We start from the raw sequence: 112034 nt of genomic DNA, 5'->3' as shown, positions 1-112034 counted from the left end.
GCCTTGGTGTCAGTAGCCTTTAGTATTCCCGCCAAAAATACCACACAGGTAAAAGACAACTGGCATTAGGATAGAGCAAATAATGTACCGAGGCTGCTGAAACGGTAAAAAATTTGGTTTCGGTGCCCGTGTTGCTCAGCTCTGTGGCGCATTAGTTCCATTAGTGAGAACACCGCCTTTCAAAACCCATCTTGGGAAACGGTATGTCATTGATTTCTTCCCGAGATAAAATACCGAGGCAGCTTTCGTTGGGTAATATCTACACAGGTCTATGTTTCGTTGTCGACCACTTCAGCTGTGCATTTTGCAGCTTTCTACGTGCCACATCTTACAAACCGTCTGCCGTGCACCTATCTCGTCGTGGGGGAAGAGCCAAGGAGCCGTGGCGTTTGGCGGTGGGGTGGATTTTCCCCCAGGAGCAGGCAGGAATTCCATGCCTTCTGCATGCCAGGCACAGCACCGCCTCGGGACAAAACCAAACCCCAAATACTGGGCTGAAGGAAGTGCTCCCCGGGTTCTGGAGAAAACAACTGCAGCTCGCGAACATCGCACGTGTTCACAGATTTCCTCTCATCAAAATTTTGAGGGGGATTTAATTATTCAAGCATTTGAAACTAAGTATTTTGAAGAACAAAGTTTGAGTAAATTTTTGAATTTTATATGTGAAAGCCCAACAGTAGTAGCTCAGTAATACCTGTGAATATACAATGTAAAAAAAAAAAAAAAATTACAAAGAAGTTATGGTTTCTCTGGATCTAAAATAAAGCTCCTGATAGTTACCATATGTCACGTTGCAACAACTTGAAATGCCATTTTGCCATCCTGCCTTTTGCAACCATTTGCGTTCCTTTAAATACACATATTGGGAAATATCTGTGGACGAGTTTCAGAGCAAGACGTATAACCATTCCAGAATGCTTTGTGTTGGGAAAAGAGACGGACAAGGCAGCAGTGGCTGGGACCAGCGGATGCTCACTGCTGCACAGGTGAGGAGCTGGGAGCCCTCTGTCCCTGCGGGCTCAGATCCTGTCCCCTCTGACAGCCACGTTGCAGCGCCTGGGGGACGGGTTAGGAACAGCATCTCAGGCAAAGTGGCACGCAAGAAATGCATAAAAACAAAGCTATCGGTACTTCTCTGGCAGCGCACTCGCTGCGCACAATTAATGCAACTGCCTCCAGCAGATCAATTCACAATGACATCAGCTGTGTCACCTATGGGTGACACATTTCCAAGCAAAGGAAAAGCCCAGTGCCACCTCCTCTAAACCGATCTTACCTCTTTGAGTGGTTAAGCTTCCATCCCCAGCAAAAACCTTGATTTTTCCGTCTGGAATCAGTGTGTAAAGCTGAGCTTTTTATTACATCTTCCAGAACTGTGCTCCCAAGCTGCAAGGACACAGTCAAAGAAGAAAGGTATAAACATATTTGATGGCATTTTTTTGTTCATCTCATAGTCGGGTGTTGAAACAGGCTGCCCAGAGAAGCTGTGGAAACTCCATTTGGAGAAACTTGGCTGTCCCTGGCCCTGGGCGAGCTGACATATGTGGCTCCTGCTCTGCACTGGGGCTGAGCAGAGGAGCTCCAGAGGTCCCGTCCCACCTCAGCTACCCTCCTGACTCTAACCCTTTCCTCGTATCGGAGCTTCCGTCCTCACTAGCTGCGACATGGCTTGGATAGAAGGAAAGAACTCCAGCCCAGCGGAACAGCAGAGATAAAGTTTACCGGCAGTAAAATTCTGCATGGGCACCACAGCTCGGCTGCACTGATGCCATCAGGAGGTCACCTGTGCCACCAGCAAACGCGTGCCTAAAGCAAAGGGCATGAGTTTGAAATCTGGGAGAGGGGCTCTGCCCCATTAAAAAGCACTGAAAAGATTAGAAATAGCTAGGAGATGAACTCTAGGCTTTTTCTGCAAGAAAAAGTGGTGGCAACCATTTCAAACTGAGCAAACAAAAGAAGTCTATGCCTACCTTGACTGTAATCACTATACCCTGCACGTTTCTCGCCTGTTCTAAAGGGAAATCAGATTCTTCCTGTCTACCCATGCCTTAGGTTGTCTGCATTAGCTCCCTAATGAATAACAGCGTACCGCACTTAAAGTAACTGTATGTAATTTTTACCAAGTTCCTCTTATTTAGGTGGGATTTTTGGAAATTTTTGTGACTTGGACATTTCCTTTCAGCAACTGAAACAATGTTAGTAGACAGCACGTACTAGCCAGAGTAAGGACCAAATCCTGCAAAGAACCGGGGTACTGACACTCAGCGTGCAGCACTGCCTTCTCCCGTGAGTATTAGCCATGGAAACAAAAGAAAATTCAACAACATTGCGTTTTCTGTGCTGCTTCACACACTATTTTCTTCATGTTCTGTATGGTTTTAAATATTAGTTTAAGCATTTAGATTATTCCTCTATGCAATAGGCACACAGGAAATAGCTCGGTGAAAAGCTGCCAATAGTCGAGTCTATAAACACAGTTTGATCTGTATCTTAGAAAATTGTTTCCATTCCAAACTGTGGTTACAAAGCACTTTTTCTTGTTGGCAGCTGGATTTTTTTTAATCCCTATGCATCCTGTATTTGCCCAACAGAGTTGGCATTGATCATATAAAAAAAAAAAAAAAAAAAAAAAAGAAACCAAAAAACCAACCTGCAGATAAAATAACATTAAGGATCTGGTTGGAACTTACTTGAGCCAGTGGAGTAAGAGTCAAAGCTGAGCTTTTGTTTTCAGCTCAGCTGGTTTTGTTCAGGAGCTGCACAGCACACACTGCTGAACGCCGGGCCTTTTACTCGGCCTTCAACAAAAGGCAAAAGCTACTTCAAGAGGATGGGACTAGAGCTTGCACCAACTTGAAAAGGCTTCTTCTTAGGAGACTGGCAAATATTTAGGACCAGTTAAACAGCGGGACTTTAAGCAAATAGCAGTATTCTTCGGAAGGCACGGAGAGAAATGATTTTTAAAGGTTTTTTTCATTAACAGACTGAGATTATGCAATTAACTTGATCTTTTCTGAGTGGATGACATGAGAACTGTAAATGGCTACACAAGTAAAAAAGTCACATTTTAGTTGGGAAAAAATGTATTGCTGAGAAGGACATCCCTGGTGAAGAAGCTGATGACTAGATGGCAACGTTTGGGCACCGATACAGCTGAATGGTGAAATTTCGCAGATAAATAGTTCCTAATAAAAGTCTGACAAATAACCCTTACAGCCTTGCTGACAGTGTCAGAGACCAGCTCTGCCTTGGCAGATACCGTGAAGAAGCTGAATGCTTTCCTTTCGGTACAGACGCAGGGACTGGTTTTGAACTGCTCTGGTCTGGCTTTGGAAAAATCCCACCCCCTCATATAAGACCCCCACAGATGTATCTGAAATAAAAGGTACTTATTAATTTAGGATGTAACCGTGCAAAGATATGCTTTATTTTATTTCAGTAGGATTCACTCCTGTGAGTAAAACTAAAAGCGTCTGGAAACATGAGTGAGTCCCCTTTTCAACAAAGCTCAGCAAATCGGTATCTTTCTTTTCTCAAGACCTGTCGCAGACAGGGGGATAAAGTGACAACTATATGACTAAAGTAGAGCTGATGACAGCTGGGAACTGGAAGCATTTGAATGCCCCAATAAAATCTGTGAGCACTCTTTTTATTGAAAGCGTCTGCCTTCCTGACATCCAAATGGACTGAAATAAGAGTCCCATGAAACTCTATCAGGCAGCTAATAGCCGCGTGCATTATCTCCAGCCTGCCAAACGACTGATCTCGCTCAGATGCAGACACCGCTACAGTCATCCATACCCTTGTTACCCCCGGACCCTATTTTGAATTGGCCAGCCGAGGCACCCCAGAGGCCCAGAGGGTCCCGAGTACAGCTGGTTATCTCCTTCGGAAGACAAACCAATGGGAGAATAAAACGCTTCTATTCTAAACCTGAGGAGGTTGCTAGACAACAGGCTGGACAAAGCTGGAGGTGTTCATTACTAAAATGGTTCCACCATCTGGTCCCTGGTCTCTGTCCCCATTTGGAGTTGGGGTTGCACTTTCTAAAAGCAAATTTGAGAGACTTCGAGCTCAGTCAAGTGTTTGGCTCAGACCACTGACTCCCTTCCAGAGCACATCCTCGCCAGAAACCTCCTTCATCCAAAACTGCTTTGCGAGGCACCGCTGTTGAGATCTCATGGCCAGTGCAGCACACCTGCGTTGCTGTTGCTTGGCCACATCCAACCAAACTTGGTGCCTTCTCACAAGGAGGTAACGGACCTCTGAGAAGCCACTGCCACCATCAGTTCCTCTCTGACTCCCGTGGCACGGGCCTCCTGGGCTCTGGCGATGTGACTGGTAGCATGAGGATGGTGGCTACCCTGTCTGTATGGGAAGTGCTGAGCCCCTTACTCCCAGTGGCATGGTCTGCTTCTCCTGTTAAGCTGTAAGTAAAATTGAACAGGAGAGGATTTTAAGAACCATGTAAGGTTAACCTAGATTCAAATGAGCAGTGCGATGGAAATGCTTCTGATCACAGCTATCAGCCAAGTTAAACAGCAGGACCATTCACGGCTCTGCTTTCTCTGCTTTGTTTAAACAGAAATAAGACAGGAATTCATGCTCTTTTTAGTAGTGCAAGCTTATTTTTTTAAGTCGGTATTTGTCTTTTTAGAGAATGCAAGCTAACATCCCTATGAGCTTTCCAAAACGTGTCATTGAACTTCAGGGCTGTCATTACCACCTCTGACTGCCGTCTTGCAGCATGCCAGTGCTGTGGTAGGATGCCAGTCTCACTGAAGATATGCTAAAAATACCAAAGTATTTTGGATACAAAGAAGCCAAAAAATTACCCGTACAGTAAAAATAGCTGGTATCATGACTGTCATCACCATTACCTTCTCCTAACATGGAGACAAAACCGGCAGATCCGTGACACTCCACCTTGGTTGAAGTGAAAGCAGAACCATAGAATGTGTTGCGTTCGAAGGGACATTTAAAGGTCATCTAGTCCAACCCCCCTGCAGTAAGCAGGGACATCTTCAACTAGATCAGGTTGCTCAGAGCCTCGTCAAGCCTGGCCTTGTAAACACCAACAAAGACTGTAATCAGTTCAAGAAAAAGAAAACAGTTTCAAATTTATGCTCAAAACATTAGGAGATCCTCTGTGAAGGAGCTGAAATCATTAAATAAGCATTTCTCTGTCTATTTTGTCCTATCTCTTCAGGCCAGGACCACATGGGTGGTCCTGCCATTTCTGCCCCAGGAGGGCAGGGGAAAAGCAGAGCTCTCACCCACGTCCACCTGCAGTCTGTCTTTCTCCTCCGCCGCATGCCTTCCCAAAGTCACCACCGTCATTCAGTCTCTCACAGTATTTGGCTATTAATCCAAACTCAGATTAAATGTAACATTTGTGAGTCTCACCCCCTAACTAGCTGGAGCCATAAGGTTTTTGAGCGGTGTCCTGTAGCAGTCCCTGGTAACGTCGTAGGGGAGTGCTGTACCCGACGACGGAGCCAAGGTCTGCCAGTCCACACAACAGGGCCCAGAAGATGTTGCAAGGTCCATCAACCGTAAATCCCACTACAAACAGGGTCTGAAAACCTGCTGCATACGCAAAATTTATTTATTAGAAATCCTGCAAAACTTAAACACCGTAAGAAGAATATCTGGAACGGTTTCTGATTGCCTATTAACAGGCAACAAAATGCCAGAATGGGGGAACACATTTAATAAACATGTTCTTAGGGGAATCCACTTTTTTAAAGTTCCTTTCTTCCAATTCTATCGTTAGAAATTGCAATTTATTTTTTTTAATCATCAGTCCCAGAACTCGTGAGATTCAAGTCAGAGCAAAGTATAGAGGACTTCCAAATGCTGTAAAAGGAAAGGCAATATTTAAAAGGTAAGTGGAAATGTCCTTAAATTAGAAGACTGATCCTTTTTAAGAACTGTATTCAGTGTGCTGTGCTCAAAGTACTTGACTTAAGATAATCACAAGGATGCCTTAAAGATGTGTTCTTATAATCTTAAATGTTAAGCAGCAGATGTTGTTTCTGTTGGCAAAATCTGCCAATGGCTTTCACATGTTGAAAGGATCTAGTCTACTTTTCTCTGTTATGTAAGCAACATAATTTTATTATTCAAACAACTTTATATGTGTGCATATATGATGATTCCATGATAGTCACCCGGTATGTTACAAAGCCAAAAAATGGGGAAAAAAAGCCAGTCCTGGGTGGCATATCGCCTCAGGCTGATGAGAGATCTGTGGAATTTCGTATATGAAATATTGTCTTCTATCTCTCCATTGTGTGTGTGTCAAAGGGAGCGACCAGAGAAGTTAATAGTAAGAAACTATGACAATGAAGCCTGTACATGCATTCGCATGCACATAAGTGCGTACATTAGTGCAAGCGCATACTTAGCTCGTTTGCAGAGACTGAACACCACCGCTTCAGTACAGCGACTGAAAACTAGAAATCATTCTTCTATAGCTACATAGATGAACCCTGGAGTTTCTTTTGCCTCCCCTGGAGGGCACCTATCAAGCAGAGCAGAATAAAACTGTGTTTCACAGGAGGAAAAAAGTTTTCCTGTTTAGGCCAGGCACTATGGAGCACGTGTTTTGACCTGATGAGCTTTCTTGACTCATAAGGAGCGATGCAGCAAGGAGAAGACTTGTGCTTGATCCTGCTGGTTCCAGCAGGGTATGTCCCTCATTTGCAAACTTGCCAGGGTTGCTGCCTGCCAACCGCTGGCAGTTTGCTCCCAACACTCACTCACTCCTGTGATAACAAGGAATGACAAAAGCGCAGCAGCTGATGGAAAGGTGGCATGGTCAAACTTATTTTAATTATTAACGTCCATCATAACTTTCAGTCCCCTCTGGGAGACAAAACAGAATCCAAGAAAATGTAGGTGAAAAAAATAGATTTATAATCTCATTTGTGCTGCCTTAATCACACATCTCCTCGTTTGCTCATATTGAGGCCAGTCTCGCTTTAAATATCTCAAGTTATAGACTCCCACTATTACCCCAACAGTCTAACTGTTCATGTGGTTAGGAAGCATTTCCAAATACTTCATCCAAGTGTCACTCGGCTATTCTATCTAGTCATGTCTCATGTGATGTATTAGTGCAATGTCCTGCCAGTCTTCTGCGGCTGCTGAGACTACGGCACACGGTCCTGGGTGGCACCTCCTCCTCCCAGCCCCACAGGCCGCACAGCTGGAGCAGCCCCCAGGCAGAGGTGACACCAGACGCCGGCACAGGGGCTGCCAGCCAGTCCTGCACGGGTTCCCCCGAGTATCCAGGAATGTTACCCGGACAATAAAATAGATATTTAAATGCAATTTAATCTTTCAAATAATCAAAAAGCAATTTACTTTTCTCTTTGAAGTGTTTTCCGAGTGGGAGCAGAAAGTCCATGTATCCCAGCTGATTTCAAGCAGACAGGAAAGGCGACGAAGGCTTCTGTGCTTTCTCTAGTGGGCCCTCACAGTAAGAGCACTCTTCAGGTGAGATCTGTTATTGAGAAGTGTGAGCTATTGAAAATATTCAAAATATTTACATTCTTTAGTGGATAGAAGCACTACTTTATCCTAATCTCTTCTCTAATTGCTTGAGCTTCCAGCCGTGCCGCAGCATAATCTGTGTAACGCCCACAGCAAAGACCCACAGCACTTCAATACAACACATTTCAGACAGATATCACAGCGGTGGGGATTCTGAAAGCCCATGTATATTTAGTAGATTACATCCATTTTTCAAAGTAGATTTTTCCTTGTTTAAATCCCCCCTCCCAGCCTTCCTTCTCATTGCTAAAATTTGTTTCCTAAATGCCATATTCTTCTGCAGAAAAAAAAAGACTCAACTGTACATAAAAACCAAGTATTTAAAGTCAAACTTCCGGGTTTTTTACACTGAGCTGTAAGAACTAAAATGACTGATTTTTTTTTTTTTTAATCTATTTTTGGATGGGCTTAACTTTGTGTGTTTCCAAACACCAGTTTCTGCTCTGAAACATCATGCGCGAGGTCATTTTCAGTGTTCTTCCACTTTTGTCTGGCAAATTCCCCTGTTGTCTAAATAGAAAAGAAACACAGCTAAACAGGATATACTGAGTGTAAAAACAGAATTTGCATGGGAGGGACAAGGGCAGAGGGAAGTCTGAAACTAAAATTACTCCAACTGGCTTTTTCAAACTGTGTTTCCAAGGTGACAGAAACCCCGCTATTGCAAGGTTGCTCATTTGTTTTGAACAGTTGCCAGAATTTTGATCTAATTTTTAGTTCTGAAAAACTAAAATTATCTCCCTGCTTCTCAAAATAAAACTCAACCAACCCAACACAACAAAACAGATTTTAACTGCGTAGAGGCTTCTATCGTTGCAACCAGCAACAAAGGAAAATCAGGTCAAATTGTAAAGCTGCCAATTTTAGCATCCCTTTGGAAGAGGTATCCCCAGATAGCACATTCTAATCACACACATAGTTCATCAAGTATCATAGGCTAAATTATATGCTTAGACCTCGTTACAAGCTTGCAGCCTTTCTGAGCTGACGCTTCTGGGACAGACAGGGGCAACAGGCACAAACTGGAACATGGGAAGTTCCGCCTTGACATGAGGAAAAACTTCTTTACTGTGAGGGTGGCAGAGCACTGGCACAGGCTGCCCAGAGGTGTGGTGGAGTCTTCTTCTCTGGAGACATTCAAAACCCACCTGGACGTATTCCTGTCCAGCCTGCTTGAGGTGACCGTCCTCTGGCAGGGGGGTTGGACTAGATGATCTCCAGAGGTCCCTTCCAACCCCGACCATTCTGTGATTCTGTCTGAGCATCTGTCGGCAGGTCAAAGCCTGCGGCTGTGAAGGGAAAAGTTTGGGGGCCACGCACACAGAGAATGTATTTCTTCACACCTCCATGTTCACTACCCAATATTTAGGAAAAAAAACAACCCCCCCTCAGCAAACACCAAAGACCGCCCCCTGCATCGCTCTGCAAACCACCCCAAAACGGGCAGCTGGTATCAGCAGCTACTGATGCAGTAACGCTGATGCGCTGTTAACTACAGTATAAAGTCTCGGAGCTTTCACACCTAGAAATCATTAGCACCTTGTCTTAGGATTCAATGCCCTCTTGCAGAGCACGTTTTCCTTCTTTAAGGACAAAACCTGTAATGTTCATTTTCTTCCCCAGTCCTGCCCCTTCCTCCTACCAACACTCTGCTCTCATAGAAAACCCTCCAAAAATTTGACTCGGAGTCATTTTACCCCTCTACTTGGTCTGCTTCTGAAGCACAAGGAATTAATTAATGCTCTAAACCAGCATTTTTTTCCTTTTTAAGCAGCGAATGCCCTTAATGAAGGTATTTACCTGCTTTACCTGAACGACCCCAGAGAACGATGCCCCTAATGTTATCATCTCCTCTCTCTCCCTCATCACGCCCTTACCCCAACTCTGTCGCAGCTGAGCAGGCTTTTGGGTCAAGTACCGTGACACAGCTCCACAGAGGATTCACTCCCTGAAGTGGGACTTTACCGGCTCTGTCCCTCGTGTCCCCTGCAGCCCTCACACCTCTTTCTTTGACCGTGGAAGGGGTTGGCCCATAACGCTCCCAGGGCCCTGAGCTTTGCCCCGCACAGGAGCGGAGCCTTCAAGTAATTTTGACTTTTAGTTATTTAAAACAGTTTGAACCGCCAGCAGCCTCTAAATGGAGACAGGTTTACGGATCGTTTCAGCAGAAACCTGTGTCTCCAGGATCCAACGCACAGAAGCAGGCCCCAGGCAGGGTTGGTTCCACTGAGCTGCCTCCACCTCCTCTGCCCACGCCATGAAAACCAGCTGGTGACTCACAAAAGCATCCTGGTGGCTTTTCTGGTTCCACACATCATTTGAGAAGGACAACAGTTGTTGTGGATGGAAGTTAAGGGCTGTTTCCCAAGGCATTTCCTTTGCCCCGTTACTTTCCTTTCCCCGGTGCTCAGCACCGCTGCCGTTACCTTGGAGACCAGCACCCACTGAAGCAGAATCTGCTCTTTCAGGGTCTCCTACGGAACTGGTTGAGTCTCAGCTTTCACCATTCAGACGTCCTCATGTTGTAGTCCTTAGAGACTACTGCCAGGCAAGAGAGCCAAGATCAAAGAGAGCATCGATTTCTTGTCCGGAGGCAAAAGCGGCAGTGACCACAGCTGGGTACCGGAGTGCTGCTCCTGCCCCACGGGGACTCCCTCGCCTCTCTCCAACTGGCTCCCTTCTCAGATGACATGTGAGGCATCAGCTCTCCCTGCTTCTCTAACTCAGGGTACTTCCCAGAAACCCGAAGTCAAACTACTTCTTGTTCGCTGTGCCAAGTCTTGCCAGCACTTAGTGTGCAATGTTTAGGAATCCCATCAGCAAACGTACCCAAAGCATCGAATAAAAAGGGAATGATGCATTTTTAATCTTCAAAGCACTCCAAAACAAGTACTGCTGAATCAATTGTCTACTGCGAAGGACGCTGAACATGGCCTCTGTGTTTCTGTCTGAAAAATAGATCCATCCCTTCTGCTTGTCCGTAGGAGATAGAGAGGGAAGCTCCAAAGGCTTTTAGCCCAGTCAGCCGGGGCGAGCCCCATCTCGTTAATGCAGCTATGACAATGCAAATCTATGCATCTCAGGCACTTTTAAGATGCCTGTCATACTGGCTTGTGCTCTCCCTGACAGATTTGCCTACAAAATATATATTTTTTTAAATACATTGACAAATGTTAACCCGAAGCAGAATTTTTCTTTGCCTGTCAGCAAAGAGCATCTGGAAATGATCAATCTCTCTCTCCACCTTGCTCAAATGCCCTCAGGGAGAAATTCATCTTTTAAGACAACTACATTGAAATGAAAAAAAAAAAAAAAGTTTTTGTAAGCTTGCAAAATTCAGATGCTAGTAAGTTTTCCTGAGAAGAAAGCATGGGGAGAAGGGAAAGGGATCCATTCTTTCTAGGAGTTAAAAACCACAAATCGCTTTCCTTATTCTACTGCTAGGTGCAAAAAGGCTTCAGCCTCTGTCAAGAATCAGAGGCTCAATGCTATGGCCCCCGGCAATGTGAATTCACGTGTACGATTAGCTTCAGATGCAATAGACTTTTCAATGTCTGTCGTGAGGTTCATACACAGCTGAGCTTCATACACACGTATGGATTCTCACAGGAATGAATGCAGCATCTCTAAGAAGAAATATTACCGGTCTGGGAACTGCGGACAAGCAATGATAAGCACTGCAATTTACTCTCGCTCTCATTCTCCACCACCCCCTGTAGTTAATACAAGAACCAGTGAACCAGTTAATTAAAAAAAAAAGAAAAATAAGGCCAGGAAAAAGCTAATTTTAGCAGGCAATGTTGGTGTGCTACCAAGAGCACAGACCTTGCTTTGCATACAGTTGTGTTTTTCCCAGCAAGGCGTATTTTTGGCGCGGGGGCATGTCCCGGAGACAGCGTGGCTGTGCGTGTGCAGCGCTCCTCGCACAGCCGGGGTGTGACCGCAGAGGTATTTCGGTTTGGATCCGGAGCCGCTTTTGAAGTGACTCTCCCTATCGGGCGGGCAGACTCCGCTTTGGTTTTCAGAGTGCACCAACTGGATTCCTTTCAGATGAAACTCAAACCAGGAGATGCCCTCCAGGAGAGCATTTAGTGCGCTCGGACTGCTGCTGGGCATTGAGTCTACGAAGCAAAGCCCCCAGCACTGACCAGTTCACGTTACAGGCGCTCTCCTGTTGTGCCAAACGACTTACTAATGTAAATGTAGCTGCAGATTAAAGAGCACCCCGTGGTATAATATCAGAAATAGAATTAAAGCAGTTATATCACATATAGCTTCCCAACAACCCTATAGCATTAATGACGAGCATCAGTAAACCTGCTTATTCTGCAGTAAAACCACAACAACTAGTTATTTAACAAATAAAACCCATATATAATATAACTGAAGAAAACAAACAAATTTTCAAGATGGACCTGACCTTCTGAAATGGATTTTTTCCCAAGTACCAGGAAAGCCAACTGCTTTTATTTCTGATTCTTAATGCTCAAGTGCGTATGCGCTATCTGGGCCAAAAACACAGGACTGATGGAAAACCATATAGAGTTTCCTGGCAATTAGTGCTGTTGTTACTTAATGTGATAGCTTTCCAGATTAATTTCTGCAGAATGCAATTAAAATCTGTGGGGCTTTTGCAGAATGAGAAGGAAAAAGCGAAAATCAGGGCCTGCAAAATATTCCCAACGTAAAATGACTGCTTCATTTAAGCCCTTTCACATTACTTACTACACTCTGACTTCGAGAGCAGGCAGTGAAGACGACTGCGTAGCTCCCAGCGCTGCTGTTCAGCGGCAGACAAAGCAGGCGCGTGGAGCAGCCGCAGTTCAAGCGGAGCTGCCGCCCACCATGGGGCACATTCGGCCCCTGGCAACCTTCACCCTTTAAGCAAATCACATTGTGTATTTCCACAGAGAAAAACACCATTAACTTTCAGCTTCGTGTGTTGCCAAAATCCTGTGAAAAATTAAATACGAGGTCTTTTAATTAAAAGCCTAAACACATACAGTGGGTCAGTTCTGTCTCTAGGGCCCCCATTTCTTCTCTCACGTATAATGGTAGTTTCTCTTCGTTGCTTCTGAAGAGTCTTGACGAAAAAAGTTGGTTTTAAGTGTTAATTTACTTCTGAGTGAACTGCAGGGCCTGACTGTTAAATCCTGTCCAGAGTTACCCCAGTACAGCAGCAACCCAATCCTCAGCAGAAGTCTGCTCCAAGGGAACTTGGAGGCAGCGCAACGGAGCAGGTCGTTTTGACCAGGCAAACTGCCCACACAAGTGATGTCTTTTGCTACGATTCTGTCATTTAGCTTAGAGTTAGTTAATTTTGTTTTTTAAATGACATAAAATGTTATTTCCCTCTGCCATGCCGCAACCAGAGAACCAAGGCAAAACCTGAGATAAACCACATTTTATAACTCAGAATGCATCATCCTGAGCCATTCACACCTATGCTGACACGGGAGTCCTTGCTCTGTACAAACACAGAACTACAAACCATAGAGTTGCTCGAGAGGATTGTAAGTTTCCCCAAAATGGAGAACATAATAAACTCCCTTGTTCAACCACATATTTTTACCGATTTGTACTGATTCATTAATGCACGGAGCTGCCAGCGCTGGCAGGGCTGGCGGTGCTCGCTGCTCGGCTCTCTTCCCTCCGCGCGCTGCTTTAAAGCTGAGAGATCCGCCAGGAACGGTGCGGTCTGGCTGGCCGGCCTGGGGCAGCTGATGGACTGGCTGACCTCGGGGAAGGTGCATTCCAGCATTATTTTTGTAACTTTCTGCGAAATAAGTTTATGAGTCCGAGTTAGATAAATGCAACTTTTCAAAGCCAGTTCTTCCTTACTTTCTTATTTTGCAGGAATTGAGGAGTTTGAGTGTTCTTAAATTTAAACCAACCATTACTCTTTCAATCACAAGATGATAAAACCCTTGTTCTTGGGCTTTTCCCCACTAAGTTAAAAACTTTGAAACTCCAGAATTAGTTTGTCCTAAATAGAAATTTAGCATGGCTTTTAACCATTCATTATTTTTATACTGGTTTTCTCTCCTTTGTTGCAGAAAAATACACCCGACTTAAACTGTGCTTACCAAATTATTTTTTCATTGTGAACCACCAACGTAAGAATTATTTTTGAAAGAGAAAAGATTACAGTAACTCTCCCCAGACTGCATTCAAAAAGTATTTGAAATTTACAGGGCAAAAGCAGTTTAGAAAGCCTTTGTGGTACTACGAAAATCTAGAGCAAGATACCAAGAAAGCAACAAAAAATAGATGTGTACTGTTTCAACAGACACTTAATGAAGTATTAGAAAGAAAATAAGAAGAAAATAGTCTGTAGTTTAAAGCAGCACCGCAAATTCAAGCAGGCATTATGGCAGCAGTTAACAAAAGCACCCTCTACTGGAGCAGCACAGCTGAAAAGCCAGCAAATGTAGGAAGTAAGAGCTAAAATATTGCAGGACTTCATTTGCCCGGTGGTCTCGTGGATGATTTTGCCAATGGAGCAGTGCACGTTTCTACTGCCCACGTGATACTTTACTGACCCATCAGCTGGCCCAAAAAAGGCTGAGAAAAAACAGGGAAATAGGGAATCCCCAGCAGGAGGATGGGGATGATATACACCTGGGATCCTGACAAGGTCAGACCAAATTTTATTTGCTGCTGGCTGTCGACCATTCGAGAAGCCCTGAATTTAGATGTACACAGTCTGTATCAGGTAAGTCTCCCTGGTTCATCGGCATTGGAATCCCTTAATGACACGGATTCTACTTATTTTCATATTGCCAGCTTGAGGTGTCAGTTATGCTTCTGTGGGGAAATAATACAAATAATCTAAAGCCTGTAACTGTGCATTGCCATATATAAGTCTATGCACTGCTTTATATAGATACTTTGAAAAATGTCAGTTTGTAAGATGTAAGCAGTATTTCATTACTACGTCAAAGATCATGGTGACATGGCTTATTTAAGCTGTCAGAGAGATATAGCTTATTTACAACCATCCAAGAGGCATGCACAAAGGTTCCTGTGGAAACAAGTCACTTGACAAGTCACTAATGGTAAGCAAAACCTTGGATCTTATACAAAAATCAGTATTAGTAACTATTAAACCAGCACGTTTTTAAACAAGTCTTTGCCATTGCCAACCTTACAATTACATTAAATAATACAACTCTCTGAAACATTTCAGACAATATATAAGCTCTTAGTCTCACAAAATACTATTTTATCAGTCCTAAGGAAGGACTTTTCTTTTCTTTTAGGCATCTTATAATTACAACAGAAAGCGATACTTTTTCTGGACCAGAAGCCTAACAGAGAGAAGTGGTTGTGGCTTTTTTTTGTAAACCCCTTCTTTAGGTCTTTATTAAGTAGTTGCGCTCCTTCCTACAAAAGAAAGGTAATTAGTAGTCCCTCACATCACCTGGTCTGGTTCTTCAAGGCACCCCTTACTACCATGTGCCACAGAAGTTACTTGTTTAACAAAACTGGATCATGTTCTGCTTCCAACAGACAGGCTCCCCGATCACTTTTGCTGGCAGCCTGCTGCTGGGGTGGGTGGTGGGTGGTTGGTTGGGTTGGTTTGAGGCGAGTATGTTAATCCTCTCCTGGTAAATCCCGTGGTTTAGCTTTAACTCCCCATTACACTTTCCTGGGGTTACCCTGTATTAATCCTGTGTTGGTTTGCATATCAGTCCATCTAGAGGAAGAAACAGATGGTGGGAGAAGTTAAGCAAAGGGTTGCAAAATCAATGTTTGCTCCAAAGAATAGGTTCACCTTGTTAGAAGGCAGCAAAACAGAGAGTACTTGCATTGTTGCTCACAGCTACAGCAAAGCAAAGGTGTGATTTATCTTTTGAAGCTACCACAACGAAAGCATTCTAAAGATGAAGAGCACTTCATCTTCTAAATGAAGAGCACTGATAAAATTATTTGATAAGGACCAAAACCGCTTATCTCCATTCATTGAATTCATTGCATTCTTCTGCCAATCCAGCTCCGCAGGTCCTGGCTTCCCTGAAAATTCCTGCTTTTTTCAGAAGTGCCCTGAAGAAAATAGTTCAAAGGGACCAGCAGCATAAACCCATTCCAATCTCTGGGGCGACTCTGCCTTCCAGGTCCAACTGATCTTTGCACATTTCTACCAGCAACACAAATTCTATGGACTCCTCTGAAGACGCCGTTGCTCCCTTCGGTCTGTGACTCTATGCATGAAGAGGTAGCTCGCTGGAATCTCTGTCTTTCATTACCACCATTTCTTGGTTCCTAATGATATGACTTACAAACTTTTCGAATGCAGTCCACTGCTACCAGCACATTTGCATCAGGAACAGAACCATTTCCTGAGATTCCCATGTCCCACGGGAAGCAATGAAACCTGGGCAATGAAAACGCAGCATTTCTTTCAGCAATTTTCTGTATTTTGCCAACATTTGACTCCACAGAAATCCTGCTTTTGTTTCACTCTTGGCATTTTGAGGCAGCTGCAGACTGCCCTGCTAATCGCCACCTCTTCTTGCGTCGTTCTTTAAATTTCAACACAGCCAAAAAGTGCCTTCAGCAGTAATGGAATCTGATTTCTTAGCAAGGTGCCTCTATTTGCTCAAGGGTTTTCTAAGCACATCCCATGCTAGTCTTCTTCTTGAGAAGTATTTCGCTTTGTAATGTTTGCCCTCCTGTGAATTAGAAAGAGAGAAGTTGGCGTCTCCTCCTGAGCACGCCTGAGCAGCCATTTCCACTCTGTTGCTGCTAGAGTGACTGCTTTCTCAACAAGCTCACCTCCATAGCCCACCGGCATGGCCACGCTTCTGCCCAGGCTTGATGGTGCTGGGATTTTCCCAGCTGTTTGGAAACCAACCTTTCAGTATTTTCCAGTCTACCAAGCAATTGTGGGTGTCCTTACACATTTTCTCTCAAAATGGAAATGTTGCAGAGCCGGAGACGTTGCCAGAGGTCCCTCTCAACGGGTACCGCCATTTATCCTTGAAGAACGGACACTGCAGTGGTAATCAGCTTCCACACTTTTAAGACAGTCCTGCATTGTTCTCATGTCAAACCCACACCCAAAGCAAAAGTACAAACTTTTGTACAGTAGTCAAAGGGGTTTGGGAAAAAAAATAAAAAAAAATGAGCAAGCTAAGTCTGAAACAGGCGCAAGAGCCATTCAAGCCCGAAAAGAAAACCCAAATTGTATCCTGCTGGTGGCTGAAAGCATGACATCTTTTCACCCAAATTCTGCCATGATTTTGCAAGATTAGCAAGCTGGCAAATGAGCTTCCTGACACCAGAGAAGGTCAGAGACAGCCAGTGCGGCACAGCTTCTGTTTCTTTCTGTTGATAAAAAAATCATCCTCCTGCGCTGATTACAGGTTCAAGATAAATTACCCTTTGTGGAACACACTGCACTTCCCTGGATTCACTTCCAGGTTGGCAGCCTTAAGCTTATCACAAACCATTTGTAAATGAATCAGTTCTTCAATAGAGTTAGCATGCGTCAATCCCTCGCACAGGAATAGCAGACTAAGGGAGGGATACCCTGCAACAGCCTCTCCATTAGCATTTCCGGGAGGAAGCACTGCCTGTTCTGAAAGCCATTATCCTCAACAGCGGTACTTTTATCCCAATGTGAATTCTGCTTTTCCTTCCTGCAAGATCATCCTGCCTTTCTTGGAAGTTCAAGTAACGTAGCTGCTGTTGTGCCAGCATCTGGAGGCAACACGATGGATGTGTTTGTTGTGAATTAATTGCCTTGCAGACACCGTTTTTCTAATCTTTACAAATCTTCAAGAGAATTTTCTCAGATCAAACCTGAACGCATTTTTTTACTGCCTTTTTTTCCCCCCCTGTTACACATAATGATCACCATCACATTTGATTCATCTTAAAAACAGTGCAATGATGAGTTACTAGAAGGCTCATTTTCAAAGCCAATCTTCCCCATTTGTCAGCGGGGGTGTATGTTCGCTGTCACCATCTCCTCTGGAAAGACAATCCAGGATAAACTGTTCTCTAGTCAGAGATTTTTTGAACATCTGAGCTATCACTTTTTTAAGTGTTCACTCATGCATGTCACTGATGCACAGAGTAGCCAATTTTTCATTATCTGCCCAAAACCGAGGAAAACCCACAACTCTGTTTCTTGTTCCATCAAGCTTTGTCCTTCAGCTTCTTCAGAGTCTTTCCCTCTTCTACTTTCAAAACAAATGAGAATATCTTATTGCTCATTTCTTCACGCTTACCTGATCTGCTTCCATTAAGCACTGCACCATTATCAATTTTTCTTGTTTTGTAAATCTGTGTCACTTCTAATCATGCCAAAAGAGGACGGAGAAGACTTGAATCCCCTTTTGGGTACTGTTGGATGTACCCCTATAATTGCACGGCTTACGGTGACCGCGTCTTTCCTCATAGTGCTCTCTCTGGTGACTTACTGAGGAACTTGAATGATGGCTGGTAATTTTACAGCTTCGTAGCTATGAATGCCATGGATGCGTTATCAGTAATCTTGACCTAGAAGCCCAATTCCAGATGAGCATTTATAATTTAGCCTATCGCCCATTTTTCTTAGAACCTGAATAAGACCTTACAGATCCTTGGCAAAATCAGCAGGCTTTCTCTCCTTTTCTTCCTCTCCTTGCTAGTAGCTATATTCTGTCTCGCTCAATCCAGCTGTTTCCAAACAGCCTCTTTGTACAGGCTATGGATACCTTTATACAGGCTTATATAGATATATAAGTACTGCTTAGTAAGTACCATATTATCAAAGCCAATCACTGGAAACGTTTTGTAACTTTCCAGCCATTTTCTCACCACAAATAGGATTTTAGCATTTTTTCCACTATGGAGAGTTCTGTAGTTGTTTGCATTACAAGTCCCTAATGATACAAGCACAACGTTTCTTTTATGCAATCTCATTTACTTACAGTAAAACGCACATGCTGTCTGTTATCTCTGAACTCAGAAAGGTCAGTCCCCTCCCTGCTCTGGGCTTTTTTGTATGCTCTGTACGGCAAGAAATCTGACTTGCTTCAGAAGCTGCAGCACTAAGCACTTCTCTCATCATCTTCCCCTGAAGATGACGCACTGAAGCTTCTCTACCAAAAAACTTGCAGCAGCAGAACCAGCCCACCCAGATAACTCAGCTTCACACAGCCTTGTTTCAGATGTCTCACTTAAGAAAAAGCATAGTTGCTTTTGCCATTTCTCCTGAAGAGGGAAGCTGCCACGGTCACTGTTTACAATGAAGATTTCCTCAACCTGTAAATAATACAATTAAACATTTTTCTTCCAGACTAGCCATGCTGGTTTCCTTGGAAATTGAGTATCGGTGTTAACGTCAAGACAACTGGATACCCCGTGTATCAAATGATCCGAAAACAAAAGGAGTGATTAACGCCGTAACTTCCCGAGCTGCCCCACAGAACAGCAGAACGAACAATACAAGGACAAAAGCCTCCTGGGTCATGGCAGTCTGGGGATGCATCCTATTTCCACAGCTGGTGACATTAACCTTCACCTGTAACGCTCTTCAAGGAGTGCCTCAATAGCAAACAGAACCGTTACAAGACTTGAGAATTAGGCAGTCCATTGAACCGCGTACCTCATGTCAAAGCCCTCCCGTTTCGAGAAATAGCGCCATTCATCCCACATAACCCTGGAATAAATCCTGTACATATAGGACAGCAGATTTCACAAGAAGTATCTTGCTAGACATACTGTAACGTGCAACTTGCTGCCAGGACACAACCGAACCTCTGGGAAACTGACCGAACATCTGATCTTCATATCTGAACAGGGGCTCGCTGCTGTTCCCTACCCTCAGCTCTCTATGCCAGCTATAGTATAAACACAGTCCTGTTAAAAAAGGAGCACAAGCAGTCTTTTTTTTTTTTTTCCTACCACATTCTCTGAAGATTAGCATCTTCAACCTAGCTACGTTAGGACAGCAGATACAGAAAAAAAAAAATAGATTCATTCAGAGAATCTTTTCATTCAGAGACCTCATGCCTTCCGCTCTGCAAGAAAAACATCCCTCCTTTCCCCATAAGCTCACAGAAACAGTCTGATCCCAGACGACCAGGACCCAGAGACCAGCAGCCACCCGAGGAGCTTGTGGCAGTCCACATCCCCAGGCGGATGATGTAAGGCTGCGCTACCTGCATGGAGACAGCTACGGGGAAATCAGCAAGGAGTGGCTGCGGCGTCTGCAGGTAGAGAAGGATCCAGAAAAATCATTATCACACCGCCTGGCTGGAATCGCGTAACTTTTTGCTAACCTCATATACTCCCTAAAAATGAATGCATTTTTCAATATATTGAGGTTCAAAAGATTTTTTTTAAAAACAACTTTTAAAAAAATTAACATCATATTAGCACATAGACATACAGCATCTGTTCTGCCAAATTAAAGCTAATCCAAGACAGAAGGAAAATAAAAATTATAAATGGCTAAATTAAAAGTTTAATTACATAAACTTCTATTAGTAGGCCTAATCTCACTGCAGATTTCCTAAGGCACAGAAGCTTTATTTGAAAATAAACCTAAAACGGCCTTCCCCTCAACCCAGCTTTGCTGGTACTTTTTCCATATCCAAACCCAAAAATCCCAGCAGCAGCGCATCACAAATGCAACAAATCCTGACTAGCACTTTGAGAAGATTAACAACCGTTCGTACTGAAATAAATACAATTTGGCAGTAAAGACTCTATCGCAGCTTTGTCATAATTTTTTTTTTTACATAAATATCTAGATTCTATTTTCAATTTTAGGAAGAATGCGTTAAATGCTTCAATTCTTCCTGCATCAGTTAGTCTAGTATTTCACTGATGCAGATCACATAACACCAAAACTAATTATCAAATATTAAACTCCATTATTAGGTCCATGGGTTTTTTTCAGTTTGCAGCTGTATATTTATTACAAACAAAACCCTGAGGAATCTGTTGTGTCATAAGAAATACATCACTGAAATGCATACAGTACAGAATTCACCCCTCCTGTTCACCAAGCATGCAATGCAATGTCTATACTGCACACGTTTTCAAATGTAGTTTTATTCCAGTGACATATTTGCAGTCTGTACATACATACATCAAAACAACATTATGCAAACATATCACAGGGCAGTACTTAAAGAATCTTTAGTATATACTCCTTTATAAAAGGTTTTGACACAATGGAAAAGTCAACGTTACCAGGTTTCTTGATAAACAAAATACCACGAAGCCCTGTAACCTGCACCTGCATCAGCACGAGTATCCATCACAGTGGATCCCTCTTCTAAATCCCCCTTTTAAATAAACAGGTTTAGATTTTGTTCAGTAGACGAGTTCCTATCACAACACTGTCCATTTAATTTTGTGCTTTCCAAAAGGCAAGCATACTACAGAAATAAAATTCCCTACCCGACAGGAGAGAGAAATTCAGTAAACATGTATTTGTTTCCCATTCCAGCAGAGAAATGCAAGTTCATTGAAATTCTCATTATGGCTAAATCCAGCACGCCGTGCTTATAACTTCTTCTTCTTTGTCTGCTCCCCAGCATCCAGTTTACGTTTCTTAGCAGAGGCTGGTTCATCATCTTTTTCACCATCTTTAAATAAAAGATAGAGTTAATCAAAGTCAGCAAAGCCAGTATTTTCCTCTTATACACCATCCTTACCCCAGAACAACTGACTTAACGATATCTGAGAAGCCTAGAAAAAAACCCCGCAGTAGTATTAACTGACAACATCCTCATTTGTGGAATGTGGACAATACATGGGCAGAATAGCAATGATTACTTGTTATAAGTACCACAGACCAGTGAGGATAACTAAGAAGAGGCCTTATTATGCTGCTGTACAGTACCTGTTCTAAAAAAGTATTATTTGACTAGATAAGACAAAAAGCTAGAAAATGACATTTTAGCAGCAGAAAGTAACATCAAGGTCAATTAATAGTTTATCTTCTTAATCTCTGGATGAAGGCTAACTAAGAGAAATGCATACAGGGAAAAAAAAAAGCACACAGAACACACGGAGCAAGACAGCAAAAAAAACCTTCCTTTGGAAAAGGTGTGATGACAACTGGCGAACCAAAGCGTTATTGTGTATTCTGAAAGCCCAGAATCTCTTCTTCTGGTTTTGTTCTCTTGCTTGTTACTGGCTATTCTCTTTCTCCAGCACCTTTTTAAAAAAAATAAGTCCTCCCTCCTGCCAATTATGTTTTTATTTCCTAGACTACCATTACAGCTTGTACCATGCTTAGAAGTGAAGAGGATAGTAAATATTTTCTTCAGTAATCTGTCACATGGACGGGTTTTTTTAATTCCCCTCTCGGCCCCCAAGTTTTACAAACATTATAAAAATAATCTGCCCTACATCGACACCTCAAGTCAAGACAGCAGCGCTTAAAGATGCTCTCATGCCGCTTTCTGTTTTAGTGGTACCATGCCTGAACCTGCTGGTTTCTTATAACTGCAGTTCTACGCTCTTTAATCGTTCCCCGTTTCCACTAACGCCACTGGAAGGGGAGCAGAGGAGCTGCTGGAGAGACTACGCTGATCCTAGGAAAACCAGAGATCCTAGGGAAACCCGAACGCTTTCAGCCACCCCCGCGGCTCTCCCCTCAGCGGCAGGGGGGATGCAGGGGCGGCCAGCAATAACCTCCTCCCAGCTGCGGGCAGGGAGGGCGCCGCCCGCAGAACCCCCCCACTCCCCGTTTGACCCCCCAGCGCCCGTGAAAAGCCCCAGGGCAGGCCCTCACCCGACGCCAGGGCTTCCTGCTCCTCGTCCGGCAGGAACCGGGCCTTGCCGGCCTGCCGGGGCGCGTCCTCCCCGTTGTCCTCGTAGATGTTGGACCACTTTATGGCCATGTCGAGGGCAGGGGTCGGCGGGGGCTTCTTCTCGGGCGGGCTGTAGCTCTCGGGCGGGGGCACGGCGTTGCTCTTCCACACCTTGAACTCCTTGGGGGGCTGCAGGAGAGAGCCGGGCACCCGCCACACCGGACCCGGGCACCCGTCACACCGGGCCTCGGCTCCCCCACCCCCGGCCTCCCTCCCCTTCCCTCCCCGGCCGCCCCCCGCACCTCCTCGGGCGCCCGCAGGACGCGGCTCTCCCAGTCGATCTGCTTGTTGAGCGGGTTGTAGAGGAAGGCGGGCGGCTGCGACACCCTTCGGAAGAGCTCGTCGGGCGGCGGCAGCCTCGGCCGCCGCCCCGGGCTGCCCCCCGCCGCCGCGCCGCCCCCGGCCCCCCGCTCGTCGGGCTGGGGCTCGTCGGGCTCCGAGTCGGAGCTGGAGCTGCCATAGGCCGCGAAATAGGCCAGCGGGTCCTCTCCCTCCGCCGCCATGGCGGGGCCCTGCCGCCGCGACACCGCCCGCACGGAAACCGGCCCCGCGCCGAGGGTTCCGGCCTCCCGGCGGCACCGCGGCCCGGGGAGCCCCGCCGCCGCCAGCCCTGCTGCCCCCCGGGGCCGGGCGGGCCCTCGGAGGAGAACCCCCGGGTTTGTGTGTGGGTGCCAGGCTGTGCGTGGCGAAGGGGACGCAGCAGCAGGAGGTGGAAAAAGCGGCGCTTTCTGCGGCCGCCCTGGGTGGGGGGTGCGGGCTTCACCCCCACTAACGCGGGGATTTTCTTCTCCCGGCGACCAGAGACAGACACAGAAAATCAGACGTGAAACCGAGACGTCCTCCATTTCTCCTTTTTTACACCTGCGGGCCGAAGTAGAGAGAAAACCCGTTTTCCTTGATGTTCCAGCATCAGCTAACCCAGGGCAGGTGGAGCTTTGGCCGTTGCCTGTCCTGTAACAACTTACGCGGGCACGGAGGCTGTCCTGACCTTACCAAAACACATTTTTCCACTCTGTTGGAAAAAGTTGGTACTAGACTTCCCGTGTCAACAAGGCCCATATCTCTGTTTTTGCATCAGCTAAAATACTTACCAGTGCTGTTCAGGCTACTGAAGGTCCTGTACTACCACGGAAGCGGGACAAGGTCTAAGGAAGGGGCTTTGCTTATAATATGATAAATGCCTTTACTGTAAAGATACTAAAACATGTCCAGCTGATCTCTCAAAATCGATACTATAATCATTATTTTGAAAGAAACCCTACACACAAATTATGATGAAAACAAGCACTGAAGTGAGCCTCCACCGTCCCCGCAACATTTGCAAATCCTTTTTTGAGTCATGCTCCTCCGCACTCAAAGGTTTTGTTTCTCCCCCGCTATTAATAATAATCTTAATTTTAGAATGAAGTCAACATATGCATGGCTGAAAGCAACACTTCTCACATCTTTAAGAAGTTGGGAAATCGAGCCATTTGGAAAACAAAAGCAAGAATCAGGTTAGCAATACTAGTCATGAACCACAGAGAGCGTAGTTAAGCAGCCGAGGTCTTAATTTTGCATGTGTGTTTTCCCTACGCGCTGCTCCTGAATGCAGTCCTACAGGCACCGGTGTTTCACATTAAGTCAGTCTTTCCACCACAGACAAACCTCTCCTAACAAGAGAGTGAGAACAAACGCCTCCCGCACACACAAAACCAAACCCACACATCCAGATACCGACACAAACTACTCCTACAACCCATACATTTTAATAATGAGAGAGGCAGACAGGAAAACAGGCAATTGTACAAAAGAATTTATTCCAAAAGTTGTGATAGAAATATTTCAGTCTTTTTTTTAAAAAAAAAATGCACATTATAAACATTTGGTAAGATAATACATTCATTTAATGTCTCAGGTTAATAGGCTCCATGGCAGGAGCGATCCCTGCACAGGTAGGCTCCCTGGAGTCTGCAGGGCAGGCAGCTCAGCTCTCCTGGTCGGATTTACATCTGCAAGGCTGGCCTCACCCCGAGCTGATGCTCCTTCAGTTAAGGCCAAGCTTGCTCACTCCCCTCCCTTTACAAGAACCCAAGAATGGACCCAAACCTCAGCACAGCTCTTTAGGTGGTTACAGTGGGCATTTAGACAAATTTTCAGACATCCCAAGTATGTGCAACTACAGTTCAGTTAATGGAAGAGAGGGATTTAAGCCTACCCTTAATTTAATGTTAGAAAGCAAAATTTGCTTGCATATTAAGGCACTTAACTCCCAGAGTGCTTCCTAAACCAAGCAGTTTTGTTGAAGAGCATTTTCACTGTCCCAACAGTCTATGACCTTAGATGCATACAAGAAAAACAAGGACTTCTATAAACACTAAACAGAAGCCCCCATCTTTATTGAATGTAAGCTGTTTATATACTAAGTATGGAGTGTAGTTGAACATTGCAGTTTATTTTAACCTACTTCCAAAACCAGAGTAAACATGAAAAAAAAATAAAAATTAGACACTATACAGAGGTCCTGCTGATGGCCTGTCTCCACAAAAGGAGCAGTTTAGGAGTATTACCTGGCTTTGAATTTGAATGGAATTACACAGCTATAGCACTGGGTGAGTGCCAAAATAATTTAAAGCCTTAAATACAAAGCTACCCTTTGATATACTGAAAACGTCCCATCGCTTTAAAGTGTAGTACTGCAGAACACAACTATACATGTTTCCAAGTAAGAGTTCGTCTTCGCCTAGTAATTTTAAAGTTAATAAGCCAACTTCACAAAAAGTAGATTACAACTCAAGAGTAGTCTGAGAGGAATACAGCATGTTACATTGTGTCAAGAAATGAGAACCTTACCATGTTGAAATAGTTTAAAATGCATTTGACTCTAAACAATTTGAAATGTAAACCTGCCTATCTGCTTTGAAGAGTAGATATCTGAAGTGCAACGCTTCCAAGCGTCCTTCAGGTACAGATACTTTTTTGCTACAGGACTCCTCCTCTACTTACCTACTGGGACAAAACATACAAGCTTTGCTCCTTAACAGCATCGTACAGTAACATTTTCTTACAGCCCACATGATGCTGTTACAGCAGTTTACATTCCTTTTCCAGTACTACTGAGAATTTACATTTAAAGTGCATCTCAAATCAGAAATCTCTAACTAATATACAAGAATAATATGTTAAGACTTGTGGAAGTATATTTGCTAACTCAAATCACCGCGACAACGAGTGCTTTTTGATTTACTGGTAGGACAGAGAATTAAGTTCAGACAATTAATAGATTTCTTGCAAATAAGTATAGCTACAGATTTGGCCAGATCCGTGTGGTTTCTTGCAAATGGAGCTGCACACACATACATAGAGGGCAGAATTTATCCTACAGAGAAACGTTTAAAATTTGGTAAACGAGTTTAAGCTTTTTTTGGTAAATGAGCTTAAGCTTTTAGTTCAGAAAGTTATTTTTCAACACTTAATACTTTTCCTAACCATCTTCCCCAATTCACTTGTCAGAAACTTTAAGAAAAACCCCCCAGATTTCTTAGTTCCTGTAGGGGAAAAAAAAAAAAAAATCCATTTGCTCTATAACTGCATCTTCAATATCTGCAACTAAATATGAAATCTTAAATACGTTGGTTTAAAAAAAAACAAACCTTGGCTGGTGTAATACCATGATCTTTTGGAAGAAGGTCCCTAAAGAACATAAAAAAATCAAGCAGCTCCAGAGTCACCCAATAACAGAAATAACTACTCCTTAAAAACAGTAAATAGCATAGATTGTTTCCTCTGATTTTGCTAGTTAGCAGTTGAAAACATTTTTTTAACCTTTATAAGACAGCACACAAAGTTTCAGTACCATTTGGATGAACAGACAAAAGTCACTCCGTTCTTCACTGTGGTTGAAGAGAACGTGACCTTAAAGGCAAAAAGCAATTGTCACTTGAACTAGTACATGGTTCTTGCTGCTCTGCCTGGAGCTCTGGGGGGAGAGGGGGTCCGCCGGGGTCTCCAGGCCCTGGAAGGGTGGCTGAGAAAACAGCACTCTCCGCATTTCCCATCTCTGCAATTGGCAAATTCATTGAATGAAGAGAGACAGCAGACACAAATGCGGCGGTGCTATAATCTTCTTCTGGATGATGTATCTGAGTAGATTCTTTGTCTTTTGTTTTATCAAAAAAATTAGATTCATCAGAATATGATCTCGAAAGATTATTCGTTCCTCCATACAATGAGGTCATACAGGTGCTGCAGCTTAGACCTAAGACAGAAAAACAGAGACTAGATTCAATTACAGTATGGTGCACTCTTAAAACTGTGCTCTGGTTCAGTATCAGTAAGATTGTCAAAGAACAATTGTCTCTACTTTTAACAGACTAACCTCTTTGTCTCACCTGTGACATCCCAATATTCACGACAAATTAAAAAGAAAACCATACAGGTTATCTAGGCTGATGTGAATGATTTCTCTGTATCTTTGTATCAGCTACTATTTGACAAAGATGCATCATAATTTAAGCTTCCTTTTAGGAAGTCACTTTAGTCCTTCGACCCATCTTTTGACAGATTTTTCTCACTGTGTTCTTCAGACTTTTAAAAGCTTCAGCTACACGGTTCTATTCCAGAGTGGACTGCATTTGAAGGCTGTTTTACCTTAAGGTCTTTAATCTCTAGGGTTAAAAACGTCCTTTCTTCCTTCTTTCTTTCTCTTTTGATGGGCGTGGAAGGGGAAGTAAGGTTTTAGGTTTAGAAGGCTTATGCTTTTTTTATCTGCCTTAAAATATGAGTACATACAGTCACTTCAAGCTTTGGGGGTCAAAACGAAAACTCTCTACCTGTAAACGTATGCATGCGTTGTATCATACAGTGTCTAATTTTGAGTTTTTGGCATTGAAGGCATGCAGGAGAATTCCCCTCAGGTTGCATTTGCTGACTTATCTTCTGCAGAGGTGCAAAGTTTAACACAACCAGAGCATCCTGCCACTGCAGTAAATAGCTTCAAGAGAAATGCAAGATGAAAGATAACCACCTATTTTGAGTTCTGAATTAGAACCTCATAGGAAGCAAAACTGAGATGTGAAGACAGACTTATCCGTCATAACAACACATGATAGGGTGGGTTTTTTTGCAATTTGTTATTTATGACGTGTTCAGGTCGTAAAAAGGCAAAGCCGGGATAAATGCACTAGTGTCTTAAACCCAAACTGGCAATACTTCCAAGAATGTTGTCCCAGACACTGGAGGACGCAATAAAATAACAAAAAATAAACCTGTACTAAGAAACATGACTTAAAGAGTCTGATTTTGCAGACCCTCAAAATAAAACTTACATCTTAAAAGATATTATTATAAACTTCTCACCTTTGAGAGCTTCAAGTTTTTCATTTTTGACTTTCAACACTACATCAGTTATCTTTTGTAACAGGAAGTTTTGTGTTCTTTCTCGTCTGATAGAGTCAATCAAAGCATCTAGTCCCTTTGGGTTTTCTGCTAAGTAGTCCAGTAACTTTCCAGTTTTTTTCCTACTGGAAGATCGAGAAGAAATTTCTTCTGTGTCCTCTCTGGTGAGTATTTTCTTTGAACGTAGGTAATCAAAGTGTCTCTCAGCTATGATTTTATCACACAGGTAAGGACGCATCCTTTCTAAAGCCTGCAAAACAAAAACTAGTATTAGCAAATCTTTCCATTTATTTAGAAGCCTCTATTTGAAACATATACGATTTTGATACAAGTTAATGAAACAATTTTTAAAGCTGCCACTGCGTTACCTAGCAGAGATTTTTCTCAGTATTAAAAAACCCCACGTATTAAAAAAAAAAATATTACCTAATTTACTTTTCCCTTTCATTAGTTTTCTTTGAGTGAACTCAGGAGTTTTAATGCACATTAAGTAATAAGGTGAATACTTATGAAAACGTTAACTACATCAACTCTGTGATTATCACATTTCAGAACAGTCACCAAGTAGAAATGAAAAGAAATACCAACAAAAATCAATAGCACCTACTCACTGTGTCTGCAGACACACTCATTCTCACTGACTGACTGCCACATTTCCATACTATTTGCATCCAAGAGGCAAAACTACAAAATATTTCACTTATTTATGTTTTATGTACATTGAGTAAAAGCAGTCTCAGAGCAACAGCACAAATATACTCACTGTTTAAAAGGTTTGATAAATAAACAACCCTACTTACAAGTTCAACAGATGACAGGCATCCGAAATACGTGCACTCTCACCCACAGATGTACCTACTCTCAACAACTTTACTAGCTGCTTTTTGTCTTCAAATTGCCTTCTTTTGGCTTAAGATTTTATATTAAACACGTGAAGCAAGTTGCACACCTCTAACATCCTGCACAGACGACAGAGTTAGTGCAACTCTAGCAAAAGGAAATGGACTCTGCCCTCTGCAGCACAGCTTCAGTTTGCAAGCATAAACTGGTTGCTGAAATCCTCTCTATAAACAGCAAAAAGAAAGAGGTGGAACAATCTGTGCATGGGAGGGGACTCCATCATCTAAAGACCCTAACATATAGTCAACATCAGGCATGATGAAGCAGAGACATCTGTCTTGAGCATTTCAGCAGCAGTGTCACTTTGCATCTTCAGGAACTGTAACACCTAGTATCAGATCACATTTCCTCAGAGATCTTCTTCCTGGGGAAACATGCTATCTTTTGTAACCATACTCAACTCTAACCTGACTATCAGTTTATTTCTGAGGCAATTTTATAGGTGCGATGTCAGAACTAAAGACTGCCACATCACCACTTTGATTTCCTCCTTGGAAGATATAGCATCCTCTCCTACACTGACCAATTTATTTTCACAGTTATCAAAAAAAACCCCAATCTTCCTCCACCTTGTTCAGAGGCTACATACAAGCACAAACATCGTCAAAATGTAAACAATATTCATCTTATTTCAATCTCTACATTAGCAAGCCTACTTGATATCAACGTGGAAACAGAATTAATGCATGTGTTCACAACTCTCTGGTTTCAGTATCTACTACTCTACGAAGATGAGTCACAAATAACATCTCTGCACTTGAAAAACAAGCTCTCATTTTATATAATACTACAAAATTGGCAGTTTCTCCCGCCAAGATTTTTCACTGTGCAGAATTACACAAGAAGTCAGATACCCATTAGCTGAATATTACTGATGTCAAAAAACCACCCTCACAAGTGTCATTTGATTCAAAAAGAGAAAAAAAAATATTTGAGAGCCAGAAGGAAAAACACCTTTACTTACAAGACATGTGAAGAGATGGAAAGAAATAAAACTTCTTTCCTGAAGAAAGTTCTCAAATATCCTCCTGCTTTTTGAGACTAAATTCCATAACATCAGCATTTAAAAAATAAAATTTGAAAAATGACTGCCTTATAGCCATTTACTAGCTCAGTCAATAGAAGCAGAGGAAAAGCTAGATATAAAGGCATACTCTAAGACAGACTATTTGAAACAGCAAACTACAGTCTGGGATACTGGTGCTAGGGAAAGCACCGATAACTCAAAGAAAAAACTTCCTGGATTGCTCCACTAAGTATAGCAGAGGATAAATGTGTTCTTCTAGTTGCTCTTCAGAATCCAACAAACACTAAGCTATCAATAAACAGCCTGTGGTTACACGGTTGTTAAAGAAAGCATCAGATGAGCATGCACGGAAGGAAAAAGGTGGCTTTTGGCAGTAGACTATCACCACTAGAATGAATACAACATAAAACCAAAAATGGAAGGGTGCAGCTCCTTGGTGGCTGATTTAAGATCAAGAAACACTCCCCGCTCCTCCTCCCCCCGCCAGCCAGATTAATTACATGATCCAGTTTAATGTGCAATCACGTTGGCACTAGTGGTGGCATAACTATGATAAGAGCAGAAAAGTGCAACAGCACAGCTTATATCAACTTAGGTTGCTCTGGAATGCACCTCAAGCATCCAACTGCAACAAGCCCATGCCTGGAAGGTTATGAATGTAGTGGGCAATGCAGATTTCTTCAGTTCCCATGGAAATCTCATCCTACCACCATGAGGATCAACCAACAAACTCTGAAATACAAGAGTCAGTCAACATTTCAACATTAGAAGAATAGGGCGAGTTGTTATTGAATAGAAAGGCTATTGTGTTTTGACTAACATCTTCCTGTAACGAGTCTTTCACTGTATGAAGCGTTATCAGTTCTGAATTTCCCTCTGCATTGTCCTTGTAGGTTAATCGTTCATGAGGGACAGAAAAGAAATGCATTAGAACAGAAGCTTAAATATACTTTGCTCTGTATAAATGATTTTGCATGGCTCACTGCCTCCTTCCCAGCTCTTGAATGCAAAACTCCAACCTTTATAACTCCTCCTCAAGACAAGTTTACCCAGACCAAGTCATCCTTGCAAGTTAGCTTTCTGAGATGTGCTGTCACATAATATACACAGAACTTCTGGTAATGCAGCACTTCTGTTTGAAGTGAACCTGTCAAGATTAACAACTTTGAAACAGCTAAGTGAGTTTACAGTGAACCAGCACTTTGTATCATGAAGCCGCAACATTTAAAATCTGAGAGAAGAAGCTCTGAAGTCAGATTTTTTTGGACTGTATTGTAATGATAACACTAATATTATTTCTTTCTACATAATAGGTTTCTATCAAGTCCTCCAATTATTATGGGAAAACCTATAAGGTTAAAGGCTGAAGCGAGACAGATGCAGTTCTGTGAGATGCAGATGTGAATTAGTCACTGACACAGATTAATGTACATATCATGTTACATATATAGACTGATTTAAGTAGTTCTTATATTTTTTTGGTGTAACTACTGGATGATAACTATTGCAGTATTACCCTGTGGTTCCACAGAAGCAAGTAATAACTTGAAAAACATGCCTCACAAAACTATGACAAAGCATTTAAAGAAAACTATGTATGCGTAAAGCTAGTAAGAAACCAAAACTGAACTCCACACATTCTTTATCGTACTTTAAAGGAACATTAAAAAAACAAATAAGCCACAGAATCGTAGGGTTGGAAGGGACCTCTGGAGATCATCTAGTCCAAACCCCCTGCCAGAGCAGGGGCACCTAGAGCAGGTTACACAGGAACACGTCCATGCGGGTTTTGAATGTCTTCAGAGATGGAGGCTCCACCACCTCTCTGGGCAGCCTGTTCCAGTGCTCTGCCACCTTCAAAGTAAAGGAGTTCCTCCTCATGTTTAGGTGGAACTTCCTATGCTCAAGTTTGTGCCCATTACCTCTTGTCCTGTCCCCAGGCACCACTGAAAAGAGCCTGGCCCCATCCTCCTGACACCCACCCTTTTAAGTATTTATAAGCGTTGATAAGGTCCTCCCTCAGTCATCTTTTTTCCAGACTGAAGAGACCCAAATCCTTCAGCCTTTCTTCATAACAGAGGTGTTCAAACATAAGACATTGTAAATGCCAAAAAAAATGTCAAACATAAGACATTGTAAATTAAAAAGAGAAGCTATGGATGGTCAATAAATAATGGATAAACAGTGATTTATTTTTTTTTAAGTTATGCTTTTCAAATTAATGAATCACTTGTTGAGGTTGGTTAGCACGTTGCTTGTTTCTCAGTCTAACAGAGAGATAAGTAAATCCAAACTGAATCAGGATGAAGTCTTCCCGCAGATTCCAGGTATCAGTGAATAAATATGGGTGGGGGGGAAACCCCAAAACCAGGATAGCGTAGAACAAAAAGCTTAAATATATATACATTTAATTTAACTATTCATGCTTCGCAAGAGAGAATGTTATTAACACCAGGAGAAGCATATACACTTGCAACTAACTTTTGGATACCGTATTAATTACTCATCACTTCCAGTCCGCCTCCAAGCACTTAAGTGTGGGCACAGATGGAGACGGTGAAACCCAAACCCTCGCCCTTAAAACGCCACCAAGGAGCGGAACGCTTCGAAAAAAACAAAAGAAACCGGAACTTTCAGGTGAACACCTGGCCCCAGGGTGAAGTTTCTGACCGTCGTTATCGATCTTACACCGGGCAGCCCACAACGGAGCCCAAGGCGGCGGGCTCGGCCCCGAAGTCGGGGCGTCCTGCCCGGAGCGCCGGTAGCGGCGCTCCGGGCAGGACGCCCCGACTTCGGGGCCGAGCCCGCCGCCCCACACAAAACCCGCCCATCCCCGCGGGAAAGGCGGAGGGGAATTCCGTGCGGCGCGGCGGGGGCCCGGCCCCTATCGGCTCTCCCGCCTCCGCAGCGGCCTGCCCCCCGGGCTCTGACAGGGCTTCCGCTTCCCCCCGCCCGGGCCTCAGCCCCACCCCGGGGCACCGCGGCATGCTCGACGGGGACCACCAGCACTTACGTCCTTCTTCACCTCGGCCATCTCGTCCTCCGTTAACAGCCGCCCCGCGGCGCCCGAACCCGAACACGGGCCGGAGCCTTCCATAGCGGAAACCCCTCCACTGCCGCCACCGCCGCCGCCGGGGAAAACCGCTCAGGGCAGCGCTTCCGCCCCGGGCCCCGCCCGCGCACGCCAGGCCCCGCCCCTCCCACGCACGGCCACCAATGGACGTTCAGGGAAGGCACTCCGCCCCCACCGCGGCACCGCCCAGTGGCGCGTGAGCGGAAGGGCGTCACTTCCCCTCTCCACGCGAAGGCGCTGGTTGAGTGGCGCCGCCTCGAGCCTGAGGGGGACGGGGCCGCGCCGCGGCGGAGAGCCCCTCCCAGGCGAGGGCTGGCTGCCTTTCTACCTTCCTGCCGGCTCGGCCCGCGGCGGCGCAGGCAGCGACGAACCGCCGGGCTCGGCGGCGGGGCTCCCGCCTCCCTTGCGGAGGCGCAGGGAGCGGCCCACTTGACGGGTTAAACCCTGCGCTTTTCCGGTACCGTCACCAGACTGTGGCAGTCGCCCGCGTCTGGAGCTCGCAGCTGCCTGCCGAAGGCGTTTTAACCACCCCCTCCGTTAAAACAGGTGTTTGGAAACCATGAGTGGGTGTGAGTGCCTCGGGTCTGCAGCTCCGGGGGTTACTAGTGCTCAGCGATGTGGTATGGAAAGGCTGCGGTTTATCTGCATGATGACGTACTCCTTACAGCATTTTAAAGATAAATGATTATCATCATCATCATCTGGGGACGGGGGCATTTACAACAGATTTTAGGGGCTGACAGTGGTCAAAACCCACAGCTGTAAAGGGCTGTCTCCCAAGGCTGCTGCAGGTCTCAGAACAAGCCAAGCTGTACGCCATGGAGCAGCCAGTAGCTCCCACTTCACCCCTCCAAAGGCCAGACAGCCCTGCGCTATCAGGCTCGGCTGCAGAGCCTGCCGCCGGTCCCAGCCCTGCCCTGCCCGGGAGCAAACTCTTGAAGAAAGGACAGAAGACAAAACTTAATTCATGGGTATTTTTTTCTCAGCTGTCAAACGTAAAACTCAGGCTACTGCTGCAGTCTTGAAAACTGCATTTCCAGCAGTTAAACATGAAAGTGTATAGAAGTAGAAGCAATCAATACTGGGTTTTGCTGTCAGTAAGGCAAAACTACCAATTTTATGACATTTTGCAAAGTCCTTTTGCTTGATATGCCTTGTTAATGCAATCGCGCTTCAAATATTAACTGCAATGATAGCTGTTTTACAGTGATAAGCATTCCCAGCTTTTCAATAAACCCATTGGATAGCAAAGGTCCTGCCCAGAACATTTGAAAAACAAAGGACTAGTCACTGTTCTTACCTGATGACAGGGCTGATTTCTGTAGAGCTGGGTGTTAAAATAACAGCCAGTCTCCGAACTGGTTGCAAGAAAACGCCCAACCAGCTCTGTTCCCTGCCGCTGCTGTGAAGGACACTTCTGCCCGGTGAAAACTCCTTCAGACGCCATCCAGCCCCGCAGACCAGATTGCTGGTAATCTGGCAGCACACATCTGCTCACAACCCAAATCTTGTGGTATTATTCCCACCCCAAGAAGCCTTTGTTTGCTGCAGTGCATTTGAATTTCTCAAAGCTGTCTGTGTATCTCTGGATTAAACATCTGAAATATAAGGTAAATGAGTATTTATTTCCTGTTTTCCTGCTCAGAGGGCTGCAGGGCAGGCCTTTTTTTTCAAGTCTAAGTGCCTACGTTGATCCTCCCTAATCTGCACAAGGCACCCAAATACATGGAAAGGTTTCAGATTCTCTGATGCTTCCAGCGAGCTGATCGTGGCACTTCTGAGATGGAGCCAGGCACCTCCCCAGCCCCCAACTCCCATCCTTGTTCATTAAACGAAATGCCTTCCAGCTCCTCCTCTTCAAGGTGAATTACGTTGTAGATTTTGCTGGCTCTGTACAATACTGCTGATAAAAATTGCTATTGTGCATTCTGGATTTAGAGAACTTGTTAATAACCTTGCTCAGTGAGAGGCACAGTTCAAAGCCACGCGATGTCCGGAGGGTTAGGCTTCTGGATTCCTGAGCCATGTATGAGACAAACTGAAATGAATTAACTTTAGCAATCAGGAAAAGAGCGTGTGGTTAGAGAATGCAAGAATAGCATATATTTTAGCAGACTTAATGCCAGTAAACCCTAACAGGATTTAACAGTCCAGGCAGCTGGAAGACGACTATTCTCAGCAAGAAACTCATTCCAGGAGGTTAACATCAATTCAATATTAAGAAGTGAGCCTCAATGAAGAGTGAGTTAAAGATTATTTCTTTCAAGAGAGCTGGGAAGATTTTGGACACTGCATTGGTTTTATGAGTATGTCCATATGTAATGCCCATCTATAATACATCTCTAGAGTAAATTTCCAAATAAGTTTTGGAAACTGCTTACAACCCAGAGCTGTTCAAATCTTTCACAATATTGGTCCTCGAAGACGTTGTAATGCTGTCACAGTTTGTCAGAAGATGTCTGTGACTGGCTCCAGGTTTTCTTCCCCCTCTGCTCCCATTGATCAACCCCTCTCCAGGCAGCCTGTCCTTACTGCAGAGCAGAGGCCTCCACCTGGGAGCTTCGTGTGCTCCCATCCCATTCTGCCTCCTAGTCCTTGAATAAGGATCTGGGTCCTGCCTCAGGACAACCCCCTTTTAGAGCTGACAGGACCCTGCTGGCCCTGATGAGAGCGGTGGGGCTCTACACCCGCAATTCCCTAGGGAGGGCGAGGAAAGCTGCCAGGCAGAGAGAAGGCAAAGAGAGTTTGGTTCAGTTACAGATGGAGATCGAGGGCCTTGCCCACACTGAATGGATATCTGCAGCTACTGAATGGCTATCTGCAAGTTTTCATCTACAAACCCCCAGCAATCAACCTAATTTTTGGGGGTGAGGTTGCTGAGAGCATCAGGATGTCTGGAGTTTATGATACAGGAGACTGACTGAGGCTTTTTCACGAGGATGTATTTACAGTGGAGACTGAATTCATACACCCAAGTGCAGAAGTCTCTACTTGCCAAACTAACATTCTACATTCTACACTCCTTTTAAAATAACTATTATGCTTTTGCTTTTGAAGGTTTTGATATTCTATGAGGAACTTCTTAATGTGGCAAGTGGGAGTGGCTTGTATAGCTTTTGTTATTTTTAATTATTGCCATTTAGAAACAAATTCAATTAAATTGGTACCAGCTCTCTCCTCTAGATATGGTTACACAAAGATGCATGTAAATGCAGTACTTTACTATATTAATTGCACCAACCTAAACGTATCCACAGTAGGCATATCACTGATTTAGATATATTAATATAAAAATCATACTTTTAAACAGTGTAGTTAAATTAGTACAAAGGCTGCATTTAAATCAGCCCTAATGAAATTTTTCCTTGTCCCTGCTTCTCCAACAAGAAGAGTATTAGATTATGGTTTATTTAAAGTCCTATTGCTAGCAAAGTTGTTCAGTTTGGAAGTGATGTAACTCTTTTGCTACAGTACTGTTAATTTATGTTGGGTTTCTTAAGAATTTGAAGCAGAAATATTGTGGCCTTGAACAATTGGATCTTGGATTGCCACAAGGTGGCACTGAAGGCCCATGAGCACTTACATTCCATGAAGCCTGGAGTAACTGCATTGTCTCCCGAGATCGTTAATCCTAGTATCAAAACCTAACGATATTAGAGCACAAGGGTACAAGCAGAGATTAGCCCCACATGCAGTATTTGTAGCAAATAACAAGTAGTATTTAGATATAAAACATGCGACCATCTGTCATGTTACCACAAAGCAATGTCTGAAATGTAGTCACCTCTCTTGACATCCTGGGGGAGAAAAGACACAAGAGCTACATGAATAATTTAACCATAACGGTCATGCCACTAAACCTTTGTAGTTTCACCTTTTGTAACTTACAATAAATACAGGAACTACAGATAAAATACTATACCACAGTAACATCTGTTTAGTTATCTTGGGTCTATAATTAAATTCTGTCACAATAATTGTATCTAGAACACAGAGGCAATATCCCCTCTATACATTATTCTTAAATGCAGAGTCTAAAATCATGATTTTTCTTGAAGAGTCAAGATTTCTTCTAACAGGCTTAAAGGTTTTAGCACTAGTGTCTATAATTGGCTTTATTTCTAGGCATGTAACAAGCTTCCAAATCAAAAGATGGCATGAAACAGTATTAAATTAAATGCATGTGCTTTCAGTTTCAAAACAAGAGGCAAAAACTACACAGTGCACAGTACAACTGACACTTTATTCCTTCGTGATGGGGATATATAGTATTGAAATTGCAAGAGTCACCAAAAAAAAATAAATCAAAGTGCAAACCTCTATTAGAACAGATTATGGAATGTATTGGTATTTTTGGCACAAAAAGTGGGGAACTATATACTGCAACAAGATTTTAAGTTTAATGAAATGTAACACTTCTGTGTTCAGTAGTCATATTTGTGCACTGCAGAACAATACAACGTAAAACAGTGACTAACACGATTCACATGCAACCCTATACAAGTTACATCATACGTCCAGTTAAAACTTTTCTGAAAATACATGTGAGGTCCAATGATACTTTGTTCACAATCACTTAACAAATACCATTCTTTAAGCAGTCTTATCTTTTCAGCTTCCTTATCGATAAAAGCAAAAATAGAGAATCTTAAATAGTAAATTGTTTTCCCCAAATGGTTCCATGTGAATGTTGATGTTGAAGTAATTTGGCTCTGACTTCATCGATATAACGTATAAGAAGCTGAATGAAATCAAAAGATTTTTTCCATATTTCACCCCCAATTTGCTGTGAACAAACAGCATTCTGCACACTGACTTTTTGTTTTTAAAACTGGACATAGTGTTGCCTATGAGCTCTGCACCTATCACATGGAAATCAAAAAAATCAGAGCATAACTTCATACAGTGGCATGTATTTAAGACCCAAAAGGAGTATATTAGCATAGGAAAAAAAAATGCAGAAATGGAAGAATTCAAGTTTATCTTATAAGGTACAGTATGCATTCACATTCTCATTGCAGAGAGAGACACTGTATTCACATTCTGGTGAAGAAAGCAACCCACACATCACAGCTCTCCCTCAACTCTTAGCAAAGATAACACCCGTGAAAGATCTATAATGCACGTTGTAGCTCCTTCATTTGAACTGAGTTAAACTGATTTTTTTCAAAGGAAAAAAAAAAACAAACCTTTGATGAGTAATTCAAGCCCCACTGCTGAGTTATTAACCTCAAGAACTTCTGCACTGGCCTCCTATGTCATATAGCCTGACCGTTGTTATCAACTGTTTTATGTGGGAGCTATTAGTGTTCAGTGTCTCATCTCCTTTTTTGGTTTGGGATTTTATTATTTATATTAATCGAGGATGATGATTTATATCAGGCATCTGAGAAACGTTCTGGTGACAAGACGTACAGGATGCCCATTAGATGCATATGTATCACAGCAGAAATGTCCCCACAACTGAATTCTTCGTTTGGGCAACAGAAAAAAATAACAAACAGCAAGAACAAGAAGCATTTGGCATGATTTTAGTTCTTAGTACCATACTACTAACTGAAGTGCTCTTAATGTTTTTGCTTTATAATGCCAGAACAAAGAATAATGCTAAAAGCGGAGAGATAAGGACAATCCCACTAACCAGCGAAAGTAACTTTTGGCTTTGGGCTATGATGTAATTTAGAGCGTCTGTGTTAGGAGGTTATGATACCTACTGAGACCGACGGAGAGAAAGCAGGTGTGATTTAGAGCACCTAAATTCTGTGCCTGAAGTTACAGTTTGAATACAACTTGAAATCATCGCCTGAGGGAATTCAGGTCCCTCAGCCACTCCCTTGCTCCTTCTGTATATCAAAATGCAGCCTTGAAGGCAAGGAAAGCTAAATGGCAGTCGGTGAAAGACCAACCTCTCTGTCAATGCAGATGTCCTCAGCTCCGAGATCCTGACTCCCCCTCTCCCTCCCTTTGGGAGCCAGGGGGATTCATTGTCACCTATTCTATTGCTTTCAGGGACACAAGGTATCAACAAGGTCCACCACAAATGTTTCTCTTTTCTGCAGCAAGAAGAGGAGTCACCCTTGTCACCCTCTGGATCTACAGCTCCTGTTGATGGTCATCCTTCCAGCTCAAAATAAGTTGCTCAGAGCCAAAGCAGACCCCTCAGCTTCTCCTCCCTCCTGGCACCTACTCAAGGAGAGAGTGAGTTTAGGATAGTCCAACGTGGTTGGGATACTTTGGAGTGAACAATGAAGAGGGAGAAGTACAGAAAAAGAAGACTCAAGTAGGAGAACTGAGGCAACAGAAGGCAAAATCACTTGGGGCTAAAAGAGGAAAGTGCTCATCGTGCCATAAACTAGAAATGAGAGTCTGAGGAAGGGAGATACAGGTCAAAGGTAAGAGAGCGTGGAAGGAAAAGAAAAAAAAAAAAAAACCACAACAGAAAGTCTGAAAGACCAGTTGAATAGAAATCCCACAGCCTAATGCCGTCCCAGTGTAGCTGGATGCTGTGGCTCCCTAGCGAGAGCAGGGAAGAGGGACTGAAGGACATGGATTGGGACCAGGCCCCAGGAGGTGCAGGGACAAGTTGGGGGGATTCTGTTCCCGCTTTTCCAGCTTTGTACGACAGCTCCCACAGCTGCATACATTTTTAACAGAGTGCAGCTCGCCTCTAGAAGGTCACAGTTAAATACTACAGGGCCACTTTTTTGGCACAAAATCTTTGTTTATTGTCAAGTCATTTTAAAATGCAAGATGCTTTATCAGATATTTAAAAAGCACCAAAGGAAGGTAGAAAAAGTTTACATCCTTAGAGTCTAATCACCTGGGTCAGGCTTAAATGGTGGCGCATAGGAATGGAGGAGACAAAGGGGACACATTAGGAGACCCCTTTGGGACAGCACACAGCCACAAAACCAGCGCTTGCTGTTTGGCTGGCTCAAGACTTCCTGTGGGACACGCTGTCTTTTCACATACATTGTATTTGCTCGCCATTGCTTTCTCCCTCGTGATACCTCACGTCATCACAACATACAGTGTGCCCACAAAGCATTAGATGTGTAGTGGCAGCTGCCAGGAGGTTTCCTCCTCATTAGCCACTGAGATGAAGCCAGAGATATGCTGAGGAGTACCTACGGATATGAGTACTTGTATTTCCTCCCTTACGACTGCACAGAAAAGCACGCAGGTTTCCAAAGGACATCCAAGTGTGCGCTCGGTTAATACTGTTTGCTTTCCTGCAGACCAGATTGCCTGAGGCCCACCCCCCCCCTCCGGCTCGCTTCCTACTGTACCTTAGCAACACACCACCAGCGGTTCAGGAAAGGTGGAGGAGATGTCTAGGAAGTTGATAACATGTTCAGACTATTCGTCAGTCTCTGGAGATTTCCCACTACTGCCTCTGTTTGGGAATTTCTCCATCCTTAGTTTACAAATGATTTAAAAAGAAGCATGTGAACACAATGGGGCATGCTTCACTATACTGTGGTGAAAAAAAAGCATGACTCAGTGGGTAAACATGTTGTGGAATTTGCTGCAAAAATTATATTTGTTTTAACTGAATACCACAGTAAATATTCATGCAATTAAAAAAGATTGTTATTGTTCCAAGGAAAACTGCCCCAAGGACAGATAAAGTACAAATGCCAATCTTTCAGGAAAAAATAACTTCCCTTATTCACAAGCATAATCCAGGAATAGCTGTCCTTCAACTCCTCCTATCACCTTTTTCTTTTGGATTTTGCTAGTAAGTGGCCTCCAAAAGAGGAGTAAACAGAAAAGAGAGACACAAATATATAAAAAAGTAAACAAAGAGAATTACCCCCCCCACATTTTAGATTACTTTTGTAGGTTTAACTTTTCCAAAACCATCTGTCTTTCATTTTTGTGGTCAGGGTGCTCCCTGGGATCTGGCCTTTTTAAAAACTCCTCTTCCATTCTCACCAAATTGAAAGTCATGGCATTATCAGCAAACTGGGTCCTGAACTTGCAAGATATACCTTGTGTGGCTGCGCTACTCTCTCTTTTTCTGTCATTCAAGTTTCCCAGGCAGACATTGCACTTGAACACTCCCGCTGGAGGAAGCTTTTTCTGCAGTTGCTACCTGGTGTCTGAGACTGATTCCAGCCACGACTCTGCCCAGCAGCAGCAACGTGATATGGCCGAGACAGGGAGCACAGACCATTGTCCACTGTTCCGGCTGCTGTACGGAAAGCTTCCCTGCCACAGAAGATACCAAATTCAGGAGCCCACTGAGTTTTCTTCAGTCCCCCCTGATACCTTGCATCACTGAAAGCAAAGAGGACCGAGGAAGGAAAAAAAAGATGCAGAGCAAGGAAGCAAGAGAAAAAAGACAGGAGAAGGGAACAGTGTAAAGACAACAGAGGTGCTTGAAATGTTAAGAATTAGTTGGTTTTCATAAAATTTTCACACAGATATGTTAAAACACTAAAGCTAGGGGTTAGCCATTATAATTGTCTCCTGCTAGCCCATGGGACTAACATACTTCAGAGTTATGTGCCCCCCAAACCATACATCCACCTTAAATACCATCTGCAAGGACATAATAAAAATACACAAAGCAAAAAATTTGTAAACAAGGGTTAGTAGCACAGTGGTACAGTAGATTGTCAATAAAAACAATAAAAGTGTGGATACAGATTCGTCTACCTTGTGTGTAACATTATTGCCAGGTACAAGGGAGGGACTCTGTAAACTCATAATTCTGAAGTCTTGTTAATAAGCACAGAGCAACAGGTGAGTGCCCCATCTACTTTCTCCAGTTCTGTGTTGGCTATTGGGATCAGCATGTGGTCCTTCAGTTTTTCAAATACCTGTTTAGAAAAGAAAATGGAACAGAAATCGTTACATTTTATGTCTCTATTTTCCCTTTGCTCTAAGTGAATGAACAGAAACGGATTTATCAGTGGGTGCTAAGCTGACTCATCACTTGTAATCAACACTAACATTTACAGTGTACGTGGCACTCTGGCTATGGGATTCACACATATCAACACTGCAGCGGGGGGAACTGTTGCTACGTCCAGTTATGCCGAAGAAGCACCGGGGCACAAGAGAGAAAGTAATTAAATCAGTAGGTGCAGATGAGAAGAGAGCCCAGGCCTCCCACCTTTCGCCATCTGGTATTTCCACGACGAGATACAAGAGCCCATTCTGGAAAGCACTCGGTTTCAATCCCCACTGGGATGCCGGTGGCCTCCCAGGCTCCCTGAGCGTGGCTCTCACCTTGGCGCTCTCCGGGTACTCCTCCGGGGCTCGGTGCAGCAGGACGTGGCCTTTGTTGGGAATGTTTAAGTAGACGCAGTTTGCTGCAGCATCATCAGGCACCGTCAGCTTGTCATAGCGGTGGTCGCTCATCTGTTGCATGGTCTGCCAAGGAGACACAAAGCGCAGCTATTTAGACCAAACACATTAGCAGCTCCAAACAAATGGGAGAACAGAGCCTTCAAAAAATAGCTAATTGTGATTGCCAAAGCCAACCAAGGGCCGTTTTGATATGCAGCAAGTAAGGAGATCTCTTTTCAGCTCTGCTCTTCAAGGAAGAATCGACTAACCCTAACTGAAATGAGCAGTAGAAAACCTTTGTGAAACGGTTCCTGCAAGCAGCAGGATTAAGCAGGGCACTCAGTAAGCATCCTCCGTAGGGTCTTTTCCTTAAGGAATGCGCATTCAGTATGCAAAACTCCTGCTCACATCGATGGAAACTATAGGTGCTCAGCACCTCCAAAAAAAGCAGCCATCACTCAATATTTATAAAATGAGCGTGAATTAACACAAACAGGACAGGAACAGTTCCCAGCCTGGACATCAGCCCAATCTTAATTCTTTTCAAGGACCTCCTTTCCGCTTTCCAGGCAGTTACTCTTTCACTAAGCACCTGTGCTGGGGAGCGAGAAGGCATGTCCGCGCTAATCCTCGTTCCCAAGGGGACAACACAATAACCTCCTCAGAACAGTAGAGCTGGTGGCTTTCCGAGGTTTGGGTTATAAATATAGAGCTCATACACAAATTTGGATCCTGGCTGGAGTTTTGGAGACAGAGACTGTCAGCACACTAGAAGCCTGAGATCCTGTGTTTTGGATCAGGGTCAACTTTTTAATAAAGATGGGAAAAGCCTAGAGACAAGACGCCTGACTCCCCATTGTACCGTTCCAGCTTTACGTCAGCTTCATCCTGACAGAGACCTAGAATAATGCAGAACTGAACAAAGCTCAAAGTCAAAAACTTTGGTCCTACTGAAAGCCTAAGCAAATGCAAGCGTTTCAGTTTCTCGCTTAGCCCCGCTATGTTCCCACATACATTGCAAAGACGCAAACAGAAAGAAAAGGGGTTTTTTTTCAGCTTAAAAATACTCACACTAATATTATCTTAAAAATAAACCGATATTCTCATAACTACATTTTTCAACTAAATTCCCTTCTCAGGGAAACCCCACAGATTTACATCACATAGCAGAGAGCAGGCTTTGACTTCAGGCACAGTTAAATTAATCTTTAAATTATTTGCAAGTTAATTTGTACCGCTTCTCATCCATTAAAAAATATTATACGGAACTGAATTATAACGAGGATCTACAACACACTGGGAAGCAACAAAGCAACTCCCACTTGCACACACCTACAGTAATTCCTTTATAGGTCCTGGATACGTTTTTCATGTCGTAGCCTGAGTCATCCACATCCCGCGGAGAACATGAAACTCACAACGAAGAATGCCGTGCATTCTTGAGGAAGTGTTATCAGATTGTCATTTCTTGTTCCTTCTGAAATTACGAAACTTTCCCAAGTTCACATCTACCTCCATAAAAGGTTAATGTGTTTTTCTGGGGAAAAATCCTTGCACCTTTACTTCACCGGATATGTTTTTATTACGGTGCTTACCATGGTTGACTTTCCTAATTATAATTTTGTTTCTGTTATGTTGCCAAGATGTATTTTATTCAATTTCCTTGATGCCGCAGACGTCTAGCAGCAGGTGACATGCTTGCACCCAGCGCAACTCTTCTCCCTGATAACCAGAGCCAGCAGACTCATCCTCTACCTGCAGCTTCTCTTTTCTTCCCTACCTAATCTTTTTAAGCCTGGATTAAGGAAACATGTTTATTAAATCTGCACTGAAATACACATAACAGTAGAGGAGAAGCCACCGCGCCTGGATTTCGCTCAGCTCCCAAACAATTCTGCTTTCTCCAGTCCTTGTTGGAAACAGAATTCTGATATTGTAGGTTTTCTGTAGGAACAGCTCATTCATCAGAGATACGTTGTGAATCACCATGAAACATTTCCATATGAAATTACGAATTAATTCTTAAGCAGAAGGGTAGGGACACATCTCCCATTCATTCACTTCTGCAAAATGCTGAAGTGAGAACAGCAGCAGCAAGCAGAAATGAAGAACAAGTGGCAGGGCTCTAGCTGTGCCTCAGGAACCAGCGTCAGGCAGCCTGGGAGACGATGGCGAGGGCACGTCAGAAGGATTGTTTTCAAGATTAAAAAGCACAGAAATGGTGGCTGAATTAATTAAGGAACAAATGAGAAAAAATGAGCGGGAAAGTGAGATGCAGCAGCACAGGCGTTCGAGTACACAGCTGCGACAGTGGGAATGGGATCTCAGCTGTCTCGAACAACGTCGCAAGAAAGCATTTATTAGTAACTGGAGGTTTGACAATACAAGATTGCCCTCTTCCTCGGCTCTTAAGGTAAGAAGGAAATCATATTTGCAAGCTTCCATCGCTGTTACAACTATGCCTGCGTGTTGAAGTAAAATTTCAAAAAACACTTTCTTGAGAGAGCACCCAGGCAATAACACCCCAAATCTGCCCCCCGGGAGGCTCCGGATGCAGCTGAAATGCACCGATAGGACACAATCAAGTTATTTTAAAGGCCCGTGGGGTTCTCCGTATTTGTATTATGTGAAGTCATTGAGCACATGTGCCTGGCCAGACAGGACTCCAGGGCAGAGAGATAAAAGCAAGGTCCTTTGATTGTATTTTCCATCAGATACACCCCAAAAATATATATTTTGGGGGAAACGACAAGTTTACAAAGACTATAGTGCTCGCACAATGCTTTTGCAGAGGGCTGGCTTTCTGCCCACAAATGTTGTACGACCAGCTACGTTAAGAGCCAGGCATTTCCCGCATGCCTAGTTTTTTCTGGGAATTTTCTTCAGCCTGAAAAGGGTAATTTTCATTGCGCATTCTCTCAGCCCTTAGTCATGCTTTCCTTACGTTGAAGTCATTCGCATAGCCTAAAATGCCTTTTCTATAGTTTTTTTACAGTATGTCCTCAGACAACTGAGGTAATGGATAAGCTAAATAATCCTAAATATGAAGCAGCATTATGCATGAAGGAAAAATGCGTATGCGTTTAGGGCCCATTATCACTGACAGAGTTAGGATGACTGCATGCTCTTTTAAAACAGGCCAAGCCTAGTTACAAATTTTCCCCCTCCATGAGAGCTCAGCCCCCGTCTGAGCTCTGCTGCCATCCGGGACAGTGACCAAACCCACCACACCTGCAAATGCACCTCTGTATCTCCAACACCCCACGAGCAAAACCAAACACACAGTCAATGTTCCTCTTGCTAATGTGGCGATGAACGTCGTGCTTATAAATGCCCGTGTCGGGTTGACAGAGAAGCAGAAGTGCAAATTTTCAGGGTCTGATTTTTGGTTTTATTAGCCCCTGCTCCCCTGGCCCCCAACATTTATTGCCCTGTCTCTGCCTGTTAGGTTCTTCCTCACTTCTTCATATTTGGAGAAACAATGAGCACTGGAGAGAGAAAGCAACGGCCTTAGGGTTCGACACAAGAAAGCACAGGACAGAGCGGGGCTGGAGAGCTATGCCATGGTGCTACACGCCTGCATGCAGGGACTCAGCCTGCCATACACACATCGCCACCCAACAGCTTCTCAGAGTCTTCTTGAAAAGCAGCAGTGCCAACAGTCACCATGAAGAGTTGGCCAGGCTGACCAGAGGGGACAGAAGAGCAGAGCTGGAAGAGCCAGTGATCTAGCTTGAATGTCAAGATCTATCAGGAGCGTCATCCCATAAACGCAGACAGGCGGGAGAAATAACAGCGGGGTAGACTCAGTAGAAAGGGGACAAGACAGCCACTTTGAGCAGCATAAATTACGGGAGAATGATCTAAGGCTTTTTGTCAGGTACTGAAATGTCTACTAGAGATACAGGATAGGATAGACCCTATGGATGCAAATGCAGGATCCCACAAACACAACAGAACAACTGCAATCTAGATCTATTCAAAATGAGCAACGCCCCAGTCTGCCATGGTCAATACATCAAATTTCTTATCCCATACACAGCCAGAGCATGACTTTAGTTTCCACCTACCCACCCACGTTCTCAGCAGCTGGGCTGTGGGCTCTTCCTCCCTGCTGCACCCTCTCACAGTCATGTTTTCCAGAAGGCAAAGTTCTTTAAGCAACCTCTCCCACCCTGCTCCTTGGCCTTTCCTGGCGCAGGACACCTTTTGCATCACCACAGATGTGATGGGTACTGCTCTGCCCCTCTGAACCACCTGGCGTCACTGCCACCTTGTCACCTGCCAGCCAGCTCTGCCCAAGGACCGCTGCAAAGGGAAACCACAACCTCAGCAGGGGAAAAGGAAGCAGCCTACGTTTCTCCTTGTCAAGAAGGCGAGAGGACGAACATCCTGCCTTTTGGAACAGGAACCCAGCGAGAGAATAGTCAAAGGAAAAAAAAAGCAGCAAAGGAATGGAAACACGGTCCCCATTTACGCAAGTCAAATGACATCTTCTCAGTCAGCCTCTGACCCAGCTGCTGTGGTGACTGCCTTACTGGTGACGACAAATATGTATTGAAAGGGACACTTTTGTCACCCTTTACAAAAAAAAAAAAAAAAATATATAAATTGACTAATATATCAGTCTCTATTCTATAAATATATACTTTTAAGTCTATATCTTCCAAAAGACTCTAGTTTCCTGCATATATGCAAACAGAACAGCACTGACACTTAGTTAAGCATAGTACATTTATTACAACATCTAACTTTAATTAGAAGAAAAACACAACTAGTTCCCTTTTTAAAGTAGCAGGTCATCTGGTACTCAGTTAAGACTTCTGTCCTCTGAGATGCTGTACAACCATAGTTCATAAAGTAATGGAAAATCAGGAGCTGGAAGTATGCAATATCTCATAGGAGCTGACCCAGAGCAAGCAAATATGAGCTAAAGGAAAGTGCACAGAATTTTATACATTGACTAATCTTCCTATCTATAAAGTTGAGAGCAGCAAAGTCTCATCTTTTTTTACTTTTTTATTTTTAGGGGCAAGTTGTCAATTGTTCTCTGGACTTCACTAACCTTTCTTTGTTGGTGCATTACAGAAAAGTCAGCATTCATCTGTACTTTCTGCTAATTCCCTACCTGATGTCATCCTCCTTGAGTTATTAATATTAGTAATCATTTCCACAGCAACCCATTGTGATAGCGTAAATAGAGGATTATGACTTCATGCGGGGAATAAGCAGAGGCACAAGTGATGAATTCTTAGGGAAGAAGAGATAATGTTTTCAGGCAAATTTGTGCATTACTAGAAGAGACAGACGCTATCCAAGCAATAGGAAGAGCAGCTTCAGATGAGCTGTTTCACGCTGCCTGGGGGGAAGGGATGCTTTCTAAGAAGATTGGATAGATGAAGTTTTCCCTGAGGTGCCCATTCTGGAGGCACTTCTGTAGCAGAGCTGGGAACCCCTCAGCTTTGATGCAGGCAAGGGGTTCTCTCAGGCAGGGGAACAGTACTCGGCTTTTTAAAGCTGGCACACTGCAGAGACTTCGGTCATACAAGACAGAGTAAGAACAAAAGGCATTTAATCACCAGAACGGGGGCAAGCGCCAATGCTAGAACAACTCCTTGTGCCCAAGTCTTTGAAAGCACTGCTCTGATCACAGCTTTGGATATGGACCAAGGGCCTAGTTGCCCAAAAGAGACTCCTTCTATTTTGTCCTTAAGATGTGGTTTCAATAAGCCTCCCTTGATCTCTGTCAAAACAGTGTACAGAGCTGCATTTGCACTAGTGTCCTTCAGGGAATAATTCAGGGGATGAATGAGGAGCTCCACTCCCAATAGCAGATACTGAATGGGAGAATCAAGAACAAGGCAGAGCAATTATGTCCAACCTTTTATCAAAAGCCGGAAAAAAAAGAATGGTATTTGCTGAAGTCATCATATTGTGCTACTGTACATATTCCGATACACTCCTGATCATAACGAAATCCCATCGACTAATGAGGTTGGAGCGCAAGGACAAGCTCAGAAGCACAGATGTCACCAGCGCTGCGGGTCCCACTGGGCCAGGTTTGTCCAGGGGACACGAGGGCTTACAAGCTCAGCTGTGTTACCTGCTCTGCCTTGCACCCCTCCTGACAATGCCACTTAGCCCCGACATCTGCCGTGGCCACACTGCCTTTGTAATTAGCATCTGTTTCTCTGTATCAACCAGGTGAAATCCCACATTTCACCGGGATGTGAAACTGGCAAGTACTCTATTATCCCAGATCTCAGAGGGAATATCCCAGATACACTGGACGCAGAGATTAAGCTCAGGCTGTAAGAAAGGCTGAGAGGGTTTGGGTTGTTCAGCCTGGAGAAGAGAAGGCTCTGGGGAGACCTTATTGCAGCCCTTCAACACTTAAAGGGAGCTTACAAGAAAGATGGGGACAATCCTTTTAGTAGGGCCTGCAGCAAAAGGACAAGGGGCAATGGCTTTGAAGTAAAGAGGGAATTTATTTTTCTTTTATGATGAGGGTAGTGAAATACTGGCACAGGTTGCCCAGAGAGGTGGTAGATGCCCCATCTCTGGAAACGTTCAAAGTCAGGTTGGACAGGGCTCTGAGCAACCTGGTCTAGTTGAAGATGTCCCTGCTCATTGCAGGGGGGTTGGACTAGATGACGTTTAAAGGCACCTTCCAACCCATACTAGTCTATGATTCTATATGGTGGGATGAGTGCTCTCTGCGTTGCAGCCCTAGGCACTATGATGGGTTTCCCACCTTCCTTCTAAGTCCTCTGTTCCCTTTTGAGATCCATCAGCAACCACCAGGCACCTGGCATTACCCAGGGGCAGCAGGGGCAGCTGGAGGCTTTCTCTGCCAGTCCCGTGGGGAGACCCTGGGCGTAGTCCTTTGTAGAGTGCCCGACATCAGCCTACCCAAAGGACAACTCTCATTTCCCAATGGGTGAGAGAACAACTTCATTAGCAGGCACTTGCTACAAATACAACACTGCTTGCAAGGGAATAGTTGAGATTGCCAAAGCTGGGCACAACACGTGTAACTCTCAGATCCTTTGGGATTGCTACCAAGTTATCCAAAGGGTTACAGAATGGTTTGACTGTAGACATGGCTGCTTAAACCAAGGACTGTGTCCACCATCATCTGCTGCTGTCCAAGTCTTCACTCATCACAAAAAGAGGAGGGGATTTGTGCTCTATGAACCAACATGAACAGCCAAGGACAGAAACGTGGCTTTTCAGCATTTAGTATAGAGTGAAAGACTACAGAAAGGAGTGTGTAACAGACGCTGTGTCATGGTTCCCACTGTCATCTTGCCTAGTGTCTGTCTTTGCTGCTGGAACCTGAACTGCATTACGTCCCGGGCCAGTTCCTGCCCATCTGCTGTCCCAGCAAGACCCCAGGGCTGTATTCCTTGTTGTGGAAAAAGCAGAGCAGAGCTTTCGCCCGCAGCACTGCCCCGTCACCTCCTTATACCAGGGCTGTCATCGTCACAGCCCAAATTCGTCCTCATTCACGGTCACGGTAAAGGTCAGCGACTCCCACAGTGCAGGATCAGAGCCCAAAGGTGACATGTTTGGAGGAAATCCTGGCTTTACTGAGGGAACATAAATAATAATCCCAGGCTTTACTGGCTCAACAGCCATAGCCAATGTTCAACTACAGAGTTACGTGTAGGGAATTATGAACGGCTTTAACTACAGGAAATCAAATGCATGCTGAAAACAGCAGAGCAAAATTTCGGACGTGACAGCCACTACAGGCCCCGGTAGTTTCTGCAGTTAATTTGTCTCTCTCTTTCACCCAGTTTCCTCGAGTGCCACTTTTCAGCTGCAGTCCAAATATTCTATACTTGCCAGAGCCCAAAGAGGATTTCACAGTTAAGATGTTGCTTCTGATTTATTATCTGCTTCTAGCATGTGCTCTATAATCCTAAACTCTGTGCACTCATTTCCCAGCCCACTTGCAGCGCTTTACGTTACACACACAGCACTAACTCATGATCAATTGCACTCTGACATATGTGAGCACCAGATGCAACTTCTTTTTCTACTTGTAAGGCTACATGAGTTGCTCCAGTAAGAACAATCAAGAAAAATTTCTCTTTCAAACAAGACTGTTAGTAGGAAGATAAATCATTTTAAATATAATTGTTAGCATAGCATGACATAGCAATGCACGTGTTGCCTAACCAGACATGCTACAGAACAGGAACAACTCAACTACTAGAGATAGTTAAAGACAGCTTAATCATCTTGCTTGTACAATTGCATTTCCAGAGCAGACATGGAAAACAGCAACAACAAAGGCGAGGTTTAAAATAACAAGCTATCGCAATAAAGGAGTGGCATGCTGGGCTGTGCCAGGCAAATGACAGAGTGGAAGCCCAGGGGACCAAGCTGACACACAGACTGTGATGGGTAACGAGAGGAGCAGCTGACAGCACTGCCACAGCTCAGTCAATCCGGTGGAATCAGAAAGCAGCTTTTAATTCTGGGAATCAGTGCCTCAGAGATCCTATTGCAATTGCATTTCCACAAGACTGCGAGAAGCTGATTACCAACTGATTTTTTTTTTTCCCTTTGGAGGCAAATGAACAAATACAAAGAAACCACAAAGGTCAAAAAGCAAGAATCCAAACATTAGAGGAAGCTAGTGATAAGCAGTGCTGCCAACCCTGTCATTTCCCAGGCAGGTGCTTTACCTATTTGTTTTCCAATAGTTTCTCTGAAGAGATTTAGACTCCTGGAGAAACAGCCAGAGGTTCCCCAGGATGAGAGCGGAATTGGATCCAATACACTGAGGAAGAAACACACTCTGGGTAACTTCATATGCTGCTCTGACTGTGACGTGGTGCCCGATGTAACCTGCCAGCTCGCTGGGAGCGCGAGAAGGGCACGTGCTATGGCACGAAACTGCTGCTCCGGGCCAGAGCCCCCAGCCCCAGCTGGCAGGGCGCGAGCAAACACGGCTGTCACGCACAGGTAAACGTGCTGCTAAATCTCCAGTGCAGAGAAACACGCAGAAAACTGACGCAGTTGATGTGTTTCTTAAAAGATATTCACCAACAATCAAAGACTGCTAGATTATCTTGATAATCACCATTTTCTTTTTAAAATGTATCTGCTTTTTACTGTACCTTGATTAATGCTGGTATTTACTTGACATCTAGTTACCAGCAACATTTAATCAGCTTATCCAAAAAATATTTTTGGCTACAATAGCTAAATAGATGCACTGCAACTTGATTAGCCGAGCTGTGCAAAAGGCTTTAATCAAACTGATGAGTTCTCAGATTAGTCCTGGCTCAAGTTCAAATTGCGGCTCTGAGCAACCAGTATTGTACTTGACTTTTGTTCATGTTTATAAACACTCCATACAAGTGTAGGGCTGTCTGCATATCTGCAAACTTCATCAGGCGGCTCCTCATGATGCATTTCGAGTTTGAGCCTGAATATTTGGGATGGTGCATACTTCACAGGGAAAGATGCAGGGCATTTTCCATCCCCGACTAAATCAATCTCACAGCATCAGAACATCAGACCTTTACAACCAAAATCCAGTCTTCTCAGGGGAGAAGACACGGGTGACAAGCTGGGAATGTGCTCCCAGAGCTTCATGTAGTGATATCTAATAAAAGAGTAACTTTGACAGCTTGTTCAAATGAATGAGCAAACTTAAAGCCACTCCAAACTATGTGGGAAGCCAAGGGACTGTCCTCTTGTTTAGGAGCTCCTCTAAGCTCACGCGGAGCAATCAGGCTGCTATCCTATTCCCTTAATTGCTGCCAGGCTGCAAGTCTAGGCCAGCCAAGACTGCGCTTTCCTCCATAATTCAACCCAGGTCCAGCAGGGGAGATTCTCAGATTTGAAATGTCGGTTTTATCTTAGCTGGGGACTGAGACATTTTAAATCTTGAACTGTCACAAGATAAAAAAGAAAAAAAAAACAAACCACCGTAACTCTGCCGAGCTCTGATAGTAAAAATGATGCTGCTGGGAAATGAAGAGTCCTAGGATTATGCCTATAAGGAAAATGTGTAAGATCTGAAAAGCAAATGTGCAATGGAATATTGCAGCATGGCAGTAGGGACCAGAAGTCTCCTGGGCCTTCATCTTGCAAATACTCAAGGATCTTTTAAAGTAATAAATGTCACTAGCTTACTAAAGCTGAGGAGGTGTACAAGATGTGCAGGATGGGTTCCTAAGCTCTTTGGGGGCCAGGGATGTTGATTTCAGAGTTACATACTATTTTTGTCGTAAATGTTCTGCCTGGCACAGATTCAGATCAGTAGCCTTGGGCACCGAGAGTAGTACTGTTCTTTAAAATAATTCATGCTTTAGAATCAGGGCAGGAGATACCAGTCGGGTTGCGTAAGTTGCATTTAAACTGAGCAGATTTCAGAGAGCTTTCTCAGTAGTTAAGCAGAGCTATCTCCACCCCTCCTCATTTACTGTAAGGGACACACAGGTGGCTTCCTCCATGCGTTAGTGATCATATTGCATCCAGGAGGCTTCTGCAAAGCCAAAGAACAAAGCCTGCACTTAGGTTCTTATTTATTGGCAAAAAAATCAGTGTAATCATAAGCTGAAAATTTGGGACCTGCTGCCATCACTGAAAAGTAGATTTTGGTTTAACCTTTGAAGGCAATTCCTGATAAAAACGTGTAAGACGCTTAGCTGTAATGCTTTCAGACATGCTCTGGATTACCTGCGTCTTAAGCCAAACCCTGCAGGATGGTAGGTCCTAAGTGATCAAGAGGCACAAACTGTCTCAAGCTTCACTTCAAGTGAAGTCTCAGTTGCACTTCACTGTTTTGGTGCCCCAGCCAAAGTTCCTGCCGCAGAGCATCAGTGCCTGCAGCTGTGCTACCGTGCAGGAGCAGAGATGCTGATCTGTCGCGTGAGCTGTCTCATTGCCTGTGTGCATAACCACATTCACGGCCTCAGGTGTCTCTGTGCCTACATCTCCAAGAAAGCTTAATTTGGTAGATCTGAACACACCCAGCAGGAAAGCTGGTAGGAAAGTGGCAGGAAAGCCACTGAGCCCAACGTAAACCACAGGAGCAATAAACATTTCCCATTGGGGATGATGGTGCTAGTACAGTGCTGACCTGCTACACAAGAGGTTACTGCTTCACAAAGTCTGCCAGCGAACAGAGACTCAGATTCACAAGGCCTCTTAGCCTGAGGGTTCAAACCCACACCTTGCACTTTAAAGTAAAATGTTCAGAGACTCAAATTATTGGCAAGGCTGGGGTGAGACTGCTCTCCCTCCTTTCTGCTGTTCTGAGATCCTGGGACCAGAGATGAAAAAGCGTGACTAGGAAGGAACTGGACTTTGCAGCCAGGTGATGGAGGAAGGAGAGATGGGGCTCCTGCACTCTGGACCCTGCGGCTGGAGTTACTTACCAATCTTATCCAGAAAGTCTACACTGCAAAATGTCTACACAGGTCATTTTCGCAACAGGGATCAGACCCCTCTCCCTCCTCCTTCATGCCAAAACTTTTACTTACCTGCTGGCAATTTTAAAAGCCATGTTTCCTCATGGCAACATCTGAAATAAGCATCTCTTACTGCTCTGATGATAGCTTGTTCCTCCTTCCTGTCACACAAATTATCACCTTTTTAGTCAACAAAGCTGTAAGTAATAACCTGCATAATCCATTTTAACCTGTATAATCCATTTATTTCTGGAAGATAGCTAAAGCTAAATTAACATCACTGTTCTCTTGCCTGATATAAACATTCTTTAAGGTTTGTACACACAGGAGACCCTGACATGTACTGATTTCCTCTTTCATTGATCTGTATCTATTTTAAAATTCCAGCATACTTGAGCAGAGATTAAAAACAAAAATCCCAAGTTTGTTACTCAGAAAATTTTCTTATGTGCTTTACCTTGAGGGCTTTCTGTGCAGCTTCACTTGATCCAATAGCAATCAAGTTTGGTCCAGCCATGCTGCAAAAGCTCTTCAGATGCAAAGCATCATGAACAGGGACTGTGGAGACAGCATAATCCTGTATGGGAGCAAAGAATGGTTGCTATAAATATTTTTAAATTGTCCTAGTTCCATAATTATATTGAGACAGTCCATAATTAATTTTACTCTCTGCAAATTAACAATAGCAACGTATCCCGGGGCACAGTGTCAACTGTTTAAGTATGACATACCCCTCTGGACCAGCTCGTCTTGTCTGGTGCACTGGAGTAAAACTCAGAACATGTTTCAAATATTACTACTCTTCAAATATTACTACTGTGCTGCAACTGTAAAGAAATACATTAAAATGTAAAATTAAACAGTATGTACATAAAACCTCTCCAGGGACCAGCAATTAGCATATGTTGCCGATACAGGAGAACATTAAGAACATGAGCGCTGATATGCTCTCAATTAGTAACAGCCTCCCACTATCCAAGTTACTTTTATACAGTGATCTCACATTTCAGATCCAACTTCAGCATCTGTCACTTTACAGGATGCTCAAACCTTTTCAGTAACTTGTACTCTTTTTTTTTTAAAAAATAAGTCCTAAGTAAAGCACTAAAGTATGACAAAGGTCTTGGCCAGTAAAATTTTTAAATTGGTTCAGTGAATGAAAACTTAAATTTCCTGTGACATGAATGAATCTACAAACCTTAAATGTGTCAGCCAGAATTTCTGCACCACGTTGATTTGTCCGCCTGGAAAGACCCACAAAAAATTCTCTGCCTGGAATGAAAAAATTAAGGGCAAAACAATTACAGCTTTTTTTTTTCCAGCCATCCAAAAAGATCACCACATCAGCTCCTTCATCAGAACATACACATTTTAAAAACAGGCCAGCTTTAGAGATATTCTGAAGCAATCTTCCATGGGTATCATTTTCTATCTTTCTTTTCTCCAGCTGAATAGTAAAACTGAAAATTCAGCTTAGAAGAACGCAACCTGCAATTGCGAGCTGATAATTTAAAGCAATTATCTTCTTCCAGGAGACACATTTCACCAGAAGCATAAATAGCTTCCTCTTCTACAGCTCTGCAATGGTCATTGAGTCAGGAAAGAGAACAGCTGGGCTGGATTAGTACTGCACTGATTGACCATCTCCCCCTCCCTCTAAGGTTTTCTCTGGTCTGGAAGGCAGCTCTGCAGCCACTGGCATCCTCCAGCTCCAGAGGAAATCAGTGCTGGATCTGCACTGCATTAGAAAGGCCTCCCTTCCTGGTCCACCTCTTTTGAGACCCTTCTTTCCCCTTGGTGAATGAAGGCAAGCAGCCAGGCTACTGTGATGCTGATCGAAATAAACAGGCTCATTCCGCACAGGCGGGGAGCAAGTGTGCGCGCCGCCGATGTGAGAAAATGCCTAATGGGTTTAATGACACAAAAACCACAGTCAGTATCTTCATTTTTGAAGTCAACCATGCATGTAAGTTGTCTAGCACATGACATCTGGCAGGCAACTCTGCCACTTTCCCCATAAACTAAAAATGCATTTTTTGCATTTGATTCCTTGAACTAGTGACAATTGTCTGCATCAAGCTTTTACAAGTCCTGAAAATGAGTCTGGTGAACGTAGCTGCTTGTAATAAGAAATATAAAACAACTGCAGGCAGCTGACTACCAAAAGCATTTTTCCTATTGGCACTTTACAAGCTAAAATAAAATTTGTATGCACAGTGCTGCTCTTTGTACTACGTGTACTGCTACTTCATTTATTCAGGCATTAGGCAGGACATCAAGGGTTGCATTGAAAATTCATCTCTCGGCTACCTTCATGACATTTAGTAAACAACTGATTTAACAAACCGCACAAACGGCATTTTATTACGCAGACGACAGGTAACATGCGGTCTTCGAGGCAGTCAGAATATGTAAACAGAAAATTCACTATCACTATACCTGTAAATAAGACATCTCCACCATCCAAGGTTGCATTTTCGTCTACCATCTCTACTATATTGAGGTTGAGACTTTCTAGTACTTTCTTCATGGCTTCAACCTGTTTAAAAGAAAGTTGTTTAGAATATATTGTGTCATTGAAAAACTTAAAAAACCTGCAGAAATACATATCGTTAATAGGAATTAAAGCCCTTTAACACGCCTTTAGCAAGGTGGATAGCAGGGTCCTTTTGTGTCCCTGCCCATCATAGTTCCCCAACTCTCTCTGGAGGTGTTTGTGGTCTGGAGGGGCTGGGGTATCAACTGGCAGTGATCAGGGTCTTGCCTTTCCATGGGAACCAGGCAACATCCAGGGGAGACAGTTGAGAGTTACAAAACACACATTAAGTCTGGTCCCTCTGCACAGTAACAGCCTCTCCTGCAAATCCTGTCCCTTGGATTTGAGCAGGAAAAAGCACCAGCAGAGGAGTGAGGTCCTCTCCTTCCACACTGCTCAGACACAAGACGTGGCTCTACCAGCCATGGAGGTGGCAGCTCTACCTCAAGCCCCTTTTCAGGCAGGGGAAAAAAAAAAAAATATCCCCAGATCAGTAAATGATCGTTTTCTTTATAGTCCTGCAATTTTACTGAGCACTAGTTCTCCTTGCATTTTTGAGCTACCTTGACACAGAACTGCAAGACCTTCCATGTCTACATGTTGTGGGGCTGGCTGCTCGTTGTGGGGAGCTGCATGCAGGGCAGGGAGCCTGGGGCTGCTGAGCCCATTCCCCGCTGGAAGGCGCTCGTAACAGGAATGGGCAGCAGCTTTAGCAGGATTCTCGTTCCCACTGTGGGCTGGTGAGGACGCCTAGAGCAGAACCTGTTTCTACAGAGGCTCATGTCATCGGCACCTGTAAGAGAGGCTAGTGCTCGCTATGTTCAAGCACCATCGTCTTGGTGCCTTGTAAGTCAAAAGCAGCACATACACGCAACCAACTGCTCGCCAAAAGCTGATGAACGTCAATATAAATAGCTTGCAGAATGCCAATATAAATATGGGTTCATCCACAGAAACCTGTGAACCTGATCCCATGCAGCATCATCTTCGTCTTCAGTGAAACCTTCTCACTGTGATTAAACAGAGGTGCCCAGCAAGCATTGCCACGGAAGACACAGTGAAGACCCGCTACACAGCTCTGATTTTTGTATGTCCCACAGGTCATTTATTTATTTGACATGACAAATTAAGCATTTCTAGAAGAAACACAGGAAGATAAAGCAGGTGACACAGTACTTGTCTTCCAGCACCATATACCAACAGAAGCAACTCTAGCAGTGCTGCTCTTGGGCTCTGACAAACTGTATCTAGGGGCATCATCTTATCCAAGACCGATCTGCTCTCTGGAGGTTCCTCTTTCTCTCTAGCACATCCTCCAGTCACTTTACAGAAAAAAACTTGGACAAGCCACTGTTAAAGTTGGTTTGAAGTTGAGCGGGATGAAGGCAGGTTTTTGTGACGCATGGAGAATGCTGATACATTATGCTGCAACGCAGAACTGTACCCGGGAGCTTCCCAAGACCAAGGGACTCATCCTTCCGACACAAAATCCCATCTAAGGCTCTGGCACGCAGACTGGAGCGAGCCTGCAGCATGCCCTTTACAATTATTAACACTTCTTTTTGCTCCTCTGCCTTTCGCTTGATGCTAAAATGACTTCAGGCTGAAACTTGGCAGTCAAGAGTCTCCAGGCTTAGAAGTAAAGCATCATCTTTCTTAGTCTTGTTGCTCCATCTCCGGTGATCTTTAAAATTAGGTTTACAAGGAGGACTGGACCCATGTGGTATTTTAAAAATAAATTGGAAACAGATGAGTTAATATTGGACAACTGACTGTTGTACAAACACAGCAATACTTCCTAACACCCATGTACTGATAGAATGATTTTTTTTGCTTGTGAAGCGCAGTGATTTTTGCTGTGCAGATGCTATGTGCCCGAGAGCTGTAAGACCCCAAAGAATGAAACAATCAGTGAATATGGAGTAACAGAGTTGCAGCATTATATAAGAAGGTTCCCAATCCAAGAACACCCTGACTCACTGTTTTGTGGTGACGCAAAGCAGACACGCAAACTCACCACTGGGACACCTTGACACACGAGTACACCAGCCACAGGCAGTTGGAATAAACAAATATATCCATCAGATAGGGTTATTTAAGGCAGAAGGCCAAACCACAGGAAAAAAACAGAATCACCCAGCCTGTTGTGTGGTCACCTATCTCCGGTTAGTCCACCACCTCCAGCAGCTTCCAAAACACCAAGAAGAGAAAGCCCTTTCAGGAGACCTGCTGCTGATGGGGTGCTCCCCGTTGGAGTTGTCTGGGCTTGCAGAAGAAGCCAAGCCAGCAGATGCCCCCACTGAGCACCTTCTCTGCTCCTGTCTTCCTCCCTGATACTGTCCCCCCACCAGTCTGGAGCATCAGCAGAGCTGCGGATGTTATGGTGGCAGAGTACCACCCTACCTGCTTTCTGCGGGGAGAGTCAAAAGAAAAAACTTCTCTGGGCCACAGAAGACCATCTGAGAGGGGTAACGTGAAACCTGGGCAGCCTAGAGAGAAGACATGAAGGTGCCTCCCTGTCTTGCCAGGCTTCCAGGAATTGTGCAAGTGACGTTGCAACCAAGCTAGGCCTGCTGGCTAGAAAATTTGCATCTGTTAATGGTTTAACAAACTTAAAGGTCAGAAGGAGGCGTATTACTGAAGAAAAGCAGCATGCATCTCGGCTATGAAGATGGGGTACGAAAGCCTGAAGGTGGCTCTGCCTGCGAGAAGACGTGCCTGTGACCAGCGCAAACAAACACTAGCCACGGGGTGTGCGTGGGCTCCCTCCGGTAGGGGGGAAACCTATGTTTTACCTGAGCAGTGCAACCATGCAAAATGCTGCACCATCCTGAGAAGCGACTCCAATGGAGTCGACAAAGGGCTGCCGAGCTCCCTGGGGCGGGCAGGCAGGCAGGGAGGGAGGTAGGCAGCACTACTTTGCAGCCCTGGGCCAGAAGGGCCAATTAATAACACTTGCGCTAGAGTACCAATTAAGTAAAGTGCCTAGCTAATGAGAACAGTGGAAGGTAAACGCTGACTTTGGATTTGTGATTTGAGTCATATGTATGTTTTAATCACCAGCTGCTGATTACCATTTAACCACCAGGCTACGTCAGAGATGCCTTGAATTGTTTCTTTATTTAATTTACAGGGGTTGATGCAGCTGTAGCACAGACGTTAAGGAAAGTTATCAGAACTAAAAGTTGTCCAAAATCACAGAAAACTAGTTTAATTTGCTTCGTGATTGTTCCAGGCCTTGAAGATATTTATAAGATGCTCAAGATGTTTTTCCCCAACAGTTGAGCTCATTTTAGCCTATGAAACCAAATTTAAATAAATATAATGACTGCCATATAAATAACTGGATCTTTTTTCCATGATGGGTGTTAATAGATTCAAGTCTAAGGTTCAATGTTTTGCAGGGGTTTTAAGCAACCAGTAGAAATTCCTAGAGTTTTAATTGGAAAGTGCTGTTCACACGTCTGGTGACATATGCTAGGAATATCTTTCAATATCCGTTGGTTGTGTAAAATAGAAGTCTCAAGTTACTGTTTGTTTTCTATGGGCAACACCAGGAACTTTATTCAGCAGAAGGAGAAATTAAAAAAAGGAGCACAAACAGAGATGGAGAAGAGCAGAAGGAAGACTTGACATTACTAAAAAGGCAACTGGAAAAAAAAAGAAATTGTAAATACAGGATTCCAGAAAAAACAAAAGTGACTAACCGTTCTGCTTTTGCATATAGCTGCATTTCCTGCACAGGGGATAGCACAGACTCACATTACCCCCACCACATCATCTTTAAAGACATCCTGCAGCAGTTTTGAATAGAATCTCCAACGCAGCACGTCCATGGTATGTGTTTGACACACGACCACCCTGGAAACAACGTACTGCATCATTCAGAGTTTGGATTAGTATGTGGTAAAGTCCACAGACGCAGTTTGAGTCTGTATCTCTTCCTTGCAAAAGGGAATCGAGAGCTTGGCTCCATCCTTAAGCCTTCCCACATCAGGACGGATTGTGCCACTTTCCAACAAAGCTCCTACCCCAGAGAGAAAACAAGATACAATCTCTGGCTAAGGAGGGACAAGTGATTGTTGTCCTCAAGTAAGAAGTTAAGGGTGCAGCAAAGGGGTCTGATTTTACAAAGCCCTCTATCCTCCTCACATTTTACCCCCCCCCCCCAAACAACTGATATTGGTTTTTCTGAAGCGTGGAGTCTTAACACATACTGGTGAGATTTTATAATGAATGAAAGACTAATTCACAGACCTGACTTTGATGTATGAACAAATAACTACCTCTTAGGGTTTTTTTCCAGGACAGAACTGAAAAAAGGTGGATGGAGAAAGTCCTCTGTGAAGCCACAGTTACCCAGGGGACACCAGCAGAACACACAAAGTATTTGCACATGACCTGATTACAAGCATATTCACTATGAAGACGACTTACTGCTTGCTTTTATCGTAAGTAGCCAAGAGGAAAAGTCACCTTCCCTCACTTTATCTCCTTTATTTAAAAAACTAAAATCCCAGGTAGTCAGAATTGTAGCACACAAAGAAAACACTCATCTGTATCCTTTAAGATTTCTGTATCGTATAATCTCAGGTCAGTTTAAGGTTTGTAACACGATATTGGCTTTTATTGTACATGCACCCATTAGTACATCGGTTGAGCATTAAAGCTCGTACGCTTCATGTAGTGGTGTTTTTTCTAATAAGCACATTCCTGGTGTGAGACGGGATGTGTCTAATCCATAGCAAAGCTGATTGAGAGACAATGGGCTCCAGCCAGCTCAGCTCTGTTTCAAGGAAAGAGGACAATAACTGCGTTTGACATTTGTAAGAATCTAATTTCCTTGTGCTTTAAAAATGGAGCTCATTACCCTCCGGACTGGTGCCTTCCACCAATTACTGTAACTGATGTGCAGGGATTTTTCCTTCTCTATATTAGTATTTGATGCACTCTAAACGGAGGCTGCTTCCTAAATTATTTACTGGTCTTCCGTGCACTAAACGCATTATGGGATCTACGTTATTGACAGTAAGAAGGAAATTACCTTTTCAAAAGGCAGTGGAAACAGGGAAGTGATTTTGCGAGCTGTGGGCTCACCCCTGCCAAAAGAAGGGCAGCTTTTCCCCCGGGGTGCCAGGGCTGGGTGGTGGGACCGCAGGCAAGGCGCCACCGAGGCTCCCAAATGTCCCATGGGCAGGGGCACAGCTGGGGCTCGGCATAAATTGTGGATGGTACCAAATCAGGTGTCCCCTAATGAGTGCAATTACCCATCCACCTTCGCCTCCAAGCTCTCGGTGAAAGGGGGAAGATGGCCACAGACCTGTTTCGAATGAAAGGACACGAGATTCGGAGAGCAGAAGACCATCCAATTAACCAGAGATTAAATGAGGCTTCTAAACCAGCAAAGCTCAGCTCGGTTCTCCAGAGACCCACTGCAGCCCTAAGAAAAAGGACTCTCAGCCTAAGACACACTACTGCACTGTCTCCTGGAATTTTACATCCACCACCAATTTCTCCATCACGGTAAGTCACAATTATTGCGTTTCAGTCTCCACTTCATTGTGTTTTGAACTGTCATTTATAGCTCTGCAAAGGAAATGTCAGACTTAATATATGCAGAAGTTAGACTATGATATCTCCGAGGTGACTATTTCTGGAGCCATTAGCTCTGAGTTCACCAAGTGCCACTGTCAATATATAATGCATTTTTCAGCAAGGCTCCGAGTGAAGGCTATAAATAGAGATGGACAAATCCGGGGCCAGGAAAGGGTAGGCTTCAGTTTTGCAAAACCAGATATCAGTTCCGGTCATGATCCAGGTTCTTGCCTGTCTCAATCTGCTCTGTTTGGAGATGAGTAAAGTTTGTCTCCTCTTGACGATAAGCACAGCCCTTCTGGGCTTGCAGAGGCTTCAAAGAGATTAAAGCAGCACTGTAATAGTTTTGAGTTTTTTTGAGAAGAAAAACCCACTACCAGCTTTTTTTCTTGCTTTAGGTAGGTCAGATGCACACCTTTGTGTATCTTGATTTAGGAAATTCGTGGGATGTGGGTTGTGGCAGAGTCTCCCACTCCTGCTCCCAGTGTTGATACCAGAAAGGACTCTGGCTCTTGAGAGGTCAGCAGGAAAGCGGTGAAGAACGAGATGCTCCAGCAGTGCTATTTGATGCAGATCATGCTGTAAGAGTGTGTTAAGTGCAAGACAAGTAAGGTCAGCTGTATCCCACCAACAGCTGCTGGCACAGCCTGCTGAGTACACCCTGTACCTGCCATTCCCACCTCCACCACATGACAGACCACAGTTTGCTTTGGCAGTCGATCCCTCTTTCCACCCACACAGGGCCTTTGTGTCCATCCCACTGCCTTTTTTGGGAAGGGGAGAGGTGGTGAAGATCGGGAACCAGCCTGGCCCCAAAGTGAATGGCCTGCTGCTCCACAGCATGCTCCTGGATAGTGCGGGTGGACGTGCCGCTCCCAAGGCACCCGGAGAAGTCACATCCAGACTGCTCAGTTCAGACTGGTCTGAGCATGACTTCAAACTAGGCTGCACATCACAAACTGTGGAAAACACAGTGTTACGTCAGAACATCCTGAAAACCCTTTTTTGGGAGTTTCAGTTAATCCTACCCTGCCACACTCTGCCAACATGGAGCTCCAGGGCCAGGTCCTTACCCAAATAGTGGGGCAGCTGCACCATAGCATCAACCAGACTCGTAGTGCCTCGATGGCCGTGCCAGAGTACCCACCAGCACACAGCCACCACTCTCAGCTGGCAGACACTGTGCCCCTTCCACCCTGCTCAGCCAGATGCACCGTCCAGCACTCACGCAGCACGGCTTGCCCTCAACCATGTTTTCATTGAACCAGACCACAGGAAGGCCAGGAAGGAACACCGAGGTACTCCCAAGCCATATCCTCAAGCAGAACGCAACTTGTTCGTTGCTCCCCATACACAGACCCCACACCAATGCTTTTAGGCTGCAGCTCTGAGGCAGCTTCACCCTTACCCAAGGCTTGCACCAACCAGTCACAGCTTTTGGCAGAGCTTGGGTAGTTTACGAACCACGGAGTTGAGAGAGCGCTGCATGGATAATTACCCCATTCGTTATTGCCCACATACTGCTAATTATGGATCCAAACCTGCTTACTGTCCTACTACTGAGAGAGTCACAAACTGTGTGTCTAGAGCTGATGGACCCGGTGCTGAATGTCCATTGCCCCTAGAGAGCACAGAATCATAGAATGGTTTGAGTTAGAAGAGACCTTAAAGATCACCTAGTTCCACCCTCCCTGCCATGGGCAGAGACATCTTCCACTAGACCAGGTTGCTCTGGGGTTTCTTGTCCCACAAAAGCCTCTTGGCCATGCCGGATGGGAGCTCCAGCCTGGAGGGTCTTGGGAGGTCAAGCGGCAACCTCCTCTTCCAGGTACACACGGTTAAAAAACACAATTAATCTGGATGTCCTCGGAGCATGTTGTGTTTTAATAGATAAGCAGAACCGAAGCGTGTGAGAACAACTCTATGCAGCTCAGCAGCAGTAAACCACGCCTGGGCGTCCCCTTCCCCTCTGCCACCACTGAGCCTTTAAAATGCAGGGACATTATTTCCCACAAAACAGGAGCCAGCAACCTGCTCGCTTGCTACATAAAGTTGGGCTGAAATTTCAACCCACAGCAAGTGCAAATAATTTCAATCAGGTATAAAAATTTCACAGAGAAAAATAAAAAGGATGCTTAAAAAGATGGAGATTTAAAGTCGCGAGAAGAAAAGGCTCACTAAGACCCGCTAAGCATAAAATCAGGTTAGTGGAAAAGTTTAGATGGCATGAATGCATTGTTACAGAAAAACAGTGAAGATTTTGCCGGATAAAGACGATGACATGAAATTTAAGTCGTACACAGGCATGCTGAGAAAGTGACATTCTAAATACTTTCTGCTTACAATTACAAAATGATCAATTGTTAAGTGTTGGACAGAGAAATATATTCCCTTCTGCCTGGACATGCACAGCGGGCCAAGAATGCACCTGGATAAGCCAAGCATTCATTATCTCCCAGACACTCAATATCCCATAATACCTCCAGCGACTGCCAGCTTCTTGTCCACCCTTGACCACACGCCATGTGCCCCATTTCACAGTTGAAAAGTATTTAAAATTCATGAAGCCTGTTGAAAGCTCGACTGTCACATTCTGCTCATTCCACAGGGTATGGGAAAACCGCGCAGAAGGGACATTTCAACCGGAGCTATTATGGCTCTTGAATAACCAATATTCCATTAAATTGCTAATAAACCCACTTGAAGATAAGTTGATCACAATCAAACCATACAGTAGCATTCCTTCCCTTTAACACCGAGTTGTCAGGTTTCACTCTGTACTGTACTACTGTTTCTGTGCCGTTTGTTCCTGCCTTGACACAGAGCTTTCAAGATACTCACTTTGTCCCCAGTAATCTAAATGCCCTATTCTAAAGAGGCTGAAAGATCTTTGGCAAGGATAATACTCTGCTTATTTTAAGGTAGGGAACTGTTTTCAAAGGAAAATCTATGCTAAAGAAGTGAAAAATAATTATACCTCAACCGGGATATTTGGGGTTTTGTAATTTCTTGAACGGGGTTCTCACAATGTGAACGTAGTGGTAAATGGTACGAGCACCTCCTGGCTTCCCCAGCGCCCAGTCAAGCTTGGCCTGGTCTGAATTTTCAGTTGAGTTTGCCGTTCAGCAACTCGTTTCTTCCTCCCTCCCCCAAATCTTGGTTTTAGCAATCAAAATAAATATAAAAAACTTCTGAACAAAATTCAAGAGGGTTTGCTTTGCATTAAAACAGATTTTGCTTAGATTCCTCGCAGTTAATTGCCAAGCTGCTGGCATGCCTGCTGTTGCCTTCTGATTTTGCTGTGTGCAAAACTCCTTGTGCCAAGAGGACTCCCAATTTTCTAATTTCTAGCACTAAAAAGCATGTCAGTCTCCTTCTCAGAATGGGGTTATAAACTTTAATTTTATATTAACTAACCCGATACTGCTGAAAAGCAGCTCCCACCCAGCTCCATCCCAGCAGGGAACCATCGTCACCACCCAGCTCTGAACTCTTCCCATCACCTCTCTGAGGCGTGGGAGAACCAACCTGCAGATTTCGACTGCACAGATAAATGGCCGAGGATCTTCATCAGAACAATTTGGCCTCATCTAGTCTGCCTGGTGGGGAGCCACGGACAAGATCCAGTGGTTGCCACCAGGTCCCCATTGCCATGTACCGATGACGGGCAGGGAAGAGAAGCAATTGCTCCAGTGGGTGTCTGCCCAGAACTCCCTGGAGCCAGCCCAGCTCGAGGAGCAATGACCATCGTCACAGACAGCAAAGAATATTTTTCTTCACCTTGAATTCACTCAATAACTGCCCTTTCACAGAGGAGTATCCGGTTGCTCACGTGTTATTTTATAACAAGGGCCCCACAGGCAGAGGTTATACTAACCCAGCATTTTTTCCCCCTCTAATAATAGGTTTCATTCATCCTTGCAGAGAAGTTGACTTGTCCATCTTATTTTAGCTACGCTAACACATCCTGCAAGAGTGCCCTGAAGCGTCTAGACATATATAACAACAATAATGGCAGAAAATGTAAATTCTGACCATTTTCCATCTCCCAACGAGTTCCAGTAAGGTTTCCACTGCTGGCTAAGAAAAGTGTCGTCCCAGTAGGATTATGGAATTTTGCTGGTATACATGAAATGGAATTAAATCCTTGAAGACACACCAACAGTTTTAAGTAGTAAAAAATACATCTGAATACAAAGAAGCAAACTGGGAATCATCTGTTGAACAAATTGCCCATCACAGTGCTAGGTGGGACATTTCAACCTAAAAATAACCTTTAGCAGCCTAATACTATACTGACAAGTTTTAATAAATTCTTAAGCTTTAAAGAAAAATATGCAGTAAGCATAAGCGATTATCCATCTCCGGCTACTGTTTCTTGAACTCAAGCTGACAAAGGTGAAGAAAGAGCCAGCTTTACCAAGTCCTGCTTCTGCACCGACTTCCCATTTGAGGCTTACAGTCGCAAGGAGGAAAGGAGAATAAAGCAACAAGCCCTAGAACATGAAGAGCACATGCAAGATACAGCAGTTGGTGCAGTCTCTCCATAACCACACATTTTTAAGAGGTAGAAGCTTTTGTAAATGCAGTGCCCTGCCTTTCCTTGCAAGCTCACCAAGTGTTGAGGCTGCTGCCTGTGGCGCTGGGCAGAGAAGAGCCTCTATTGCCCACCCCGATGCTTGCTGTGCGCCCTGCAAAGGCAGAGAGGGACGATGGCACCTCTCGAGCTGCTCTGCCAGGACATCCCTCGCCCTCCTGAGCCTCCGGAGACAGATGTATTGCACTACAAGCTCTCTTCTCACCTAAAAGGCCATAAAAGCCATAAAACTCACAGGCATTATTTCATTTAAAGGCATAAACAACTGTAGGTAGATGACCTTCATTGTCACGTACGTTACATTAATGTGATACCAGCACAACAGAGCTCCTACTTTTACAGCAGCCTGCTCACACCCCACCTCCCTGCCAGTAGCGAATATCTTGGGGGATTTGGGTCACAATTGCTCAGTAAAATTACAAGACCAGAGAGTTATAGAATGGGAAGTTTATGGCGATTAAACCTCCTACGTGACAGCATTGCATCCTACCGCCCAAGAGGGGACGACAACCCACCAGACGCAGAACCATGCCCTCGTCCCCGAGGAGGGAGCACAGGAGCCTTCCCAAAACCGCTCCAAAATCTCGCCGTCAGAACTGCTGTGGAAGGCACACGTCCACCCCATGATCAAGCGCCAACTTGAGATATCAGTGATATATCACCAAAAGTCCTGAAAAATTGTGAATTTCTTGTTTATGACAAACATGCTTGGAAAAAAGGGAACAGCCACCTGCCCTTCATGCAGTGATGTTTCACCCAGACAAAAAGGGCAAACGCACAACCCCTGATCTACGAAGCCCTGATCTACGCAACAAATATTAATGAAGTACAAGCCAAAAGAACCCCTTTAAGGCCTCCCTGCATTTAATTACCTTGAAGTCTACATGAATTTCAGTGCACTGACATTTACACAACCCCCCCAAACAATTTCTGCAATATACGCACAAGGATAGAGAATTCAAGACATTTTGTAAAGATGCAGCACAGTAACATGCATCCCTTTAGTACTCAATGATGGATGAGTACTGAGCAAGTTCAAAACCAAAACCTAGATTAGAATACTACTCTTTTTTTAAAAAAAACCAACCTGAAATTGCTTAGGTGCTTATTCGAAGCTCAAGTCGTAGTCATTTCAAATCTTGGAGGACGCCGTTGCTTTGATCACCTGCAAGCATCATCAACATAACTCCACACTGAGTTGCCAGGAGAGTATTTAGTCGTGGGTGGGAATCAGAAAGGTCAAGCCTGAGCACAGGACCTGAGCTTTAGGCAGGCTGAGGATGAAATCCCGGCCCCACCGAAACCAGAATCCCCCCACCCAAGATGTCCCTTTATATTTTACACAACAAACGCAGAAATGCAAATGGCAGCATGCCTGTAAGGAAAGCACTTTACCAGCACTAACAGGTGCAACGCAGTTCATTGTTTTGCTCCTTTTGCTGGCAAACAAGCTGCTACGCACTTATACATATCCCGAGACCACATTCTTCCAATAGAGCTAAATATTGTGCTCAGCTAAGGAGTGCAGGGAAATCGGGGGTGGGGGGGTATTACATTTTCAAAAGAAATTTCCTTCACATGTCTGCCACTCGCTTACTCTGTGCTTTGCTACTGTATGAACATCTTCCACTTGTACATGCATAAAATAGAAGCGGATTTAAACAAAGGGAAACCTGTAATGCACAGAAACAGGGGGGGAAGTGAAGAAAAGCAAAATAAAAGCTAGGTGAAAAGTAATTGTTTTGTAGAATCTTTTCAAATTGCACAATTGAAAAGATTCTACTTAATTAAAGCTCTTCTAGTAGAAACACACTTTAGAGGTGAGACTCCTAACTCAGCTGTGCTTCTTTGGCGAGATGTGCTTTTGCCGACTGAAGCGTCTCCACTCACCCGTTCATCGGGGACTGTGCTGGAGACACAGCTGCTCCAGTATCTTAGTCCTTTGTTTTCCAAACAGTTACTTTGGGAAGGGAAGTATCTCTCTGCAGGCTTTTAAATGCATCTTAGAAATTAGGGTTTCACTTAGGGTATTATTTAATAAGAGCTACTCCGAAGGGGAAGTGAATCCAGTAAGAACTCTTCCCAGCTGCGCTGCACTAATTAAATTTGATGACCTACATTTCCTAATTATGCCTTCTGTATCTGAGGCAGCACATGACTGTACTTCACCGCATCCAAGCCAGCGTCCTCCGCAGAGTGGCAGCGATGCTCCCAAGGGGTTACACACTGGAGCATCTGAGCTCTGCCCACCTGCCCGCTCCGCATGGACCAGGGGAGGCAGTGATGCCATCCACCATCCTCCCAACGGGTCCCACGTTTGGAGCGCAGCCCAAACCCACCGCTGCCCGGAGCACACAGTAGTGGCACGACTGACGGACACAAGGCAACAGCTGCCTGCTTCCAGACTCGCGTGGGAATAGGGAGCACGTCTGCTGGGCTAACAGCCAAGAGTCCATGATACAGCAGCCTCGAGTATTACTTTATAGTCAGCCTAATGGCTTTTCCTTTCTCTGCACAGTACTACGTAACTTCACTGCCATACAGAAATAAAGGGAAATACTGAAATTTATAAAATTATAACTAAATGGAAACTGTTACCTCACCAGATGCTATCAACACCAGCAGAGGTGTGGAAGTAACCTGACAGCTTGTAATTGCAGCCTTCCCAGACAGAGGTGATGCCAGAGCCCACTGGTACCTGCAGGACCTGCTGCAAACAAAAGGTGAAGTTGGGGCTGGAGCAGCAATCAGTCCTGAAAAAGTTAAATGGAAACCACTTAATGCACTCCTACCACTGAGGAGCTGAACCGTGTATGTCCTTGGCAGCTGTTTTTGGTTTTGTCTGCTGGGGAGGACATCACTGCTGCTGAACTTCCCCAAGGACCGCAATCCCAGCCAGGCAAGCCCCAGCCCTACCAAGAGGGCTCAGCTGTGGACACGCCATGCCATCCAGCCTGAGAGGAGGGAAGCCACGCCTGCACCATGTGCCAACTGTGAGGGAAATTGCCATGGGCACCTGGTCTATGGACAACCGCCTTTGACTGCGGCATTGAGCCCTTAGTGCATCTCCTGCAAGCATCCTGGAGAAAATAAAGATGCCCTAAAACTTGTTAGTTGCATAACCCCATGTAAGGAAGAAAGCTCAAGAGTCCCTCATTCACTCCTCACGATCGCTGGGTTACACTTTGGAAGACCAGAGACAAGCATATATTGTACAGCAAACTTTTTAGCTTCTTCAGTAGGAAGGGTCTTCTGCTGGGCGGTGTAACTCCACACTGCACACGTTTACAGATCTGTGGGTCAAGCAATAAAGCGGAAACCTGGGAAAACAGAGACTGCTACATTCTTTGTAGATGTTAGCGTTGTTTTTAAAACTTGTCTCTATCTACTGCTGAATGCTTCTGATGTCCTACAAGTGGTAAGTGCTCAAGGGGAAAGGTAGAAAGCCTGTTTTCCTACCTGTTCTGGCTGGGAAAGGAAGTTATAACTGTAGTTACACAACAGTGAGGAGAAGCTGCAGAAACAAATACAGTCTGCAAGGTCAGAGCAGACGGAATACAGTATTTTGTTTGGCCTGTTCCACATCCATCTCCCAATTCAGCAGAGTAAGAGGCTGAAAAGAGGGCGAAGGTAAGAAGCAAGTCTCCAGCGCACTGGAACATGCCAAGTCTTTTCAATACTCACTTGGCTCTAAAGGAAGAAATACAGCTTCTCCTTCAGAGACCACTGCTTACAACGACCAGAAAGATGATGCTCCTGAAAAACCTAACACACGCTTAGCAGATATTAATTTATAAAGGCATGATAATTTGTTCAGAATATGGTAACACTCCATGCTCTTTCAGTTAAAGTGGTGAAGCGAAAACACACCAAACAAGTGACAGATTTCATAGACAAAATGCATGTTCTTAATAAGTAAAAGTAGTTGCATAACAAACACACAGAATTAATAATTTTTAAAAGCCTTATTTTCACAAAGCTGACATTGTTGAGCCAAATCATTAAGCAGCTAATTCGCATGCTAAAAATAAGTGATGCCCAGGAGCAGTTTTAAGAAAATATCATTCAATGTCCAGAAAGCCCGCCCTCGTATGTGAGAAAGAATGCTGTACTAAGGATCAAAGACAATGGCTAAGTTAATTGGTGTAGAGGGGAAATTAAATCAGATATAGAAGCCAAAACAATTATAAGTAAGTACGTTTTAGTGCAATATATCAGAAATTAAGAGAACTTATAAGAGCAAAAGGACCTAGTGATAACCTCTGGATAGTAGAATCAAGATTCACACGGGCCATTTTTTTTCTCCTTTGCTTCCCTACCTTAGGAACAACAGGAATAGCAACAGTGGTACTGATTCATTACTATGTGGAAAGGGTGAAATTTTCAATATTCACACCAAAAAGGTAAAAGTACCGCATAAATATTTCTGTTCTGCATGGGGAATAAGCTAGTTAAATATTCAGAGTAATTTTCATCCCAACCATAACACAGGAGGACATTAAGCAGCAGTTATTAAAAAGTACTTTTAAAACAGCAGGTCAGGATGATTTTCACCTAAGGAGGAGTTCTGCAGTATTCATAATCCTTCACAGCCTAATGGGGACACCAGAAAAATTTGCAAAATGACTGACAGGGGAGTAATAAGAAATTGAAGGATAAAATAACAAATACAACTCAGCATGTGTTTATAGAAAATGAATCTCACACAGTTTGATACAGCTTTGGGTGAAAGGGTAATGCCAGTCAATAGCAGTGATAGCGCTGATGCACCAGGTTAACGTGTGCAAGTGGATACTGCTGCTGGTATGCAAATAGACTGTTTTTACACATGTCTCAAGACCTGCTGAGAATGGAAATCACTGCTGAATAGGTGTGTTTCAAACAGAAACCCTCTGTGCAAGGTCACTCAAGTTTCACACAAATAGCCCACAGGCACACCATCATCACTGCTCAGTGACCAAAGGACCATTAAATTGTGAGCAAACCAGGTCACAGGCAGGAAGGACGGCACAAGAGGTACAAGCGATCAACTCACGCTGCCATATGGCCACTACGAAGGCTGCGTGGCTGGCAGGAGGACCTCAGGCCACAGCCAGCAGATGGGCCATCTGTTTAGTTTTGTAAACCAACCACCGCAGAGGATCATCGTCTGCACGTGGGCTCTAACAGTGACCCTGAAATCAAAGCGAGACCTTTGGACGGACAAGCAGGGGAACACTGAGATCCACCATCCCTGCATGTGCCGTTGCCACAGGTGCTCCAAGTACCGCTTCCACCACACGGAGAACATCCAACAGTCACGAAGGGCTTGGAGAGGAGCCACCAGGAGGAAGGCATCGTTTCCAAAACCTCAATCAAAGCAGCATTCACAGAGCTCAATCCGTTTCGCTGATCAAAGAGAGGATTATACAGGCCTTCAATCACGTCTGCAAAGACCTACACAAGGAACAGAAATTCAGTAATAAGCTCTGACAAAATACAGCACCTAGAGGTTGAATCCAAACCAGGAGCCATTGGTGATGCAAGGAGAGCGTTTTTATTTTAAAAGGAAGATTATTATTTAGATAACTTAGCAAGGACTGTGTTAAACTCTTTCCCTGCTTTGCAGCCCGAGCAGAGGGCACTCATGGCCGGGCAGCGAGCAGCCCACCCCAATGCAGACAGCATGGGTCTGCGAGAAGATGATGGGAGAAAGGCTGAACCCGGGAGCCTGCTGCTAGTCCGGGTACCAGAAAACACTGACGGACTTCACAACTTTTCCTCTGTGTTCAGTGAAGGAGAAGAAGGTACAGGGCCTGGTGAGAAACTATGGCACTACTCAGACAGTGGCTAATGCCAGTGCAAATGATGTAATTTTAGGAACAGATGAGTCTGAAAATCTTGACTGAGGAACTTTTTTTTTTTTTTACTTTTTTTTTTTAATTGCTGCCACACATCCCTGCGCAGGCAGGAGTGCGCTCACAAAAACAGATGACGTACTCGATTTACTACTGACAAACGGATCAATTTTCTTTTTGCGGGTAGTAAAAGGCCTCCCTGGAAAAGCTTGTGGCTATTTAGAAGAGGCAAGGTGGTTAAAGATATCTTACAGCATCACTTACTCACCACTTCTGCCAGTGTACTTAGCAAACAGGAACATTAAATGGTACAATCTTGAATGAAAGCTCACAGCATCTGCAATACGTGTGCAGCACGTCCGAGGGATGGGATAACTGGGGAGGAGCAGCGGAGTTCACTTGGGAGGGGGCGGGGGGCAAGGCGGCTTGGGGAACACTGACGTATTGTCTTTCCATTACTAAAAATTACACTTTGTGAAATAGCATTAGATCATTTTAAGAGGTTTATATAAGGACACTGAAAAACAAGTCCTTTTGCAAACTCTATTTTTTTAACGACTCCCTCCCCTTTCTATTTCCACTATGCATCAGGTTGTGAAAATCAAACATGCAGTAAGTCTACTGTTCCCTGACAGAGGAGACCAACCTCGACCTAAGTTAAATCTTCCAGCTGTTCCCGGCTCCTTCTCTTCTCTCCATCAGACAGGCTCATAGCAGTGCCTTAATTACTTGTTTAGGAAGGATGTGACATGTTCCAATTTAATACATTTAGCCCTTCTTAGAGCAAATGTAGAATTAAGCCTCAGTATGCACTTGACAGATCTCTTAGCAACTAGAGTGCAATCAGCCAACAATGGATGATTCACAGTTTTAGCAAGAGTGTGCAGAACTGCCTGCCAAAAGTCTGAATAAACTCACATTGCTAGACACTATGGTAAAATGTACCCTGATCTCTTTTAAACTATTATATCATAGAGGAAAGTTAAACTGCATGCATTCCAGCAGCTCGCCCGAGTCTGGAAATACAATTTAAACGCAACATCTCCATTTTATGATAACTGAGACTTCTCGGTGGTTATTTTCACTTAATTAGGATAATGGTACCTTTCAAGGGAAACTGCTAAAATCCATCAGTTTGTGTAAATAAGGGACAGCTTCTTCCGTTTCCTTTGCTCTGAAGTGGGAAAAGGAAGAGTCTGGAGGACACTAACGGAGGCAGTCTATCCAGAGTCACGCTGATTAGAAGATGGGCTTAATCTCACGCCTACTGCTGCGGGGCCCACTGGCATTTAAAATATTTAGAGATCTCTGCAATCCGTGAGTCAGAGGGGAATAGCAGGAAGCAGCACAAGAGAGTGCAAATATCCATCCTGACACATTGCTATACTCTCTTTATTGCCCTCCAAAGCCCAGCTGAGGACCAGGCTGCCACAACAGAGACAAGACCGTTTGTATTTCTACAGCCAAATTTTTGCCTTCATTGACCAGTTTCACTCCAGGCTTTGGAAGAGTTTCCTCTATGCTCTCCATGTGGGTATCTTCCTACACAAAAACATACTCGAGCAAATCCTTTACGAAATACTATTGAAAACTGAAGAAAAAACAAAAACAGGAAAAGCTCTGCTGGGATTAGTCCCACACAGTGAGGACACCGAGTGACAGAGGATAAGTCACAGACCCTTCCCTTTTGGCTACAATGATGAATCATGACCAGAGCTTTTCCTGTGACACACGGGACAGCAGAGTGAAACCTCTCGTGAGTAACAGGGTCTCGTCCCAGGAGACGGGGACAGCCCTCCCCAGCATTCTAGCCCCATCTTAATGTCCTTACAGTGAAGAGTCCCTTTGGATCTCTGTCACAAACTTCATCTCCAGGGGTCTGAAAAGCATTTCACTCTATTTTATGGCAATTTATGCATTGCATTTGCTCATATCTCACATTCTGGACTCTGTTTTTCATCATCCCTTCCCTGAGACATCAATATTGACAGCAGAAGAGAGACACCACTGTTGTCCTTTCTACTTAAACCGCCTCAAGCCACCGCTCACTTGGTACCCAACTGAACACAACCCCATCTGAAAATACAGACATCTTAGCCACCTTTCTTTGCCACCTTTTCAGCAGGTCTTGTCCTCCATCTCTCTTTTGAGGCAGGGGACGACTTGGTAGGAGAGCCACCCCTAGCTCCATCCAGGCACCACGCAAATGCTCTGACCCCACATCGCTCCCAGGAAAGAATGCCACGGCCCTTAAAGACTGGGCACGCACCCAAGACAATGAAAAGCTGCAGCACACTAAATCTGTTTACCATTTCGGCAAGGCGCCCTGGCAGCCCCACACTGCCCCAGCCACCAGCAGCCTGGGGATCTCTCCCGTTGCAGGCAGGAGCCACGCGCCGGCAGCCTCCAGCAGCCCTTTTCCAGGTAAAGCAGATATGTTTGGCTAAATAAGCAGCTTTCTTTGGCACGGAAGAGCGGGGCGTCCGCATCGGTTGGCAGACTTCGCCTCTGAAAAGAGGGTTGTGGTCAGGGAAAGGAATTTGAACACATTGAGCTCCACGCTGTCTTTAATACGAGGACAGTCACAGGTTTCTGCTCCTATGGGCTGATGACCCTTCAAAGTGAAACGAAGGCAGCAGGGGAGGTACAGCAAGTGTCGGGAAGATACATTAAGTGCAAAAATACCATAGTTGAGAGTTTCTGTGAATGCACAAGGACAAAAATTAGGCAGGTAAAGAGAGGAGCAGGTAAAAAGTAGAAGGTGCTTATACATTTATTGCTTTTGTAAAGAGAAGCTTCCTATTGACAACGCTCTCAACAGACAAACCACAGCCTAGGAGACACTTCCATTTCCATAAGGATTAGATCAAAGCGATGAAAAGAATGAGACCAGTGGGGACACAGGGAGCAGGGGCACAGGCGTCTTGGTCGGGGAGGGAGCCATGGGTGGGAGGGGGCTCTGGCATTTGACTTCAACGAAGCAGCAATGTCTGATCTGTGCCATGTACCACCAGCATCACCACATACCGTCAGCTAAAAAAAGCACCGTTATATCTAGAAACAAAATCCACCGGGGACTGATTTTTGCCTCAGCTCTGAGCAGGCTATCCTTCGCCTGAACGGAGGCAGATGGGATGTCATTTTTTCCATCCCTGACTTGCTCTGCGGCAGCTCTTTTGGGAGCTCTGCTACCGCCTGGGCCGCAGAGCGCCCGTGGTGGTGTTTCTGCTTTGGGGAACTCGATGCTGCTCAATGGCTGACGTGAATTCCCGCGTCATACGAGGCAGCGGAGCAGAATTCCCTCACTCTCTGTTTTACCCTATAAGGGCATTCGACGACGGCGCCGCGAACCTGCACCTTCGCACAGATTTTCTGCAGCTGCTGCAGCACAGCGAAGCCAAGACCAAGTTTGGATTCTTGCGTGTTGTGATAATCAGCTGGGGTTCGGAAAATCCTTCAAAAAAAAAAATCTAATGTTCTGGCAACTTCACAAGGCTTCTGAAAAAATAACAGTTTAATATCTGGAACAAAAATACTCTGAGGAAGTCCAAGACCAACAGAGCACAGAACATTTTTTCCCCCCCTAACTGTTACTGTACAGCACTTCCTTGTCCCCAGCTCAGTGAAACTGGAACGTTTGCATCAAGATGCTGAAACATTTCATTGGAAGTCAGGCAGCAAGGTAGAAAGATAAAGGGCTATTCATACGCTTGAATATTTTTTTAATTTTCTGGGTTTTGTTTATTTTTATTCCTGTCCCATGAATTTCCTCAGTCTTTTAATGCATCTTAATCTTCATCAATATTTAACTCTGCAGCAGAAATACTGCATACTTTGTTTTCCCGTCTAACTTGAGAGGCGGGGAAGAAAAACATCTATGGGAAGAAGAAAAACAGCCAGTTCTAAAGGAAACGACTTTTCCTTTTTCCACAAGATGTCCTGGAATAGAGTCAGGGAGAAGGATGAAAGAGAAAGGTGGGCAGCAAGAGCACCATGCTATTTCAGAGAGTTAGTTAGGGTCATCATTTAGGACTTCTTCCTACCTCTGGGTCCCAGGTTTAAGACCAGCCTAAGATCAAAACCCAAAATGTTTCTCAATGATGGACTTAACTCTCAGCAGACATTACCACATAACAGCGGTTCCCTGCAGTAATAAAAAAACTACAGTATCGCTCACAATGAACAAGTAACTATATAAATATATATATATATAATTACATACACTATGGACACATATGCGCATCTACACATAGGTACGCATGAGAACCTTTCAACTGGGGACGGGAATGCTTAGTGAACTTTTGCAAGCTAAGGGAGATCTCTCATCATTTTCAGTCTATCCTGGAATAGCAATTTCCCATCGCACACAACAGACAAGTCTGTAAGAAGCTGCCCAGCACAGAGCAGAACTGATGTAACCCCGTGCTAGTAGAGATGCTCCACAGGACACTACCTGGCTCATTATACCACACTAGAGCCTCCAACAGAAAAAGACTATTTTTGTGTTTCCTTTGTCTCTTACTGAAATCTGTAAGTTCAGATCGTGTCCTGCAAAGTCTCAGTTAACTAATTTTCCACCTGCCCGCTCTGCCAGGGAGCAGCACCCAGAGCAGTGTTTGTAACTGGGACACTGGTGGTCTCCATGCATATAGTTAAAAATAAAGTGAAGAAAATCTCAGTTAAAATGTATGGAGGGTTAAGCTTTCCGTCATAGTATTTTCAGTGTCGGCTATGAAACACTACAGGTTTTTTCCTTGAGAAAAAAAAAAAAAAAAAAGAGAGAGTTGCTGTGTTTGGACAAGCCCATGCTCTGCCCTCCTTCGGAGTTGCTGGGGCTCATGCTACAGCAAACCAGAGCCCACATAACACCTACTGCAGCATCAAAAAAACCAGCACGGAGCTCCCTGCACCAGTGTCCAGAAGACCCCAAGGCCCCTGAAGAACCTGTGCACACCCTCAGCTCAACCAGAGAAACCGGGTACAACAGAGCTGCTCTAGACCTTGGATACAACAGGAAGCAAACCCAAACCTGGAATACATTTTTATTTCCAAGTATTGCACAAAGGATTTATATACTTTAATCCTGGTTTGAGTGACACAGGATTCATTTCTTTCAGTAATTTTACTTTTCAGTAAGGTCTTTTCTAATGCTTGGGAAAACTACACTTTCAGAAGACTCCAGTGTCTGAATTTGTGAAAATACTTACTTCATAGCCAGCTATGGTATGTGGATTTCAAGATCTCAGTGTTTTCGAGCTCGCCAGGTGCACGGATGAGGAGGAACAAGACCCAGGCACTTGACCCAAGATGGCCCACAGTATTATTTCTTACCATGAATGTCACATTCAATATAAATTAGGAAGTTTGCTGAGGAGTTCCTCCTCTCTTCTATGATGGCTGCGATCCTGAGAACTTCTTGCCCCAGCACCAGACCCCTTCCCTTCCTCCCAAAGCCTCAGCGCTCGCCGTGTCCCACATTTGCTGTCCCCTGCTGGGAGTGCACAGCTTCCTGCTGATAGAATGGGCTCAGTATAATCCTTGTGTATTTTATATTGGTATCAGGAACAATACTGGTTTTTTAGTATTATTAATCATTTACTCTTCTTCTATTAAATCTGTTTATATTTCAACCCTCGGCTTTCCTTGTTTTTGCCCTGATCCCCCTTCCCAGGTGGGGAGGTGACAGAACAATTGTCTAAACAACAACAAGTTGTTGTGTGTTCCTCAAACTGTAACACTGGTGCATCAAGCTCTCCTGCAAAGGGGACCTGGACCTAGCAGAGCACAGGAACTCAGCACTTGTATCATCCCTCCATGTGATTATTTTTAAGGAATTTCACTAACGTAACAGGAGATCAGAAACCTGCAGTATTTCAGTCTGTGAACGAACATGTTTGGATACAGTCTGGCTCAGCAGAGGGGGACGATGCCACGCAAAGCCCTGTTGTGCAGGAAGCCACGTAGACTACGGTGCCTTGGGACCCCTCTGGATTAACTGCAAAAACAGACAAATCAAGCTAATAAATCTCACATGCAGGTACACCTCCCAAAAATGTGGAAATACTGAGAAGAGAGGAGTCCCGACAGTGCCACCTGTGGAAGGCTCAGCTTACAGAACCAAGATGTAATTGCGTCTCTCCATTCCCGCTTGCAGCTGAAATCCAGAGTCACATCAACAAACCCTTGGCACATAAAACAACAGCTTCCGAGTGCTTTTACAGAAATTAATGACTCATTTCCACACCTCTGCAGCTCAGGGGGTTCATTATGCCAACCTCATGAAGTTCAACAAGATCAAGTCCACGGTCCTCCATCTGGGTCGGGGCAATCCCAAGCACCGATATAGGCTGGGCAGCGACTGGCTTGAGAACAGCCCTGAAGAAAAGGACTTGGGCGTACTGGTACAAGACAAGAGGCTCAACATGAGCCGTCAGAGTGCACTTGCAGCCTAGAAAGCCAATCGTATCCTGGGCTGCATCAAGAGAAGTGTGGCCAGCAGGTCGAGGGAGGTGATTCTCCCCTTCTACTCCACTCTCGTGAGACCCCACCTGGAGCACGGCATCCAGTTCTGGAGCCCCTACTACAAGAGAGATATGGACGTGCTGGAACATGTCCAGAGAAGGGCCACGAGGATGATCAGAGGGCTGGAGCACCTCTCCTATGAAGACAGGCTGAAAGAGCTGGGGTTGTTCAGTCTGGAGAAAAGAAGGCTCCGAGGAGACCTTATTGTGGCCTACCAGTATCTTAAGGGGGCCTACAAGAAAGCTGGTGAGGGACTTTTTAGGATGTCGGGTAATGGTAGGACTAGAGGGAATGGATTAAAACTAGAGACGGGTCGATTCAGACTGGATGTTAGGAAGAAGTTCTTCACCATGAGGGTGGTGAGACGCTGGAACAGGTTGCCCAGAGGGGTGGTGGAAGCCCCATCCCTGGGAGTTTTTAAGGTCAGGCTGGATGGGGCTCTGAGCAACCTAATCTAGTGGGAGATGCCCCTGCCCATGGCAGGGGGGTTGGAACTAGATGATCTTTAAGGTCCCTTCCAACCCTGACAATTCTATGATTCTATGATTGTCTGCTGTGGATGGACAGCAAATGGTGTATCTCTGCCCAGCTGGCTCAGCCAAGGGAAGCCATGGGTGCTCCTGTGAGCCCCTTTGGGAGCAGGGGAGCTGCCGGCTCCCCACCGCTGCTCTGCCACCACCTGGGGTCCTGGCACATGGCATGGCAGGGACAGAACACAGCTCCCTGGTGGCACAGCTCTGCTTCAGCAGACCTGGTGAAGGGGAGCCTGGCCACCAACTGGTGGCTGCAGCAGGTAGAGAACCCAAATGCCTTCAAACCTAAGGAATCAAGCGAGCGAGACACAAAACTCATGATAGAGAAGAGCCTGCACCTGATGTTTTGTTGCCCAGAATACAGAAAACCCTGCCCAATTAAGCAAAAAGCAAACTTTGGCCAAAACCACAACAAACAGACAGGACAAAATGGGACCAGAGGAAATCAGTGTTGGTTTTCAGTAAGCTCCCTGCAGAACGGCTGGTCTGACCAGCAATGCTAGGCTTTCTGATGGATTATTTGTTCATTTAAGATTTTCCCTCTCGATCAGAGCAAACAAGATCAACACGCACTTCAGAAAGAGTACAAACAAGTTTCTTAAATGTAGCCTGGAAAAAATTCCAGGCTTATTATAAATCATGAGATTTATACTGAAATGCCCCTCTCCATCTAAATTATTCCTCTTCTCAAATACAAATTTCAAATACAAATAAGACCCATCAAATCTTCTCTCATTTCAAGCAAAAAACCCCCAACCCTATACCCCCCAAAACCCAATGCTTCGTCCCTGCCTTGAAGCAGAAGTTGGATCTACAACTTAATGGCCCGTGTGGATGCTCCAGTGGCACAGCTGCCCCACTTGGGGGAATCATAGAAGCATTTCTCCAGCGCAGAGTGACCGCCACCAAGGACCCTGGCACAAAAGGTTTTCAGCGGGTCCTTGAAAGTGCTCGTTGCTGAACAGCTACTTGAGAAACCACTCCTCTCCCCATACACACAGAGTTGTGATACAGGGACAAAACCAAAACCAAGCAGCTGGGGTATGACCAGTGCTCCCATCTCAAACCCAGTGCATCATTTTGTGGATTTCCAGTCTCCATCTTCTGGGTTGCTGTTTTCTCATTCCTTAATGAGATTCATATAACTGCAAGCCCTACAGGCTTTGCGAAAGCTTGCAAGAGCCAATCCTCTATCTTTTGTGCTGTCTACACTAAACCTTCTTAGAGGGCAGCAGAGGACAGCGAGAGGTCTATCCTCCTACCCACAGGCAGGATAAATGCATCCCACAGATGCACACCTACCCTGCTCTCCAGGACTGGAAAGCCCCTGGACATCCACACAAACTACTCTAACCCTTCACTGTCCTTCCCATTTTCCCCTCATATCTAAACCTGTATCTTGCTCACTGCAGTTTAATCCCACAACTTCTTACCCTATCTGCCATAGCTAATCCCTCCCCTTGGGCAGCTGGCTGCCCAGGGAACACTTCTGCATCTTCACTGTTACACTATACAGAATGTAATGAATCTTTAATTAAATGGGCTTGATGAGGAAAAGTCATTCAAATTAGGCTTCATCAGCAAGACAAAACCCCAGCTGTCTTTCCTAAAGGATATTATGAAGCACAGTTTAGAATACCTGGAATCCAATTTTAGTACTGCAGAACAACAGTTCCCCAAACCAGCATTTGCTAGGTAAGCAGGGAACGGCTGAAAGAGAAAAATCTCCAAGATCTTAAACAATCAGGCACATTTTAAGCCATGCAGCTTTTACGGCAATCCCTTCATAAAACAGGAGATTCTAACAATCTAACAGGCTTAATGCAACCAGTAGCAAGAGTGCAGCTGGTTGCACAGGGGTTGTCACTTGCACATCCAATGTATTACAGAAAAACAGTGCAAGCGCCCTGAAAAAGGCACCTCTGGGAAGCTTACTGTAGCTCCACGGAAATGGAGTAAATAAAGCACGCATCGTCAGCACATCCTCAACGTGCTTCTCATCCTTTTAGGATGAGAGAAACACTGGGAGCTTCTCTTGTTTAATCTGCACAAGAAGATTCATGTGCTCGGCACTGAATGACTCTTCACATTGACTTCAGTGGGAACAAGCTACCCTGGATTTCAGAAGAAAAAAAAAGCACTAACAGAAAGTTAATGAGGTACAAACCAGGTTATGAATGGACCAAAGAAAAAATTCTCCTAAAGCTATTTCCTGCCCTGCTGTGATCGAATACATGCCTTTTAAGGCCTCACCTTACCCCTCCTCCTTTCTTTAGGCAATGCTTTATTGTACCCTGAGACTTTCTCCACTTTTCTAATCAGTTTCCATTATGTCCTTTTCCTTTAAAGTTTCCCACTGTTACAGCTCCACCAGGAGCAATGATGCTGAAAACGGCAGCATAGACTGGCTACGGCCTTTTAAATAGTCTTGAAATGGATCCAAGGTGGAATAAGTCTTCTGGACAGGGGGGTTAAAGCACCAGAGCTCTCACTGCAGCGCCTGCATCCCTGCTCCTGCCAAGGCAGCTCTGCACACGACAACATGGAAAGTTTTAGAGCAGAGTCTAGCCTAGGGTAAGAAAAAATTCATGACCTACAAGTTTTAAAAAGGATGTTATGAACCAGGGGGCTGGATTTGGCCCCCTTCAAACCAGAGGGAGACCCAAAGGCAGAGCAGCTCTGGCAGAGGAGCGCTCAACCCATACAGTGAGTTTTCCCTATTTCCTCCTCCACTGGAAGGAGGACAATCCAAGTTTGCTTTGTGTTTTCACGTCTTGCTTTCATGTTCAAAACAGAAAACCCACCCCCTCCACGCACACGTAGTCTGCTATCACTTCTAATGAACCATTTTACCCACCTTCAAATATTTCTCCCTCAACCACGTTCCCACCTCACCAGCTCACGCTCACAACCAGCAAGGCTCAGGGCTGGCTGGCAATCTCATGAGACAGGCTCTCACAAGAATTTCCTGCTTCTGGTTCAGCCAGACATACTGCAACAACAGACGCTCTCGCAGTATTTTGGCACCTCCACGCCTTGTTCAGGCCAAGACCCAGGAATGCAAGTGAAAAAAAAACCCACCACTTTTTAATTTTTAGAATTCTAAAATAACTCAGCTCTTCCCTCTGCTGCCGTGGGTGTCTGGTTGGCTTCCACACTAAAAGACTGCTTCCACTGAGATTAACTGAAACTGGAAACTATAGCGCTGAAGGTATCACCAAAAAATTTGCTTCCCAGAAAACAGCTTGGTAAGACACCACCACAGTAGGGCGTTGGAGTAGTTTACTCCAGAGAAGCAAGTGTTATGGAAAGAACAAACGACTGACCCTCCAAGTACACTGAATTAGGTTTTCCACGAGTCCTGGGGTACTTCCAGCAAGTGTTTTTATCGAGATGACCTAGCTGGTGAAAACTGTGTGTAGGAGCCTTAGGCAAGACCTACAGATCTTTCATGCATGTTCCTAGAAGTGCAACTCATGATGGACTGAGGAAGTCACAGTTTCCACATTTTCTAGTCTCGTCTATTGAATTACCACGCAAGCCTGCACTACAGCTAGACAAGGCCATTTCTCAGTGTGACCGATGTCTCACAGTAAATACTTCAGATACTTGTAGGCTTCTACAGCTCACACCTGTACTTCAGGAAGCATCCTTCTAGGCATCCCTGCTGGGTCAACACAATTCCCACCGACAGATCAGCTTGGGAAATAGCCTTGCTGGAAATTCAGAATTTGTGCCACATACAGATGCACTCAGTCAAATCCCCTCTCCTCATGCTGGGTCTCACCTCATAGCCAGAGCCTGAACGCATACATGAAGGATAGACCATGCTGGACGCTGTGGCGGGTCCTGGCTCCTTTCAAGAGGAGTGACCCTCAGATGTTCTTCTAGTTGTTCACTGGAAACACAGCTTCCTACAGCCTGTGCTGATACCAGCAGCAGTCATAGCTTAAGATACTTTCAAACACACTTTTCCTACCTCCTTGGGTGCAATGGCCGCTCCTCTGCCTCACACTTAGCTTTCTTACGGCAGCAAAAGTAGGGGAAGTGGGGGCAAGAATGTCTTTTGTGAAAAACAAAAACTCCGCACCTAGCATACAGGCAGCTCAAGTTTTAAGGATGAGTTTAGAAACAGAAGGCCAAACTTCTCAGTACAAATTGGGCTGGGCTCCTAAATCACGCATAGGCTCAGGAGGAAAGAGTCTGCCTTTCAGAGACGCTGAGCCTGTACTTCCCATCCAGGGCTTTGGCCAGGGGTCAGAGGACACATACCACATTGTGAGCAGTTATTCAGGCATGTTAAAATACTTTAAAAAGATTCTGCTGCTGATCTCATCTGCAGGAGTCATCACCTACGCCGGTGTCTGTGCAGGGCTGGGGTGAACGCCTTGCACCAGACAGGGTACACCTGACACGGAAAGCTGGCGTTGATGGCAGCCACCTCCTCATCCTCAGCTCCTCTGGAGCACCTGCCCCAAAAGCTGAATGAGTACATCTATTTTCTAGTAGGTATAAAGGGGTAAATCTATAGAAAACCTCATAACTAGAGCAGTTAACACATACGGGAAGCATGTCAGATGCTTTATGCATCAACAATGAAGAGACAGCTTTCCCAGCCCTGGAGGAGCATGCAGAAAGCAAGGCACAAATATTAAGCATTCTTTAAAGATCCAGGCTCCACATGGATTTAGCTTGTTCTTAAAATTCATTGAAGGATATATTTAATACTGCTACATGCTGTATTTAATATTACAATGCATGCAAGTTCTATTGTGTTATTAACCACACACTTTTCACGGGCACCACATTACAGTCTAAAATCTCCTAGTCAATATTTAAGGCTAAGAAACACTTTAAAGCTAAAGCCATATCATCTTGACAAATGTTACATTACGTCAGCCTTTCCACTATTGAAAAACATGATGATGATGAGATCAGCTCAGAGATGGTAAGAAAGCAGACACAGGGCAGGAAAGAGTTTAAGTGCTTTAAACTAAGACGACAGATTACAGGCTCTGCATTAAGCACTGGCACCTTACAGGATTGAGCCCCAGCTACTTATATACTGGCGTCACAAGCACAAGCCTTAAAGTTAAAAGAAAAAGTCTCTCTCCTTGAATCTTAACATAACACATAGAACGCACAGCAATTGCCTGTCTTTATCCTTTCACTCCTCCCTGGACTGAAACCATCAGCCATATCTACATCCAGCTGCCCCACACTCCTCCCTGCTCCAGATCCCACCAGCTTCAGAGCAGGCAGACAAGGCTTGCACTTCTCCGATGGACACCTCTAGGCCGTTCCCCATGCTGGATGCCTCCTGCTAGTACTAAGGCTGCAGTCCATTCCATGTATTTAAATATTTAACGTGACTGTCAATATGTATTTTGTAAGGCTAATAAAATTAAAATGGGTTTTCAGTACTTTTTCTTACCACTCCCAAGAAGTCCAGTTTGTTACCAGCAGAGCACTTCATGGCAGATGTAGGTATGTGGTGAATCTGCTTTCAGGAATGCAAAATAGGGCACTATTTTTAGACATGGGCTCAAGATTTATGTAAAACTGAATAAGACCTTACACACAGTTTTATTAGCAGCCCTTTGCTTACATTCCATCCTGGAGAAATACAAACCCATTTCTTAAAAAGTTTTGGGAATACTGCTGCGCGTTGGAGGGCTGGCAGACCTTTAGGAGCTCCCGTTAGCCTTCTGGTTGTGTGCAGCAACCTCGTAAAGAGGGTAAGGAAACTAAGCAAAGTGGAAACTAGGTTAAAATCGGAGAAGCCTGGTGCAGAATTACAAGCAGTGTCTTTAGTCCTTAAGATGAAGCGCGGACAGAGCACATTTCAACTGCACAAAAGCTTTTGGCGGTTTCTGGTGGCTGCTGACATCTGTGCCAAGGTTCCCCTAAGGATGAAGAAATGAGAAAGATAAAGCCATGCTCGGGAAATATCAAAGCCAGGACATGAAACAGCAAGCCCCAGGAGGGACAGGACACACTCGCAGAAGGGACAGTCACGGGAGTATTTTCCCACCAGTACCACAAACCCAGCTGCCCCTGTCAGAGCCTGGATAGCAGCTGTCCTTTGTATTAGTTTCACCTTCCCCAGTGTTTACTGTTGCGGCTCCCCAGTCATCCCGCATGGCCAGGACATGGCACCACAGCAATGTGGGCTGCAGGGCGGCCACGGCTCCAGCTACTGGGTCAGGCAAACCCATTGGGAGTGTTATTGCAGCCAAGCGACCGGCACCAAAGCAAAGAGAGATGCAGCACAAGAGCCCTTCTTCCCTGCCTGGCAGGCTGTAACGCCTGCAGGTCCCAGGCTCCCACAGACCCTGTTCAGTCAGGGCATCACGGATGCCACAGGAAGCCACCAGGCTTCCATGCAAAGGGCTGATGGCTGGGAGGACTTTTGGAAACACAGCCACAGAAGGGTGCTTACCATCCAATCCTGTCCCCACCAGTTCTAGTCCTGCTCCTGTGAAAGCTAACCAGTCAGCCCTGCGCTACGCACGGCTGGTTTCACGCTCTTCTGTCAGAAATGTCTTTCAGGCTGCTCGTGGCATTATCTCAGATAAGATGGATGCCACTGCTGGCAGCCTGCCATTCATCAAACCCACCTAGAAATGGCTCCCACTTCTGCTGTTTGCAGGCATAAAAAGACCAGCAGTTCTGCTTTGCAAATTTTTAGTGATTCAATTAGCTGTGAAGCAGGGGTACACAGGCAGAAAAGAGCAGTGCCTTTTCCAGAAATTAACAACTATTTCCTATCACCGGTGCTGGTATTTTCAGGCTCACTTGATCTATATCAGGCTATTCAGGAAAAGCCTGTCCATCATCTCCACAGCACAAACTGGCAGGTTATGAGCTGCCATCAACTGTCCCACAAGAAGATAGACCCCAGGGCCTACGGGAGACTGTCATCCCCGCCCAGCACCTTTCTGCAAAGGCTCTTCTAGGACACTCTTCCATAATATTAAGCCTGGCTCTCAATATATCAAACCTCTGTATGCCAAGTATTCATTGCTGGGCCTTTCTAAGAATCATTTTTGCAAAGCTTGGATGGCAATATGTTTTCACAGCTGATGTGGAAAAACTAGAAACAACATTTCCCAATAAGAAATCTCTGCTTTACAAAGTGTGCACTGTTTCTTAGGGTTAATCTGACTTGCTAAGGGGGGGGGGGGGGGGGAAGGAATCCTTTTATACTGTTGACATAAAATATCTCCGACTGTCTTAATGGTAGAATTGTTCAATTTTCTACTATCTGTTCTAGGATACATATACTGAGGCAGGGGAGAAAAATAAATCAACATCTGACCTCAAAGCACCCATTTCTGGTGCTAGTGATGGCCCATCTTATGTCATTGGACACCCTGATTAAGCCTGAATGCAGGTTCCCCTTGCCCGGTTGGACGGAAATACCAGCAAGATCTCTGCAAGGTTAAGGCAGGGCAGCTGCCTCCCAAAGGGCAGTCCCTGGACAACTCATGACCTTCAGGATCACAGCAAGCGTCTCATAATGAGTCTGCTAAACAGCTATCAGTATTACAGCTTATTCATAATACATGAAGAGCTTAAGTGGGTCACAGAGACCTGTATATCTGAGTAGCCTGACTCCAACAGCGGTCAGTACTGGCAGCTTAAGGAAAGAATAACAGAAAGATGACAAGTACAGAGTGCTGCTGTCTCCAGTGTATTTTCCCCAGCTTATTGTGAGAGGCAGTGTACATATTTCCAAAGGCAGATACTGCATCTGGATCAAAGTGTTAAACAGCTATTGATGGATCCCTCTTTCATTAGTTGACGCCCAGCTGTACTCTTGGCCCCCGCAACATCCTGGCAATGAATCTGACAGTTCAGTTGTGCACTGCATGACAAAGTACTTCTTTCTGCTTGAATTTGCTGCCTGGGTATTTCTCTGGATGTTATCAAGTTTCATACTATCACTCCCAGTTCGTTTTCTCTGTACCATTTGAGATATTTCAGAGCTCTCTCCCCTCTCCAAAATAACTTTGAGCCGAAGGCATTTATCTAATTAACGTCACTTCATATAGAAGCAGTTCTACGCTGCAGCAAGGTCTTCTCATCCACCCCTACCTTTTTTGCTTACACTGCATTTCCAGAATGGGTAACCAGAACCTCAGACAGCATTTCAGGTCCAGATGAATAACCAATTTAAGCCCAGTCAAAAAAATGACCTTTCAGCAATACTGGAGGTATACAGAATTTAAAAGAGCTTTGGAAATGCTCATCTAAAAGGGACTGCCCTAACCCAGATCCTTGGGTGGTCAAGGCAAGCTCGTTTCACTGTGTGACAATAAGGCCACGTCCCAGAACAAGAGGAGGATTAACAGAAACACTTGCTTTAAGGGTCATAAAAATAAGACATTGCCGTATGGCACTACTGAAGCTCCGTTTCACATGGATTGGAGTTTCACAGTTGGACTTGCCAGCATCAGTGAAGATGTGGCATCCAGCACAATACATAGAGTGACGGCAAGGGCTCTCCCCTACACAAACTGTCGGGTCACCCCCCCACCCTTTTCTTCATGCCAGCTTTGACATCACGTCTCTTCTACTCCGACTTCTGCCCTGACTATTTTTCCTGCATCAGTGGGGTTTTACCTTTCAGACAGTTTCCTTCCTCAAAACCAGTTCAGATCAAAGGGGTCATGAATTATTGGACAAAGACCAGTAAGGCCAACAGCAGAGTAGTATCTGCCTGACTACTTCTAGAAACTACACTAAACCCAGCTGTTCTTTGCACATATTTTGAGCTGCTGCAGCCGGGAGGACTGTGGAAAAGGGTCTATCACAACCCTGCGCTGCCTCCTCCAACACCCTCTTCTCCACGAAAGCACCACATTTGGAAGTTTCTGAATGCGTGTAGCTACAGGAGTCACCCCATGTCACCTTCACAAAAAAGCATGCAAACTTGTAGAAGACTTCAGTGTTTACTGGAAAAATACAGCTATCTAATTCATATCACCCTCCATCAGTACCTCTTGTTTCTCTCAGTTTCTATTTGCCTCTCAGCAGCACTGCTAACTTCAGCTCTTGCAACCACACTTTGCTAGCACAGGCACTGGTATTCCCATCAGAGGCTTGTGACAGACACTGAGCCATGAACTAGTGCATTAAACTTCACTGAATACCTAGTGACTAGCAATAGCCACACCACCTCTCCTCTGTACAGCGCTGGAAGAACACGAGATACTTGAGATTCATCGCTTTTACTGTTTTAAGCGCAGTGATGGATGACAGGCACACTCAGCTACCTGCATAGGTGAAACTCTCCAAAACACTTGTACTGTTCGCAAAATTAACTCCTGTAGGACTAGTAAGTGCCTCTCACCTTTACAGAGAGAGACAGTCTAGAGTTTACGGCTAAACACTTAAGGCATTTTAAAAAACATAGCTTGCTATTTCTGGAGAGCAAGCCAAAAAACTAGCTCCATCTCTAAAACACTTGTCTTGCTTGCTTGGGTTTGCCTGGAGATGACCATCTCCACGGCTGCTGGTCTGTGACTCAAAGGACATCGACCATACTGAAGTTCAGAGACATATGCACAAGCAGGATTCTTATCATGTAAGATCACCCTTTCTTTTCACAAGGTATGGGATTCAGCTTCCTTGACAGCTCTTACATTAAGCCTCAGAAAAAGAGAAGAGAAATGCAAAATCAATCCCAACACTGCCAATAGTGCCTAATTACGTGGCAGTCTTGTTTCAGTTTGCTTCGGTGGCCAGCTGGGACTGCGCTGAGACACAGGATTTCATCTTGCCAGAGAACTTCAGTGGGCACGCAGAGACAGATGTGGATAGCCAGTTCCTTTACTATTAACAAACATAAACCTTCCAGAAACAAGTTATCACAATTATTTTTTAAAGATAATGCCAAATGCTGAATTTCTACTGAAGTGAAAATGAGTTCTGCAAGTCTTGAACAAGTTATTTTTGAAACACTTGTCTAGTTCTGCTATTGACTCAAAATGACAGAAACAGAGCACATTACAGCATGGTCAGATGACTTGTATGTGGTCAGTGGCCTTGGATAAATGCAAGACCTGACTCAGGTGCATCTCAGCCATAAAACATTTTATTTAATTTGTCCTGAAAGAAAAATTCCCAATACTGCTGCAAAAGAGGCAGCAAGAAAAGATATTGTCACCTGATGCTGTGAGTGCGTCATTTGTCTTCACCCTAGAACTGTGATTGCCCAGATCAGATACCAAGAGTAAAGCTCTCTTACACCATAAACTTGAGACATGCTCCTGTAAGAAAAAAAAAGTTGGTTTGGTTTTTGATTTTTTTTTAAAGCAATTAATGACCAGTAATTTCTGACAGTAATTCCTTTCTTGGTAGGAACACGTTCTCTGCAGCCACCAGGCTCTGCAAGCCCACCACAAGCAATGACTTCTGCACAGATGTCTGTATGCACTGGGGTAATTTATGGGCAATGAAGACTCTGCTTTGTATAGGTGACTTGTGTTTCAAGTCAGACACTTAATCAGGTCTACATTTTTGAACCAGCACTATTTACCAGGAGACTTTTGACAAAGACAAGAAATCCTCTAAAAACTGAACAACACAGAAGCATATACACCGTTCGCCCAGGCTAATCTCACAGAATACTCAGTATGAGTGGACTACTGCAAGTTAAACTTGCTATATGGTCACTTCCCACAGCATCCTCAGTGGTAGAAATTAAAGTCTGCATGTGTTTATTTCAATAAAAAAAGTCAGTGTTCAGACCAGCCATACTTGCTGAAGAGTTGTGTGCCCTGGTCACCTCACCAAGAGGGACAACTGGAGGCAGTGAGGTTGTTAAGGACACAGCCAGCCTCATTGATCAAATGTAGTTTTGGGAGACACAGTAACAAACCAGAGATTCTTGCCTCTATCACATTGATATTTCTACATCAGAAGTACGTTTTACAACACAGCAGCCCGTCCACTGCCAGAGCCGAGACCCATGTTCTTGAATCAGCATCCAGGGAATCACACTGGTTTTATATCCAGCATTAGGAATTTTGTATAAAATAATCCAGACCCTATAACTGGAGGAAGCTTGACAAGATGCAGCACTGGGGCAGCAAGTGAGCACAATGAACTTGGCACCACAATATGGAAAGCACCATTCTCATAAATCTGTCCTGGTTTGAGCAACACAGGATTACTTTCTCTTGCAGTAATTTTACTTTTCAGTAAGGTCTCTTCTAATACTTGGGAAAACTACACTTTCAGAAGACTCCAGTGTCTGAATTTGTGAAAATATTTACTTCATAGCCAGCTATGGTATGTGGATTTCAAGATCTCAGTGCTTTCAAGCTCACCAGGTGCAGGGATGAGGAGAAGTGAGACCCAGGCACTTGACCCAAGATGGCCCACAGTATTATTTCATACCATGAATGTCACATTCAATATAAATTAGGAAGTTTGCTGAGGAGTTCCTCCTCTCTTCTATGATGGCTGTAATACAGAAAACTCCTTGCTCTGGTGCCAGGCCCCAGACCCCTTCCCTCCCTCCCAAAGCCACAGCACTTCAGTGTCCCACATTTGCTGTCCCCTGCTGGGAGTACACAGCTTCCTGCTGATAGAATGGGCTCAGTATAATCCTTGTGTATTTTATATTGGTATCAGGAACAACACTGGTTCTTTATTATTAATGTTAAATATTTAGCCTTACTCTATTAAATCTGTTTATATTTCAACCCTTTGCTTTCCTTGTTTTGTCTCTGATTCCCCTTCCCAGGTGGGGAGGGGTCATCAGGTGATAGAATAATTGTCAAAGCAACAATAAATTGTTGTGGGTTCTTCAAACCATAACACAAGCCAACTGCCAGAAGCACCTGCAAAGAAACACAAACACTTAAAGGGTGTATCTACATAGCTAGTCAAATAACACTGTATAAAAACATGAGACATCTCTTCCTAGAAAATGAAGTAAAGGACCTTGAAGTGAGCATTGTAATTTTTTCTCAAGACAGAGTGCTTTACAGCAAAACCTCTGGATCAGCTAAAAGACCTGGCATCCCACTGCTCAGAAGAAATGCTAGATTGCTATATAAACCTATAGTGTGTTGGTTACTGAAGAGTTGAGTGGAAAGGGAAATTAATCGAGTTTTGAGAACTTTAATGAAGTGACAGAGAGGCACCTCCACACATTGTGCTACCAGCAAACAGCTGCACTAACCCTCATCCTCCGCACAGCCCTGCAGAGGTGTGCCCTGCCACTGGAGATGCTATTCCGGCTCCCGTTCTTCCTGTGGGAAGTGCAGCCCAGCCCAGCCATGCTACAGCCCGCAGTGGGCACAGGAGCACAGTGGGCTAGGCACATCAGGATCCTGGCTCAGGGGACCAGTACATGGGGGCTATGGGAAGCCAATCTGGAGACATGGAGGGCAAGAGGTGGAGAGACACAGGACTGGAGGTGAGTTTGCAAGTGGAAGCATGTGGAAGACAAAGGAGGGAAAAGTGAAGATATACACTTCTGTGCACGTGTGTGTGTGTCCTGGCACAGCGCTGGGAGCAGCTGCTGTCTGTGCCATTGGTACAGCATGGGGAACCTCAGCTGGGGACTTCGTTCTCCACACTGGAGCATCTTGGAAGCCAACAGGCAGAAGCAGAGCATGCAGGAGCTCTTCTGCATCACACACTCTGCTCCGCCATGTCCAGAGATGCTGTAAGATCCCACGATGAGCAAGACAGCACTGCAGTCTACATACCAATCCTCTTTTCTGCAGAACACGTCGGGAGTTGCAGGCTTGCATAGAGCATAAGATTAAAAAACAAAAAAAGACCTCATCAGGCAACCTACACTGGGGATGTTACACCCACCTTTGAATCTCAACACCTAAATTCCAGCAGTGACTGTGGTAAACTAGTTTTTACAATGCTTTTAAGTGAGTCAGTTACCAAAGAAAAAGATTTAGGTTCAGTTTGAAACCCTGGGCAGAAATCTCTTGGGGAAGGAGCAAGGTAGCTGCAAGCCATATGTATAAGTCAGAGCAGCAGAAAAGGCTCTTTTCACTTTTTTGAGGAAACGTTTAGGGTTATGTGGAACCTTTAACCACTACGCATTTGCACTGAACCATAACCTCACCAAGGACTGTTTATCAGTTAAAGGAACAGTGATTAACACGGTACAAAAGCTGACATCAGGCTTACACAATACTAATCAGTGTCCACAAGAGATTAAAAAACAGGCATTTAATTTGAGTTCTGCTTTTTTTTAATCTTCTGGTCAGCAACTTCGATATTGCTGAGAAACTTGACATTGCAATTTAATAACAAGGTCTAAATATTGCCTCTGCTAGGAAAGCATGAAACCCAAGTTGCTCCTAGAGTGTCCTTAAAGATTGTTTTACAGTTCTATAGATAGAAACCAATTACAATGAATACAGTCCACTTACATTGATCTGACCAGAAGCTACTTCCTAACATTTTCATTAAATCTGTGATCACAGAAGCAAAATTGAAAACGAAAAAATACAATTCTTGGCATAGCCAATTCAGCCAAAGTGTCAGCCCTATCAATGTAGGGTCAGCTACATCAGCAATGATCTTTAAGACTAAGGAACCACCTACCCGAACCAAGAGGCAGCACTTAAACTGCAAAGCAGATGAAACAGACAGAGCTACAGAAACAAGAGCTACGGAATTAGTCTGCCTTAGGAGGCTGAAATATCCTGTCTCACATCTACTGATACTGCCATTACAGAGGCTCCTGATACAGGTCTGCCTGGTACTGTCCAAAGGATTGCTTTTTGAACTTCTCAATACTGTTTAAGAGCAAACTTACGTACTGCTTAAGAAGCTCTTCTCCTCCACTGTGTGCTTTTCAGTTAATTATATGCTAATACCAAAACACTGAAAATGACAGCTAATGAAATATATTAAAGAAAATACATAATTTGCATCAGACAATAGTTTCTTCCTTGCCTTCTGTACCCCATGATGGGCATCACCCTTTTGCTCCTGCAGAAAGCCTCCAAGGGACACACACTTTGTGGAAGACCATTACATTTGGTTCTGCCAATTAACTGCTCTGCAAAAGACAACGAAAACCGACATTAAAACTCAGGTATACATCATACCTGAAGTCTGACTGGTACTTCACAACTTGTTTGCAGTATAACTGAAAATAAAGCACTGACAATATCTTGCTCACTTTCACTCTAATTCTGAAGTGAGACTGAGAAGATGGTGACAAGGATATGCTAAAGGAGCATATATATGGCTCAGTGTAGAATGGGAAAGGTATTAAACAAAAACCAATCTGACAAGAGGGTGGAAAGGTACCTAGTGCTATTCCTAATTTTTGTCAACCTTCATGCAAAGCTTTTGCCCATGTTTACTCACCTGCTGTTTCAAGCACTAAGCATGGCACAGTAGTAACCTCCGTGCTCTCTGTCATAACCTTTTAGGCAGAACACCAGTCCCCAACATCAAGGGAAAAGCACAATAAGGACATACAAAGGTGTCAATGCAAGTGTACAAGACCTCCACAGTTTTTTGTGACAGTCTAAAGATCTATGAATTACTTAAAGTGGTAATAAAATGCTTAATCTCTTGCCTCTCCAGTGATCAGCAAGTGCTAATCCTCCATGGAAACAAGACAGATCTTTACCAGTTGTGCAGAGAGGCTGGTTTAAGCAATTAGTCAGCGAATATAGGTTCTTTTTAGCTAGCATGTACTACAAAATAAAATATAAACCCCATAACCTAATTAAGCACAGGAGCTAGCAGAGCCTTGAAGCTGTTTCTCCTGAGCCTAGCTCTTATTACTTTGCAATAGACATCATTATCCTACAGAACCGTCTAGGACCACAGAGGGAGTAGAGGAAGTGTCCAGCATTTAGCAGTAGCTATTTAGTATTACCTGAGTTTATGCAATACATAACTTAAACTATTTCTGCCTTACGTTTTCTCAGAAGCCTCCACCAACCGGCCTGAGAATCCTTCCTGCAGGCAGTGAGCTGCAACTGGGACTGCAGCGCAGGGTTCAAACTCTAGATCACACAGGGCTGCGCGTCCCCACAGAAGCTGTACAAGGTGGGACAGGGGGTGAGCTGAGCAGATGAGGGTGCTCAGCACTGAGGAGCAAGCTACCTGTCCCAGCACAGATGGAAGCTCTGCTGTGGACAAAGCCCTGCCACCCAGCAAGCAGGTTTGGGGAAGAGGTACCCAGAGACGCTCAAAAGGCAGTAAGGACGCTTCTCCAATGCTTGTTGAGAGGATAGGATTTGACAAATATACTCCTTTAATGCTTATCCCCTGTCCTCACTACTGAAAGACTGTCTATCCTCCTATACCACAGGAATGCAGCCCCCCAAGTTGTCCCCAGTGGGTCTTGGGGGTGGGAAATAACAGTACTCTTGGGTGGAAGTTTCCTCTCGACAACTAAGGAAGAAACCACAGCCATCTCTTCTGCAGCAGCTCCTGAAGCTTCCCCAGCACCAGCTATTTTCCCTTTCCTGTGCAGCAGCTGAGAAGAGGGCAGGTCACTGTGGGTGCATTTTGCTGAGCTTTTGGGTTTCCATCTGTCTGCATAAGCACAGAAATGGTGGAAGTTTGTGCTATCCCAAGCACATTAAGACAACTTAGGCAGTAAAAGCAATGTGCTGATGAGGGCTCTTCTCAGCAACTAACCCTGTTGTGTTCAGAAGGTGACATGAAGAGTTTATACTAGAGGAATAAACAACTGGGAACATACTGCTGGAACAAAAGGTGCTGGAACTGGCAGTCTGATCAGCGGTCACAACATTTCCATTGGAGTTACTCAACTTGAGCATCAAGCACACTGGTGACTGCACACGGCTAAACAAAATTATCCACATTAACTATCTACCTCTGGCTTCAAAAGCCTTCACCTTTCTGCCAAATACAAAACTCCCCAGAAACTATGAATTTTAAAATAAGTTCAGAAGTTGATAACACAGAAACATAATGCCTTGAAATAAGTGTGACACTTGCAAACAAATCATTAAATGCATGACTAATTTTTCTACTTCACTAAAAAAATATTGGGCTGTTTCCCAGTACTGTCTGAACATGACCAAGTTTAATTCAACGCTTTTTTTCTCCCTACAATAACTTGGAGCATGAACAGACATAGCCCCAGATTTTGCTTCATTTTGTTTTGTTCCAGACAGACAACCAGTAAAGAATCCAATGGTGCTGGAGGGGTAAGCAATAGCATCTATAAAGCCTGAAAGCTCAATCAATGCTATTACAAACTACTGTAGAAGTTTGCCTGGTGCATACAGTGTTACAGTAATTGATGACAAGCCTTCTTAATAAGGAGTCTAGTCAGTGAAAGAACACGCTGCATCAGTTCTTAAATATTGCATTAAGGGCTTTCAGTAGCATGAAACAGGGGAGATGGAGACAGCACTGCTCAGTTCACACATCTGGCAGATAGTTTATCAGGAGGCAAAACGCACCTGAAACAGCACCACTCCAGCTGCATAGTCAACCAGGTTGTTGTCTTTGGGATGCACCTTGGCAGCCCCCTGTGTCCTTCAGCTTTCACTGGTCTGACCAGGATCCAGAGCCTGACCTACCACATGTCTCTTGGCAGGTTTCCTGGACACAAGCTCTCCCTCTATTAATTTTTTGCAGAAATGGTAACCTACAACCTGCATTTCCCTTATCCCTTCCTTCCTCTGCTACTCTGGGCAGAATTCCCTTAAACATTTAAGAAGAGATCAGCAAGACAAGCCTGGCTGAGTCCTGCCTTACTGGGAGGCTCAGGTCAGGAGTGCACGCTCAGGAGCTGGGCTTCACATTAACTGGGTTAAGCCAAGCGTACACCAACTGTACTGCTAAAATATTCATGGGTTTGTGCTTACGTTACATAAAAAGAATAAGAGATTGCACTTTGAGAAACTGGTGCTGTATATAGACTGCATCCAGGCTCTTTCCCTCTCTGTCACCCCATTAACCGTATGAGTGACAATGCACTTTGCAGCCTTGGTTCACTTTCATACCAGGCTGACCAAGCCAGCTGAGGTAGGAGTACGGTCTTTCAGAGGCAGCATGAAGAACCTGGTTTCACAGGGCTTCATCATTCTGATTTTCTAGAAGTGGATCCATCAGATCAGAAGCCATCCAGATTTAATGACTGCCCACTATCTCAACAGTAAATATTTCGCATCAGTTCAACTGACAAATGCCTGACTCCAGGTACCCTAACATACAACAGGTTTCATGATCATAGAATAATTCAGGTTGGCAGGGACCTCAGGAGGTTTCTAGGCCAACCTCCCACTCAGGACAAGGCCTGCTATGAGAACAGATCAGGTTGGTTAGGACTTCATCCAGGTGGGTCTTAAAAACTTCCTCCAAAGATGATGACAGCACAGCTTCTCTAGGTCCTTGTTCCACAGTTTGGCTGTCCCCACTGAAAAGCCTTCTCTTTATACCCCACTTAAGCCTCATGCTTCAATCTGTCTGTTGTCTCTTGCTCTCCTGCCACACAACTGAACAGTCTGGCTCCATGTTCTTTATAAGATGCAGTCTGCAAGTGCCAAGCAGAGATTGCAACCACTTCTCTCAGTCTACTGGTTCTACTCTTGTTAAACAGCGCAGGATCCTGTTGACCACCTTCACTGTAGGGACACACTGCTGGCTCATGGCCACTGTGATGATCACCAGAACCCCCCAGGGGGTTTTCTGCAGAGCTGTTCCCCACCCACTCAGTCCCACCTAGGGATCCTTCCTTCCATGGGGCAAGACTTTGCATTTGTCCCTGTTCAACTTCATAAGGTCCCCGGGGTCAGCCCCTTCCTTCAGCCTGGCAAGGCCCCTCTGAACAGCAGCCCAGACCTCAAGGGTATTGCCTCTCACCCTTGCACCCCTCACCCCAGTCAAGGCTGTTCATAGCTCAATACAGATGCCCCTATCTCCTCCAGGTCACCAATAAAGACATCTAACAAGGGCAGATGCCAGGACAGACCCTGCAGCAACTTCACTTGCCACCAGCCTCCAGGAATTATCTCAATGGGAAATTCAGAGACTGAACATAAGCCTCAGAAAAGACCTTGGGAAGCTACTGACAGCCACCACCCACCACCATCACTAACTATGCAAACAAGGCAGACTCACTCGCTAAACAAGTCGCCATCCCAAGGAGGTGAGGCATCCCCTGGCCTCGTAGGAGAGAGGGACCAGGAGCAGCCAGGCATCATCCCACAGAAATGAGCGTCTTCATCTTCTCCCTCTCTCCACAAAGCACTGCTGTAATGATGTTCCCAGGAGGAAGAATTGTTGTAAATAATTAAGAGTTACATGTTCAGACAAGCACTACACTGCAGTGTCATGCATTGTTATAGCTTTAAGAGGATGTTTGTTCAATTATTTTTAATTTTTTACTTCACAGAAAACTCAAGGGAGAGACTGCTGCATCATTCAAGAAAACTAATAAGGTTCAAATTATGCTTCAAAGCTTTTTCTCTCCTCTTGATTCATGACTCTGCCTGGACAAGTCACCCATGGAAAGTAGTAAATCTGTTCTGCTGTTCCTAGTAAAAATTTACTATGTTCAGGCTTTACTTCCAATCACTTCTGAACTACTACTTCATGCAAAATAGGGAGTGCTGATCAATAAGAAACTGGTCTCAGGGCCAGCAGTCAAGGGCCAAGCAAAAAACCCAGAATATAAACAGAACAGATTTTGTATTCTTCTCGAACTGACAATAAATTGTATAATTCAATTATAAATTGTTACCATATGCATACCCTGAAGCACAATTCCTTTTAATTTTTGTGGATGCTGGGAAATAACATCTAATTATGGTTTAAAACAATTCAATGTATTTAGGATTACAAAAGTAAATGTGACATCCTGTGCTTTTTTGTTAAAAAAACCACTTTGCTTTACCTGACTGGTACTATAACAGGCAGGATTCAACTAATTTGGTGCTTAATTTGCTAGTTTTAACCCCAGGAGAGGGCTAATACTGTCAGGTACTCACACCAAACACTGTTTTGCTCAAGGGTCCAGCAAACCTTTTCTCTCTGCCTCACACATCACTAACTCTCCTCCATTACTCCTGCAATCTTGGGTGACGTGCCTTTGTCCACTACTTTTGCTGAACCAGAACAGCTAGAGACACTGAAGGGAGGACGAGAAGAAGTTAACCTGCTTCTTTGCAGAGAGTAAAAAAAAATACTCCACATCCTTTGCTTATTTCATTTTTTTTTTTTTTTAATTTCCTTACAGCACCTCAAATGGTATAGCACATAGTTACAGCCACTCTCACATTCAGCTCTGCTGCCGTGTCTTGTCTTTTGTAATTCACTGTGTTGGCACAATTTAAGACCTCAAAATGGAAAAAAAAACCACATATTGAGCCAGAGCTGATTCCCCTCCCACACACTTGTGAATTTGCACAATTTCCCCTTCAGGAGAAATATCTCAGTTACTGAATTTGCACGAGGTACAATAACTGAGATATTGTGCAAATGACAATGGGATTCACATAGCGACATACCAGCGAGTCATGGGAAGGACCAGCGAAAACTCACTTGGACTCTGGCTGAAAAACAGCTGCTTCTGAGAGCAGCATGTGGCAAGCACACTTCACTCTGATGCCGACACCTTTAAAAGCATTCAGATGTGCTTCCAAGAGTAAATACACATGGGTACACACAAGGAAATGCACATGTACAAGACCTGTGCGGTACCTCAGACTGTTACACTGTTGGACCAAATCCAAGCAAACTTTGTTATTGCTAGAAGGGCACTATATCAAACATACCAAGTGGAGACACTCATCCATTGCTACTGACATACTACAGACAGTGGCCCTGCCCTGTCCCACAGTACATGCTTGTGGACCACAAGACCAGCAATAGTACCACAGAGAAGATGGGAAGTGGAAGAGGGTTATGTTAAGACATCCTTACAGGAAGGCAGGTTGCCTGTGTAGTAATTTTGCAGCTTCAAATAGAGTAAGGTTTGTTTGATTTGCTACTCAACTCATTGAGGAGAAAACTGGGTGGCACTTCAACACATGCACTGCCAGATGAAATAGTTTATGAATGGGATGAACGTACTAAAAGAGTCCTAAGAATACCCAGAGTAAGGCTCCCGCAGCTGTGCATCCTTCACACCTCCCTCCGGCGAGACGGCCTGTGTCCCCTGTATGTCCCCACACCTCCAGCCCACAGTGGCCACACAGGGAAGGCGACACTAGGTTCAAGGGCATCCAGGCTACCACCGAGTATACCAAAGCAAATACCAGCTCTTGCCCAGAGCCCAGCGGACACAGTCACCGCAGGCATCAGCGACAGGCTGCCTGGCACAGGGCTCAGGCCGAGCATCTCCTGAAAGCGGGGTTCAGACGGGGCAGGGCAGCGCCAGGGACACAAACCTGCACAACCCGCCACCCGCTCACCCCGCAGGCCCCAGCCGGGCAAACCCGGCTGAGTCACGGCTTACACCCTCCACTTGTTCTCCGCAGCCGGAGGTCACCGCTCCCCGATAAACCAAGAGCCGCTGCCCGGGGCCCGCCGCGCCGGTCGGACGGCGGAGGGCGGCTGCTGCTCCGTGAGCGATGCCCGCCGCCGCCGCCGCCCCCCACACCGCTCCCGCCGGGGCGGGCCCGAGGACACGCCCGACGGCGCGGCCGTCCCGAGCCCACCTGCCCGACGCGGGCACCGCTCCCCCCGGCCCGGCCCCCGCCGCTCCGCTCCGTTACCGTACCGCACCGTACCTCCTTCCTGCGGCTGGGCGCGCCCGGGCGGGTGAGGAGCGCCGTCTCCTCGCAGACCACGGCCACGTCCTCCACGAAGACGCAGTCGGGGAGGCTCTCGTCGGCCGGCAGCTCCAGCACCTGCAGCCCCAGCTTGCCCCGCAGCACGCCCACGTACAGCTGGTACTCCCGCTCCGCTCGGGCGAAGTCTACCTCGGGCCCCGCCGCGCTGCGCAGCGCCTGCCGGCACAGCGACTCGGGCAGCGCCCGCACCACGGCGTGCGTGCAGCGGCCGAAGGCGGCGGGGCCGCCGCCCAGCCCGGCCATGCTGTGCAGCGGGGACAGCGGAGAAGGAGGGAGGGAGCGGGGGACGGACAGCCGCCGCCGCCGGCCCTGGCAGCTGATAAAGCGCCGCCCGCGGCCCGGCCGCGCCCCATTGGCTCCCCACCAGGCACATTTCCATGGGGCCGCCGCCAAGCGCACTCCCATTGGCTGGCGGCGGCGGCCGGGCCGCGCCATTGGCCGCTCCCCCGCTGGGCGCCGCTTACCTGGGCAGCGGGCGGGAGCGGCGACACCGCCCGCTCAGCCCTGAGGGGCCGGGCGCGTCGCCTCAGGGGCAGGGCGGTGGGGCCTCCGCCCTCCGCGGGGCGGCCCCGCCGCTTACCCCTAGGCCTTGCCGGGCGGGGCGTTGGGGCTGTCTGTGCTTGCCCTAGGGCTCTGGGTACCGCTACCCAGAGGGGCGTCGTGGTTTGACATGGTGGTTTCACGTAGTTATGTGTAAAAACACGGCTGCGCCGACGGCATTCAAACAGCTGCGTCTGCCCGCATTTCTGTGCTGGGCGGGGGCAGGAGGAAGGCTGCCTGCCCCTGCTGCTCGGCGATGTGTGAGGCTGGCTGCCTGCGTGCCCTCTGTGGCTGCCTGCTGCCTCCCCAGCGGAGCAAGAGGCCGGGCGCTTTATCCATGCGGCCTAAGGAAGAATATCCCATGATGAAGGCTGCTCCACGTGCAAATACAAATGAAATAAGACCAGCCACTTCCTAATCCCTCATCATGGCTACCTACGGGGCCGCTCACCGGCAGAGCGTGTCTACCTTCTTCCTCTCCTTCATGCTGTCAAATTTCCCCCTCTGCGGGGTAGAGGGGACACACCCGAGTCTTGCTCCACCTCTGCTCAGGAACTGAAACAACAAGCGTTTTCCACCTTTCCCGTCAAAAAAACACTTGCTTCCCCGCTGTTCATTTTCCCCACGTTTTATCCCGACCGCAGGTTATCCCGGACGAAGACCAGCCCTTTCCAGTGCTCACCTCTGCTGTCCAGGCAGGAGCCGAATGCGGCTTTGGGCCAGACCTCGCGCCGTGGGGATGTCCATAGCACCTGCCCTGGGTTGGGCTGCAGCTGCTGCCGCCATCCCAGGTACCACTGAGGAGACGCCTGAGGTCTCTCCTCACCGGAGCAGACAGGAGGAGAGGAGGAATATGAATTTTCCTTCCAGCTCTTCTTTTGCTGTCAAGGCTCTTCTAAGTGTCCCTTTGGTCACAGAGGGGACCCCACCAGCACACAGCTCCAACTTCCCCCGTCAGTGCTCCGGCAAACCCCGGGCAGCTGCGTTGGCCATGCTGTCATGGATGTCGGCACATGTTCAGCACTTGGGAATACGGTTAATGAATAGCATGAAGGAAATACCAAAACGTGTTTCCAAAATAGCATCTGATGAGATTTTCATCTGCATTTTCCACACGTTCTCCAAATATCCAGTAAAGGCTGCCTTTACTTAACATGCATAGGCACAGTTATTTGAATAACAGTCATTCACTGAATAATGTGCAAATATTATTCTCCTTAAAACAAATGGACAGGTAATTGAGTTGTTATCATGTAGGACATTTCAAATTCTTGAGAAACCACTGCAAATGGTATTATACCGTCTCTGGTATAATGATCCTTCCACAGTCATTAAAACCTATTTTTACTTATTACAGATTTGGGATATGGCCATTGTCACACTTTGGTTTTCTTTTTGCTAGCATGACTTTTATCCAGAAGACAAAGTGCTACTATTTGTAATTTAAAAAATTGCCAGGGTTCCTATCTGAAAAGGTATTGAAAAATAGTTGTTCTTGCAGCTAATGGACCGGAAAGTTCTAGTCGGTACAGATTTTTTTGACATCCATAAGTACCTTATGAATTTATAAGTGATGACAATTTTTAGATCTCGCTGAGATTACAGGAATATGAAATACGAGGTGATGCCACAGTCATCTTGTACACACACGATACGTTAGGACAGTGAGGTTTGCCCCGGAGGCATTGTCACCGGCCCAGACTGACCTCAAGTGGCCACGGCTGCTCCCCGGGAGCTGGCCAGGTATCACTTCTGACAGCTTCTCAATACCTTCCGCGTTTGGGGAGAGAAGGCTGGAGGAAGGAGGATCTCTTTATGAGATGCAGTGGCATGAAATAATGGAATGCTACGAATGCAGTGTGTTTTGGAAATACAAAACATTAGCTATTTAGACAAGGTTACAGAAGTAACGACTACAGGGGGGAAAGTAAAAGTAATCTGTATTTCCATACATGTATAAAATGGTGCAGTTCAAATACAAATGAGGATCTGTTTGCTGATTGTGATTGTTCTATTATTTACGTTGAACAGAAAGGCATCATTACAAATCTAGGAACAGATGCAGCCAGAGCAAAATTGTACGTATTTATAATAAAATTAACAAAATATCAGTTTACTCCCAAATTAACGTTACATAATAGAATGTGTTCACACAGTCTTGCGGGAGTGATGTTAAAATTCATCATATGCAGTAATACAAAATGGGTCAGTTACGGTCATCGGCATAGTATTTATTGTCTAACTTGCTCTAAATCCAGTATTTTCCTGTAATTTTGTCCTGCTGGAGCGACAAGTGTAAAAGAGCAAAGCTGCCCCCCCCAGCAAAGAAAAAAGCTGTGTCACACTACAGAATTCATGCAGAACGATGAAAACCATGCTTGCAACAGGGGATGGACTGCAGACTGCTTGATCGTTATCACAGAAAGCTGTATTTAGAAAGGAGAAAATGCTTCATACAGAAAATACAGAAAAGGATGCAAATCCAGGTGTTTTGTGACTGAGATTGCACAGAGTCATCTGCTGGCAGCGACAGTGAGAAGAAAATTGCTTTGCAAAATGTACTCGAGGAGGCATATGTGAATAACGCATTCACTTTCAGGAGAAAGGAACAGATATTGAAAAAGGAGATATGGTTTAAAAGTTATGACAGAAAAGTCATCAATACACAAAGTGAAGTTTCATCCTTTTGACAAAATCACCAGCAGCATATCGATAGGATTTTTTTTTTGTTTTTTTTTTACTGCCGCGACTTGCGAACAATCTGCAGCTATGTAAAAAGCTGCCACAAAGATGAAGGGAATAATTGCCACAAGGTAGAAGGGAAGCAATGGACTTAAATTATTGCAAGGAAACGTGAAAAAAGCTTTCTAACAATAAGGAGCAGAGAAAAAGATTTCCTGGGCAGAATGTGCAGCCTCCATAACAGGCATTTTTAAGAAGTAGTTAAAGAAATATCTGCCAGGAGCATAAAGCCAGAGCTGGGGAAGAAGGATGGATGAAAAGAGGTCCCTTCCAGTCCTATGATTCTGTTACCATTTTTACACTGAAAATGACTGACAATTTTAGTGAGAATAGCTGTGGAATGATGAGCCTGATGTCCCCAATAACAAACGCACAACCTTTATGTGCACCACTAGGTGACTGAAGGTCATGGCCGGTCACTGCTGTTCAACAGTTTGTGTGATGTTGACAAAGGAGCATTTGGATCACCGCCAAATACAAACGCATGCCACATGGGCTGATTGTTCAGGCGTGCGAGATGGTTGCAAAGTTTGAACACGCTTCCCGTCACTTGCAGATGCTGGAAAAACACCACTGGCTCTAAAGCCTTGGTGGACATCTCGCACACTATTAATTAAATGCTACTTGAAACCCGAGACAGTGAAAAGCCAGGCACAGGATCGCGACTGAGCCATGCAGTCACAAGCACGTCCTGCTATGGTGATGGGAATCTGCGCCAGAAAGATGGAGAGATACCGAGTTTCATGTTTTAAAAGGAATAAAAATTTCAAAGACTTCTTCACCTCAATAGAAAACCATGCAACTGCTGCACAGCCAAATGCCATTATTAATAGAAGCAAACACTGCTCTGCAGGGAAAGCTCCCATTGTGATCAATGGGTCGTTCTCTTAGTAAAGGTACAGGATCAGGTCTTACAGCCATAGAAGAGAAAAATGTTACTTTAATCATGCTTTAGATAGACGAAAAGTGACCCGAAGGGGTTTTCACCCAGATAGTTGACAGAAGTTTTCAGTTTCTGCTCTAGTCCTGCAATACAAAAAACCACAGTGATTCAGTGAAGCAGTATTTTTACTAAATAATTGTCTAGGCTCCTCATATAGAGGACCTAAAGACATTAGGCAACAAATCACTTCACCCCACTGCATGGACAAATAGATTAGCTCGCCATCTATTCTTTATGTGACAGATCACTCCTGAAAGAGGAAACCAACCTCTTCTGGGTGGCGTAAATCAACAGTGCATCTGCCAGCCTGTAGAGAAATCCTTTTGGGGAGCAGCATTTTCCCTTGCCTGAGTTGAACCCCAGCTATCTCACAGAGTCTTACCAGGGCCAGATTAATTCTATATATAGCTGGTTCAGGGGAAACACAATATTTGTTTTGTCTGCTACGGGATAACGAACTGGGCGTTTTCTCAGCTGGCATTTCGCATCCTCCGGAGAAGGAGGAATTCCCATGAGCTGACAGCTACGCAGTTGTTGGGAGACAAAGCTGTCAAAGGGTGATTCTTTAGAAGTCAGCTTTGGCAGCATTGTTGCCGTGACACATGGCACCAAGGAGCCTGGACAACACGCCGAGGCGCAGGGCATTCCTCACATTTATAGTCTTCCCACATGTTCTGTTACAATAGGTTACACCAGTGCAACCAGGATCAACTTTTGGATTCGCTTGGCTGAGCAAACAGATCAGTCGGGAGAGAGCTGCAGGACTGACTATTTACCTCCTGTGCTCCTATCTCCTCACCCTCACCACACCTGACATCCACTTCTCCCCTTCTTTCCCTGCAGGGGAAAAGTCACTTGTTGAATTTTTTAAAAAGCATGTGTTAGGTGCCACAGTTTCAGGGGTCCATGACTAAAAAATGAGATTAGTACTCTGTGGAAATTTATGCTGAATTACAATAGTTGACGTCTCTTACAGAAAAGAATAGAAAGACACCATTTGTTTCCCTGATGGACATGCTTCCCACAAATATGCCAGAGCTACTACGCTGGCCAGGAGAGAGAGGAGACAGGGTAAGGGTAAGTGCTTTGTAAATTGTTCTTGTTGTGGCTGCCTTGGGACAACTGGACAACAAGATTTTTCCTGCTATCAGAGAGCATTTTTAATAAAGTGTGCTGTTTTATCAGCTTGGCAAGAAAGCATCAGCTCCAGAGTAGGAGGGGGGAGGTGGCTCGTGCCATTCGCACTTACACAGCTATTGTTCAAGGGGTCTCACGAATCCAAAGCCAGCTGCCGTGAGATGCTGCCAATGCCCCTGTGGGCAGCACAAAAAGGCTGCCTGAAGGAAGTGGAGGATCAAGTCTTTGGTAAATCGTGGCTGCTAAACCGGGCTGCACTGATACAAGAGGAATAATGCACATGCTGGGTTTTTTTCTCCCCTTCAAGTCTTCCACCAAAGCTATACCTTTATTCCCTAAAAAAGCAACAGCTTAAAAATGCTGATCGATGCAGGTTAATATTTTCTAAAGGACCCAAGCCCTTTGCAGTGTAACTTGTGTTGCTTTTTAGTGTTTATCCTAAGTCTCCATTTCCCATTTCTATGGAGCCAGCTGGCCAGTTGGCAGCACCCCTCAGGTGTGGCAGGCTGTCCTTCCCTTTCATTGCCTGAAAAGCCCTTGCAAGCTCAGCAGTAAGATGCAATGACATTTGGCTGTGGTATTTCTTGCTTTTCTTAGTTTGCATTTCCCATTCCTTCCAGGAGCCAGCTGCCTGAGAATGAATTGTCAGCCTTTCTTGTCACTTAGGCATCTTTTGCCTTGACTTGTAAATGCTTGGTGCATTTTTGGTGTTGACTTGGTCAATAACTTGCAAATGCAACTATGAAACTGTATATTTACATGAAACTTGTTAAAGAGAATATGGAGAGAGAGAGATATGCACATCTGTATACTTATATGGATGCACATGAGTCAACAACTTTGTGGTTTCCCTTGTGTACCTGCAAAGGGCAAGCAGTTCTTTTGCCAGCATCCTTGGCACTGAGACTAGTGCTAGAGACAAACAGGCAGATTAATACATCACAAATTAAGCTAAGAAAGTGAAAGATTTCCAATAGGCTTTTTTACCCAGTCTATAAATGTGCTGTCCTAAGCGTCAGAGTTAAAAAGCTATAAAACGTTAAGATACACAGATTAGCTTCAGTATTAATGTATCCAGGCTGGTGGCAACAACTCTTGCTGTAATTCATGACAGAACAGATGTGAAATTATCTTTTCTTCTTCAAAGGGAAATGCTCGATAGCTGTTTGCCCTTCCACAGGGGAACCACGTGTAGTGCTTCCATAGGAAGCAGGTAGTACGGAGGGAGTGGCACCAGTTGGAAGGCTTGAGGAGGCAGCAGGTGATCAGTTTGTTCCATTTGAACTTGTGCTGTTCTTTATCACTTAACCAAGAGGTTGCTGTACGCCTCTAACTCGCCAGCTGAAAAAGAATGGAGAAATGGAGCCGTTAAGGTGCAGTACAGAAAGGGACAGAACTCCTGCTTCCCACAATTTCCCTGACACGTAGTGCCACTGCACACAACAGGGACCAGAGGCAGCACAGGGGGCACTGCCTTCCGCAGATAAACCAGCAGATGAGGCACCCTTGATACCACCTCACGTTTGATTCTGAGAGGATGCTGAGCTGAAGCATCTATGGGACTTCAACATCTGTTTTCCGAACGTCAGTAAGAAGGTCAGAGCCTATCTCTGGGTATCCAGTGTTAGGATCATGTACCCTTGTAGTACAAAAGCTTTTCCTAATGTCCAAGTCAAACTTCTGCCAGATTTATCCCCTGCATCTATTGAGAGGAATTTGTCTCCATTGTGTTTGTAACTGCCTTTCAAGTACCCGTAAGTTGCTATCAGTTCCTTTTTAAACTTCTCTTTTCCAAGCCAAACAAGCCTAGCTCCCTAGATCTCTCCTTCCATGCCACATGCTTCAGACCCCCAATACCTTGGTGGTGCTCTGCAGGGCAATCTCCAGTTTTTCAATCTCTCTCTTGACCAGGGAGCCCCAGACTGGACATAGTATTCCAGATATGGCCCCACCAGTATCCAGTAGAGGGGGATAATAATTTCTCCCAGTTTGCTGGCTACAATTCTCCTCGAGCAGCCCACTATACTGTTTGCACAGTTGCAGACTGTGAACCTGAAGCCCACAGTAACCCTCAGATCCTTTTCAGCAGGGCTCCTGATTGGTTGGTTCCTATGTTGTACAGGTCCACCCACCTATTTGCAAATCTCTGCAGTTCTCCCTGTTGACCTTCATGAAGTTGCTGTCAGCCCAGTGCTCAGGTTTCACAGGGTTCCTCTGAATTCTCCCACAGCTTGGCACAACTCAAAATGAAGATTTGCACCTCAGCATATTCCAAACACAAAGAGCACAGAGGAAGATCAAACCGAATGACTGCTGTTAAAAACAGCAGCAACTTTCCATATATTATACAAATCCTCCTATACTTTCACTTGATTAATAGGATTTCTACTAAAAATCAGCTTGTCCCATTTAGTTCTGTGGAAATCGCACATCTGTATTCAGCTCCAGGGAACTACGCCTAGTTACACCAGTAAAAGATCTCACCTTTTCTTGTGTTGTCTTGAAACTGACGGTTCCAGTATTTTTTCCCCCGAAATCCTGAGGACTTGTGATAACCTGTAAATTACTATTTGCCTTGTGCTGCGGATACTCTGCACTGATGCTCACACTTCTGCCCGATCTGTTGATATTTCAACATCTCTATCTTTCCACATTTGATAGCAACTTAATATTTTGTGGAAATCCAACCGCTCTAACTTTAGGTACACATCCAAACGCTGCCAGCCACATTAATTGAAAGGGATGAATGTTGCCTTAACAAACTGCTAAGGGAAGTTGGTTCACATCGCGAATTTGCTTGCCAATAGCTGTGCTGACCACATGAATTCAGTTCTGTTTGAAATGTGTTTGTGAAATGAAGTGAAGAGGACCAGTTATGCCTTTCACAATATGACTGCACAGACAAAATCGGGACTGAAAGCAGAGAGCTCTCATATTGATTTCTCTGAAAGCAGTAACAGAACAGTGTATTTCATGCATTTTGGCAGTTCTACTCCTTACTGCTATAAATACATATAGCCTAGTGCCTCAAAATGCTCATATTCTTATTCCATTCAGGATCAGAGAAGAAATACCACATGGTAATGAGCACAGTAAGTGGGGACGGAAGAAATTTTATTGTGCACCTAGATAAAATAGAATTATTTAATGATTATGGCCATGGTTTTACGGGATCTAAAGTATAATTATCTACTCACTTCAACCACATGCGTTAATGGCAGGAATGGAACTATATACTTATTTATTCCTTTCAGTTACAAGTAATTTAAAACAACTTTTTTAATAGCAGAGAGAAAAGCATTCTTTCATTTATTCTTCACGAGAGAAAGACATACTTTTAAAGATAAATAATGGTTTCAGGCACTACCACCAATGGATACTCTTCTTTCAAGACCTGAAATTCAAAGGCTTGGGGAAGCACCTTGAAAAAAGCAACATCTGCAGCACCCTAAGTAGGGCACACCTCACCATGAGTCACTGCTCAAAACCTCTCCAGAAACAGTGAAGATGATGAGACAGTGTCATGTGGGAAGTATTTTGTTACAAACAGTAGAACTGCTCTGCGTATAAAATGAGGCTGTAATCCAGCACTGAGTAACAAAGGGGATATATCAGTAACTGTTGTATTTTAACAGCTGTCTGAGGTACCAGATGACTTTTGCTGCGTATATTGTCATCTCCTGATTAGAAAGGGAGATAGATGTACACACACACAAAAGTAACGCAGCAGTGACATCAGGATTTAAAAATACGCTACTAGCACAAGATGGAATTCAAGATCTAACCAACCAACAGAAAATGCATCATTTTCCTATTTTAAATTCGGCAAGTATGAATCTAAAACTTGCCCTTTTTATCTCTACTATCTTGTCCACATATAAGGTTTGCTTTCCACTACGGGCTATTTTAACGAGATTAGTTATTAAAGTCAATGGGAAATAAATCACTGTTTCCAAGAGGTCCTGTTTTAATTTGGAATTATTTTTTTTCCTACTGCATCAAGTTAAATCTTTCTTAAACAAACAAAAAAATCGAGATATGACTATTCCGTGAGTATATTAATCCATGTTAGGCATTTCTTTCCTGGTAAGTCAGAAAAAGCCACTTTTAAAATATAAAACTTATTAGTCGATATTACTTTTAGACAATTACTTTTGAGACATTAATCAAGTACTGCTTTCCTTTTAACTTACAAGCCATCACTTAACGTTACCACACTTACTCGATATTTAGCTATCTGGAGGCCGATTCCGCCCCATCATTGCTGTCAATGCGGAGTCATTCCAGTAAAGTCACTCCAGAGCGAAACATGAGCAAAAGGAAAACCAGCCCCGTATGCGTTTATGTTTCTTCCCGTTTGGTGTATGACTAATTTTGCTAGAATTGGGTACATCTAACAATTTTTACTGTTGACCATGATTATTTTTACTGCATAGTGTCCAATGCCCCTAGAACAATGCTGGACTGATTAGTTGTATACAAATCTGTTTGTGCATAATGATGCTATTTGCATATTTCCATATAATTGCAGCAAGTCTGATTTTTTGATAGCTTTGCTCCTCCTTTGATAGCATTCTACCTCCTCTTTCTCTCTTCTCAACTTTCCCCCCAAAATACCACTTTTTTTTTTTTTCCAATTAAATTGCTACACTTTGTGTCTGCATATGAGTTGTCTCATAGTGTCTCTGCTTCAAGATCATGACCTGCACCAGCTATGTGCCCCTGGAACAATGAAGCTGCCAACGACAGGGCAAAAATGTGGCATTTAGCCCATGAAATTTGGAAGACGCCCCCAAAAGAGATCATGTTGACTATGGACATCTGTGTCTTCAAAGCAAAATGCAAAATCCACTTCTTTGATCTAGTCCTCTGCTCAGTAACACCACATTTATAAACAAACATGCATCATATAAAATAAACATTGCCTGACTCCCGTTGAGCAGAGAGAAGAAGGCTCCTTCTGTGCCCATTTTATTTTTGGTAGGCAACTGGGTGCTACAGCAAAGAGACGCTTTATATAAGGACCTAGAGATGTGGAGATCTTCCAAAACTAACAGCACATTGTGCACCAACATGTGGTAAGGAAGGCGGTTTTTACCATTAACGCCTTGCGATTCTAGCCTTATATTCAACTGAACCCCCACCTGAAATCTGCCGATGAAAGCAGCTTTAGCTTGCACACAGCAGCGACAAGGAACGAGGATACACAGCAGGCTGATGAGCACTAAGAAGTAAATTGTTTGCCCAGATGGAAATCAATAGCTCTCTTCACTCTCTTCATTCTTTGGCAAGATCAGGAGCTTTGGATGGCAATTAAAGCTTACCCAGCTGCCAAGCGTCCTAGTTACACACACAAGAAATCCCACATTTCTCCTTCTACCTGAAACATCCCTTGCGCCACATTCATTAAGCTCATTACAGTCAAGCCTGCTGCTGTTGCTAGCGCTGACGTTTCTTTTTTACAAAGAAAAAACAAAAGCAAGCCAAAATCCTTGCTTGCACCTGGCTCCACCACTGGCTGATCCCTCCCAAAGCTCGATGGATGCTCTGCCATGGCCACCAGCCCCTGTGTCACCCAGGGATTTTCACAAGACCCTTCCAGGCAGCGTCTTCCCACTGCCACTCCATTTTCAGTGTTTTTCACCTCCCGTTTCATTTCGCAGCCCACCCTCCCCCGCCCAGGGCATTTTCCATGAAGAATTGCCCTCCCGCCTACTCGTTCATCCAACACTTATTTCTTGTACTTGCACCATACTTCCCTGCATCCTCTCCAGCCATCTCTCGCTCCACCTGGCCGGCCGTGTTTGGAGCAGCACTGGTAGACATCAGGAGCCGGGGCCGAGCTGCCATGCCAGCTAACAGCGCGTGGGATCGTGCACCCGCCGGTGCCGCCTCTGAAGGCCCAAATCAGATCTGCATGCACATCATTAGCTGCCTACACCACTGAGAGCATTCAAAATGGAGCAGACAGCTGTTTCATTTGGACACCCATGGACCTGTCTGGTTCCCCAGGAAATGAAGCCCTGTCTTTTATGTATTTTGCCATTACAGCGTTCATCCGTCCTTTGTGAACCGAGGCAGGTCTGGATTCTAAGAGGAAAGAGCAGATTTTACTTCCCTTATAAGGAACAATATAGCAAAAGTTTCTCATAGAACTTTATAATCTCTTTAATTTTCCTGGCAGATTTTTGGTGCTGTATAAATAAAAGTAACTAATGGACAGCTGAACTTGAGCAGTGCAAGCTCACTAATTGTCCTTGACCAAAATATGTGTTTTTTCAGAAAGCTTCAATTATTTAGGTCTGAATATAACGCAATTAGTGAAGCTGTGCAAAGCATACTGAAGAAAAAAGCCACTAAAAGCTCAGGCCTCTTATTTTATCATCATGATTATCACTTTATTATGAATTAAAGTGGGAAAACCCATTAAGTACCTGTGGATCCAAGAGAAAGGGCTCCAAAACGCTCTAAAAAGACAAAGGTAAAATAGCATCCCACTTAGCCTGACAGCTCAAGACCACAATGCCCAAGACATTGTGCTGTATAAATCACCTTGTGTTTGCACAAAATGGTTAGATTATCTTAATTAAGCCACAAGATCAGCTGGACAGGGTTCAACTATATTCACCAAAGAACAAACAAGCTATGGGATACATCAAGGGAGAAAAGAAAGGGTAAAAGGGAATCCGTCATTCCCCTCGAGCCATCCATAACCTTCCAATTTACATGTGAACTTCTGAACAGGAGGAAGGTTAAAGAGAGTA

The 112034-nt window shown here is 44.7% G+C and overlaps 3 protein-coding genes across 6 annotated transcripts; all 3 read right to left on the bottom strand.

Annotated features, from left to right (window-relative positions):
• Positions 1-20597: 20597 nt before the first annotated feature.
• C8H1orf52 (chromosome 8 C1orf52 homolog) lies at positions 20598-22922 on the bottom strand. The gene is made up of 3 exons (XM_054213062.1): positions 22628-22922; positions 22307-22514; positions 20598-21152 (listed from the first exon to the last, which is right to left on the bottom strand). Exons 1-3 carry the CDS (start codon positions 22886-22888, stop codon positions 21070-21072), a joined length of 552 nt encoding a protein of 183 aa, XP_054069037.1. The 5' UTR covers positions 22889-22922; the 3' UTR covers positions 20598-21069.
• A 1243-nt stretch (positions 22923-24165) lies between these two features.
• Positions 24166-34351, bottom strand: BCL10 (BCL10 immune signaling adaptor). 2 transcript variants are annotated; one of them, XM_054211777.1, is made up of 3 exons: positions 34062-34351; positions 27723-28011; positions 24166-26622 (listed from the first exon to the last, which is right to left on the bottom strand). In XM_054211777.1, exons 1-3 carry the CDS (start codon positions 34206-34208, stop codon positions 26255-26257), a joined length of 804 nt encoding a protein of 267 aa, XP_054067752.1. In that variant the 5' UTR covers positions 34209-34351; the 3' UTR covers positions 24166-26254. The 2 variants fall into 2 exon arrangements, with proteins under 2 accessions (XP_054067752.1, XP_054067753.1); XM_054211778.1 differs by lacking the exon at positions 34062-34351 and adding an exon at positions 32702-32849.
• Positions 34352-36430: 2079 nt separating this feature from the next.
• On the bottom strand, positions 36431-100210 carry DDAH1 (dimethylarginine dimethylaminohydrolase 1). 3 transcript variants are annotated; one of them, XM_054211775.1, is made up of 7 exons: positions 99846-100210; positions 55939-56038; positions 54698-54771; positions 53957-54076; positions 42002-42145; positions 41426-41589; positions 36431-36558 (listed from the first exon to the last, which is right to left on the bottom strand). In XM_054211775.1, the coding sequence occupies exons 1-6, from the start codon at positions 100149-100151 to the stop codon at positions 41473-41475; spliced, it is 861 nt and encodes a 286-aa protein (XP_054067750.1). In that variant the 5' UTR covers positions 100152-100210; the 3' UTR covers positions 36431-36558; positions 41426-41472. The 3 variants fall into 3 exon arrangements, with proteins under 3 accessions (XP_054067750.1, XP_054067749.1, XP_054067751.1); XM_054211774.1 differs by lacking the exon at positions 36431-36558 and having other exon boundaries at positions 38363-41589; XM_054211776.1 differs by lacking the exons at positions 36431-36558; positions 99846-100210 and adding an exon at positions 59743-59919 and having other exon boundaries at positions 38363-41589.
• Between the last annotated feature and the right edge of the window lie 11824 nt (positions 100211-112034).

The sequence above is a fragment of the Rissa tridactyla genome, chromosome 8 (assembly GCF_028500815.1).
Source record: "Rissa tridactyla isolate bRisTri1 chromosome 8, bRisTri1.patW.cur.20221130, whole genome shotgun sequence".
Lineage (NCBI taxonomy): Eukaryota > Metazoa > Chordata > Aves > Charadriiformes > Laridae > Rissa > Rissa tridactyla.
Note: the sequence above shows the minus strand (reverse complement) of the source record. Positions and strands in the feature narration are given on the sequence as shown.

What these genes read in the sequence shown, in the direction of transcription:
- BCL10 (XM_054211777.1), bottom strand. Translation starts at nt 34,208, where the DNA reads ATGGCGTCTGAAGGAGTTTTCACCGGGCAGAAGTGTCCTTCACAGCAG. An exon ending in GAAATCAGCCCTGTCATCAG is followed by an intron (nt 28,012 to 34,061) that starts GTAAGAACAGTG and finishes TTTGTTTTGCAG; the next exon opens with GCTTTAGAAAGGATGCGTCC. An exon ending in AAAACTTGAAGCTCTCAAAG is followed by an intron (nt 26,623 to 27,722) that starts GTGAGAAGTTTA and finishes TTTCTGTCTTAG; the next exon opens with GTCTAAGCTGCAGCACCTGT.
- DDAH1 (XM_054211775.1), bottom strand. Translation starts at nt 100,151, where the DNA reads ATGGCCGGGCTGGGCGGCGGCCCCGCCGCCTTCGGCCGCTGCACGCAC. An exon ending in CTGCACAGAAAGCCCTCAAG is followed by an intron (nt 42,146 to 53,956) that starts GTAAAGCACATA and finishes TCTCCTTGGCAG; the next exon opens with ACCATGCAACAGATGAGCGA. An exon ending in AGTACCCGGAGAGCGCCAAG is followed by an intron (nt 41,590 to 42,001) that starts GTGAGAGCCACG and finishes TTTTCTAAACAG; the next exon opens with GTATTTGAAAAACTGAAGGA.
- C8H1orf52 (XM_054213062.1), bottom strand. Translation starts at nt 22,888, where the DNA reads ATGGCGGCGGAGGGAGAGGACCCGCTGGCCTATTTCGCGGCCTATGGC. An exon ending in TCCTGCGGGCGCCCGAGGAG is followed by an intron (nt 22,515 to 22,627) that starts GTGCGGGGGGCG and finishes TCTCTCCTGCAG; the next exon opens with CCCCCCAAGGAGTTCAAGGT. An exon ending in GCAGGAAGCCCTGGCGTCGG is followed by an intron (nt 21,153 to 22,306) that starts GTGAGGGCCTGC and finishes TTTTATTTAAAG; the next exon opens with ATGGTGAAAAAGATGATGAA.